Genomic DNA, 144,179 nt, shown 5'->3' with positions numbered 1-144,179 from the left:
TGTTTCCTAATGTGTTTTGAAACTTAAGTTTGGACTACAGTATGTAAGAGATTAGTCTGTGGTTTGCATGAAGATTTCAAGCTAAGGAAACGGTGGGAATGTAAAACCTATCTGTTGGATGCAGATGCTGACACTGACCTCTGACCAGTATGACTGATTCCATTTTAGATGTGGAATCACAAGAATATGATAACCCAGAATAAAGTGATAGTGACTGTGATGGCAATGTGACCTTCCTCTGGCATGTCTTCATGACAATGATAATTCTTAGTCAGAAGCCAAAGGCAAAACTCCATTGGCTTCACTTCCTGGTAGGCCATTGGTCAACACAAATAGCCAACAAATACAACCTGGCTGAAGTGATTTAGAGAGTCACACCAATGGTGATACTGAAAATGCCTTCCTATTGCCAGTGCTAAAGACCTAAGGCACAGTTACCCCACTTGCTCATCACTGACATGATCACATACTCTGATCAGACAGACACACACATGCAGTCTTACTGATTTGAGGTGATATAGACCCACTATCACTATGGTGGACCAGAAAGACTGTCAATAGTAATGGACACTGAGCACTGAAATCCTTCACATGACTAGATATTTCAACAGGTGATGACATGACTCTAGCGTTAGTTACACAGACAGTTTCACAAACTGTAATCTTAGTGTTCCTTCAGCAAGGGTGCACTTTTGTGAATGGTACCATTCATAGGATGCATCAGAATGAACCGCATTGCATTCCAGCAGTCATGTTAGCTGCCTATCACACAGCTACAGATGTGTATGTGCCACTATATATATTCAGGATGCCTGAAGAGTACCTCCTTGCTGCTTTCAACAAAAAGAAGAGGTGCACGGTGATAGCTGAACAGGAGGTTGTAAAATTGCTGAGGCCCTGGCTCCATCTCACTAGGAAAAACTGAAAGGTGTGATACAAAAACTGCACACTCAAAGACAAGTATGTTGTATTTTATTGAGGTGGGGGTTCAACATGCAAAGAGAGCTCAATGTTAAATGCTTTGGTGATTGAAATGAGCATAGATATTTGACACCATGAAAGTGTGCATCAAGTTGTTGTATTCCAGACTCTTGGGTATGGAAGACCTCTGTGGCATGCACCAAGCTATGAATGAGAAGACCTCTGTGGCAGGCACCAAGCTATGAATGAGAAGACCTCTGTGGCAGGCACCAAGCTATGAATGAGAAGATCTCTGTGGCAGGCACCAAGCTATGAATGAGAAGACCTCTGTGGCAGGCACCAAGCTATGAATGAGAAGACCTCTGTGGCAGGCACCAAGCTATGAATAAGAAGACCTCTGTGGCATGCACCAAGGTATGAATGAGAAGACCTCTGTGGCATGTGCCAAGCTATGAATGAGAAGACCTCTGTGGCAGGCACCAAGCTATGAATGAAAAGACCTCTGTGGCAGGCACCAAGCTATGAATAAGATGACCTCTGTGGCAGGCACCAAGCTATGAATGAGAAGACCTCTGTGTCAGGCACCAAGCTATGAATGAGAAGATCTCTGTGGCAGGCACCAAGCTATGAATGAGAAGACCTCTGTGGCAGGCACCAAGCTATGAATGAGGAGACCTCTGTGGCAGGCACCAAGCTATGAATAAGAAGACCTCTGTGGCATGCACCAAGGTATGAATGAGAAGACCTCTGTGGCATGCGCCAAGCTATGAATGAGAAGACCTCTGTGGCAGGCACCAAGCTATGAATGAGAAGACCTCTGTGGCATGCACCAAGCTATGAATGAGAAGACCTCTGTGGCAGGCATCAAGCTATGAATGAGAAGACCTCTGTGGCATGCACCAAGCTATGAATGAGAAGACCTCTGTGGCATGCACCAAGCTATGAATGAGAAGACCTCTGTGGCAGGCACCAAGCTAGGAATGAGAAGACCTCTGTGGCAGGCATGAAGCTATGAATGAGAAGACCTCTGTGGCAGGCACCAAGCTATGAATGAGAAGACCTCTGTGGCATGCACCAAGCTATGAATGAGAAGACCTCTGTGGCAGGCATCAAGCTGTGAATGAGAAGACCTCTGTGGCAGGCACCAAGCTATGAATGAGAAGATCTCTGTGGCATGCACCAAGTAATGAATGAGAAGACCTCTGTGGCATGCACCAAGCTACGAATGAGAAGGCCTCTGTGGCAGGCACCAAGCTATGAATGAGAAGACCTCTGTGGCATGCACCAAGCTATGAATGAGAAGACCTCTGTGGCATGCACCAAGCTATGAATGAAAAGACCTCTGTGGCATGCACCAAGCTATGAATGAGAAGACCTCTGTGGCATGCACCAAGCTATGAATGAGAAGACCACTGTGGCAGGCACCAAGCTATGAATGAAACAGCATGCATATCTGCAGTCTCCATGTATAGAAACATGTACTCAGAGGCTTTTTAGCTCAGTAAGCTTTCTGTTTTGTAAAGGTGGCACCAGCTTTCCATTCCTAAAATCCTTACATTGCTTTGCATTATGTGGTGCATTTATTGGCTGTCGATATACAGCAGTGGTCTCAGCTCAGTGTCATGACACTCCATTCTGTTAGAGGTGAGGTTATATCCTTGGGACATGTTTTACATTTTGAAATATGTAGAATTTTACTTGCTTTTTGGCAAATTGTAATTCATATAATTTAGTGTTTCCATAAACTAATGCCATGGAAAGTAACTTTTATAAATGTATTATATGCCAAATAGAATCTTCTTTTAGCTTTTCTCGGTTAGGGGTCGCCACAGTGGAACTCTGGTCCGCTAATTATTGGCAGTAGATTTTTTACAGGTGCCGAGGTGCCAGCTTGACGTCCAACATTCAATGAAGGCACGCCCATTCTACGCATGCCTTTTGAATACCACTCGACTGTGGGGAGGACATGCAGACTCCACACAGAAGGCGCTCCAGTCGAGAATCGAATGGGAGAACTGTGAGGCAACAACACAACTGTCGCACCACCGTGGCGAGCTATAATGTTTGTTAATTATGTGTTCTGGAATCATTAATGAGATTTGCATATTATTCTAACAATGGGCACCCATAAATGGATATAATACAAACAGGTGTTTAGATGCAGATATGTCCAGAATATGTTTTACTGGTATCCTGAAGAATATCTATGGAATGAGTTTTCTCCTTGTGATAGTAAAAAATAAAAAGAAATGTGGGATGTCTTCACCACACAATTTATTACTGATTAAGTGCTTTCATTCCCACATTATTGAGCTTCTTCAGAGTGAGTTAAAAAATTAAATACATAAAAACATAATCACGTTACATAAATGTGCCTGTCGTGAATTTAACCAAGTCCTTGTGACAGTACTCAATAATGTCTTTGGTAATCTTCGTAACACATTAGATGGTTGACTGTACTATAGACATATAAGTCTGTAATCAAACTAACAATGAATTACCTTTGAATAACATTACTCTATTTAGGAACATAACTTGTAGTATCTTTTATTCTGTACTGGAGTTTTTGTTTCTTTACTGACTCCAAGCATATCATTTACTAAGGCAGCCATACCCATATAGTTGGAGTTTCCATTGTATTTTGTTTAGTGTCTATTCTATAAATACTCTACTTGCAAATATGACATATTATCACAGTTAAAATTTTAATTTTATAAGTCTTTCTATTTACTGTTTAGTACATTAGAGTCCTATTATAAGTTCATAGGAATATACTTGGCTAACAACCACCAGAGCCTTTATAAGCCTAGTAGCACAACCCAATCCAGTTACATCCTCTTGAAACATGTGTGCCTCAGTTGGAGGGATATGTTAGCTAGGGGGTTGCTACAAAGTTATTTGGGGTTGGGGTATGTTAGTTAGGGAATGTTTACTGTTGGCCTCTGTCTATAGGAAACATGGGGGCAGCGCAGGAGTGAATTTATGATTTCCCATGCAATGTTAGTTAGGGAATGTTTACTGACAGCATCTGTCTGTAAAAAACATGGGAGCTAACCCCAGGATGAATTTACAATTTCTCATTCAATGGTCAAGGTTACATTTGAATAGAGTTAGGGATGGTCTCTTCTTCACATGGGTGGGTAGCCTATTCCAGAGTATGGGGATCCTTTGTGACACATATCCGTCTCACCAGCATGTTCTATTTATGTTGCAAGCAAAGTTTAAATCCCTGTACTAGTGTTCCTGGTACTGTTTGCTTTGCAGATGTGCAAAAGGTCCATCAGGGATGGATCAAGCGATGCCTTATATGCTAAGCACAGATCACCTCTCAACATTCTGTAGGAGACAGAGTATAGAGACAGGACTCTAAGGTGATCTGTATAGGACAGTGTGCTAATACCCTGGATTTTCTTGGTGAGGAACCTTTGTAGGTGTTCCAACTGTTGCATGTGCCTACTCAGGTACATGCTGAAGGGGGCATTGTACTTAATGATGGGTCTATTAAGGGCTGAGTAGAGTGGTACTATAACTTCCTTGGACATGGATGCCATACCCTTATTTGTAGGTTGGGTAACACCGAATGATTTTCGTACCACCTTGACTACGTGCTGATCAAAGGCCAGATTACTGTCTACATATATTCCCAGATCTCTAACTACTGGCTCAGCTCTAAGGGGTGTCTTATCAATGGAGTAATTTGCTTGAGTTGACATTTTCCCAAAAGGCACTATAATGAACTTCTTTGTAGTGAGTTTTAATCTGTGGCTTTGGTACCAGTCATTTGTCTGCATTAAGCCTTCTTGCAGGACGTTGGTGCCATGGGGGGAATTTATGATAGCTCCCAATTTGCAGTCATCTGTGAATTTGGTAAGCAATTGGCCCTTGACATTAGCCTTGACCTCCAAGAAGTAGATGCCAAACAGGAGAGGACCCAACTCGGGGCCCTGTGGTACTCAGTTGGTGATCTGCCTCTTGGTGGAGGTGGTCTCACCAGTCCTGACATCTTGGGTCCTATCTCTGAGCCAGCTGTCAGTCCATTGAGTTATGTATGAATTTATGTCTAGTGATGTGAGTTTGTCTACAATACTTGACTGGGGTATTGTATCTAATGCCTTAACCAGATCTAAGTAGGCAGTATGCGCCACTTTCCCTTCATCTATAGCCTTGGTTACCTTCTCAAAAAAGTTTACCAGGTTGAGTAGGAATGACCTTCCCATGACAAAACCAAACTTGGATGGCTACAGTGTTTGTAGGTTGCCAATGTCTCTGTTAATCATTTCCATGCTAAATTGGTCCATGGCTTTGTATATTAGACTAGTCTGACTAAAAGGTCTGTAGCTTCCAGGGTTGGTTGAGGATCCACCTTTGTGAAGGGGATAACCATTGCCATCCCCCATTTTCTTTGTACGTAGCCTGCTTTGAGGCAGTAGTTAAAAAGTGACTCAAATGGTCAAGCTAGGTCATGTTTCAGGCTATTTAGGAGACAGCGTGGGATTTTATTGGATCCCACTGAGGCTAATTTTTTGGCCTTAGAACGCACTGCCATACCCTGTTCCCTGTTAATAGTTGGGGGGGGGGGGTATGCTAGTAGTGATTTCCTGAGGGGAGACTGTGGGATGAAGTTTGAGCTGAATTTGTCAGCCATCAGATTTATTATGTCACTGCTCAGTGAAGGTGCTACCATTTACCACAAGTTCATAACACTGTTGTGTGTTACCTTTGAGGTTTCAGACATAGCTGTAGAAGGCCTTGTGGTTGTCTAGCCTGAGAGGCTATGTTGACCTCGTAATTGGCCTTGTTGGATTTAATTAGTCCTCTTAGTTTCCTGTTTAGTTTAGTTTAACAAGTGAGCTCTTGTCATTGCAAGAGTTGCTCTTTCTGATTTTGGCTGTGACTTTTTTCCTTTTGTTATATACCCTGTTAAGATTTAGAATCCACCAGTGTGCTTTGCTTTTGGGTTTGTTTTGAGCTTACTTCTGGAAGGTACAGCAGTCTTTATGCAGCCATTTATATGTTTGCATGGTGTTTCTATATACAATTCTGTATGGACTGTTAAGAACTTGGGGTTAGGCAGGGCACTGGATTTTGACAAACTGTTGCTTAATTGGATGTAGTTTACTTTAAAATAGTTCCTAACTGTAACAGGTTGTACTGGGTTTTCCAAGCTAATTTTCACTCTGAAGGAGAAATCTGCAAACCTGTGAGTGGAAGCCCCATCTGCCTTGGTACAAACTGTTATTTCAATGCATTTTCAAATGTAATAAATATTGATAAAATTCTGCCCTCAGACACGAGGAATCTGAGTACTTACAGATGAAGTATTTTTGGTGAGGAGATATTTGTAATTTGCTAAATACACAACTGTCCTGTACTACTGAGATCTTCAGTGAAAGTGAAATCTTGGTCTGGAGAGTCACATGACTGAGATGTGTCTTTATATAACTAGAAAACTTTTATTAAGAATGAGTCACAGGTTTAGTCAAGGTTAAAAAACATTGAGAAACGGCAAGAATGAGTGAAACAACTCCAAGACAGCAGCAATAATCCAATAAAAGAATTTATTTAGCACTTTCATCTTTCTTTTACATAGACTTCTTCAGAATAATTTAAAACATACTGGTATCACCATATAAATACACAACTCTGAATCATGATTGGTTAACACACAGAAATCCCCACCCCTGCTACAAAATTTAAAAAACAAGGTTAACCATTAACCTAGTATCAATAAAAAACAGTGACATTGCATATACATGTATAATTGCATAAGCATTCATATCAATAAATTCCAAATATTCATCAAGTGGGCCCTCTCTTTGTCCCAAGTATACATGATCTATAACAAAAAACTTAAAGAAATGGTCAGGAAATTCTTGATTGTGCCTATATAATGCGTTGTTTACATTTTTATTAGCTATGTCGTAACAATGTTGGTAAACTCTCTGTTTGATGGCCCTCTTGGTTTTCCCAACATAAAAGCCATCACAGGCCTGGCACAACCCAAGATATACTACTCCTTTGGAGTAACAATAGTATTTTTTCTTTGGTCTAATTTTTCCAAAGTTCCTGACGATGACACCCTCGGTGTCCAACATGTGTCTACATTGGGGGCATCTACCACATTTGTAACTACCTCCAGTCTCATTCAGGGAGTTTGTCCTTTCCAATAGTGCCTTAAAGGAAACTTCCTTCTTGTAGACTATCTTTGGTGTCATACGTAAAATAGTGGCCACCCCTGGGTCCAAGCTAAAAATGCCCATGCATTTATATGCAATGTCACTGTTTTTTATTGATACTAGGTTAATGCTTAACCTTGTTTTTAATATTTTGTAGCAGGGGTGGGGATTTCTGTCTGTTAACCAGTCATGATTCAGAGTTGTGTATTTATATGGTGACACCAGTGTATTCTAAATTATTCTGAAGAAGTCTATGTAAAAGAAAGATGAAAGCGCTAAATAAATTATTTTATTGGATTATTGCTGCTGTCTTGGAGTTGTTTCACTCATTCTTGTCATTTGTTGGTTTGTGGTTCCTGGTGTTCTTGGTGAAAATACATTACGTTTAACACCTCACTTCAGGTCACACACAATACTGAAGGTTACTCTTAAGTTCATGCACCATATTGACTTTTATATCCTTGCTACATGAATGTACTGATAATGCTTTTGTTCAAATTTTGCATTCTGCTTATTAGTGTATAGGCAAATTGTGCAATGCTAGAGAGGAGGCCCCAAATGAGATAAGGTACCTTCATGGCTAGATTGTTTCTATTGAGGGATATATCCTTAAGGTTTATAAACATATTCCTCACTCCCAGAAGAAGGGAAAGGGTATCTCTTGTAACTCCTATTTATTCATTCAGTGTTTGAAGTTACTAATTGAAATATGCACTTGGCAGCATTAAGTTTAGACGTGTTGGCCTTCACAGGTAGCTGACATAAGTAACTTGTTACTCCAAAGTTCTTGACAGACTCTCCTTTTTAATAGCTTATAGTAAAATAAATGTGCAGACTAAGGAATAGGACTGAAATGGTTTAGTTGTGTCAGTGACTTTCATTGCTTTTGCTTTTGTTTCAGAAGGCTCTTCTGTGGTGGAATGGTTTGGATCTGCTTCATCTTTCACCTCTAGTACTTTTCTCAGTTTGTCAAAACTAGTTACAGATATTGAAACCAAAAGAGATGCCCGTTTTGTTATATACTTTTGTAGCAGCATTTGTGGGTGCTTCTTTGGCACTTTTTGTTTGACTTGAAATTTGGTATTTGTATACTACCAAAGATGATGTGTCTACTTTGGTGGAACTTGCAGACATTTGGTAATCACCAGTGACTATGGGCCTAGCTTCATACCTTCCATAACGTCTTCAACCCTCTTTTGAATTATTTCCTTCATCATGTGAATTTTAGATTAATCACTTGGTTAACATATACAATTTTTGGACTTCTCCAAAATTTAAAGTTATTTTTCAGTTAAAAATTAACTCAACATTTGTTATATAATAAACTTAATACTTTATTTGAATTTAACACAATTTCCACAGTCTTCACTGCTGTGGTCAGGGCCCAACAAAAACAAATGATGTGTGAGGTAATCATTCGGTGTTATTTGTGTATTAGAAGCATACTTGCCCAATTATGAAGAAACCACAACTCAGTCTTTAATTGATAACTTTTTGAAATGTCTTCAGGTTTAATGAATAAGTTACAAAATTGTTAAAATTTCATAAAAATAGCTATTGCACAAGTCACTAGCTGATTTATTTCCAATAGGACAGAGAAACCACTGGCAACAGGAAACAGTGACAGGAAATGAAGAGAGTAAAAAAACAAACAAAAAGATATATGTAAGGAATCTTGGTTGTTGCAAGACCTGTGTTGGTTCATACTATAGAAAAACCCAGCTGGAAAAGGGTGTACATAAGGTGGGTAAACTCAAAAAAGAAGTTATGTTCTTACCATAACGTTCCATATGAATTGTTCATCTCGCCTTTGTTCTTACACACAGGTTCGGAGCCGATCCTCGGCTCCGAGTCGGCCGCATCACAAGCTCTGCATCGAAGAGAAGCTCGAGGCACAGTCTACATCCCATGATCCTCCGCTGCTATCCCTCAGATCTAGTTTGCAAGAACCCAGAACGCACTACTAACCACTGCGTCTAATGCTCACGCAATCACACACTTGAAACTGAAACATAAGAACTAAACACAGATAGGTGTACAGCTACTATGCAACCTACTAAAGAGTAGGTAGTGTAGATAACCCAGAGAAGACCAACCAGACACTAGTCATACCAGTTCTTCCAGAACGCGGTGGGGAAAGGAGGGATGGGATGTAAGAACAAAGGCAAGATGAACAATTCACATGGAACGTGATGGTAAGAAAATAATTTCTTTATGTGAAATTGTTCCATCTCGCCGTTTGTTCTTACACACGGGTAGCGTCCCTAGCTCTGTTACCCTGGGTGACTCACGGAAGAACATTCCTGAGTACAGTGGAACCAAAGGATGCCCTGTCCTTGGAGGTCCTGTCCACTTTGTAGTGAGTGACAAAAGTATGAGGCTTTGCCCACGTCGCCGCTGCACAAATAGTATCCAATGGTAGGCGAGCGGCATGGGCTAGAGAAGTAGAAACGGTCCTAGTAGAATGACCCTTAGGCTTGAACAGAAGTGGTTGTTTTGAGGCTGAATAGACAAAACTTATGCAGTCCGAAAGCCATTTGGATAATGTGCATTTTGTTACTGCCATGCCCTTTTTATTATCTGTGAATGAAACAAACAGCTGATCCGATTTCCTGCAATCCTTTGTTCTGTCCAGGTAAAATCTCAGCTGCCTATGTACATCCAATTTGTGCAGCATGTATTCCAACTTGTTTGAATGGTTTTTGAAAAATGTGGGAAGTTCTATGGGTTGGTTAATATTAAGCACAGAACATACCTTTGGGAGGAATGACGGATTTGTACGCAAGGAGACTCTGTCTGGATGGAAAACCATGTATGGTGGCCTAACGGACAAGGCCTGTAGCTCTGATATTCTACGAGCTGAAGTAACAGCAATAAGAAAGAGAGTCTTCCATGACAAATACTTAAGTGAACACGTTGAAGGTGGCTCGAAGGGTGGTAGCATAAGTTGAGATAACATCAAATTCAAGTTCCATGGAAAAACCGGATCCCGACTGGGTGGGCGGAGGTGAAAGGTGTCCTTCATGAAAGCTTTACAAAGCCTGTAGGACATAACTGTAGAGCGTCCTTCATCTACATGCAAGTTAGATATGGCTGCTAACTGTACTCTTATCGTGGAAGTAGAGGCCCCTTCGTGAAAGAGTATAGATAAAAATTCCAAGATTTTGTGTATCAGGGCCACCAATGGATCTATACCTTGCCCTGATGCCCAACACGCAAAACGTTTCCATTTGCTCCTGTATAGTTTCCTGGTGGAGGCTTTGTGGGAAGAAACTAGAATGTGCTGTACTGCTGGAGATAAAAAATCCGACCTGGCTAAATTGGGAAATGGAGCAGCCAAGCTGTCAGTTTGAGGGACTGGAGGGATGGGTGAGGAACTCCCGACGAGTGAGTCAATAGGTCTGGCACTGGGTCCAGAATCCATGGTTCCTCCATCTGGTGGGCTCGAAAAAAGGGAAACCAGATCTGTCGAGGCCAGAATGGTGCTATTAGGATGATCGTCCTTTCCAGACTCCTGGCTTTCTGTAGAAATTTGGGTATCAACAGAACAGGAGGAAATGCATATAGGAGACCCGGGGGCCAATCGTGCACCAGTGTGTCCCTGGGGGCACCCCCCGGAGGGGGAAGTAGGGCAAAGTAGTTTCTGCATTTGGCATTTAAGGGGGATGCAAAAAGATTGCAGCAAGACTGGTCCCATCTGCAGAAAATCCTTTCTGCCACTTGATTTTTGAGGGACCACTCATGTGACAACAGGATGGCTCTGCTCAATCTGTCCGCAATGACATTGGATGACCCCGGGATGTGCGTTGCTATCAGAAAGTGACCTGTGGATGCAGCCCATTGCCAAATTCTCAGGGCCTCTCTGCATAATGGGTAAGACCTGGTTCCACCTTGTTTGTTTATGTACCAGACCACTGACATATTGTCTGTCTGAACTGCCACTGTTCCTAGAGGTAGGGATTCGTGCAAGTGTTGCAATGCTAGAAACACTGCTCTCAACTCCAGGACATTGATGTGCAGATTGTACTCTATCTTGGATCATTCTCCTGGGACCGTTCTCCCCTGAAAAAGCCCCCCCCCCACCCCATCAGGGAAGCGTCCGTGGTTATTGTGGCTGTAGGGCTGGGTAGTACAAACGGGCGGCCCATCATCAGATCTTGGCTGTTCAGCCACCATCGAAGATCCCGCTTGCAAGACTCCGTAATCAAGATGCCGTGTGACAAAGGAAGTTGTTGGAATGACCACTGCACGAAGAGCAGCCACTGGAGGACCCTCATGTGCATCCTGCCCAGAGGAACTGCAATAAGGGTAGCTGCCATCATGCCCAGGACTTTCAACACTTGCGCAGCAGAAGCTTTCTTGTTCCGAAGAAGAATAGCTACCTGATCCTTGAGGGCTGACACTCTTATCTGGGGAAGCTTGATCAGAGCTGTAGTAGTATCTAACTCCACCCCTATGAATGAGATATGCTGTGAGGGTGATAAGGCAGATTTTTCGAAGTTGACTGAGATTCCTAAATGGGAACAGAGACTGATTGTGTAGTCCCTGGCTTGTACAAGGTGATGCTTGGTGGTGGCGGTGAGGAGCCAGTCGTCCAGATACGGAAACACCCGGAATCCTAGCCACCTCAGGTGAGACGCCACTACTGCCATGCATTTGGTGAACACCCTGGGGGCTGAGGTGAGACCAAAGGGCAGAGCTTGAAAGTGGAAATGACTGGCTCCCAGCCGGAAGCACAGGTGATCTCTGGATGCTCTGGCCATTTTGATGTGGTAGTACACGTCCCTGAGATCTATAGAGCACATCCAATCATCCTTCTGCAGAAAGGGAAGGATCGATTGTAGCGTGACCATCTGGAATTTTTCCTTCCTTACGAAGGTGTTGAGTTTGCTGAGGTCCAATATTGGTCTCCAGTCCCCTGTCTTCTTTGGAACTAAAAAAAACCTTGAGTAAGTTCCGGATCCTATCTGGTCCACCGGGACTGGTTGGATAACTCTTTTTTCGAGCAGGTTTCTTATTTCTATGGCTGTTTGATCTCGCAGATTGGGTGGAACATCTGGAAATCTCTTTTGATCGGGGGGAATGGTTATAAATGGGATGTTGTATCCTCTGGTTATTACGCTTTTTACCCAGGAATCTGAAGTGAGATTTAGCCAGGCCTCTGGGTATAAAACTAAGCGACCCCCGACTGCCTCCAGAGAATGACAGTCGGGCCTCCCCTCAGGAGTGTTGGAAGGGCTTCCCAGGGATGCTATCCCTGTCACCCTGGTTCTGTGGACCCCCTCTGCCACCTGGGCAGCGTCTTCCATTTCTCCCTCCTCCTCTGCCTCTGGAGGGGGCATCACTCTGTGTGGACTGGAAAGATCCCTGAGTCTTTCGGAACCACATTTTTCCACCTCTTTGCCCTTTGGGGTACGGTCTGGTCGGGGCAGAAAAATGGACCCCTACTGCAGACAGGGTCTTACCTTCTTGCTCACACTGAGTGAGAGTCTCCTTTACTTTGGGTCCAAACAGGGTGGCACCATCAAAAGGGGCATTGGTAAAGGAAGACTTGAAGGCTTCCGCAAAAGAATACAGGCGCATCCAGGATTGTCTCCGCAGAGCGATCGCTGAAGCTGCAGCCCTACTCGAACCCTCGGCCGCATACGAAATGAGCCTCATGGACGAGTTTACTATCGAAGTGAGGGTGTTAAGCTGTGCTGTTACCTTTTCCGAGACAGCAGCATCTGTGTTACCCTGGAGAGTATCTCCCAGCTCCTTAAGGAGATCTCTCTGAAGTCGCGTAAAGTGCGTGAGGTAGTACAGCGAACGCATGGAAAAAGTCGCTGAACTGAAAATGTGCTTCCCATACCTGTCCATAGTCCTAGAATCCTTGTTAGGAGGATGGACAGAGGAAAATGCCTCGGACATTTCCTTCTTCGTGGCTGCCGCTACCACCATAGCATCCACTGGGACTCCTTTAGTAAGATAAGTCTTGTCCTGGGGGGCAGTGATATATTTATTCGGCCTCCGAGGGACTGGTTCCACTGTATCCAGAGTCTCCCATGCCCTTCCAGCTATTAGGTCCATTAACTCATCGAAGGGCGGGGTCACCCAGGAGGTAGAAGGTTGAGCCCCAAAAGCCTTCAGCAACACCGATTCATCCTCAGTGGGGGCAAGGGTCTGCCAATCACCCCTCTGTTTCAAGATCTCCAGGATGTCAGCAAATGAGATATCCTCAGAGGGGGACCGTGGGGACCCCTCTGACTCACCCAAATCGGTGTCCGATGTCAATGATTCCTGTGGGGAATCAGTGTGCCTCCTCTTGCACAATTTCTTCCTCGGGACTTCATCAGAGGGAGCATCTGGTGACGCTTCCGAGGAACAGGGGACACCCTCTGGGGCTGTCTGAGGCATTGGGTCTCTACGCTTGGGAGGGATTGTGGGTACAGAAACAGAACGCGGCCCTTTGGGGGAAGGAGAAGATGACTCCGATGAAGTAAATGTCTTCTCAGACAAGACCTTCCTCATAACGTCGAAGGCACCAGAGCCCCGGGCCGAGGAGTCCACCGGATCCGAAGAGCACGGTAGTTTCCCCGAGACCGGGACCGCGGGCTCCGACCCCGAGGATGGAGAAGAGCTAATCTGTGCCGAGGCTCCGAGGGGGAGAGTAGGAACCAAAAGTTCAGTTCAACTCTCGGCCCCCGGAACAAGGAGAGACCATCGGCTCCGTGACTCCTCGATGGGCTCTGAGGGAGTCAAGGTCAGTGGTGCCGATCACACTAAGGAAGGCTTCAGTACCGAGAGTTCAACAATCATCGGTTCCTCTTCTCCCAGCTCCGAGGACTCGATGGGTCTCGAAGGAGGATCTGCAGGAGACACAGGGAGGGCTTCAAGTTTCGATACCAATTGGGATGAAACCGCAATTAGTTTGGACAGAGCTGTGTTCTCCATGAGCTTCTGTACCACTCGATCCACGTCGGTATCAGATAACAGCCTGGAAGAACGGGTCAGAGGGGCCACAGATGCCACCGAACAAATGATCGAGGGTGGAGGCACCACCAACACCAGCTCCAAGACCTGGGCCACGATCAGAGATAATCGCTCGATGCTCGGCCCCGAAGTCTGTGAAGCCGGCGACCGAACCTTAGTACAGGTGCTCAGAGCCAATGACCTGGGCTCCGATACCTTCGAAGTCTTTGACCCCTTCGAAGACTTCGACACCTGATCAGCCTTCTCCAAGGCTTCCTGAAAGTCTGGCTTTAGCAAGCCCCTTTCGATTAACTTCCTGCGCCTTTCCATCATGACCCTTCCACTGAAGGAGTGACAAATAGAGCAGTCCTCCTGCAGGTGGAGAGGGCCAAGACAGTAGACACAGGAAGCATGATTGTCTGTGATGGACATTTTCTGTCCACACTGACATCTTTTGAAACCAGATTTAGCTTTCTCTGCCATGTCTAACAAGCAACTAATTCTACCAATAACTTGTAAACGGTTAAATAGTCTAACAAGACAGTCAAATATTAAGCACTACCTTATCTATGTGTAACTAGTATGTAGATATATAAAGCTACAGATTATACAAGCAAAGATATATATATATATATATATATATATATATATATATATATATATAAACACTGCACACAAGGACTAAATACTAAATGTTAAGAAAATTCTAACTAATAGTATAGATGTAAATATTTACTGCTGTCAGAGCCCTGACTGGACTAAATAGACCTAAGCCAAAACGCTACAGTTATTAGAATATATATATATATATATATAATGGAAACCCCTATGAGGAAAAACCACACACACACACAACTATTATTAACTATTCACTAGAATAATTAGTTTAAACAGCTCTAAATTCTCAAAATACTGAAAAAAAATACGAAAGTTTTACTGGCCCGAGCTCTCCTCGACGCGATCTGTTGCAGCGGCAAACTAGATCTGAGGGATAGCAGCGGAGGATCAAGGGATGTAGGCTGTGCCTCGAGCTTCTCTTAGATGCAGAGCTTGTGATGCGGCCGACTCGGAGCTGAGGATCGGTTCCGAACCCGTGTGTAAGAACAAACGGCGAGATCGAACAATTTCACATTATTACTTATTGTTATGCTGGCCATCCTCAAATAAAATAAAAAATGATGCTACTAAATGTATAGCATGCATAGTTTATGACATATTAATTGTTATATTTAGTTATACAAATATGTGCATTTCTGTATTTATGTTACTATTTCAAAAATAAGGTTTCTCATGATAAATGTCAAATGTAGAAGGTAATATTTTGGTGGACAATACTGTCACTGATAATTTACTTGAATCACGTACAGTAACCTCAGTTGCTCAATATCTCAATATTTATCTTTGTATGTGCATTTATGACTGAAAAAATGAGAGGGCAGTAGGACTGCAAGACAATGTGCAAAGGAATGTGAACAGGATGAGAAATGGAATGAAAAAGCTGGACTATCAGTAAAGCATGAGAAAATTGAATAAATATACAGTGCATAAAAGGAGGGCTTGCTGTAGCTGATAGGATATTGACTTTAAAGAAAGGGCCGGGGAAGTTGGACTTATAACCTGAATGTGAAAGGAACCAAGTTTAAATAAATAAGTTATTTCACTGATAAGATGGTGAAAAGGTAGACTGAGCTGTCTGAGAATGAGTGATAGTATGCAAGACTATGGAGGATTAGAGCATGGACTTAGAGGAGGGGAGTGAGTAAGCGGTTAAGGAGAACTACTGGAAAATACTAGCTCAAGGGATGGGCAGATGAAGCACAATACTGTCTTCACTTGTCACTTGTCACTGCAATTGTGTGTATATAAAACAGATGGGGCCTGCATGGTGACAACTACTACAAACAAATATGGTTACTAACACAGACAATGAAAATACAGGAACTGTAGGATAGAGCCATATATATGAGTTATGCTGGTTTGGTCGAAAGGGAGTTTGGTTAATATCTGTTTAATTGACCACATTTGATCGACTATACAGACTGTCGACAGGTGTACAAGATCGACAATCCCCAGGTAGGGTAATATTCCCGTTCCCAAGGGATTGTGCAACTTCAGATTTAATAATTATAATATATATGTTTTAAAGTTGCATGTGCTGAAGTTCATCCTCTGCGTATGCTTACTAGGAAGTCAATGTTTCCATTTTCTATGCAGAGAGGTTTACCTTCAGGATAATAACATTCATGTTAGTTGACCAACTGAAGACAGACTTGTGAGAAGAGGTCTGGCAAGCATATATTTTGCAAAATGCATTATGTCTAGCCTCATTGCTATCAACAAATCCACAGTTATAGATGTGCATTTTTCCACACAGATGTTAGGCAGCACATGTTTACTAAATCCTATGTGTTCATCCCAGTCCAGTGATAGCTGAAAATTCTAACTAACCTCACGAAGAGGAAAAAATATAATTAATCCTTATCTATTACAGGAGCATGCATTTTGTAATGAACGTAAAGTGAATTGAGTACAATTGCATGGCCTTAACCAATATTCATTGTTTTATCTCCAGACAAAATTTACAGTATGCCCAAATTACTACTACCTACAAAGTAATTTGTAGCAATTACCCTTGGGTTTTCTCTTTCATTACACTCCAAGGAGAGATCTAAGATCTCATGAATTCTTTTGTAGGTTCATAGGTGTGTACTAGGCTAACGGCCCTGGGGCCTTTACAAGCCTAGCCATAGGATTACCCTGGAATAGTGCCACCCGACCTTAGTTCCCAGTGGCTCTGTCAAGTAGAGCCACTGGAGTTATCCCCAGGGTGAATTTTCTGTTTCCTATCCACTCATCAAGATTTCTCTTGAAGAGAGTCAGCGAGGTGCTGTGCTTAACATGTATGAGAAGTCTGTTCCATAGCATGGGCAGTCCCTGGGTTATGAACCTATCCCTCCAGCATGTTCTGTTAATTGTGTAATTGTGGTAATGAGGTTGAGGTCTCTGGAGCATGTGGTGCAGTGGGATTGGGATTTCTTTAGATGTAGCATTTCTAACAGAGCTGGGTCAGACATAACTTTGTAAGTCAAGCAGAGATCGCCTCTAAGTAGGTGATATGAGACAGAGAATAGTTGGAGTTTTTTGAGTCTGTCCATATAGAACAAATGTTTAAGGCCTAGGATCCTCTTTGTGGGGTACTTTTGTGGCCTCTCCAGTTGTTGCAGATGTCTAGTGAGGTACATGCCAAATGGGGCACTGTACTCGATGATTGGCCTAATGAGGGAAGAGTAGAGGGAGACAATGACATCCTTCTTCCTGGATGCAAAACCCTTAGTAATGAGATATGCCACATAGAAGGACTTTCTGACCACAGTGGCAATGTGGTGGTTAAAAGAGAGGTTGCTGTCAACCTGTGTTCCCAGATCTCTTATAATGCCTTCTGTGTTCAATGGACTACCATCAATATGGTAATTCATGGGAACTGGGTTTTTCCCAAAGAGGATGATGACACATTTTTTGGCATTGAGCTTAAGGCCATGGTTCTGACACCAGTTGGTCTCAGTGAGGCCATTTTGTAGGAAGTCAGCATCACTTGGGGAGTTAATAATAGTTCCCAACTTGCAATTGTCTGTGAACTTTGTCAGCCAGAGTCCCTTTGTGTTGGCCTGGACTTCAGAGAAGTAGATACCAAACAGGAGAGGACCCAGGACCGAACCCTATTGGAATCCATTTGTGACTAGTCAGCAGTCTGACTTGGAGTCAGCTACTTTCACACTGTGGGCTCTATCTGTGAGCCAGTTTGCAACCCACCTAGTGATATAAGGATTGATGCCAAGCTTAGTGAGTTTTTCTATGACTCCTGAGTGGGGAATGGTATCAAAAGCCTTGGCCAGATCAAGGTAGGCTGTATGAACCACTTTGCCTTCATCCGCAGCTCTGGTGACTAACTCAAAGAAGTCGACCAAATTGAGCAAGCATGATCTACTCTTCACAAAACCAAACTGCGTGGGATCCAGAGTTTGGAGATTCCCTATATCCTTGTTTATTAGGTCCATGATGATGCTTTCCATAGCTTTGCATATCAGACTCATCAGGCTAATGGGGCAATAACTCCCAGGGTCTGTAGTCACTCCTTTGTGGAGAGGAATGACTGTAGCAGTGCACCATCCAATAGGGACAAAGCCTGAGGTGAGGCTGTGATTGAACAGGGCACACAGATGAGATGCCAGTTCACTCTGTAGTTCATGTAGAACACAACCAGGGATATTATCAGGTCCCATAGAAGCTGTATTCTTGGCCTTAGACAGTGCTGTTTTAACCTGTGCAGCAGTAATACTGGGTGCCTGGCAATCTACTGGTATTGTGATTGGTTCTTAGGGGGGGGAGAGGGGTAAAGTTGGCACTGAATCTGTTGGCCAGTATACTGGCAATATCTGTTGGCTCGGTATAGGAGGTACCATTGTGCAGTAGCTCAGAGCAAATCTGAGTATTGCCGTGGAGATTTTTCTTTACATAACTGTAGAAGGCCTTGTGGTTGTCTTAACTATCTGCTGCAATTCTGTATTCATAGCTAGCTTTAGAGGATTTGATGAGGGCTCTCAACTTTTTGTTGAGGCTGATAAGGGAGTTTTTCCAGTCTTGGGACTTCACCTTATTCTGCATCAGTTTTCTCCTTCTGTTGTAGAGTTTGTTTATGGCATGGGACTGCCAGATTGGCTTCCTTTTTTGGAGGAGAGCATCTTGGTTCTATTGGGTTATGCGAAATCCATGCATTTGTGTACGTTTGTACATTCCCTTGGTGTATAATTCTGCAGTTACACAACTATTCTCCATTTGCATGGGTGCCGTGAAGTTAGCCACCTCTGTTTTTAGGAGCCCAAAGTTAGCTTTTGAGACATTTTTCATGGTGGTTACCTTTGGGGGGGGTGAATTTCCAAGGTGATTAGTTTGTGGTTGGATCTAACCATGGAGGAGCTGACTACTGGTGTAGAGTAACTGTCACTCATGTTAGTAATGAACAGGTCAAGGATGTTGCTACCTCTAGTGGGGGTAAGAACGAGCTGGTCCAGGGCATTGGAATTAATGAAGTCCAGGAAACATTGGGCAAGTGTATTGGTACATGAGTAGTTTACCCAGTTAATTGAGAGGTAGATGAAGTCACCTAGTAAGAGAGTGTTAGGTTGGAAAAAAATACACAAGAGACAGAAGAAGCGGTCACCATCCAGATTTACTATGCTCCTAGTACTTCGGCATCAAGCCTTCCAGGGAATAATTTCTCATAAGGATGGTACAGATTAAATACATTTTATTAAACCAATTAGTCAATTATACAATAATTAATTGTTCAGTGAGTCATAGTGATTTAAAGTGCATAAGCATCAAATAATGACACTAATATATACTTAAACAGTATCTAATGAAACTACATAATATATAACTAATATATACTAAACAGTATCTAATGAAACTACATAATATAAAACTAATATATACTAAACAGTATCTAATGAAACTACATAATATATAACTAATATATACTAAACGGTATCTAATGAAACTACATAATATAAAACTAATATATACTAAACAGTATCTAATGAAACTACATAATATATAACTAATATATACTAAACAGTATCTAATGAAACTACATAATATATAAAGTACAGTTTTGTACCTACCATAAATGTAGATGTTCGAGGATCTCCATTGCTGCAGTCCTGACATAAGGGTATTCCGCTGCCCACCATCGGCCCGAATACCAAAGGGCTAGAACCGGCGTCGGTCATCGGCGCTCGAGACTGACATCAGTACGTGCCAGTACAAATGCGCATGACCGACGCCATAACCTCAGTCTTTCTTGCCTCAGACATCAGAATGCAAAAAAAAAACACCACCCAAACCTCAAACTAAAAAGAAAAAGGGGGAAGGAGGGAGGGAAAATTGGACTGCAGCAATGGAGATCCTCGAACATCTACATTTATGGTAGGTACAAAACTGTACTATGTTCTTCGTCTCCCATTGCTGCAGTCCTGACATAAGGGTAGAATCCCAGAGCAACGGAAAAAAGGGAGGCTGGTCAACTAAATAGCAGTAGGAGCTGCTGACATGCCCTGTAAGATTGCAGTGGCAAACCCAGCCCTAGACCTAGAATAAAGAGGTAAATGATAATGCTTTGTAAAGGTATGTACAGAACTCCAAGTAGCTGCTTCTAGAATGTCTTTAGTAGCTACCCCTCTCAAGAAAGCAGTAGAAGTGGCCGTAGCCCTAGTAGAATGAGGCCTGATCCCAACTGGAACATCCTCACCATGATGAGAGTAACAAAAAGCAATACAATGGCTAATCCACTTGGAAATAGTTTGTTTGAGACAGCTTTCCCTCGTGAAGTCAAAGCAAAAGAAACAAATAATTGTTGAGAACTCCTGAACTCTTTGGTTCTGCTCAAATAATACCTCAACTGCCTATGTACATCCAAAGAATGCAAAACTTTTCCCCGTCATTTTGGGGTTAGCATAAAAAGTAGGCAAATGTATAGACTGGTTCAATGCCACATTAGAAATCACTTTAGGCAGAAAAGTAGGATTAGTACGTAAGGAAACCCTGTCATTGTGAAAAATCAGAAAAGGTTCCACTGCCATGAGGGCCTGTAATTCAGATACCCTTCTAGCAGAAGTAATAGCAAACAAAAAAGCAGTCTTCCAAGACAAGAACTGCAATTCAGCTGTAGCTGCAGGTTCAAAAGGAGGCAGAGTCAGCTTTTCCAAAACAAAATTAAGATCCCAGGTAGGAGTAGGAGCTCTCCGTGGGGTCTGATATTCTTTGCCCTCTAAGAAACTGTTTAACCAATGGATGTGAAAATAAAGGAGGGTCACAATCATAGTGAGCAGAAATAGCTGCAGCATGCACTTTTACAGAAGAGAAGGACAAACCCTTGTCCAATAAAACAGTCAAATATTGCAATGTACAACTCAAATTAGGCAATTCGACATCAAAGCCTTTAGCTGAACTCCAAAGAAAAATCTCTTCCATTTACCAGCATAAACTTTTCGAGTACTAGGACGCCTGGCTTCCAAAATAACATCCAAAACTTGTTGAGGGAGCTGAAGGTCCTCCTTCTCTAAAACAGAATCGCCAGGCTGTCAGGTGCAGGAGTGCACCCTGACATTGAGAAAATGATTGTTCTCCTGAGACAATAAATGAGGAATCTGTGGCAATGGCCAAGGTGGTACATGAATCAAGCTCCTCAACAGAGGGTACCAATGCTGACGAGGCCAATCCGGTGCTATAAGGATCATGCAAGGCTTGTCCCTCCTGACTTTCAACAGCACCTGTGGAAGAAGAGGCAAAGGAGGAAAAGCATACACGTGAAGGTTGCTCCAACTGAAGGATAGTGCATCTATTTTCCAGGCTTTCGGATGAAACAGCCTTGTGCAAAACAGTGGCAGTTGGAAATTCAGAGGAGAAGCAAACAGATCTATGTCCGGAGTTCCCCAAGCCATTGTCAACTGAAGAAATACCTGAGGGTCCAATTTCCATTCGTGAGGATCCACAATCTGTCTGCTCAGAACATCTGCTAAAGAATTTTGTGCTCCTGGCAGAAACTGTGCTCGAAGAGTGATGTGCAGATTCAAAGCAGTTTCCCACAACAGCATTGCTTGTCTGCAAAGAGGGTAATAATGAGTTCCCCCCTTGCTTGTTGATGTACCACATGACCGTCGTGTTGTCTGTTCGAATCAACACCAGTCCTGGTTGAAGTAGGCTTTTGAATCCCTCCAAGGCAAATTGAACTGCCAGCATCTCTTTCATGTTGATATGCAAGTGAAGTAGCTCTGGGGCCCAAAGGTCTTGAATCCATTTTCCTCTGAAATGAGCTCCCCAGGCTGACTCCGAGGCGTCTGTCATTAATATCTGACTTGCCTCTGGTTGGGTCACAGAGAGCCCCTTGTTTAGGTGACATTCCTGAGCCCACCACAGAAATTCTCTCTGAATGCAAGGTAGGATCTGAATGACAGTGTCCAAATCGTGGCAGTGTTGAGTCCAAACGTTCTTGAGATACCATTGTAGCTTCCTCATATGCAGTTTGGCATTGGGAAGTACTAGAATGCAAGATGCCATGAACCCCAAGGCTTGAAGGACTGTCCTTGCAGTCAGCCTGGACATTACTGATAGCTGTTGGAAGTATAGGTGAAGATTCCTTTGTTTGTCCGGGGTAAGAAATGCCATCTGAGCAGCTGTATTCAGTTTCACACCCAGAAAACACATCTCTTGTGAGGGTACTAGACTGGACTTTATTTCGTTCACAGAATACCCTAGGCATCTGAAAACTGTCATGACATACTGCAGATGTTGAAGAAGTTCGTGCTTGCCTTGAGCCAGAATCAAACAGTCGTCCAGATAAGGATAAATTTGAATTCCTGCTAGCCTGAGAAAAGCTATTACTGGAGCCAGGACTTTCGTGAATACCCTGGGCACAGTAGACAAGCCAAAGGGCAATGCAGAGAACTGATAATGCAAATTCCCATTCCGAAACCTCAGGAATTTCCTGCAACTGGGCCTGATAGGAATGTGAAGATAGGCCTCTTTGAGATCCAGAGTCACCATCCAGTGATCTTTGCCCAGCATAGGTAACAGCTGTTGCAGTGTTAACATCTTGAATTTTGGAATTTCCAGAAAGGTATTTAGAATGGACAAGTCCAGAATTGGTCTCCAAGTATTTCCTTTCTTTGGCACTAAGAAAAGACGGAATAAAACCCTGTGCCTCTTTCTGCAGAAGGTACTTCCTGTATTGCTTCCAACTGAAGCAGAGAAGAAATTTGAGTCTGCGCTTCCAGTTTTTGCTGACGAGGCACATCCGGCATACCTTTGAAAGGAGGGAATGTGTGAAAATAAAATTTGTAGCCTCGATTTATTATGTCCAATACCCATTTGTCTTGGGTAACCAAATGCCAATTCCTTTTGAAAATCTCAGTTTTCCTCCCAGAGGGGCTGCCAGCAAGGCAGAGTCTGGCAGCTGAAGACACGGGTCATTGGGTCTGTTTCCGAAAGGACTGACCCCTGCCCTCCCCAGCAGAAGGGGTAGAAGAACTCAAAGACCTAGAAGTAACAGGGCCCTGAGAGGAAGCCCTACCCCTACCTCGCCTCGACCTGCCCCTAGACTGATAATCCGAAGAGGGGAAAGACCAACCCTTAGCAGGCCAATTCCTACTGAACTTAGGGGGCTGAACCTGTAAAAAATCCTTAACTGTCTGCATAGACTTAGCTTTTTCCTCCATTTTTTTCAAAACTGACTCTACTGGAGGACCAAAAGAACATCAGATTGTAGAGGAGCATCCATAATTCGAGCCTTAACATGCTCTGACAAGGTCTGATCTTTAAGCCAAGCATGCCTACGAATGACTGAACTAGTAGCAGCCACCCTGGAAGAAGCCTGTAAAGCATCAAAACCACACTGCAAAGAATGCTTACCAACTTGGTCTGAAGCATGCACTAAATCCTGAAGCTCCTTACATTCAATACCTTCAGCTAAAGCATCTACTTTACATTTCAATTGGCCCAGCAAATAATTTTGATACGAAGCATATGAAACTGACAATTTAAAGCTCTCATAGCCAAAGTAGAAGAGGTATACAGTTTTTACCCCACCTATCCAGGGCCCTAGCATCCTTGTCCAGAGGAACTGGATTCTTAACCACAGAAGCCCTAACCCCTTTGGGGCCTTGAGTAATAGTTTCTGGATCAGCCCTAGGACTCTTATATAAGTACTTGTGAGCTTCCAGAACCCTGTAGTATCTGTCTGGTTTAACCGGGCAGGAGGCAGAGAATCTGGGTTAAGGGCAGCCTCAGAAAACACATCCTGAACAACATCCAGTACAGGGGGAATAGCCAAGGGCCTATGCTGAGGCAAAAACAAGAATTCTCTCAGTCTTTACGGAACCAGAATAATCCTGGCCCTCCCATTTGAAATGTTCCCTCATGGAATGCAAAGTCTCAGAGAAAGAAAAATCTTCTGGAGGGGACGAGAGGAGTAGAGTCCTCAGCCTCCGAATCAGAATAGGGAGGCAAATCCTGAAGTTCTTCTACAGAGGAATCTGACTCATTGGAAGACTGAACCAAACCCTCCAACTCTGGCTCTACCCTGGGCCTCTTTGCAGGGGGGGGCATAGAACCCCTAATTAAAGTAATCAAATCTTCAGCCATCTTTAACATGTGCTTCCTAGGAGCTGGACCCTGGGGACACGCAACAACAGGGGCAGACTTAGACTTAGAATGGGCTTTGCTATGAGAAGGAGGAGGCCTAACTACCCTATGAGGGGAGGGAACCACTGACATCAGAGAAGCACCCTCAGCCTGGCCTAACACAGGAGAAGCCACTTCCTGCAGTAACAAAGGCTCCCCTTGAGACTCAGGTAAACTTTCAGAAGGAGCCACTGAAGTAGCCAGTGGTACTACAGAACCGGCGTCCGGAGTGGCCGCCTCATCCTGTTTGGACCGCAAAGACTTTTCTTTGCGTTTCTTAGAAGAACCAGTCGTCGGAGAATCCGACGGCATGTTATAATTACAACGTTTACCAAATACTAGCCTAGCACAGTCTAACCGACGTTTAATAGTACGTTTGTTAAAAGTAGCACAAAAACAACACCCAACAACGTCGTGCTCAGGCCCTAAACAAGGAATGCAGAGTGAATGGTAATCCCTATGAGGAATCTGTTTCCCACAAGAAATACAGTTATTAACTTTTTCTGACATCCGTCAATACTGAGGCAAGAAAAAGACAAAAATGTCCCCAAAGGGGTACTTAGCCCAACTTGGTCTCCGGTCTGAAACTCGAAAACCGACAATTCCAGAACACCGAACGGCACTTGCAAATGCTGCTTCTGCTTAGGGACCATGCGGCAAGAAAGACTGAGGTTATGGCGTCAGTCATGCGCATTTGTACTGGCACGTACTGATGTCAGTCTCGAGCGCCGATGACCGACGCCGGTTCTAGCCCTTTGGTATTCGGGCCGATGGTGGGCAGCGTAATACCCTTATGTCAGGACTGCAGCAATGGGAGACGAAGAACATCTAATATATACTAAACAGTATCTAATGAAACTACATAATATATAACTAATATATACTTAAAAAGTATCTAATGAAACTACATAATATATAACTAATATATAGTTAGTATCTAATGAAACTACATAATATAAAACTAATATATACTAAACAGTATCTAATGAAACTACATAATATATAACTAATATATACTAAACAGTATCTAATGAAGCTACATAATATATAACTAATATATACTAAACAGTATCTAATGAAACTACATAATATATAACTAATATATACTAAACAGTATCTAATGAAACTACATAATATATAACTAATATATACTAAACAGTATCTAATGAAACTACATAATATATAACTAATATATACTAAACAGTATCTAATGAAACTACATAATATATAACTAATATATACTAAACAGTATCTAATGAAACTACATAATATATAACTAATATATACTAAACAGTATCTAATGAAACTACATAATATATAACTAATATATACTAAACAGTATCTAATGAAACTACATAATATATAACTAATATATACTAAACAGTATCTAATGAAACTACATAATATATAACTAATATATACTAAACAGTATCTAATGAAACTACATAATATATAACTAATATATACTTAAAAAGTATCTAATGAAACTACATAATATAAAACTAATATATTAGTTTTATATTATGTAGTTTCATTAGATACTTTAGTATATAGTTAGTATCTAATGAAACTACATAATATAAAACTAATATATACTTAAACAGTATCTAATGAAACTACATAATATATAACTAATATATACTAAACAGTATCTAATGAAACTACATAATATATAACTAATATATACTAAACAGTATCTAATTAAACTACATAATATATAAATAATATATACTTAAACAGTATCTAATGAAACTACATAATGTATAACTAATATATACTTAAACAGTATCTAATGAAACTACATAATATATAACTAATATATACTAAACAGTATCTAATGAAACTACATAATATATAACTAATATATACTAAACAGTATCTAATGAAACTACATAATATATAACTAATATATACTAAACAGTATCTAATGAAACTACATAATATATAACTAATATATACTAAACAGTATCTAATGAAACTACATAATATATAACTAATATATACTAAACAGTATCTAATGAAACTACATAATATATAACTAATATATACTTAAAAAGTATCTAATGAAAATACATAATATAAAACTAATATATTAGTTTTATATTATGTAGTTTCATTAGATACTTTAGTATATAGTTAGTATCTAATGAAACTACATAATATAAAACTAATATATACTTAAACAGTATCTAATGAAACTAAATAATATATAACTAATATATACTAAACAGTATCTAATGAAACTACATAATATATAACTAATATATACTAAACAGTATCTAATGAAACTACATAATATATAACTAATATATACTTAAACAGTATATATTAGATACTGGTTAGTATATATTAGTTACAGTATCTAATGAAACTACATAATATATAACTAATATATACTAAACAGTATCTAATGAAACTACATAATATATAAATAATATATACTTAAACAGTATCTAATGAAACTACATAATATATAACTAATATATACTAAACAGTATCTAATGAAACTACATAATATATAACTAATATATACTAAACAGTATCTAATGAAACTACATAATATATAAATAATATATACTTAAACAGTATCTAATGAAAGTACATAATATATAACTAATATATACTAAACAGTATCTAATGAAACTACATAATATATAAATAATATATACTTAAACAGTATCTAATGAAACTACATAATATATAACTAATATATACTAAACAGTATCTAATGAAATTACATAATATATAACTAATATATACTAAACAGTATCTAATGAAACTACATAATATATAACTAATATATACTTAAACAGTATCTAATGAAACTACATAATATTTTCCAACATTGATACAAAAACATTCATAATACATTTCTTAAAATTATACATAATGCATAATCGTATACATGTAAATCCATCTCCATATTAAGACCATTGGGCCATAGGGTTCCAAAGTTAATGATACACATACTTTCCATTCTCAAGAGAATGTGCCCATATTCAACACCCTGTACTGCATAAGGTTTATTTAATACAGTAAAAAATCAACTACTAGTATTCCCATTATGTATGGCGTGAAAATGTTGGGCAACAGGGTTATTCAACCTTGCATTTCTCACATCCCCTAAGTGTTCCATAATTCTTCTTTTAACTATTCTTCCGGTTTGACCTATGTACCATTTTATAGGCTGACAGTCACATCCAATGGCATAAACAACCCTGCTACTACTACAGTTGTAGGATCCTAAGGCTTTAAACTTTTTTCCATTAATCAAGCTACCTGCACTATTTTAACTTTATCACACACCTTACATTTCCCACACCTAAAAGTGCCTGCTGTATTTACATTTTCATCCACTCTGCAGTTGACCCTAACATTAAGTAATTCCTTTAGATTATAAAATCTGCTATGTGAAAATATAACTCTGCCAATGAAGACATTGCCAACCTCATCATCCAACTGGATAATAGGCCAAAACCTATATACCAATGCTTTTAATATTTCCAAAAAAGGGGAAAATTTATTGACGAAAAATACATCATCCTCAGACTCTTTTTTGGAACCTTTATACCCATGACCTTTCCTGCGGCCCAATGTCCTTGAAGGCATAATCTCACTTTTGGCCCTCTCTTCAGCCTTTTTCAACACCTGCCTAGAGTATCCTCTGCTAGCTAACTTGGATTTAACAATATTGAACTCTTTATCCAATGTGGTCTTGTCATAAACATTACCCCCAATGCATTTAAATTCTCCAAAAGGAAGAGAATTAAGCAAATGTTCTAGATGCATGCTGTCTGCACTCAAAACATTATTAGCTGCTGTTTCCTTATTAAATGGTCTGAAAGACACCAATTTGTTATTATCAACAAAGAACTCCAAATCTAGAAGTTGTATCTTTTCCCTGTGAATTTTATAAGAGAATATGATGCCATACGGATTCTGGTTCACTTCCAACATAAACTGTTCAAAAAGGCTAGTTTCCCCTCTACATACAAAAAAACAAATCATCAATATATTGTTTGAAAACTAACACATTCTGTACAAAATATGTATTCCTGTAAACATAACTATCCTCAAAAAAACCCAAATAAAAATAATAGCATATGACAGGGAGTATGATGCCGCATAGCTGTACCTGTTTTTTGTAAGAAATAAGAATCTTCAAACATAAAAATGTTGTGGGTTAATGCAAATTCTAGAAACTGTTCTAGGACCTTCCCCCAATAACCTGCCGCAGCTTCCAGGCCCCAACGATGGGGGATGTTAGTCTACAAAGACTTAACATCAATGCTTGCCCAAAAATAATCATCCTTCCATTCCATGCCTCCCATAGCATCTGATAGCTCTTTACCATTTTTAATATGCGAGGGGACTCGATTCAGATGTTCCTTTAACTGTGCATCCAGAAAAATCCCTATATTCTGGAGATATCCCCCCACCCCTGACACTATGGGCCTAACAGGAGGATTCAACAAATCTTTATGTACTATGGGGATAGCATAAAATCTAGCCATTTTGGGTTGTTAAATATGCAATTTTTTTAACATCATGTGAGGGAAAAAATCCTAGTCTTTCTCCCTTTTCCAGCAGATCTAACAATAGATCATTGTAAACATCTAAAACATTCAAATGTACCTGTTCATAGACGCCATCTTCTTGTAATAAGTTTTCCACCATGCAATTATATCCAAGTCTTGACATGATTACCCAATTACCCCCCTTGTCAGCCTGTGAAAAGACATAGTTCTTATTCAACCTTTGTAACTGCCTCAATGCATCCTGTTCATTCTTCTTTAAATTATGAGGCTTGTAACTATCAAAAAAACTTTTTATAATCCACTTGCACTAGTTTACATAACACCTTTTCAAAATTTGTTATTGCTGAAAATGTTCTGGGCGGGTTAAAAGAACTAACATAAGGGACCCTAGGAATGGTTAATTTCCCATAACCTGTTCTGTATGAAAAACCACCTGTGACATCATCCCTGTTATTTGCAAATTCACATTCATCCATGAAAATGTCAACTAATTCATTCTCATGCATAGATACAAGCTGCATTACAACCCTCATTATTAACATATTTTTTTAGCAAAAAACGCTTTTAAATGCAGTTTGTGGCAAAAATGGCCCACCTCTAACATAATATCAGCCAAAGTAGGAAAATATGTATGTACAAATTTTACCCCCTTAATTAAAAGACTGTACATGCTATTACCTATTTATAAATCTGACAAATTAATCACATTAAGCATTTCATCATGACTCACTGACGCTTCTTGACCCTCATTATTTAAATTATTTGTAACATACCTGATATTTTCAAATTCATGCTCCACATTAAATACAACTGATACAAACTGACCATCATTAAGTCCAAAATGTTCAACTCTCAAATCTATATTCCTTTCATTTCTTCCTGTTCTGCCATCTCTGACTGCGCTTGCTTCTCACCTGCTGGGGACTCACATGTTAGGTGGTGTTCTGTTGAACTTGTTGGTCGCCTCCCTCAGTCAACTCCTCAAACGAAACACTCTTTCTGCCATTGATGCTGGTACTTGTTTCAGTGGATGAGAATGACGATTCTCGCAAACTCCAAGATCTTGTGGCCGTATTCTTTAAGGTGGACTTGCTTCTCCTAGGTTTCCTTTGCCATTGATAAATGAGATTGTTTTTATAATCTCGGTCATCTCTGTCCAATTTACTGTGCTTCCTTTCCAAAATCTCGGCTTCAGCTTTGCCCACCCTGGCATGAATATCCTTCATTCTCTTATTAAATACAGCTGTCATCGTCTCCACCTTAAGCTCATCTTGGAGCTCCAAAATTGAACCCCTTACATGATTGTGGAGTTGATTGTTTCATTTGACTAGCACCCTAAGCCACCCTAAAGTGCATTGTAAGGAAATGTTTTTCCATTCTTCCAGCAAGTCAGCCTCAGCTTCCGAAAACTCAGAAGCTGGAAGCTTGTCCACCCTTAAGCCTCAAGGGGTTACATTTAAGCTGATATATTTCTCCAACAGATGAGTGTCATAAAATAAAGACACTTCTTTAATGAGTAAACATTCCACTCTCTCATACCTCATTGTCAATTGATCACCCAGTTCAACGCAGGGCCAAGGATCAGATGCAGCTAATTTTTCATCCCTTTCTCTCCACATCTCAGTGCAGGAAAGAAAATAAGACGCTGAGTTAGACACTAAATTAGAATTAGGTATGTCTCCACCATCCAAAACTCCAGCTACTGATATGTTGCAAAAACAATCCACCACCAAAACAGCTTACAAAATGTGCAAAAAAACACACAAGAGACTGGAGAAGCGGTCACCATCCAGATTTACTATGCTCCTAGTACTTCGGCATCAAGCCTTCCAGGGAATAATTTCTCATAAGGTGCTTAGGAACGTGGAATGCGAGTCTTGGGACATGGTTGGGGACCTATAGCAGGCTACAGCCTGAATCGCTGTCTTACCCAGTGTTAGCTGCACCTGAAGAATCTCTGATGCATTATGTTGGCCTACCAGTCTGGAGGTGTGCGCATCCTTTATGAATATGGAAACACCACTGCCTTTGGAGCTTCGGTCCAAGTTCTGGGGCCGAAAGGTGTGGAATGAGTTATAGCCTGGTAGTGCAGGGGTGCTTTCTGCTGCCTTGAACCAGGTGACAGGTCTCTGTTACAGCACAAATGTGGATGTTCTCCATTTTAAGGAATGCTTTGAGTGAGTGCATTTTGAGATTTAAATTTCTAGCGTTGCTGTACTATCCTGTACTTATAATAATATCACACGGCAAGAGGTTTCTATGGCAGCTGTTCTTAGGTAATGGAAACTTTTCCATCAAGAAAGAAATAACTTCTCTACTCATTTCAACATAAAGTGGTCATGGAAGGCATTTCATATTGCTTCTAGCATTCAGGCCAGCACTGCTATAACTTACCTCATTCTGGCCCACTCTTAACTGTCTTAGACACTTTACTACTACTTACACATACACATGATGCAACTTTCCACCCCCTAACAATTACTTGTTCCTACTTCTTTCCACCCAGCCCTACTTTTTGTAATGAACTGTAACCTGATCTGAAAATTTGTATTTGTGAAGTCTGCATGAAGTGCTTTTATGGGTACAGTGTTTGAGTGCAATATTATGATGCTTACTTCACTAGCTTATTTCCTGTTTATTCACGTCAGAAAAAAGTAATTATTTGCATGGAAAGAAAATCAGATACAGAAATTATTGGGGATTTTTGAATAAAGTTTTAACACAAAAGTGAGAAAAAAAAATTCTAGCTATATGGGTTATCTAAATAAGTGACATCAGCAGTGACTTCATACAGTAACATGACATGATAGGAGCATTACATGTTACTGAACACTACAATATGAAGCATAACTTCAAACTGATTAGTGACATGATAGCCAGCCCTTCCTGTTTTCATAAAGGACATATTTTGAGTAATGTGCAATTTCTGTTTAGTTAGTACAGATCATCTAAAGTTATTTCCCAATGTTATGTAGTACTTCTGCAGACCATTCGGTGATTTAAGCGCCACCATGCATTTTCCTTGGTGTATCTCCTTATGCTATTGCAGTGTATTTTAATAAAAATGTTTTATAAGCTTTTTTTATTAAAACCATGGCCAAAATAAATTTAGGCTATCCCTCAGTGCTATCACCTTGGGGACAGCAAGATGTATGTCCTTAGACTTTTAAAGGATGAGACATTAGCCATGCATGATACTACATCCAGTAAAATCTATGGATGCATTTCACATTTTACCTAGCCTGATATTATGAAGGCTAAAGCTTGCTGCAAAATAAAGCATACTGGGAAATGCATTTTACTTTCAGATATTCTACAGTCTCATCTGCCTCTTGGAAGACCTACAGGTTGGTCACGCCATAGTATTTCACAACATTAGTAGAAAAGTTTCCCTGTTGTTCTGTTCAAATTCCTATTGTTCACTTTGAACAGCAATCTCATATTTCTGTGCTGTAGTTTAAATAAATTGCATCTCTAATACCCTGTCCTACCTAACAGTGAGGTTGAAAATGACTTGGCTAAGAGGATCTCCATCAGAGTTCTAGATGCCTCATGTGGCATTCCACCCTGATTCCTCTGTGTTGCCAACCTAGGAGTTTGAGCAGGCGATTCCCTGGGCAGGCACATTCTGGGTAATCCTATTTTTGTTGCACAACATGGCTCCTGAACCACTGAGGCCAGGGGAACTGGGGATGGTGGTCCTTGCTGTCTTTCTCTTGCTGGTAATAACCCTTAAACTTGAGATATAGGTATGCAAAAAAATGTCATTTAGCATATCACATGCCTGTCTCTGTATGTGCAGATACTCATAAGCATTTAACTGCTTATTTTCAAAAAAGATCCAGCTCTGTCAAATAGTGGAAAATATGTTTCTTTCAAAAAGTACAGTTTTAGATTTAGATCTGCAGCCAAACTAAAAGTATGATCATGAGTACCTATTGTTTAAGGCATATATAGGTAGAATTTATGCCTTATGTTTTATTGAATCTATAGCTGCAGTGGCATACTATCTATTTTTCCATCACTAGATTTATATCTGCTTTAAATAAACAAATCAACTGTTTGCAATTATAGGCAACAAAACAGTGCTATAACAAGATTCTCAGAGAAAACTGACTCAGAACCTAACTACTGAAAGCCGTAAATGCCATGAATTCCACAGCACTGTGTACATATCCCTGATGCAAACATTATTATTTATTGGTCAGACGTTTTCTTAGACTATGTACCATGTTAGGGCATTAATTTTATAGTATAAAATACATCTCTTTGTGATTTGGTCAAGTGGGCTAATATCACAAGAAATGGGCATGAGTTTTTGCTGATGACAAGTGGGTTGAGGACCCAGGTTACTCTGGTTGACAGGGAGTCATACAAATGACAGAAGAAGTTATGTGCCTCTGTTGACCAGTGGGTGCCAACCATAAAACCCAACAGCCCTAGATCAATAAGTTACTGGCCTGCTGCAGCCCTGCCTGAGTTACTTGGGATAGGTCTGTTGAGTGAAAGCTGGGTATAAACTCAATCAACGTGCCAGATATAAACTAGGGATTGCTACACTGAATATACATTCACTGAGAGAATGCAACTCAGAAGTGGACGAGGTAATAAGGAGACTGGACATTCTGTGCATCCGGGAGACAAGGTAGGATGCAGTGCAGCAAACCACTTAGCTTGGGTTCCAGAGTATACCACTGAGGGGAGCACAGACTAGAAATGGTGTGGAAAATGCAGTGAGGGAGAATCATCTGAAGACAGTGAGGGATCCTTCAGAATTAGTGATGGATGTACAGCAATCCAACTTTAGAGTAAAGACAAGGCAGTATTGTTAATCCCAACCTGTGCCCCACAGTAGGGCTGTGATATGAGGAAAAGAGTGCATCTGAGCAGCAGTTTTAGGACCTACTAGATAAAGCAGGACAACATGAGTTGGTGATGCTAATGGGTGCCCTGAATGCTCATGTTAGCACAGGCAGACAGACAGAACAGGATATGAAGACTGCCTGTGCCCACATGGGAGAGACAACAGTAATAAAAAAGAGAGGTCATTCTAGACTTCTGTTTGGAAAATGGCTTGATAGGTGTTCATAGGTTCATAGGTGTTTACTAGACTAATAATCACAGGGGCCTTTTTAAGACCAATAAAGCTGCTGTTCCAAATAATGTGGCATTACATGCAGACTCTGAACAGGAACTTTAGCATAGCAAATATGGAATGCAAAACTGAGGGTACATTGGATGAAGCTGAAGACAAATAAGGCAGCTGATATAGCAGCAAATGGGCAGGAATTAAAAAAGTGAATACTGAGATAGAAGGGAAAATAGTAGACCAAGGTAGCAGCTTCAAGAATCTGGGTGGGTTGTTGAGAATAAAGAGGTCAAAGCTAGAACCAGAGGGACTGCAGACAAGTGGCACAGAATGGCAGGGCTAGTGTATTACAGAAGAATGCAAACGATGCTGAAACATAAAGTGTACAAAACAGTGGTGTGACCAGTACTTCCTTATGGAACAGAAACCTGGGCAATGAAGGAAGATTAGTTTAAACAGCTAGAAATTGTAGAGATGAAGTGCTTGAGACAGGTGGTAGGATGCTAACCGTGGAACAGACAGAGAAATTATGACATCAGGGCAGAAGTCAAAGTAGCTCCAATCGCAGAGAAGGTTAAAGAGACCAGATTATAGTGGTTCAGGCAAAAGTGCACAAAAGCAGAAGATGATTTTGAGAAGAGGATTGGGAAAGACAGGAAGATGGAAAGAGGAAGTATGTTGTGTGAGAACAGACCTGTGATAGTCAACCAATACACTTGAAAGTAAGAGACTGGCACTAAATCAACAGATGGCAGCCGTTCATGTGACACACTGACCCCATGTTGAAAAATGGGAAAAAGGGGATTGATAATGATGATGATAATGATGATGATGATGAGTACATTTATCAGAATCATATTTCCCCTGCTTGCTAGTTTTTAGAACGTGTAGGGAGCTGCAGTACAACATTAGAATTCTTGAATACTCGTTTCTCTGTTTATTTCACAGTCGGGTCTATATTATATCCTCGAAAGCTGTAAACAGCGAACTCTATCTACAGCGAAGATGCCATGCAGCAAATTCGCTATTGTGGGGGGGTGCCCCCCACATCCCCCGCTAATTCTATATACCAAGTCCGAGATCGCACTGCAGTGAGGAAAGGGCAAATTGTCTGACCTTCACTGTAGTGCAGTCTCACTATTTACAGTTCACTGCACAGCATTTTCACTGTAGATAGTGTTCGCTGTTTACAACTTTCAAGGATATGATACAGTCATGGAACATTTCCAAATTAATTTATTTTAGAATCATATTTCCTCTGTTTGCTAGTTTTTAGAAAATGTAGGGAGCTACAGTACAACATTAGAATTCTTGCATACTTGTTTCTCTGTTTATTTTGCAGTCATTGAACATTTCCAAATTAATCTATTATGGTGTGTGTGTGTGTGCATGTGTGTGCGTGTGTGTGCGTGTGTGTGTGTGTGTGTGTGTGTGTGTGTGTGTGTGTGTGTGTGTGTGTGTGTGTGAGAGAGACATTCTTGTACATTTTGCGATAGGAGGGTTTTCCCTTTGCTTATGCTGTTGACACACTCTACCTTCACTTTTAAATAACAAAAATAATAAATAACCATCTGATACTTATTTCATAGTTTTGATATATTCTAGTAGATACTAGTCAAACAGAAAGTGCCAGCACATTTTTTTCTGTAATATGGTGGTGCTGCGGTAGCGTTGTCACCTCACAGTTAAATGTTGCCCATTCGATTCTCAGTTAGAGTGTCTTCTGTGTGGCGACATGCGTGAACGGGCGTTCCTTCGTTGGAGGTTGTGCGTTAGGCCTGGCAAGCCAGCACGTAAAACTCTACTGCCAATCATTAGCGGACTGGAGTTCCGCTGTGGTGACCCCTAACCAGGAAAAGCCGAAAGACACAAACAAACAAATTACCTGTTAAAATTGCACTCTTTTTCACTTGAAAAACCACCATGATCATCTACTATAAACAACACTGTTATGAGGGTCACATGATATGTTCACACAGAGATGGTGATCAGTTGTTCCACAAGATAACTGAATTAAGCTAATTAATTCTCAGTTCTATAATAAATTATGTATTTTACTAATTAAGACGGGGCAGAATCCATCTGATCTCACCAGGGAAGAACTTACTATGGGGGATCAGACCATCGGTCTGTCTCATTCGAAATGTCTATTCCGTCCAACACCCCTCTCCCCCAGCTGTAACCAGGCTAAAAGACTTATCAAAAACTGACTACAACCTTCTAAGGGAGGGTATCAGTACTTTCACACCACTGTCCCCCTCAGAGGATGCAGACAAATATGCTGAACAGTATGCCAGTGCAGTACAATAGTTGCAGGAATTACATGGAAATGTTCCATGATTGTGTGTTGTAGGTTCAATATTCACCTCATGGCCATATCTAGGTCCACATAAAAGCCTCTTAATGGATTTCTTATTTTTATATGCATATTCTGCAACTATTGTACATATATTGATGAGAAAGGATATTTTGTACACCCAGATACAAGGAAGATTGTCTATTTTAAACTAGCAGCTAACTGTAACACCAGAAATATTGTATATTTAGCTTACTGCAATGTATGTTGTTCATTTTATATAGGTATGACTACACGGAGATTTCGTGATAGGATCAGGGAGCATGTCTATGATATTTATAGGAGGGCAGAGACTAATGTCCTAGCAAAACACGTGATGACATCAGATATGGCACACACCTTTAAATTTATGGCAGTAGAGAAAGTCAAAATAGGTTGTAGAGGTGGTCCTATAAAGAACCTGGTAGAGAATAAGGAACTTGAATGGATCATTAGAATGCGGGCTAATATAGGCAGGGGCCTAAATGACAAAGTTTCTATTAAACCTGTACTTATTCATAAACCATTACAAAGATAAAATTTTTAAATGTAATTTTAAGTATATTTTATAGGACTAGATTTGATACCTTAAGCATGATTATTATATTGTTTTAATTAATAGCTCAACAGCTTTGTATTGTTTTAATTGAACTTTGATTCTGCTTGGTTGTTGGTAACTTTTAAATATGAATGAGCAATGATTTTCAACTGTCTGATGAAGTAGCTCTGGCTATGAAAGCGCTCACCATTGTCTGTATCTTGTTTGTGGATTAAAATTGAACTTTATCTTCACCTGCCTTGGTCTGGTGCCTCCTATACATTTTACATTGGATACTATTGGATACTAGTCTTTTTGGAGGACCAGTTTGCCTGCACCACAGTGTTGTTTTTTCTTCTTTTGCATATATATATATATATATATATATATATCTATATATGTAGTTTGCTATCAAAATCTCACAACACACTTGTGCTACTGATTACTTAACTGACTTGAAATGTGGTAAAATCCAAATGCCAAATGATCACATAACCGAAAGTGGTAATTTAGGAAAGTTGACAACTCAGGAATGTCGACTTTACCAAAACTACCTAGACTTCCGGTTATGTCCTACGAATGTTTTGCAGGGGGCAAGCCCCCCCTGCACCCCCCATGTGGGGGGCTGTGCCCCCACACCCCCTGCTACTTATATATACAAACTCCACGATTGCAGTACAGTGAGGGAAATGGTAAATTTCCTGATCCCCTCCATAGTGCGATATTCATTAAAAATGACGAATCCACAAGAGCAAATGCTAGTGTGCATTCGCTCTTGTGAATTCAGCATTTAAAAATCTAAGTTATGACACCTTGGAAGAGTGACTTTTGACTTTCCAAGTTCGCGTAACTGTTTTCTGACCTTTTGATGGCAAACCTATATATATATATATATATATATATATATATATATATATATATATATATATATATATATGTTTATGTCAGATGTCTTAACCATATGAAGTTCAAGTTTTCAAAAACTCAAGATTCTAATATAAATATATATACATATATATATATATATATATATATATGTGAATGTATATATATATATATATATATATATATGTGAATGTATATATATATATATATATATATATATATAAATATATACACACACACACATATATATACACACACACACACACACACACACACACACACACACACACACACACACACACCACGCATATATAGTTTATAGTTATGGGGAACCAGCCCCCATTTTTAGGGGTCCAGAGGGGCTTACCCTCTATTAAAAAAAGTTTTTTTTCTATTTCACCACCTTTGGCAGTGTCGCTGTCATTCTCCTACAGTTTTACATGTTTTGGGTTTGAATAATCACATTGATTAAACAAGTCATGATTCTTCATAGTAGATCCTTCAATTCCAAAATACTTAAGCAAGGCAAGCAAAGAAAACCCTATCAGCGTTTTCCAGGGCAGTGAAAGGAAAGACCAGCAATCCACTTTCTGAGGGAAGAAGTAGGGACTTAGGGTGTCAAGTGAATCTTTCAGGTAGGCGAGATAAACAATGTTCATTTAGTTCTATAGGTTTATCTAACTTATGAAGTTTATTTTAAGTACATGAATCAAAACACTATACAAATTAAAGAGTAGAAACACAAATAATTAGTAAAGCAGGGCAAGGCAAATATAAAAATGTAAAGCAAAATAAAACAGTAAGAGTTAAAGGTATTGCCTGACGTGCTATGGCTAAATGAATAATACAGAGGATTATGCTCGGGTCTTCGATTGTAATGTATGTATTATGTGTTCAGGATATGGATGCCATGAAATTCACCGTAAGAGTAAAGCTTGAGAGGTTAATCTTGGCATCCATGTCAACAACACATAATATTTTGCTGTGATTGGAGACTCGATCATAATTCTTTGTAGTGTATGGAGATTTATCTGCTCCATGTACTACTAATTAGTAATCATTTAGATTAACAACAACAAAAAAAAAATGCTGGTTATGAGAGCCCATAAAGTAGTGGGAAGTGGTTGACATTCTTATGTATTCCCTGTGTAAAGGAAGCGGTTTAATTCAAAATGCTGTGTTTACTTTAGTAGACAGCAGGTAGAAATGGGAGTTGAAATGAAGCCATTTCATGCTCTACTGCTGCTGTTTTTTTGGTCGGCACTGTCTGCTTTTAGTTCAGACTCAACGTTAATAACACCTAGGGGGTGCTTAAGAAATTGTTAAGCACTCCTCTAAGAGTTGTTAAGATTGGGTCTTGAACTGCAGCAGCACTGAAACGGGATGTAATCTAACCATTTTTTGAGCAGAATCATGGCACTCCATGCACTTGAAATTAATTATAATCAAGCTCAAGTGAATATGCTGTAAGTGGACTCCTAAAGCCACCCAACATCATGGAGACATCCATAGCTAGCAGGTAGTAAACCCAGAGACATGGCCACTGATGAGTAAATACTTTTTTTTCTTTTTTACCGATGGGTAAATACTTGATCACCAAAATACTCTAGCCAAATCACTGCAAACATTAACAGTCCCTGGGAAGCAGAACATGCGGAGCCAGCTTTTTTGCTTCAGACATCCATGTAAGAAACCTGGTCCATCATGTCTACCACTGGGGGTGTGGGGGGTGAACCCCCATGTACAAGTATTTTTTTTTTGTTTCATTTATGTGTTTAAGGTCAGGACCTTTAGGATCACAAATATAAAAATGTATTGTTTGTATTTACAGTCACTACTTGTTAATGTTTTTTGGTTTAGTTGCTTTTGATTGATGATGAAATGGTACAACTGTTTTTGATTTGATCCATTTCATATTCAATTAGTCCTATTACGCTCATACATATAAATATATGTGTATTTTACTCCCTGCACCTTTTGGTCAACAGGAAAGCTGATCAACAGTGGTGTGAGATCACCGAAATACCAGGTTGGGGAATCTGTTCTTTTCCCTATATTGTCAGAGTATATATATATAGCGGGGGGGGGGATCTTGTCCCCCACATAAAATGCTGCTATTGAGTTTGCATCCTCCAAGCTTGTGTCTTGGATCTTGCACAGTCGATCATTGATCTTTTGAGATTTATTTTTTTTGTTGATGTTATGTATGTCGATTTGTTAAGTAGATCCACTTACATGGACTCATATATGTTTATACACACAATGTAAAGTGAATTTTCTTAATATCCCTCACCATACTGTCTGTCTTTCTCTGCTCTCTTTCCAGCACTGTTACCTCATTTTCTGTGTAAGGCCTCCAGCACTATACAAAGTGCTACATCTGTGGTCTCAAGATAGCCTTGACAGAGGAGTATTGTCATCTTCCTTTACATGGATACTGTACCCCAAGGACACACATACCCTGCTGACATCTGATTTGTTTCTGCTATCTAGAAATTCTTTGGAAAAGCATCAGACTAGTTAAGTTCCAAGATCTCATTCTTGTTATTCGTGGACTTTAAACATATAAAGAAATTATGCATAAGAGAAAGATCGCAAGAATCACATTCCATCTAATTTACCACCCACACTCCTAAGACTAGACACATAGCAAAACATTTTAGCACACAGGAAGAGCAAAGCAGCCTATTTCAGAATATCCTTATTGAGTGTTATAAAGAAAGCTGAAGGAATAGTGAACTGCCACTCGTACAAGTGGTTCTACAATGACTTATCTGACAAAACACCGATGCTTGTCTGCTTAGTTTGATTGGTATTTAGCTTCCTCAGTGTAATAACAATAATAATAAAGATTGGTAAACTTGGGGGGACAGAGATGATGAGGTAGTTTAACGAGTCTACCTGAATTTACGTCCCATCTCCGATGTCTTTCTAAATGAGCAAGCCAGCCGGAGTTCTATACAATGGAATCTCGTAGTAGGATAAACAGCAGAAAATGGAAACAGATGCTTTTAGCAGTGCTGGAGGAGATGGGGGCTCTTCTTTTAGAATATGTGGAAAGCTCCCAAAAGTAAACCTTTGAAGTGATATGCATTATTTTCTTGGGTTTCAGAAACCTCTGTCCACATTACAAAATATACTCCTTAACTAGTTTGTGTAATAACACAACGGCACACGCCTAAGCACTTGCATGTATGTGCGGTAATGTTTGTTGGAAAGCTTGTGTCTCCCAAATATGTCAGCATAGATTCATCAGATAGATACAGTTTGTCATGTTTGCATTTCCTAACAACCAGGGTAGAACACAGATCACCATCAACCCTTTTCAGACTCAGCCTGGGGTCACTATCTGGATAAGTAAGCTGCTCAGAGTCATTGAGGTAGACAAATGGAGGAGGTGGGTATCAACCCCTGGCCCACAGAGTGCAGGTTGTTAACAGTGCATAGGCTTAATCTTGTGTTCAAACTGCCAGACAATGTTACATACCCAAGGGGAAAATAATTTTTGCATACAGTGTTAAGCAGAATACATAAAGGAAAACAAGAAACATAAATAAAATTCAAGACAGCCCTGAGCTTGGCAAACAATTATCCATCTGATTTAATTATTTCATTATGGCTCCTATGGTGCATGATATTTAATAATATTATGTATCTCTGCCCCTTTCTTTCTCCCTTTAGCCCCCCAACACACATTTACTATACTACTACAGGAACCAACATTTGGCACTAGAATTGCCAGTTATAAGGTTTGTTTGGTAAGGTTGTTTGTCCATCCCAGGCTCTTGCTGATATCATCATGTCTGGAACTTGCCCCGCATTGCTGCCCATCAGTTTAAAGCCCTGTCATTCTATGATATGGTGCCCTGCACAAGCTTAGCATGTGAGGCTGCAGAAAAAGGGCACGCTGCTTTGAAAAAAAAATGCATGTGTATGCAAGGAGATATAAAGAGAAGTACACTCAGAAGTTTATTTCACATACTACCTGTGCAACCCCCTTATTTTTTTCATAACATGGGAACTCTACTTGTCCCAGATAGGACCAACAGTCTGCAGTAGATATGATCTTAGGCTGCAGGTTCTGAAAAACATTCACCTGTTCATTTCACATAAGGGATTCCTGACCCTATTTTGGGTCAGGAAGATGATTACAGTATAAAGCCATACTTATGTGAGTCATCTAGGAATACACATAGAAGTACTTAGATGTATGTCACAATGATAGTCAGCCTGGAGAAAATCACTGAATATTTTATGACACCAGAACTGATCTGGTAGATCTGTGCTCATATACTGAGTATGGGATGTATTGAAAGCTCTTTAAACATATTCTCTTCTTGTTCAGCTGATGCAAAACATTTTAAAAAGAAGAGACTTCCCCATAAAACATTCTCACCACATGTCAATCATCCATGGCATGTGATGGCAGACACAGTCCTGGGTCAGTGGTGTTTGCTGTCATTTAAAAGAAGTGCCAGCTTTCCTTTAAAACAACTCAGTAGTGCAAGGAATGGCCAAGGCTACAAGATAAAGTAAGGACAAAACATGGTGACCTAGTAAGTGCTTTCAGGTCTTGAAAGTGCCATAGATGAATGTGTTGGAATAAACCATTTATGTCTTCTGTCATTATACTGCACTGTTGTGCTATACCTTATTTGTTATGGCTGGAAAAGTGGGATGTTTAGTTTAAAAATAAGGAGAAAACACTGCAGCCTAGGATACAAAGGCATGAGGCACAGGCTATTGTCATTTTATGCTTTACAATTAACTGATTTACTTCACACTCAGTATCTCAGTAGGGACCTGCAGTAAGTTGCTTAAGAGGGTGGCTATCTGGGATTCTGAAAAAAGGGAGACAAAAGTGCACAACACAACAGGTAACCAGAAAGGAGATTGTGCCTCCAGCCCTACTACCAACACAGATGAAACTTAAACTGAAACGATCAATATCTCTGCTAAATGAAAGTGATCTGTAGAAATGGTCAGGTATCACATTTGATCCCAAAGAGTTAAAAAGTTATCATTTAATTTTGACCAGTCTATATCAATAAAATCATTCTAGTCAAAGGAAAGTACATATAAAAACTTATCCCTTGGGAGTTGTGTGTGACATTCTGGTTTGTTAATTAAGAGGAATACTGAAGGCAAGTTCCTCCAGATGTTTTTTTTTTTTTTTATTTTATTTTAATAAAGTATTTTTGATGACTCATTTAGTTATTTAATTTCATTAAAGTATTTTTGATGACTCCTTCAGTTGAAACTCATTTAGTGAAATGGTTTGCAGTATCCTAATCTGCATCTCTTCCACCCATGTGACCTAATCATATGATGGGCTGAGTTTTTTAAGATGACTGACATGCAGTTATTTTTACATCATATTTGTAATGCAAACTTGATTTTACAGATATGACATACCTGAAGAAAATACATTTCTCCTGTTTCACTCTTTCCCTCATGCTTCTCTTATGTGTGTCACTTGTACCAATTTAATTAAATCACAACCCACAAGAGTGTTGTCTTGTTTGTTTTCTCGGTTCTTTCTTTCTGAAAGAAGGTGGTGGTAAATACTGTTTGCCATCTGACATGTGGTGAACCTGGCCAAGTTGAACTGTATTTTTATAACTAAGTGTGGGACCTGTGGAGTAGAATATTCCATCCTGAAAGCATGCAGTTTTCATGATCACATGGAACAAATCTGTCTAACAAATATTATCCACATGAATTCATGTCCTAAAGCTAAATGCACATCAGCTGAGCAACACAAATTTGTAAAATAAAATAATGTTCCAAAGTATCTAAATTTGAATTTGTATTGGGAACGTGAATATCACAATTACCAGCAACTCAAAAATTAATAATAAAACTATTAAACATAAATAAGCATTTTTGTAATGGGACTACACCACATACACTATCACACCCTCATAGTATGGTATGGAAGCTGTTCTACGTCTGAGCGCAAATCCCTCCAGAGAGTGGTGTAGACAGCTGAGAGGATCATTAAGACCACCTTACCACCTACCCACAACTTGTACTTATCTAGCTGTCTCAGCAGGGCCAGAGGAATAATTAAAGACTGCACTCACCCTACTTATAGACTGTTCCTGCATCTATCATCTGGAAAGCACTTCCAAAGCATACGTTGGAGAACTACAAGATTCAGGAACAGCTTCTTCCTTAATGTCATCAGGCTGCCAAACTCTAGTAACCACTATACCCCATGATGTCCACCTGGGTCAGTGGAAACTGTCTCAAATTGGGCATTAACCTGGTTACCAGTCTCATCTAATACTTAGTTCAATATTCACCATGACTGTAACTTATAGGCCATCTAGGACAGTAGCAATGCAGTAAAATAGTTCTTCTTTCAGTGCAATACATATTGCGAATTTGTAAATTAACCATAGTGCAATACTCTAAGGTCTGTAGTGCACTACTTTAATGTTCACAGTGCAATACTCAAATATCTCTTTCTGTGCAAGGATCAATGCAATGTCTTAACCAAGTACCTGTGCAATAAAAAAGTCTCATGCAAGTAAGTGTTCACTTCAAAAAGTGTTAACATGTGTTTCTAATATTAGTCTGTCTAGCTGCATGTCTGTGATGTAATAGCTAGGTGTTATATGTGTAAACATCTGTGAAAATAATCTATATGTTGTCTGCACAGAGTCCAGAGACAAGGAATTTTGTTCATTTTCTGCACTTGTGCGATTTCTGAATGACAACAACGTTTACTTTGACTTTGACTTTGACACCCTCCTTAATTATGGGTACCAATCTGTGACTGCGCTACCGTGGAGAAATCTGCAGTTTGGTAAACAGTGGTATTTAAAGATACCACTGTCCACTTCAACAATGAACTCCATTCAGCATTAAATTCATTAGTACTATGAAGTTGTGTGTTAGAGTCAAGAGATTGGTACGTAATATTAGAGATGTATATTAATGTACACTTGTAATATTATCTACGTATCTGAAATTCTCAGCTAAAATTGTAGTCTAGTACTGAATTTGAACACAACACATCCAAATTCAAACAACAAGTGACTTGAATATGTGTCTCAATGTTCTCAATGTTTGGATTCTGAATTTAGAACATATTACCACTATTGGGCAGTTGAAACAAAGACATGCTCCTACACCTAAACGAAGTGCAGAATATTACACCTAAGGTTGTTTCTTCTAACTTAGATAATTCAATGACAACACCTGTGTTTACAACATTTCCAGCTGGCTTCTCTCCTTCTCTCTCTCTATATATGTATATATATATATAAATACACACACACACACACACACATATATATATGTATATATATATATATATATATATATATATATGTATATATATGGATATGACATGTTTATTATTTTTAAACATGATTGCCCATCTGGTGCACTTTTTTATTTCACTACCTGGGAGTGTATTTATGTGCATTTCACTTATTGACAAATTGATGTGGCTCTATTTCTAATAATGTTAGACCTTGTGCTTCATTATTGGTCTTGTCACTGTCTTTATCATTAGTGGATAAACTAGATTCTGCATTAAAGCTTTTAAGAAGAGGTGTGAATCTTCATTTTGCTAGTTGATATATTCAAAGTGGTAAAATATTCTTCTTTGTAAAGTGCAGACCCTGCTTGGCTGTTTAAGGAAATCTTCAGAAATTTGTCTCTGTATTAATGCACTATTTCTGCTGAAATTACTTAAGGGGTAAGCAAGAAGTCCTTTGTGTATGACTTATACACAGGCATTTTCCTACATTTTGTCCCAAGTGTCGCCACAGCTGCAGGGCTGGGAGAAATTCTTTCCCTACCAAATATATTTTTACCTAATTGGCCATGCGTCAGAGTTTTTTTTTTTCTTCTTTCTCTGGAGGAAGTAGAACAAAGTGTCCTTTTTGTAATACGAGCATGCCTGCAGCTGCATTGCAGTGGGGTCATTCTTTGCCTCTTTCTCATAATTTTTCGGAGACAGGGTACCATTCTGTGTACTATAAGGAAAAGGAATGGAAGGGAGCTATTATGTGTGGAGAAAATATATATGTGTTGCAGGGCATCTCAGAATCATATTATTTTGAGTAGATATACCATCAGCCTACAAAGTCAGTTATACCAAACAAGTTTATTTATTGTTTGTTAACCAGGTGGATGTACTGGTATGTGAACCCTTTCCTGCCACAATCAAGATTGTCACAGTTAATAAACAGAAGTGAAAAAATAAAAACAACAACATATAATATATAAGTGTACAAATGCATAAAACTAAATAGAAAAAAGTTATGTGTAAAGCTATAGTTTGTGAATGTAGTGTATTAATCCCTTATTATAGTATAAATATATTACATAAGCTGTATTCATATTGATTGTGTTTAGGAGATGTTAATAACAGTCATTTATTTCATATAGTTACTGTATTGACATTTGTTTAATGGGATAGCCCGTTTTCAGTGGTGCCCAGAGTAGAGAAGCTCCAAAGAATAATTAACAGTTCTCATTCAAAGAAAGTTGCTCTACAGAGTAATAGAAAATACATTGGTTACAAAATATGCTATAAATTTGCACATTGCATGATGAAGAAATATTTATATAAATATGACTAACATACGCATTGCTATATAAGACAAACTTAATATCTATGAAGCTGGTAACATATAAAGCTCTGCGTAACACATCGATTACATGTTGTCATTAGTCTCATCTGTCGAGAAAATAATTATTAGGACACTAAGGATGGCCTAGTACAGTTGCTGTTAAGTATTAGCTACCCAGTTTCATTGTCTGAACATTTATATGAATTAACAGCGATTGTTATCAGGCTGTAGGGTTTGGTGGGTGGGTGTTATTATAAGAAGAATATAGTAAGTCATCCAGAAAGTGAGGAGGGCACACAGAGTGATGTAGAGGAAAAGAGGAAATAAGATCAAGGAGAAAGAAAAGGTGGCGAGACTACAGAGATTAGTTTATGTGTGTGAGCAATTGTAGATAGCTGTAATGTATTATATATAAATATATACACTTTTAGATAGCTTGTAATCTATTATATATAAATATATACACTTTTAGATAGCTGTAATGTATTATATATAAATATATACACTTTTAGATAGCTGTAATGTATTATATATAAATATATACACTTTTAGATAGCTGTAATGTATTATATATAAATATATACACGTTTAGATAGCTGTTTGATATGTATGGAAGCTGTAATAATAATAATAATAATAATAATAATAAAAAACACAATTAAATAAACCAAATGATGAAAATCAACAATCACAACATACAGAGATATATTACAGTAGTCAAGAATCAACTGGCCTGTGAGCAGTCAGTGCAGCAGTGATGAGTTGCTGAGTCTCTCTCTCTCTCTCTCTCTATAGATATAGATATAGATATAATGTGTGTGTGTGTGTGTGTGTGTGTTTATACATATATGCATTATGTGTAAGCTTATAATATATATATATATATATATATATATATATATATATATATATATATATATATTTTTTTTTTATATATATGTATAGATAGATATGGATGTAGTTCAAAATATCTAAGTAAAAAAATAGCAAATGGCATAACATTAAGCTAAAAGTATCAAAATGCAAAATTAAAAAATAAAAATCATCCCTGGGATTCAGTAAACTCTGTGTAGGCTTCGCATGAAGCCTATATGGAGTTTATGTGTGTGAGCGGTATTGCACGGTGAGCAGCAGCGCTAATTTCATATTCACGCTGCACACCGCATTTAAATGTAAATAAATGTGGTTTCATGCTGACAACAGTGTTGCCAGCCAGGAAACTATATAAAGCAACATGGATAGCAAACCTTTTAACTCAGAGCATAGTAGGTTAGCGGGTTTGCACGGAATGCCACAATGATCACCAGGGTTTAACATATAATAGTTCTCATAGCTCCTGATCTCTTACTGCAAGAAATCTGGATAAAGCCCAACATAATGGGAGAACAATGACCCAGAAAAAGGGACAGATTTTACATATGTGTTCTTTTAAACTTAGAAATGTGCTAAATAACAAGTGTTTCTTTTAGGCTACATTTTCTGAAAGATTTGAAGTCTGAAACTCAAATGCATATAATTATTGAGTGACATTGGTCCTGAGTTCATCCCAGTGATATGGCAGAAACTCACAAATATTATAAAGAACAGACCAAAATGTATAAGGCAAAAATCTGTACATTCTGCAAAAATCTGAACAGTTGATAGGCATGTGGTCCAAACACAGTACAGGACAGTGTATACAGTGCAGAGTATTGTGATATTCCATTCCTGGCATTCTGTACTGAAGTTGTGTAAATAATCTGTAAGGGTACATGAACTGCCATGTATAATAAACTCTCAGGGGAAGTGTGTGTATTGAATAGGGACACACACATGAATTGTAGGAATGAACACAGGGAAAGAGGACAGGTGAAACAACCTAATGTACAGCAGATGAGGGCATGCCAATGGAAGACTGTTATAGCAGCAACACCAATCACAGATCATTATATGGTACAGTAGGGACTGCACAGTGAAAATGTGTATTATGTGACTATCACGCAAGGTTGACATAACAATGAGGAATGTGTGAGATAAGCATCATTACATGAATGATGCAGAGGACATCTATCAGTGATTATATATACAATTGGGGCAGGGTGCATTTTGTGAAACTGTGCAAACTTATTTGTCAGAATATGACTGTAATCTCAGCAGAGGTCTCCAGCAAGCAGGACACATGTAAAGGCTCATGGACAACAGTAAAAGAAGCAAGCACAATAATGGAAAATAGCAGAATAATACCACCAGTGATCCCATGGCTCTGACATCACGTGTGATTTAGAGTGATCAGAGATGATTCTGCACAAACACACTAATACAAATATTATGACATATTATATATATATATATATAAAACACAATCCACACTGTCATGAATGTTACCCATACCATTAATGTTGTCAAACAGCTATGTATATACTGTGTGCATCACCAGAACAGGTAGCGCACCTACATCTGGTGTAACAACTTTATTGGTGTTCCACACAATCAGTCATGTTTATGCCACAAAAAGAATACCTAGGTATGGCTAATAAGATGTGTGACAGCTCCCTGTGGCCAAGGTGGTGCATTTCAGTTATACATCACTGGAAGATGTGTAGTGAGGTATGTGATGTCCTGCTAATATCCCACCAGACTGCCAATAATAAATGTGACGTCCCCCACTTAAAACCCAAGTCAGTAATTAAGGAGCCTCAATCATCACCACTGACTCCATTGTGGAAGTATCACAGAAAACACCAGAGCACAGAACACACAAGAGTCAAATTCCACGATTTCCATTAAGAGCACAACAGGAACATGCTCTGTTTCCTGGGACTGGACAGTATACCTCTATCCACCCCAAATATATTCCCTTATAATACACTTCAGAGCAATGTGTTCCAGTTTAAGACCTCTGTGACTCACTCACACTTAAAATAAATTTAAATCTCACACACTCAAACACTTATGGGAAGCCTGACACAGATTTCCAGCTGTATCCCCTCCACAGTAGAAATGGTAACACTGCTACCAGAGTCAGACAGGTCTACACACCCTTCAAAGGGTGAAGGGTGATCAATTATTAAAAATAAAATATCAAAATAAATTATAGCAACTCTAAAGTTGAAAAACTTATTGACTCTCTATACAACAAACCTTTGTTCCAGTATACAGACTCCCCTCTTCCTTGAGCCTCAGGTGCCTTCTTAGCCATCTCCCTCAAGCTTTGTAATGTAGGCTTCTGTAAGTTGAGCCAGTCTCAATTCTACCTTCATAACCTTCCCCAGCTCCCCTTCCACAGGAAGCGTAGTCATTTCCGACAGCTGTGCCTCGCTGTCACTCTGAGTACCAGAACTCACCTCCATCCTTGCAGTCATTATCAAGAGAACATCAGAACCCACCAGCAGCTGTGGCTCACATTCAGACTTACTGCTTCCATATAGCACCTTCTCTGAAACAGCCACCATGCCAGTCCCAGCTCCAGGTATGAGATCTTTCTGGGTCTCTCCCAGGCTACATAACCTACATGTCTTTCTCCAAGCCTGACTGCGTGTCACTGTATGTACACAAGGTACTGTTTCATCAAAGTCATTCCCTATCAGGATATTTACAGGAATATCCTCAAACACACCTACTTGCTTGCTTCCTCTTCCACCCTCCAGTCAAGATGAACCCTAGCCAAAGGTATTTGGAATGGGGTCCCTCCCAACGATCTGACTGGAGTGGACTGTCCAAGCAAGTACTGCTCTTCTTTAACTACTGCAAGCCTCACAATGGTTATAGTAGAAGCTGTGTCACTCTTAGCAGTTACCTGTTTACCATCTACAAAGATAGGATATAATTTTGGTGATAATTTGGCACCCAAGTTGTTTCTAAATAACTTAACACTGGCAGTTTGTCATCCACACTTACTGGCTCCCTCACCTTCTGTTTCTCACCTTGCTTTGATGGACATTTGGCTGCTATGTGTCCCTTCTGGTTACACTTGAAACATCTAATCCTTAACAGTGCACTTGGATTAGTAGTTTCCTACATTACTGGTGTACTCTGTTCATGTGGTTTAGACTGCCCCCATGGGTTCCCTTATGTCTATGTGCAGCACTGGGTATCCCTTTTTTATGCAATGCTTCTCTGCTTGCCAAGTAGAGATTCCCTTTTCTCCCCAACTCCTCTGCAGAGTTACACTCATGGTCTGCTAAACAGACTCTCAGGTCATCAGGCAAAGTACTGAAGGCTTGATCCCTCACCAAAAGGTCTGCCAGTCCCTCAAAAGTGGTGTCCTGACACCCACTCACTCATCTGTGAAAGTAAGTAGTTAAGTCAGCAATATAATCATGTACACTTTCATCTACCTTGCGTCTATGTTCATGAAACTTTTTTCTATATGCCTCAGGTGTAAGTTTGAAACAGTCAAGCAAGCAACAGTTCATTTTCTCTTAATTCAAACAATCTACATAATTTAACTTTGCTACAGCCTGAACAGCTTTACCATAGATTCAGGGTGTCAGGAGCTGAACCCAGATCTCACAGTCAGCATCATATTGTCTACATACCCTCCCAAAAATATGAATAAAACTATTAATGTCATCCCATTCCCTGTACTGAGGAAAAGGTTTACTGACCTTTACAGTGTCTGGGGTCAAGTTATTCCCTTCCCCATTACCTCCTTGACCCTCTCGAAGGTTTTGAAGTTCCATTTCATGCCATTGCTGTCTTTTGTTGTTCTTGGCTTCTAAACATCTCAGTCTCTCTTCAGTCTCCAGCTGTTTAGACTCCAGTTCATATTGGTGCTGCTTCTCCTCAGCCTACAAATGTTGGACTTCCAGGTGCAGTCTCTCTGCTGATTCCAGTTTAAGATGTTTGGTGTCCAGTTCTAATCTCCTTAAGTCCAGATGGATTCTCAGGTCCTCTGAAGAAAATATGGACTGTCTCGTCTTGGCAGGCTGCATATCACCACCACCAAACTGAATATCCTTAAAATGGCTGGTCTGAGCTGTGGCTGCAACCAAGGTTGAAATCATTGCTTCCTTGGTCAGGTTGGCAAGCACCAGTCCTCTGGCTTCACACTCCTTAGCCAACTGGATCTTTGTCAGCTTACTAAAATCTTCTGCTGATATCCTTGCCTGCTATCTCTGACTATCTAACTAAAAAAATAAATAACACTGCAGTAGATTGAAATTCTGAATGTTTACCTTGTGGCTGTCAAGAGTGCACACCTTAATGACAATTACCCACAGTCTAATGGAATTCAATTAAAAATCCCACTAAGCTGCCAACATTAAATGTGATGTACGGCTAATATCCCACCAGACTGCCACTAATAAATGTGATGTCCTCCACTTGAAACCTGTGTCAGTAATTAAGGAGCCTCAATCCTCACCACTGACTCCAGTGTGGGAGTGTCACAGAAAACATGAGAGCACAGAACACACAAGAGTAAAAATCCACAATTTCCCTTAAGAGCACAATAGGAACATATTCTATTTCTTGGGACTGGACTACATACCTCTGTCCACCCCAAATATATTCCCTTATTATAGACTTCAGAGCAGTGTGTTCCAGTTTAAGACCTCTGACTCACTCACACTCAAAATAAATTTAAATCTCACACATTCACTTATGGGAAGCCTGACATAGATTTCTAGCTGTGTCCCCTTCCCAATACAAATGGTAACACTGCCACCAGAGTCACACAGGTCTACATGCTCTTCAAAGGGTGAGCAATTATTAAAAAAATATATATCAAAATAAATTATAGCTATGACCTGAAGCAGCTAGGCATTCAACGTGACCTGGAGAGTATCAAGCAGGTATAAGCACTCTCTAATCTCTAAGGAACATACACTGATTGTCCAGCCACAAGGTAAAGTAATGAAAAACTTTTAATAATAAGCGAAATGATTACAAGAATGTAAATCAATAACTTTACATAAACAACAGAATTCAATCACCAGAAATATAAAATTAAACTGTAGGATAGAAATCCATTATCTTAGAAAAACTCTACTTAAATAACTAAACTCTCAACTAACTGCTAATCTTCACTAATTGCTCAGCACTGTAACTGGCTGCAGCAGTCTCTTTTATATTCCAGATTAACAGTCTCGACTATCTTATTTTAAAAATAACAGTCAGATATTTGAAAAAGTTATTTTTCATGTCAATCAGCTATTCAAATAATCACCTAGCAACCAGGAACATTCTAATGACATCACCTCCTGATCAGCTTATTCTCCACAGACAGTTTGTACTTTAGAAACTCCCTCACAAATATGTGAAATTAGAAATGTATCAAAACACTGACAGATTCTTTAAACATTTTGTATAAACAGGGAAATACTCAACATTTTAAAAACGTATTTGCATTTTCACAATTAGACATGCTGGCATACAATACAAGCTAATCTGAGCATATACAGAAGTCTCCTGGCAGACATGCTAACACAGATGACAGTGTTTTCATTTTCTACACATTGGACATGGGGGGTGCATTGTACTCAGTTGTTGATGTGATGAAGGCTGTAAACTATGGAGGTATTATGACCTGTGATGTGGATGTCCTTCACATACTCAGTAGATGTGTTACATATAAGGAAGTAGTAAGCACTGTGATCATATGCTGGTGGACGTTCCACTTACTATTTACCCCAAGACACAGGTCACATACCTATTTGTCTGATTATAGGATGTCATTGAAGGTGCTGTCATGACTGTGGCAGTAATCAATGGTGTGTGTTGATACTATCTGTATTATACTAATATGACAGTTGGAATCAATGATTGCCCACAATCTGTAGTCCTTGCTGTTTGGACACAGGATGTGTATGTCATTTGTGATGTCTGTCACTTAATTAGTGGATAGGAAAGGGTGTAGCAGACAGCCCTGATGTATGGACCTGATCACTGGATGTGAGATATAGCTCACATCACATACTTCAACATATTCAGATGCCACATATGTGATGCAGTGATCTCCCCACTTTGTGGTATAGGTGTTTTCTCCCCACTTTGTGATATAAGTGTTTATCATAGGACAGTAGGATCATAGGAGGTTACTAGGCTAATGACCCTAGGGCCCTTACAAGCCTAGCCAAGTGTTACCCTTATTTCCATGATAAGCACCTATCACCCCTGTCCAGGGGGACATAGGTAATATGTATATATTATATTGTATGATACTGTATATAGGTAATACATTTACCCATCTAATCATCCATATCGTGTTTGAAGAGGGCCAATGAGGTACTCTGCTTGACTTAAAGCAGGAACCTGATCCAAAGGTGTGGTAACCTCTGGGAGACAAATCTGTCCCTCCAGCAAGTTCTATTAATGTGATATACCAGGTTACGGCTTTTAGCGTGAGTAACCCATGTACCATTTGACTTACGGATATACAGCATTTCCAATAAAGCAGGGTCAAAGATTGCCTTATATGCAAGGCAAAGATCACCTCTGAGTAGTCTGTATGAAACAGAATAAAGTGACAGTGATTTCAGATGATTCTTATAGGACAGATGCTAAAGACCTTGAATTTTCTTTGTGAGGAACCTTTGTGGTCTCTCCAATTGCTGCAGGTGCTTGGAAGGGTACATACCAAAAGGGACATTGTACTCAATTATTGGCCCAATCAGGGAAGAGTACAGGGAGGTTATAACTTCTTTTTTTCTTGAGGCAATGCCCTTACTTATGAGATGAGCAATATAGAATGCCCTTCTTGCCACTGTGGAGACATGGAGAAAAAAGGTAAGGTTGCTGTCAACCTGTGTTCCCAGGTCTCTCACCACTGAGTGCAGACTTAGGGTATTGTTATTTATGTGGTAGTTAGCAGGAGCATCGCTCTTACCGAAAGGGATGATAATACATTTTTTGCATTGAGTTTAAGGCCATGACTTTGACACCATTAGCTTGTGTAAGACCATCTTGTAGGATGTTGACATAATTTGGAGATTCTATGACCACATCTGACATTGTGGAGTGAATACCTCAGTGTGGATGTGTGTCAAATGCTTTGGGCTTGTCAAGTTCAAAAGCATGATAGTGTTGTTGTCATGCATGCCTTCAATGACCTCTTTGAGGACATCTAACAGATGTAATAGACATGATGTAGCATTAACAACTTACACAGGTCTGTTGCACAAAGCTGGGATATTACTAGTGTCCATTTAGAAAAGGTTCATGATGATATGTTGGTCTACCTCACAGATGAGGAGAGTCAGGATGTGTCTATACATGCATGCATCAGGTGCTGTTTATCCAATTCGGATGCATGTTGATGTACACCATTCTGCAGGAACATAGTCTGTGTGGAGGGTGTGTTGAAGTGTGTATTCAACCATATCAAGAAGGTGTATGTGATAAGTCCCATGACAGGTGACCTGTGATGTTGTCCCAGCCCACTGAGTCTGTCTGATAGACCTGGATGAAGATAAGACAGTGCATACTGGATCCTGATCTAGCCTAGGGTTTTAACACAATCCCCCACACAGGTATCATTGAGAAACTCTCCCACCTGGGGATTAAACCTTATGTCACTGGATGCGTAACCAGTTGGCTCACTGACAAAAGACATACTGTGAAAGTTTGTGAATCAGCCTGTACCAGTAGAGCTTTCACCACTGGCCTATCCCAAGGATCTGTGCTTGGCCCTTTAATGTTTAGAATCATTTCTCAATAGTTCAGGCTAAAGTATACTTTACTTTTTGAGTTTTACAATGTGTCACTTATAATGTGAGAGGTGGAAATAGTAACAATTACTTAGAACAGATAGAGTTACACTGGATACTAAGACTACAGGCACACAGGTATCCAGGTATAAATGCTAATGTTAGTATCATGCCTGTTTTAAGTGGGCATAGACCATACCTCCCAACCGTCCCAAATTACTTGTTTTTTACTGAGTTTTGGGGTCCAAATAATGGGGGTGCCATGATTCCCGAGTGGCACCCCTTCATTTCCAATTTTTTTCCAGCTATTTTTTAAAATTTGTTTTCTTTTGCGCTTTTGAGCTGACATCATCACATGGGCGATGACATCAGCTCCATCAGCCTGTCAGAATTGAGCTGAAGGGCTAATGTGCACACATTTCTGGCTGTTTGAATGGATCTGCTGCTGCAGAGCTCTACATGGAGAACAGAGAACATTTCTGCGACCTTATGAGAGACTGTAAGTTATTTAGTTGTGAATAGAGAGGTGCTGCACAGACGGAGTTGCTTAAGCCACACAGAGTGAGTTTACTTAGAGATTTCTGGTGCTGCATGGAGTTTTACGCTCCGGTTGAGTTGCTTTCTGTTAGTCATTTATTTTTAAGCCACACAGAGGTTGTTGAGTTGCTTTCTGAGTTACTTAGAGATTTCTGGTGTTGCACGGACTGAGGTTGAGTTGCTTTCTGTTAGTTATTTATTTTTAAGCTGCATGGAGGTTGCTGATTTGCTTTCTGAGTTACTTAGAAATTTCTGGTGCTGCACAGAGTTTAAGCCACATGGACTGAGGTTGAGTTGCTTAACTTGCTTTCTGTTAGTTATTTATTTTTAAGCCACACAGAGGTTGCTGAGTTGCTTTCTGAGTTACTTAGAGATTTCTGGTGCTGTATGGAGTTTAAGCCGCACGGACTGAGGTTGAGTTGCTTAACTTGCTTTCTGTTAGTTATTTAGTTTTAAGCCACACGGAGGTTGCTGAGTTGCTTTCTGAGTTGCTTAGAGATTTCTGGTGCTGCACAGAGTTTAAGCCACACAGACTGAGGTTGAGTTACTTTCTGTAAGTTATTTATTAACTTAGTTTAAGTTGCACGAGTGAAATTATTTATTGAGTTTAAAAGCCGCACGAATGAGTTGAATTATTTATTGAGTTTAAGCCACATGCTTGCTTTATAGGGAGTGAGTATTTGGTGCTGCTGTGTGTGTGTGTGTCTGTGTGTGTGTGTGTGTGTGTGTGTGTGTGTGTGTGTGTGTGTGTGTGTGTGTGTGTGTGTGTGTGCGTGTGTGTGTGTGTGTGTATGTGTGTGTGTGTGTATACAGAATACACCTGGTGGCTAGAGGTACTCAGGCTCAAACCCTGTACCTTGGGTACAGGTAAAAAGAGCCTAAAGTCTCTAGCCACCACCACTTATGGATTTATTCCTCCATCACACTGGAAGGCTATATTTAGTGACCTGGGTCAGAGTTTCTCTTTAATATGCTGTAGAAAGAATAACATCTTGGTATGTTTGCCCTAACTGTTAGATACTGATTAGATATCTTAGGCAGTTACTAATATAACACATTGTTCCATGTGTGCAAAATCACTCCCACAAAGTTTAAAAATTTTATTTTTTCTGACCGATATCATTGCATTAGATCTTTTCATTAATATAGTGTGTGTAAGTAGACTTTTATTATGGAAATGTTCTGAATAGGACAATTGTCATTATTGGTTCATTCATTTTGTTTCATTGCTTACTGGAAAAATGTTCAAACAGTAAATTTAAAATGCGATTGTGTGTGGAAGTAAACTTTTATGATGGAAATGTTCTGAATAGGGCAGTTCTGTCATTATTGGTTTATGTATTTTGTTTCATTGCCTACTGGAAAAATGTTTAAACAATAAATTTAAAATGCACTCAAACTTAAATCTAACATGTATGCTGTATTATATAAGGAATATAATTAAAGTCAGGAAAGTGAATCAAAGAACACATGTATGTTTCTTGATTTGTGTGCAAGGTGCCTATGATTTGAAAACAGTCCAAAGGTAATCTTTATCCACCACTGGCCAGATGCATTTTCTTTGGATGGGGTGTGGGTTTCAATGCTGTTTCAATGAATGTGAGTTTCAAGGGCAGAGAAGTTTTAATGCCAAGTCTATGTTCATTGTGAGACAGTATTGCTTTGTTTAGCAGATATCTATTAGTGTTTGTGCATTGTGCTATAAAATGTAACAATAAAATCCAAATAATCATTGTAGAAGTAAAGCAGTATGCACACATTAGTGTTTATGGTAAATGGGGTGAAATAGCCAGGTAATGGGACATTGGAATGGCTGCAGGTTGCAGGGGGACTTTGGTGCTATATTTTGGTTTTGTTCTTCAGTTTGCATTTGAAACGTGGTATCCCACAACTCCAGTGGAGTGGGCAGGGTTATGTAATTATGTATGCAAATTTTACATTAATCAGCATATAGATTTGTACCTATTTTTCATGGGCCTTGTCCAGATTTTTGATTTTTTCAGATGGAGAGGTATGGCGTAGACATAAAATTAGGTGAGTAATGATTTATGTGCACACCCCCTTATTAAGACTAATTGCTTTTTGATAGGTTCTTTTAATGGATAAATGTGTTTTATTTTATGTATTTTATCGAGATCTGATGAAGCACATTGTTATGTGAAAGTGCTCAACCGTTTATGCCTTCCATTAAAGTGATTTTTACTGCTGTGGTTGTCTTGCTGGCTTTTGTCTACCTATTTGAATACACAGACTACAGAGCTCAGTAATTTACACAAGTGCCATGGTAGGAGTCTGACTTTTATGCAGCTGCAGGACAACTTATAGGGCATGACATTGGCAGTGCATGTTGGAGAGAAGATGTTGGGAAGTCTGCATGAAATGGATATGTAGGCATGTGCAAGTGTCAAAATACTGTCAATTCATGGGATTGGAGTGGTAACTATAAGATACACAGTTATGTGCTTCTGGCTAGACACACACACACAGATGACTACAGTGAGAACAGCACTCCCTCCTACCCAAGGACACAGACTATAGAGCTCAATAATTTATACAAGTGCCATGGCATAAGTCTGAATTTTACAAGGCTGCAGGACAACTTGTAGTGCATGACATCAGCAGTGTGTGTAGGAGAGAAGATGTTGGAAGATCTGCATGAAATGGATGTGTAAGCATGTGTAAGTGTCAAAATACTGCCAATTCATGGGATTGGAGCAGTAACTGTAAGATACACACTTACGCTCTTCTGGCTAGACATACGCACCCCAGTTGACTGCAGTGAAAATAGAACCCCTACCTACGTACCCAGACTATAGATGTCTGTATTGAAGGCAGCTTAACTCTGATTTGCAGTGTCTCAGACAACACTTTATACCTGATGAAATCAGCAATGTCTGGTGGGGAGAATATGGCAATAACAGTGTCCCATATGTTGGTGTAAAAGGTTCTCTGTAATGTCAAGCAAGTACACAAACACATACCAATTGACTGCAGTGAGAATAGAACCTCTATCTACCTAAGTACACAGACTACAGATCTCTGTATTTAAGGTAAGCACCACACCTCAAGTCTGACTTGGAATGCCTCACTCAACACTTTATAGCTGATGACATCATCAGTATCTTGTGAGGAGAATATGGCAATAACAGTGTCCTACATGTTGGTGTAAAAGGTTTTCTGTGAAGGACATCAGCAGTGCATGCTGGAGAGAAGATGTTGGGAGGTCTCATGGATGTGTAGGCATGTGCAAGTGTCAAAATATTGTCCTTTCATGGGACTGGAGTGGTAACTGTTGGATACATATTTATGCTGTTCTGGTAGACACTCACACACACAAATATGCACACAGTTGACTGCAGTGAGAACAGAAACCCCTACCTATGTAAGTACACAGGCTACAGTGCTCAGTAACTTATGCAAGCACTACAGCACAAGTCTACTTTTACAAGGCTGCAGGACAACTTATAGTGCATGACATCAGCACTGGATGTAGGAGAGAAGATGCCAGGAGGTTGCTAGGCTAATGGCCCATGGGCCTTTACAAGCCTAGCCATGTAAAAACCCAAGTACCCTTATTGAGCATAGTTAGATGGTCATTGATAGTAGAGTGATTTTGTGATCAGCACCAATTACCCCTGTCCATGAGGAACATAGGTGTCACCTCTGGAGTGAATTTACAATCACCAATCTAGTTATCAAATTGGCACTTGAATAGGATCATTGAAGAGCACTGCTTCATATGCAGTGGGAGCCTATTACAGAGGAGTGTCAATCACTGGGAGATATATCTGTCTCTCTAACATGTTTTGTTTATGTCACAGGCTAGGTTGAGATCCCTGGAGCGAGTTATTCCTGTCTCATTTGATTTGTGGATGTCCAGAATTTACATTAGGGCAGGGTCCAAGACTGCTCTGTAGGCCAGGCATAGGTCGCCTCTCAGCTGACTGAGTACAGTGACAAGGCTTTCAGTCTTTCCATGTATGTCATGTTTTGGAGGCCCTGGATTCTCTTGGTCAGAAACCTCTGTGGTCCCTCCAGTTGCTGCAGGTGTCTGGTAAGGTACATACAGAAGGGAGCACTGTGCTTAATTAATAGTCTAATAAGGGTCGAGTACAGTGGAGCTATGACCTCCTGGTCTTTGATACAATGCCCTTGGTTATGAGGTGGGCAATGTAGAATGTGTGTCTTACCACTATGGACACATAGTGATTGAAGTTTAATTGCTCTCAACCTGTGTTCCCAAGTCTCGCATCACTGAGCTTGAGCTTAGAGGGGTGCTATGTGTATCATAATTAGCAGGGCTACTTTTCTGCCAAAGGGGACAATGAGGCATTTTCTTGCATTAAGTTTCAGTCCGTGAGTTTGACAAAAATAATTTCTCTGTGTCAGTCCTTTCTGTAATATATATAAAAATGCACACCAAGGTACCAAACAATCGCCAATAAAAAGTCCAAGGTACCCAAAGAAGGGAAATCCAGCCACAAAACAAATAAAAACAGCTTTATTCCAATGAAACAAACCACATTGTTTCTTAACAAACTCCACAAATTTGTTTTCATTTCAAATGCTTCATCAGATGCAGACGTCTGTTATCCTCGTCGAAGATAAGTATTTGCTTTTCTACCTTGGGTTTATGAACAGATTCTTGTGACCTCACCATTCCTTACCTTGCTTCATTGGAATAAAGCTGTTTTTATTCGTTTTGTGGCTGGATTTCCCTTCTTTTGGTACCTTTCTGTAATATGTTAACATCATGGGGGACTCTATATGATTGTGCCCAGTTGGCAGTCATCTTCAAAATTGGTAAGCCACAGGCTATCTACCTGCACCTGGACTTCAGAGAAATAGTTTTCAAACAGAAGAAGGTCCTTGTGGTACTCCACTAGCAACATGTCCACTGGTAGAGGTGGACTACCCATCTTTGACAGTGTGCGATCTGTCAGTGAGACAGTTGGCTACCCATCTAGTAAAGTATGGGTTAATCCCCAGATGGGAGAGTTTCTCTATGATACCTGAATAGGGGATTGGGTCAAAGGCCTTAGCTAAATCAACATAGGTGGTATGTCCTGTTTTCTCTCATCCAGGGCTTTGAGGACATTATCAAAGAAATACACTAAGTTTGCAAATCAAGATCTACCCTTGACAAAAGCAAAATGTGTTGGGTCAAGAGTGCTGAAGGTCACCTATGTCCCTGTGGATAAGGTCCATGATGATTCTTTCCATAACCTTGCAGATAAGGCTGGTTAGGCTTATGGGTCAATAGTTCTCAGGGTCATTTGATGTATGTGTAGGCATGTTCAACTGTGAAGACAGTTTTAGTTCTGCATGTTACCAGATTGACATGCATTGCACATCATACATTTGACATTAATTTATGTAGTGTAGTTGATATATTTGTGAAAAAGTACTGGAGACACCAGAGTTGCAGTGCATGGGGGAGGCAACCCATGCCTGCATTGTAAGTATGTGACATATTGATAGATAGCCTCTTCAGTTTGTTAAGTTTCCACATATAGTTTCATGGCATAAAGAGTAAATGGATAGTAAATACACTAACACATGGTAATACTGACTTTGCATAGTGCAGCAGCAAGCAGCGGGTTTGCACGATGGTTGGCAAAGGGTTTGCACATGTGAAATATACATTTCCATTACTTTCCTTGTTTGCACATAGTTAAGCAGTGGGAAGATGTGAGCTGCATGGTTAAAAGTCTGAGAGTTACTACTGAGTGTATGAAACACACCTGTTGCTTAGCTGACTCTGGGGCAGCAGGTGTAAATGCATTGACACATTTCTTTTTCAGCCCAGATGATACTAGGTTCAAATTCAGGTGTATCTGATATTTCTAAATAAATAGTGATAATGCAATGGCATTATTCTTTATAGTACATTCAGCATGTGTTACTGTGTGTTGACATAGTGCAGTGGGGTTAAGTGGCATTGTGATGAGGTGAGGGATGCTAAAATCCACACAAACATAGATGCCAAAAAGTTAAGGGAGCCATTGTTTTTCAGCTACTTATGTGTGTTGTGTGAGATTCTATTTTTGACCAAATTATAGGTGTTAAAATGGGGTAGGTAGGAAAGTGGTGAAATGGAGAGCAAGCTGAGAGAGGAACAAATGGAAGGCATTACAGGAATATGCAGGAGTGAGGTAGGTAAGAAATGTAGCTATCCATTTCTTCAACAGTAAAAGCTGATAATATGTGCAGAATATTAGCTGAATTTGGACTGTCATCTCCAGCGAGGGGTGGCAATAACGTAATCATGTTGTATAGCCAATTGGAGTGAATCAAGTGTTAAGAAGACGTGTGCAAAATGGAGAGTTATGTATGGGATGATTTATTTTTGTGGGAAAAGTGCTCATTTTTTCTAATTCAGTAAGAGGGAAATGCTGGGAAAGGGACAAAGGTATTTCTGGGTCAGGTAAGTTGGGTAGGTGAGGAAACAAATGCAGACAAGACAAGAGGCAGGGACAGTGAGGGACACAAAAGGTTGGGGAACACCATGATTAGGGTGAGGGATGGGATAACACAAGCTCATGCCCATCAAAAATGGAGACAGTGAGAATTGAGTTGTCATCCACTGGACTATCATCACTTTCCCCTTACTCTGCTGGTGGCCGCAGTGCTTGATGACTTCTCCTCCTACGGACCATGAGGAGAGTAGTTTCTACATCTGAAATAGATGTACACCAGGGCTGCAGTGCATGACCCTATGCAACAACCCTGGCATCTCCTGGCATGTGATGAAATCCCCACCTCTGCCACTGATCCTGGAGGTTACCACTGAACCAATTGCTGGGGCAGTACTACCTAAGGGCACAGGTAGTTCAGGGGCAGCAGAGGCAGTGCTGCCAGGTTGGCTCCCAGATATGCTGGGCATCAGTGCTGGAGCCAGTGGAGTGGGGGCAGGATGATCCATTGGGGCTGGCCTATCTCACTGTGCAGTGTAGCATGTAGTGATTTGGTACAGATGGATGACACAGAGACATTTTAATGACACATAATAGAAAATAAAAAATATATATATAAGGATTGGGTGAGAGAAAAAAAGATAAAATTATTGACATCATATGTGACATACAATACTTTAACACAATTACACAACTATTTTATCTGAAGTATTACATTTAAATATACATCCTAACAAATACACACTATAACTACAAATTGCTGAAAGTGATCCTTGAAATGTGCATATACTACACATATGTGTGTTCCAATCATACAGATTACAATTAACAGCATGGCATTTATGCTACTTGTATAGAGTTTAATTTAATGCAAATATTATTAAGGAATGCAGTACTGTATAGTTGTGACTCATGGCATTTGAACCTAGAATCTCTGACTAAAGTCTTATATTTGACTCTTAAAGCTGGTTTATACTATAGACTAATACATGCATACTTGCTGTTACAGTTAGGTTATGCATGCTCATTTTGCTACAATTGTATAAACCCCCCAAAATCTATCTTTAACTTTTAAAACTACAATACTTCTCTTGTGCTGCATACATTCCACTTGCTTCTGTCAGTCTCTCCATTCGAGCAGCATGAGCCTGTCTATTGAACTCTATGTCAGCATAAGCTATGAAAAGAACAGGAAGAACAGAAAAGCTTTATGCATACCATTCTTGCCTATATTTAGCTTTTTAAGTATTACAAATATTCTCTTATTATCATACTTACATAGCTGTGGGATGTCCGCAGTCTCAAATTCATTCAACCAGTGGTTGTGGATATCCCTTTTGAACCTATGTATGATGGGATACCAGCAGTACTGGACACAACTCAAAATAAACTACTCTACACCTCAGACTTATACTGGGAACTAGAATAGTCCACCTGCAGGAGCCTTTGGTTGTGGTCCTGGACACCTCACCACTGTGCCTTAAACTTGTCAGCTTCCCCACTAACTCCAGCTATGTATAACACCCGACCTAGAGCAATGGAAACTAATGCTTTCACACCATTTCCAGTTATCATGCTTACTGATGCCAACTGTGTTTGCAAGATATTAAGCGGAGAGCAGCAGTGTCAGGTAGAGATGACATCAATACTTGAAATAGGAAGGTTAAGCTGACATTTGACTTTAGTTTGAGGAGTGTCTGCTAGTGTAGCTTGGAAATATATATTGAAAATTGGAAGGTAATTGTTAGATGAGTTAGGTTTGCAGATATGCACTGGGGGCATAAACAGCGTGTGTGGGATTCAAACTTAGGGATAAGGGACAAAACATTTTTTTCTACACCACTAATTTTCCATCTCTACCACAGAAGAAGTGTTGCTCATACAAAGTCAGGAATCATTCATAAATACAGCTGATAGTTTTAGGTGTTAGACATGTATGTGTATGACCTGACAAGTTTCTTGTATATACATCCAGTTGTGTATGTGTCTTATGCAATTGTGAAGGCCATGCAAGTCCAGATAGCAGAATTATACTTATATAGCTATAGTAGACAGTATATATTCAGTCATACATCTGAAAACACAATAAGGGTGTATTATCCATTGTATATATAAATCATATCAGCTCCAATATCCGAATTGCTATAAGTGAGAGTGAATATAATGGGGAATGAAATAACAGTAAAAATGTGTGGAATATCCTGTATTAGACCCCAGTGCCATGTGTATGGCAGTTCTATACTTACACCTGTTACCACAAGAATGTTGAAATGACACTTGTCTATATCCCAGTTCATTACTATAAACTGCACTGTCACAAGAGTAAAAATAGGTTTCACACCCTGTACTAGAACTCAAGACCAACTGTACTCTAGCCCTACACTTACACCTGCTGCCACAGAACTAGTAACATGACATTTCCATAATTTCTTACTCATTCTTAAGATCTCTGTGTAAACCACTGCACAGAGTCGCTTAGCATGTTTGCGCAGTGCCCAACAGAATTAATTGAATGCATCCATTTTCAATTATTGGCTACCTGTGTCCTATCTGGAGATGTTCTATGACTGCAGGTGTTGGCAAAACCTTGCTAACCACCGCACAATGCCTATAAGTGGTGCTGAGCAATGGAAAGCAAAAATTGCAACAACGTTGTTGTTTTTGATTTTTGCACTTTTACAGACACCCTGTCTGCAGGTGTTCTGTCTGCTTCCTGTGTAGGCCACTAGTCCAGTATGAGCACTGTTAAACATTGTGCAAAAGACATAAGCACAGCCAAAACTGACATTAACTTTCTCTGCTTCCTTTGTTTGCATTGAGCTGTGCACCAAGCAAACACTAACATTAAAAAAATAAATAAATTAAAGGGAAAAGTAGTTGAACTGAAGAAAAGCAATCTATGAAATAAACACTACAAAATGTTTGTTAGTACACATGAAATATTTCTGCATAGGTCTGGATTTGAATTCTCACTCCAATGAACTTTCAGAACACAGTAAGGGTGCTTTGTCCCTCTTTGCCACACAAACAGCTTTGCAGCAGGGAACTGAAATCATTTAGCATACAACCAACTGCAACATCATCCACAGTACTTTCTTAGTACATAACAGTTATTGGTACATGTATTAATTTCTGATGTAGTGCACTGAGTAATCGCACAACCATTTATGACCATTGCATGCAAATATGCAGCTCTGTCTTACCTCTCTGTGTTTGCTACTCAGTCTTGTCTTATCTGATCAATAATCTGAGACATGCAGTCTGTAAGGCATTCTATATCCTTGTCCTTAAAATGTATGAGAATATTATATGGCAATAATATACAGTTGTCAACAAATGAAGGGGAGGTTGGATGTTAATGATCAGAACCTGTGAATTGTGTGCTGTTTAAATACATTTCCAACCCGATAAAATTACTTCTATACACTTTGTAAGTCTAACCTGACACACCCCACTGGAGGTAGGGCAGTCTGCATTGCTATTGTGTTTTCCTTCTCCCTACCAGTAACCATTCACAGTTGTAATCCATTATCAACAAACACTGAGGGAGTGTCTGCACTATGTTTATATATCTGCAACACAGAGTCAAGCATTTGGGTTTCAGCAATTCTAATGAGTTGGCACCTCATTTGCATCTTCACCATGCATCTTCACCATGCTAACAGCCTTGAATATACACAATAAAAAGGCAACTATGTAGCTAGGGAACCTGAAAATGAGGAGACTAGTTTATGTGGAGAACACTGAGGAGGCTATTACTTTGGGATATATCTGCATAGAAGACTACCAAACATGAGAAGGTATGCTTGCATTTTTCAGGTATATACTGCAGATGCTGAAATGTCATTAACAAAATTATATTTATATATAAGTATTAATTAACAAATGCTATTGTTATCTGTATGCATTACTTAGAAGTGTACTGATGGCATGTACATGTTTGTCAGGGCATTTCACAGGTATACATGGTTAGCAATACCTTAAAATGGAATGTTCTGTGTAAAATTTGTACACATGTTTCAGGGACAGTTCATTTGATAGCACTTTTAGAATTTCACTGATCATTAGCAAAATGTGTTATTTGCCTGTTCTTTTGGGGAATGGGGAGCAAAGCTGCCTTTTGGCACAAACAAGGATATATGTTGCTATTGTTATTCTCTCCCTTGTTTTGCATCCAGCCTTGTTTTGTGTTTGAATGTAATATGTTACAACTACACAATTCTTGCTGCTCATAGTTCAAATGTCTAGACTGTTTTATGTTTCTCCAGTGGGTAATACTGAAGTGCTACCTTTTCTGATTTATCTAGGAACAAGATTGTTTTTAGCTATGTGATACTTAAGTGTATTATCATTCTGTTGTATTTTAGGACACCTAGGACTATAGCACCCAGGTGTCTCAATCTTTGAAAACCACCTTTCACTGACCTGAGAATCAGATCATTGTGGAAGCTTTTAGGCAAAATGGTGCCTTTCTGCTTGAGAGGGGATGTGGAGATATGTCAGGCAGAATGCAAATTTGTCAGCAAATAGTTGCAGATGTGAATGCAGTAGGCGGCCACAGCAGGACATATTTTCAGGTACACCATAGGGCCAATGACATGATCTCATCTGCACGGAGGAGAGCAGGTGCAGTGGACTTTGATTGGATGGGTACCAGGGGTGAGCCTGCTACACAGCCACCACTAACAGGAAATGAAGAGCTCTTGCCTACTGTCAGGAATCCAGACAGCTCCCAGGAAAGTGCAGAACAGCATGTCCTTGACATTGCTGCTACTGTTTCAGGGACAGCAAGTATGTTCCAGGAGGAGCTTCCAGGTAGGCTTTTGTATCTCAATTGTTAAATACTGTTATATAGTAAAATATTTACATCAATATGTAAGTTGTGTTTAACAAGAAATTGTTTGGGGGGATTGTAGATTGCTACTGTTAACACATTCTGATTGATTACACATGGGGTTTTGGTTGGACTTGTCATCCACGTTCTTGTTGAAAGTATAGTTAATGAACATATAAAGGGGAAAATGTTTTATCCCATGTTACTGTTAATTATGATGATGTTTGTCCTTACTTTTCTTTAACTTCTTCCAGGACCATCCAGCATGGGGAGCCTACTATCATCTGCACATGATAAGCCAAACATTTGCATGTCAGAACTGATGAGCAGTTCAAATAAATATTTAGTTTGTGATGTTGGTATCTGGACTGTTGTGTGTATTGTTGCAATGTCTTTAATAGTGGCACTACTGGTAGTTTGTTAGCATATACTAGACTATAGTAATGCACATATTACATTTTTTCCTGTGTTTGGTGCTTATTATCACAGGTGATCCTGACAGTGGAAGTGTGGGACTTCTACCACCTGATAAACCAGCCAACACCAAAACCAAGAACCAGTAGAAGGAAGCAAGGAAAATGGTTGGAATCACTTTATTGCAAAACAAATAAGTGCTTTCATCTTTGAGAAAAAGACTTCTTCAGAACTGCCTTCATAACAAACTTCACACTTAAATACTTAATAATATATATGGGTCTACTTCACTTGATTGAAAGCTCACTAGACTGAAACTCATTTGAAGGAGCACACTTGACTGAAAGCTCACTTGTGTGCCCCTCCACACCCCCAACTATATATATTAACTCCAGGATTGCACTACAGTGGGGAAAAGGGCATATATGTTTTATTTGCCCAACAGTACTTGCATTCAGTGAAATGTGATTCAATTAAATGAGTTTTCAGTGATTTGAGCTTTCAGCGATTTTTTGAGGGTGAATTGAAATTCAGTGAAATGAGTTTTCAGTCAAAGTAGACCCATATACATGTATACACACACACACATATATATATATATATATATATATATATATATATATATATATATATATATATATATAAATATATATATATATTTTACACACTTTTTATTGATAGTATTTGAAGTACATGTTTTGGCTGTCGTTTTGGTTCATTCTAGAATGTTTATGAATTAAGTTTTTTTATGAATTGGAGTATGCAGTTTTTTATCATGTGACTATTGCTGTGTTTCAAATTGGCTACACTGGATTTTTAATATCTTTTGTTCTTAATGAAGTGTATATTCTGAAGAAGTGGTATTTTTCACCACAAAAGGGCTCATCCTATATTTATTAAAGTTTTTATTCACATTTTATATATATATATATATTTTTTTTAATACACTTTTTAACTTTTTATTGATAGTATTTCTAGGTGATGTTTCGGCTGTCGTTTTGGTTCACAGTAAGACGATGTCTGGTTCGATTCTCAGCTAGAGCATTTTCTGCATGGAGACATGCGTGAATGGGCATACCTTCGTTGAAGGTTGTGTGTCAGGGCTGGTAACTCGGCATGCAAAAATCAACTACCAATCATTAGCAGACCGCAGTTCCGCTGTGGCGACCCCTAACCGGGAAAAGCCGAAAGACCCAACAACATTCACATGCAGCTGCTATGTTGGTTGATAATATTTATTTCTACGGCTTTATTTGCAGATGATATTATTATTATACCTGTCAAAGCCAGAAAAAGACATTACAGTGTTGTGGAACATTTTGAGACAGTTTCAAATATTTTTGGAATACAAAATTAATTAAGCTAACACAAAGGCAGTAGCATTAAATTATGTACCCACACATGAACTGGTTACAGAATACCCATGTTTATGGGGACATGATAAAATGAAATATTTAGGAATATGGATTAAAAATAATTCTAGTGTGGCAGCTAAGGATATGAGGAAGACACTAAACAAAATATAATACAAAAACTGAGAAAATGCATGCTTTATTATAAGCATATGGATAGTAAGATACAGTTAGTTAAAATGTTTTTAGTCCCTTTAGTCTTATACACAGGTCAGGCATATTTTTACCAAGCAGAGGAGAAGTTGTGGGCAGCAATTAATAAAGAGCTGAAGGACTTATCTGGGAGGGGAGGATAGCAATAGTCAAGTGGGATAAGTTGATTCTTCCAGTAGAACAAGGCAGATTGGGAGCCAATGATTTTTCAGATTATTAACATGTCTACTATAAAATGGAGTTATTGAAGTCATGATTTGTATAACACTGATGAAGGCTATGTTAACTTTATAGCCAAAACTGGCCTGTTTTTGTCTCTATTTTCATGTTTGACATGAAATCTTAGTTAATAAATAGTTTGCCATAGTTTGCTGGCTCATCACTTCAATATCAGATTGGGATTACCCAATTTGAAGGGGTATTTCAGAGCTACACAGTTAAGACTCCTATACATAGTACAAGCAAAAAACTATAATGCAAAGTGGAAAGGGATGATGAAGAAATATGTGGGAAGCTCAAAAAACAAGGAGAGACTGGAATTTTGGATGCAGGCCTTCAAGAAGAATAACAATAATCATGCAGAATATAATATCCATAAAGTAGCACAAAGTATTCTAAGAACTAAACAACATGGGAATGGAGAAAGGAGATTCTGCTGATAGGGATGCCTGCAATTAGGGATATAGACAATAGGCAAGAGGGGGCCACAATTTATTGGAGAAAATTGGCAAAGGAACCAAGGTATTGGGAGCACATAACTAGAGAGAAAGATGATTGAATGGGAAGATGCCAAGATTCTATTTGGACTGCAGGTTAGAAATTGCATTCCCTGTCAGGGAGTGATATCAGAGTATAGGCAAAGAAAAAGAAATATGGGGTCCTAAATGAAAGACCAACACTGGTAGAGTTTTTAATAGAATCTTGAACAGTAGCTGCCATTAAAAAAGAAATAATTAGTAGAGCATATAAAACATTGCACAAGTATAAGAATCAATCAGAGGAGGTTAGAAAGGATTGGGAAGAGAGATTGACTGGATAAGCAATTCACAAAGAAATAATGGGAGGATATATGCATGACTCCCAAATATGTAACAAAATGTAGAAGATTTAGAATTTTTGCCTGCAAATGTTTGCATAGATATTTTTATACCCCAATTGGACTCCAGAGAATTTTTAACTCAGGCAGGCAGTAAGTATTGGAGGAGTGAAGGGGAAGAAAGAGGTAATTGGGAACATATTTTCTGGGAATACGGTGAGTTGGTGGACTTTAAAGATTCCCTGCGGGATACACTGTCGGATATGCTGGGTGGGCAGTTTGGTCTGACAAGGTAAATGATTTCTCTGAGCTATGATACTGAATTGGAATTGCCTAGACATGGTAAGGTCTTGCTGTGTCTAATAATGCTGGCTGCCAATAAAGCAATTACTAGAAAATGGAAATCAAAATCTAAACCAACTATAGTAGACATAGTGAATATAGTAACAGAGAAAAAACAAATGGAATTGAGATCTTTAGAAAAGGATAGGAGCAAACTACATAGGAAAAAAATGGGAATTGTGGGAACAATGCATACAAGGGAGGAATAAGGTCTAAAAGGTGGCAGGACTTAAATGATGTATGTAATGTCGGCGTGAGAAAGATTGGGTAGATTATAAGCAATGTATAATGTTTGCAACTGGGAGTATCTCAGTATGGTTTGTGATGTAAAATGCTTGCAACTAGGATTGTGTTGGTGCGGTTTGTTTTCATATATATAAATGTATGACTGCCTAGGTAGTAAGTGATCGTTTAATAAAGAAGTTTCTTGTTTAAAAAAGACAGGAATTGAATAATTTATGTAATATTGCTTAGGTTATATGATATATAACAATAGAGGTGAAGTATAATGTCTGTTATGTTAATAAAGTTTGATTACTTTTATATGAATGTAAATTTGCCTGTCACAAGTGATAATTCAATAAAGGTGCTTGGGAAAAAAAAGGAAAGGGCCTAGTAGACAACCCTAACGTAGGAACCTGATCACTGAAGCTGAGATATAGGTCACATCACACATGTCAACATAGTGAGATGACACATATGTGATACACTGGTCTACCCAGTTGGTGATATAGCTGTTTATGGTCACATATGACAGTGCTGAATGAATACCTCAGTGTGGATTTGTGTCAAATGCTTAACCTGGTCAAGTTCCACAAGATTATACTGTTATCATCAAGCATGCCCTTGATGACCTCTTTGAAGACATCTTTCAAATGTAACAGACATGATGTAGCATTAACAACTCACACAAGTCTGCTGCACACAGCCAGAATATGACTAGTGTACATGTAGAAAAGGTCCACAACCACATGTTGGTCTACATCACAGTCGAAGAGAGTCAAGATGTCTCTATACATGCCTGCATCAAGTGCTGTCCCCTCTACTCAGATGGATGCATGTTGATGTACACCCTTGGTATGGGACTATATCCCATGTGGAAGATGTGTTGAAGTGTGTATTCAACTGTATCAGGAAGGTGTATGTGCTGAGTCATGCCATAGGTGATCTGTGATGGTGTCATAGGCCATTGCTAACATGTGATAAGCCTGGATGAAGGCAAGACAGTGCATACTGCCTATCGTGATCTGGCCTAGGGTTCTGACACAGTCCCCAAGCAGGTATCATTGAGAAACCCTCCCAGCTGGGGATTAACCTGTACTTCAGTAGACTGGTAAGCAATTAGCTCACTGACAGAACACATACTGTGAAAGCTGGTGAAGCAACCTGTAGCAGTAGAGCTGTCACCATTGGCAAACCCCATGGATCTGTGCTTGTCCCTTTATTGTTTGTGCTCTATTTCTCGACAGCTCAGACTAAAGTATATAGCCTTTGGCTTACCAGGTTTGCTGATTCTTACATATGGGGTACAATCATTGAGTCTACCAATGATGAAAACATAGTACAGGAGGAGCCAACACAGACAAATGAATGGAGACGAAGGCACACTATTCACAACTAAATGCAGAAATGTGTCTTTTTATGGTATCCATCTGAAAAGTGGAATTCCACATTAATCACAGCATTGACAACAGTCCTGCTATGCTGACACCCAGTGATGCCAGCACTAAGAACACAGGTAGATTTCACTCTGAACTTTGAAAATCAAGTGTCCACACTGGTATTGAAAGGCTATGTTGTGCACATCATACATCACACCATCATATTTAGATCTTAGGATTGTATGACAGCACTGTAGTCAAACCTCATCAGAACAGTAATAGAGTACAATGTTCTCTTTTGCATGTACCTTAAGCGCTTTCGGAATAGTCGATGCTCTTCCTTCATCAGATAGCAAATACAATGCATTTACACAGTTTTATAGTAAAACACGTTCCAATTAAATAATTAATAATTTATCAATTAATAAAGCACATGTTATAAACAATAATAGCAACCAACTTCGCATCCCAGGTTATGGTATAGTTAATGTATTAACATAATAAGTCGGAATGAACTCAAAAATGAGTTATATAAAATTTATTTTAAACAACTCGGGTACACATTATTGAGATCTACGTGTCTCTCTTCAAACAAAAAGCTAGCGCTTAAGTGCTAAAAGTTTAAATACTTTACACATGCGCACTGCACAAGTCTGATTTTTGCAAGAGTGCAGGTGAACTTATGGTAGATGAGATCATCAAGTTATGTGGGAGACAAGATTTTGGGTGGGCTGCATGAAATGGATGTGTAGGTTCCCTATTAAGTAAGAGAACACTTAATATAGTGAACTCTGTTTAATCGGCAAATAAATGTCAAAACAGCAAAATTCCAAAGACACAGAACAGCAATTGTTTTCCCAGGGAAAAAAAATCACTGGGCCATTTTTGTGACTTTGCTATTTCCTCCACTGTGGTGCAATCTTGGAGTTGGTATATTTAAATAAGGGGTGTGTGGGGGCACAGCCCCCCACATCGGGGGTGTGGGTGGCAAAGCCCCCCATTTTATTTTGTGGGGGTTTTTTTTGTGCACCAGTGATTTTTTTCCCAGGGGAAAAAAAAGTTGCTGTTCCATTTCTTCAGAATTTTGTGGGGGGGGGGGGGGGTGTTGGGGTCGATTATACAGCGTTTGCTGTTTTAAACATTCACTGTTATAATACAGACCCGATGTGTAGGCATCTGCAAGAATCAAAATACTGTCAGTCCATGGTATTGCAGCAGTAACTGTGAATACACACTTCTGCTCTTCTGCTCTTCTGTCTAGATGCACACACCCAGTTGACTGCAGTGAGAACAAACCCTCTACCTATCTAGATACACAGACTATAGAGCACAGTACCTTATGCAAGTGATATGACACAAGTCCAACTTTTACAAGAGTGCAGATGAATTTATAGTGGATGAGATCAGCAGACCATGTGGGAGACAAGATGTTGGGAGGCCTGCATAGGTTCATAGCTTCATAGGTTCATAGGAGGCTACTAGCATAATGGCCTTAGTGCATTTAGAAGCTTAGTTGTGTAAAAACACAAGGACTCTTACTAACCATAGTTGGATTGCCGTTTTTTAGCAGAGAGATTTTGTGAGTAGCACCAACTGGCCCTGTCCATGAGGGACATAGGTGCCACCCCAGAGGTGACTTTACAATAACTCAATCAGTAGTCAAGGTTGTGCTTGAACAAGGTCATTGAGGAACACTGCTTCACACACAGTGGGAGCCTATTACAGAGGATTGTAAATCATTGGGGATATATCTGTCTCTCCAGCATGTTCTATTTATGTGACAGGATTGCATGAGAGCCCTGGGGCCCATTTTCTTGTCCCATTTGATTTGCAGATATCCAGCATTTTCAGAAGGGCAGGGTCTGAGACTACTCTGTAAGAGAGGCATAGGTCACCTCTCAGCAGCCTACATGATACTGAATACAGTGATAGGTCTTTCAGTCTTTCCATGTATGTCATGTTTGGAGGCCCTGGAGTCTCCCAGGCACAAACCTGTATTTTTTCCAATTGCTGCATGTGTCTGGTGAGGTACTGACAGATGGGAGCATTGTACTCAATTAGTGGTCTGATAAGGGTAGAGTATAGCAGAGGTATGACCACCCTGGTCTTGGATGTGATGTCCATATGTATGATGTGCACAATGCAGAATGTGTCTGACACCACTACAGACACATAGTGATGAAAGTGTAGATTGCTATTAACATTTGTTTCCAAGTCTCACAACACTGTGCCTGAGCTTAGAGTGGTGCTGTGTTTATCATGATTAGCAGGGTACTTTATTGCCAAAGGGGACAATGAGGCATTGTATGCTTTAAGATGCAGTCAGTGAGTTTGGCACCAATTATTTGTATGTGGCAGCACCTTCTGCAATATATTATCATCAATAGGGGACCCTATATTAGTGCATCCAGTTACCAGTCATCTGCAATCTTGGTAAACCACAGGCCATCTACCATTGCCTGTGCTTCAGGGAAGTAGTCTGCAAACAGTTGAGGGCCCAGCACAGATCCTTGTGGCATGTGGCTAGTGGTGGAGGTGCATTTCTCAACTTTGAGACAGTGTGTTCTGTCGGTGAGCCATTTGCCTATCCCTCTACTACTGTATGGCTTAATTCCCACATGAGAGATCTTTGCCATGAGACATGAATGGCAGATAGTGTTAAAGGCCTTGGATAACTCAACATAGGTGGTATGTCCTGTTATCCCTCATCCAGATCTTTGAGATCAGTATCCAAGAAGTCCACAAGATTCAATAATCAAGATCTACCCTTGACAAATACAAAATGGGTCGGGTCAAGTGTGTTAAAGTCATCTATGTCCCTGTGGACATGGTCAGTGTTGATTCCTCCCTAGCCTTGCACATAAGGCTTTTTAGAAATATGGGTCAATAGTTGTAGTTCTTCATGTTACCAAATTGATGTGGATTGCATAGCACACAACATCTGATATTACATTTTGTAGTGTGGTGGATATATGTGTGGAAAATGTACTGAGATACCAAGGTTGCAGAGCCTGTGGGGTGGAAAGATATGGATGTATTGTAAATGTGTGACATATTGTTAGGTTCTTCAGTTTGTAATGTTTCCACATGTAATTTCATGTCGTACATAGGAAATGGACAATAAACATCAGTAATACAGCATAATATGTACATTTCAATAGTGTGGTGAGCAACGGATTTGCACGACTATTAGCAAAGTGCATACACATGTGAGATACATTTGTTTGTGCATAGCTAAGCAGTGCACAAACATGAGTTGCATTGATAAAGTCTGACAGTTAGTATTGAGTCTATGAGATACACCTGCTACTTAACTGACTTTGTGGCAGCACAGATTAATGCATTGATACATTTCTTTTTGGGGCCAGATGGTACTGGGTTCGCATACAGGTGTATCTAATACTTTTAAATGCTTTTTATTACAGACTGATAATGCAATGACAAAAATTGTTTATACAAGATGTGTTGCTATGTGTTGGCATAGTGCTGCAGTATTAAGCATCATAGTGTTGGGGTACTGCACCTGTTTGCAACCGATCTCTGTTGGTGAGCGATGCGCTCCTCTGTGCAAACATGGAACCCAAACAGTGAAGGGATCCATTGCTTTTCCGACAATTTATATGTTGTGTTTGATTCTATTTTTTGACCAGAGTAAAGGTGTTTGAATGGGGTAGCTAGATAAGTGGTGAAATGGGGAGCAATCAGGGGGTAGAACAACGGGAAAGCAGGAAAGGAATGTGCAGTAGGGAGGTAGGAAAGAACCATATTTATCCATTTCTTTACCAGTGTAAACTGAACATATGTTCAAAATATTAAGAGAATTTGGACTGTCTCCTCTAGAGAAAGGGGTGGTGACCACAACACAATCATGTTTTATAGCCAATTGGACCGAATCAAGAGTATCAAGAAGACATGTGTGAAATGGAGAGCTATGTATGGGACTCTTTATTTTGTGGGACAGGTGCACATTTAATTTTTATTTCAGAGAGACAGGAAAGTTGGGGAAGTGACGTAGGTATGTCTGGTTCAGGTAAGTTGGGTAGGTGAGGAAGCAATTGCAGACAGACAAGGCAAACAATACAAGAGACAGGGACAGTGATGGATACAAAAGGTTGGGGGATACCATGATTGGGGTGAGGGTGGGGACACTGAGGTTGACATACAGCCATCTCCTGCAATTCCATTGGACACAGCCTGTAGGCTACACCTACCCATTCCAGTGAGCCCTCAGATATTGGACAGGTGGAGGGTGAGTACATTGATCAGAGAAGTGTGGCTACTACAACTTTAGTGCGTGTTCACTCTGGCCATAGCCAAAGTGTGGGCATAGTGCCACACAGGAGGGTTGATGGGGGTGTTCTGAGGGGGCCTATTGTCGCTCCTACACTTGGTGCAGGTATCTCTTCATGTGCCACTCAATGTATATTTAGGGCTAGCATGGAGGCAGAGGCTCCAGACAAATGCTCAAGGTTGTAGATGTGGCACAGGCTGACATGCATGACTGCCTCCACCATGTTACCAATTTAATGGATTGGATGAATAACACATTGGAACAAGGGGTGTCTGTGATGGACCGAGTGGTGTCTGTCAAGGAACAAGTGCTGTCTGTGATGGAATGTCTGCTGGGTAAGGAACAGCATCCTCATGGGCTTAGGTCAGCCACATCTTCTGCTGTTAGCCAATGTGGCAGTACTTCCACTGCTCCATCAGTGAGTGTGCTGTCCACACCCAGATCTGGCAGGCCATGGGGTCATGGTCCTGGGTGTCTCCATGAAGGGAGCTCTTCCAACAGGCATCAGTCACGTTTGGTAACAGCAGTGCATCTGACTGTGGGTATGGACATGCCAGTGCAACTCCTGGTTGAGTCAGTTCTCATGGTCGAGGATGACAACAATGAACTGTCAACTCTACCATGTATGGCTTACACCTGTCTGACATACCAAGAGACTGAGCCAGCACAGAGTTTGGCTGCGTTCATGCAGACACTCACACACATCAATTTCACCTGGAGGACCCCTACAGACACCAGTAACATGGTTCAGCTGTGCAACTTAAAACTCATTTTGTTTCACTGGCCATTTGTTTGTTTATCTAGATGTCTGCCTACTTCTCTCACTCACACTCACCAACCTTTTGTGTCAGCCTAGGCCTTCTGCCCCTCCACACAACACCTTGTGCAAGTGATGATAACTGTGCTATATCCCTGTTTTCTATATTTAGCTTTGTGTCTGATGCTCTGGGTGCATAGCTGGCTTAAAGAGCTTATTATACCTGCATTTGTGGTGGTGAACTGGTAATTTTACCTTTGAATTATATTGGCCTTGGAAAGTTACACAATTGATAGCATCAGCATTTCCCAACTTTATTGTGACTGCTCTTGTGAGGGTTGTGAAGTCAGAAACTGTAATGTGTATCATTACTTTCTAACGTCTCTCTTTAATGATTTTCTATTACAAATGTATTGTGCTAAACTGGGCCATGCAGTGACCATCACTACTTTTGAGGGGTAAGACTGTATGAATTTTTGATGCCTAAAGCATACTCCTTAATAATGAACACATATAAGTCACAAAAGTCTTTGCTGTTACATGTTAAGATCATCTCTGTACCAATCTCCCACCTTTTACTTGTTTACAGTACCAATTAGTGAAATACAAGTATATGTCACTCATTCATATTATTACACAATACAGTCCAGGTTCGAGACTTACCTTGCAAATGCAGCAGTTGACATGGTTGTAGTTCAGGACTGACTCTGTCTAATGCAAACAGTATGCAAACAATACATGGGGAGGTAAAGGTTGTGTGAGGTGCCTGGCATCAATGTTACTATATGTATCTGAGTAGGAGGAAGATTTTAGGCCCCTGGGTGGTGAGTAAGTGTGGTATGCATTGTCTCTTAGCCAATGCAAGGACATACTGAGCATGCCTATGTGTGCTTACACCCACAGCAGTTGGTGGTTCCCCATCTGACTCATCTGCCTGTGGCTGTGGTGACCTTGGCATTGGTGGTGCGATGTGTGCCCCTTCCCCTTGCTGATCTTGCTGAAGCTGTTTCCTCAGGATGATGTTGTGTAGCATGGCACATACTGTGAATATTTCTGTACATGTTCATGGATTGTACTACAGGGCTCCCCCAGATGTATCTAGGCACTGGAGCCATGAATTTAGCAGCCCAAACACATGCTCTATGATATTTCTGGTTTGAGCATGTGCCTCATTATGGCATTGTTCAGTGGGTGTGTATGTATTTCTGATAGGTGTCATCAGCCATGGTTCCAGTGCATAGCCTGCATCCCCCAGTAAATGACCATGTGGGATATCCCCCCTAGCAAACATCTGTTACAGTTGAGAGGTGTGCCAGATATGTGATTCGTGGTAACTGCCAGGGTTGCCAGCATGCATGTTCAAGATGATTCCCTTGGCATTACACGTGATTTGGCAGTTGATAGAGTGGTACCTCTTTCTGTTTATGTAGATCCTACCCTGTTCCTCGTGTGGTGCCTTAAGTTCTATATGTGTGAAATCTATGGCACCAACTACTTCAGGGTAGTGTGCTACTCTGTAGAACTTCTGCATATTTCTGGCCCTCTCCTCAGAACTACAGGAAAAATATATGTGGTCACTGGCATGTTGGAGCATAGCATTCAGGAATTGGTGGGGAATCATGGATGCTGATGCCTGTGACATGCCCAGCATGTCCCCTATTGGTCTCTGAAAGGTACCTATAGCTAAGATTCTAAGTGTTACAGATACCTTTGTCTCCACTGGGATGGGTTCTCTTTGGTTGGCTCTGGCTCTGAGGTGAGGATGGCAGAGGTCGCAGAGTTCCTGTAGTGTGTCTTTATCCACCCTGTAGTGCTCTACAATTTCTATATCACATAGGTTGTGAAAAGTTAAATGGGGCCTGAAAACTCTTCTTCTTCTCGGCCTAGGCCCATTGGCAGCAGCACCAGCATTGGCTTCAGACTGTATCACATGCAAATGAATTAAAGTAGCAGCAGCCCCTAATATTCTGTTTATGTAGACTCCTTTCAATGACTCTATTCCAAAAGTTTAGGAATTTGCAGGAAAAACCAGCATGGAGTCTACATAGTTTATTTATAGCTTGTTGAATAGCTTCCCTGTGTTGGATTGGTTGATTAGCATGCAATTCAGCTGCTTATGCTGTAATTAGCATGCCACAGTGTTTACCTTGTTTGCGGGGTGGGGATTGCCTCTTCATGGCACTTACTGAATCTAATACTTGTGCAAAGATGCGCACATGGTGAAAAATGACAATGTAGGGTTTATTGAATACCTCTGATTATTTACATAATATGCATTATTTACAATTATTTACACTTTTTATGTACAATGCAATAGAGATCCATATGCTTTAATCATGCTATCCCACCCTTTTTTCCACAGCCAAAATTTATTTTCTTCAAAATCTCAGGTAATATCTATTTTTCATTGAACTTCGCTTCAAGTCTCTCATTCCATAATGTGCATAAATATAGAATATATTTTTATTGATTTCCTTAACCCATTTTTGTTTTCTATTACCATAATACTCATCTTCACAAAGCACCAAAACTCATCTTCAAACACATTCATATTTAAATTTTCAACATTTCTGAAACCTTTCAACATTTTATCTTCACATATTTTTCCCATAATTTCTTCATTCTAGAACACTTCAAAAATACATACTCCATTGTTTCAACTTTCCCACAGTGATTGCACACTCTTTATTGTATTATTTTATAGGGCATATTAGCTTTAACAGGCAGTTAAAGAAATCTTTACATTTGTATATTTTCTTACAGCATGGAAATCTTATTTTAATAGTATTTCTTTTTTCATTCTTTAAATGCTTCCATGGGAAAACATATTGTTCATTCACTATATTCAAATACCATTCTTTTCTATATTCCCACATTGTTTATATCCAAGTTCCATAACAAATGTTGTTTTGGCACTCTTTTATATTTTCATTCAGATAATTCTCCCATCTTTTCCCAAAATCTTTCCTTTCCTGAAAAACTTATATTTAACTTTCAATATAAGATCTATTAAATTCCTGTTCTCTTTTTTTAATCCTACCAGAGCTCTATAAAGATTCAAAGAAGCTGCATGAACAATTGGATTCATTAACCATAGTCTCCCTTCCTCTTCCTTAATATACAAAATCTCTCTTCTAACTGGATTTAACCTTGATCACCATATAAAAGAAAATACAATGGACAATATCTCTTTTTCATACCATGACAGGATTGTATACACACTTGATAAATAAGCCAATTTTCCTAAAATAATCAAATTTATTAAATATACTTTTTATACATATTTACTCTGAAGATGCCCTATGTAAGAATGGAGAAAGCGCTTAGTACCTATGTATTGTTCGTTGGTCCTTTGCTGTTTCATTAAAGGCTTCATGTGTGGTCTATCCTGGCTCAGTTTTTATTACTGGTTACATACTTTTGATACAACAGTTTATACGACTTCCAAAGCACACACACACATATATATATATATATATATATATATATATATATATATATATATATATATATATATATATATATAAATCTTATTTTCTGTATAACTTTCCCCAGCTGTTTCTTTCTATGCTCACCTGTTCCAAATAATATTCCAGTATATCTATAACCTCATCATTAAACTGAATACCTTATATACTTCCAGTAAAACCAAACCCTTTATTTTTGTCTTTATTTATACATAAACCAAAAATCTTTAAATACAGATTTAACTTTTTAATTCCCTCTTCCATCCACTCCTTATTCTTATGAACTAAGACTATATCATCTGCATATGTAAGAATTATTGAAATTTGTATTTCTTCTGTCATCTTATAACCTGCAATGTTTAACACTCTATTCATTTTATTAACAACCACATTCATAACTAAAGCAAATGAAATGCTACTTGCAGGACATCCTTGCCTTATCCCACACTATTTTTATTTATTCACTTAACCATCCATTTAATATTACTCTCACATTATGTTCCTCATATACGGACATAATTATTTTTATTATCTTTTCACTTATATTATAATCCCTTAATATATTCCATAAACATTCATATTATATTCTATCAAATGCTTTGCTCACATCTCCTACCATGACTTTAGCTTCCACTGTTTTATTTATAATGTCATCTTTCACTTCTTTCATTATCCATAATAGATTCTAACTTCCTTTCCCTTTCCTACCAAAAATTGTATATTTAAGCAATTTAACTACTTTATTTTCTAGTCTTTTACCTATTATTTTCATAAATGTCTTATAATCGGTATTATTCAACACTACTGGTCTCCAATTTCTTATAGCATCTTTTTCTCCTTTTATCCATATGAATTTCATAATTCTAATACATATTTCTTCTTCTACTACTCCTGTCTCTAACCTTTCATTTAATACCTCTACAAAATACACGTTTTGCCATTCTTCAATATTATTATACATATGATATTCAATGCCATCTATTCACATAGCTTTGTCCATGTTAAATTGTTTTAAAAGTCTATTACATTCTTCTACAGTTATGTTTTTTCCAAGCTTTGATTATCCTCCTTACTCAGTTTTTCAACTTTCCATTTTTGTCTCTCTCTTATCTCTTTTTTTTTAATTATTCCTTATTACTTCAAATATTTTGTCTTGTGTAGTCACTCTTTCTCCTTCATTATTGTACATTTCCCTTATTATTCTCTTATTCTATTTTACTATTTTATTTAAATACAGAGCCACCTCTTCATTTTCCCTCATAAAAATACTTTTGTTTATATAATATTTTCTTAATCTTTTCCTGATTTATAACATATGTTTTCTTCTCTTTTTCATAAAACTGCCTTATTTCTTAACACTTCCCTAAATACGTCCTGATTCAATTGCCTATATTTTAATTTCTCTAACCTTCTCATCACAGCTTGACATTCCAGAAAACACTTTCTATACTTTTCTTTAAAACTTATTCACCAACTCATCCAGTTTTCATAAAAAAATATATCTATATGATCTTTCCATAACTGATTGATCTCTTTTCTATCTTCTTTATCTAAATCTTTATCATTAAACCTCTTAATGCCTTTACCTATTCTTATATATCCTTCCTTCTCCTGCACTCCTACCCATATAGCTAAATGAGCTGAGAAACATGTTACTTTTATGCTTTTTTTGCACAATTTTTAAACTGCAAGATATTAGAAAATAGTCAGTTTCCATTTTTATGTCATTTCTTTTATAAGTCCAATGTTTGTTGCCCCATACATATAGGTTCATAGGTAGGTACTAGGCTATCTGCCCAAAGGCATTTATAAGCCTAGCCAGAATGTGTTGTTTTTTGCTGCCCCCATAGATTAGTTCCCTGTGCCTCTGTCCAGCAGAGTCACTGAAGTGATCCCCAGGATAAACTTTGTTTCCCATCCATTAGTCAAGGTTTCTCTTGAAGAGTGTTAGTGAAGAGCTATGCCTAATGTAGATTGGAATTTTGTTCCAAAGCATTGGAAGTCTCTGGGACAAGAATCTATCCCTCCAGCACGTCCTATTTATTGTTGTGGTGAGGTTTAAATCCCTAGAGTGTGTGGCTCAAGGGGATATGGTTTTCTTTAGGTGGATCGTGTCTATCAATTCTGGGTTGGACATGGCCTTGTATGTCAGGCAGAGATCACCTCTGAGTAGGTGGTATGCAACAGAGTACAGCTGGAGTTTCTTCAGTCGAGCTGCATACGGCATCTGTTTGAGGCCAGTGATCCTCTTGGTGAGGTACTTCTGTGATCTTTCCAGCTGTTGCAGGTATCTTGTAAGGTACATCCCAAATGGGGCATTGTACTCTATGATGGGTCTGATGAGTGATGAGTAGAGGGGCACAATGACCTCTTTTGATCTGGATGCGAACCCTTTTGCTATTAGGTGGGCCATATAGAAGGATTTTCTAACCACTTTGGCAATGTGATTATCAAAGGAGAGATTACTATCTACTTGGGTCCCCAGATTCCTTATTACGTCTTCCATATTTAGGGGACTACCACTTATGTGGTAGTTTGTGGGTACTTTGTTTTTTCCAAAGGGGATGACTATGCTCTTTTTGGCATTTAGCTTGAGGCCATGATTTTGACACCAGGTATCCGTCTCAGTGAGACCCTTTTGGAGGATGTCTGTGTCAGCTGGAGAGTCAATTATAGCCCCTAGTTTGCAGTCATCTGTGAACTTGGTCATAACTTTCCACTTTTCATTATCTCATTCACATTCATAACATCACTTTTTTACTCTTATGTAATTTAGAATTTTTTGAAACATTATCTCTCTTTCCTTCTTTATAACATATGCATATATTTCAATGGTTCTGTACACCTTTTCCCCCTTATGAGTATCACTGTTATTCTTTCCAGTTCTACTATCATAATATCTAACACTTTTATTGTTTCCTGACATAACGCGCATATTCCTGAAAATGTATCTTTTCCCCTATTCCAATTATTATTTCCACCCCATAGCTCTTCTGTTTGTAACCTTTCTTCTTCTAATACTCCCATGTCTCTTCTAATATATGTAAAACTAACTGGAGAGAGGCGTTCAGTGGAAAAACTGCAGATGGAATGTGGAAAGTTTTGAAAGAGAAATTGAGTGCAAAAAAAAAAAAAATGTTTAACATCGGGATCTAGGCATACAACATCAGGTGGATATATTTCCACAGAACAATATATCTGATTAAGGTGAGAGACAAAAACATAAGAAATGGAAGTGAGGTCGAACTACAACTTTGAAAACTGAAATAAACAAGCTAGACAAACAGATTAAGCATTCTGTGAGACAAGATCAAGAAAAATTTGAAGAAAATTTATATAAAGATATTAAGAAATTGAAAACCTTTTTATAGCTACATAAGATGTGGAAGGAGTAAAGACACACAAATTAATAAACTTTATGCAGATTCTAAAATTTATTCTTAGACACAACAGATTATAGATATATTTACAAAATCTTATGCAAAACAGTTTGGCTCCACAAAAGGGGTGGTAAGTTATCCTAGTGACATCCAGGTAACCCCAGATACTGGAATCAAATTAGATTATATTGAAAAAGAACTGCATAATCTGGATCCAAACAAAGCATAGGGAGGAGACGGAATTAGTAACAATGACCTGAGAACATTATTCACTAGGTCATATAAATATGGGGAGATTCCTCAAGATTGGAGACATGCACTTATTAAACCTGTTTTTAAGGGAAAGGGGAGTCGGACAAACCCAGAGTCATATAGACCCTTAAGTCTACTTTCATGTTGTGGAAAAATAATAGAGAAGGTAATATTGGATATGTTATTGTCAAAACTGGATAGAGTGGGACTTGAAACCATATATCAGCATGCATATGTTGAAAACAGATCTATTACCACCTGTAACATGATGTTCTATAACAATATAATAATAGCTGTGAATGCAAAATTGTGCTGTGATGTAATTTATATAGATTTAACCTCAGCATTTGACAGGATCATGCACATAACACTGATCAATAAATTAGTACAACTGGGTATTGATGTACTCTTGATAAGATGGATAGCTGCATGGCTTACAAATAAGACATGGCAAGTATCATACAGCAACTGGACAGGCAAAATCCTTGTTTACAGTCAGGGTGTCCCACAGAACTCTGTCCTATGTCCTTACTTGTTTTGATTGTATCTTTCAGACCTAACTTTTTCATCTGAGGTGTTCTACAACCTATATGCAAACAACCTGAAATTGGGTAAACTGATTACATGTGTTACAGATAAGGCACATCTGCAAAATAACTTGACTAAATTACCATTTGGGCACAGGAGAATAATATGCTGATAAATATATCAAAAACTAAGCATATGAGATTTGGTAGGCATAAACTGAAAAGTTAATATGTAATACAGCACACAGTTATTGAAACTGTAGACTCATTTAAGGACCTAGGTATATGGATAGATTCAGCTATGAGTTTTGTTGATGATATCAGCCAATTGATTAATGAGAGTTTTAGAATTATAGGTTGTATAAAAAGATGTATAAAGTCTAGGAAATCAAAAATAATTAAGCCATTGTTTGTTAGTTACATTAGACCCAAACTTGAGTATGAAATAACAATATGGAAACCCTATAGGAAAACAAGCATGAATAAACTGGAAAGAGTACAGTGGAAATATACCAAGGGTATCCATGGATGTGAAAATTTAAGTTATTATGAAAGACTAAAATATCTGAACTTGTACAGCATCTCTTATAGATATCTAAGAGGAGATCTTATTCAGGTATATAGGGCATTTAGTGACAACTACCTCTGGGAACATTTGGGGTTAACAAAAAGTACTAAAAAATCATCAGACAACCTATGCAGGAGATTCTATAGGAATGAGAAATGTATTAATTGGTTTTCTGACAGAGGAACTGATGCATGGAATAGACTACCAAATTACATTAAAACAAGTGCTAATTTAGATATTTTAAGAACAGCCTGTATACTTATTATGGGAACAAGTGTTTTGGTATATTGGCAAGCTAGAAGGGCATTAATGCCCGTGATTGAAATATTTGTATGTATGCATGTAATATAATTACATGTATATCAAGTGAAGCACACCATTCTAATATGCATATTGTTCTTTTATTATCCTTTATACTATTGACATTTATTGCTAATATTTTCATCCTCCTTTTAAAGTAAGATTATTATCCACTTCCACATCTATCCTTTGCCTTTTTATCTTCTTTCACAATTACACTTTTAAACCTCCTTTTTCTCTCTTTCTCCCTTTTCCATATAGAATTGTTTCTCCCCTCACTACTTTCCACTTTACATATTCCTCTTCACTTGTATCTTGCACCACTTTCTCTCCTTCATTTTTTAATTTTCTCATTCACTATTATTCCTTCATTATTTTCTTGTATAGTAATCTGTTCTTCATGTTCCTCTTCTGCATTTCTTTCTATATCATGTACACATTCCTGTATCTGCTCTTGTTCTATAACTTCTACATTTTGTTCACACTCCACCCATACATGCCCAGTTTACCCACATTTGTACACAGCATATCACATTTCTTAGCTTCATGCCTTGGCTTGCCACAAATAAAATATTTCCTTTTGTCACAATTACTGATCAAATGGTCATCTTTTCCACAAAAAACATGTTTTTGGTTGTCCCTTTTATTTAACAAAGCCTCTGTTACCAACCACATTTATCACACTTAGAATATGTATAACATTTTCATTTTCCATTTTCAAAATTACCCCACATTCCCAACCCCCACTCCATAAACCTTTCTTATCTAATATTTTTGTAGTGTCAATAACTTTTTTACATAAAGCCTTTAAATAGTCCTTTAACAATTATTTTTGAAATTCATTTGAAATTGCACAGAAACCCTCTTTTTAGTCTCTCTATGAAAAGCTTGCACCATGGAAGAGTTCCAAGGATTACAGTCTTTTCTTAACTCAAATTGCTCTAACGATTTCTCCATATACTGTCCAGTCTCAAACAAAATGTAGGTATTCATACTGAGAACACATAACAAATAGGATATGGTTGGTGACCCTATCATAATTCTTTGTAGTGCATGAAGCTGTAGCTGGTCTATGCAGTACCAGTTACAGAGAAAAAAGTGTTGGACCATAAAGTGTTTTTCCAGTTTTGAAAGCTAGTAAGGCACTCAGCACTGTCAAACAGGCAGCAGCATACTTCTTTGCTTAAGAATTCTGGACAAATCCTAAAATCATGGGGGGGGATCATAAATCAGGAGGAGTTTTTAAATATTATTATTTACTTAAAAAGGTTAATATAGCAACAGGTTTTGCATCAATATGCATTTTTAACAAATAAGAAGTATAAAGCTTCAATAACTGACATTATTGACTGACTGTGACCCTTAATGATTTACCAGAAAAATAAAAAGTATGAGACACAGAAAAATGTGAGACAAAATCAGTGACAATCGAGAGGCATGGACAGCAGGTATAAATGAAACTATTTTATGTCACTCTTCTTTGCCAGATGACACTGTCCTCTCTTAGTCCATTGTGTGAGACCCGATTATAGCAGTGCTTAGGGGATGCTTTAATGATTCATGTATTCATAGATTCTTACTAGGCTAACGACCCAGCGTGGAGCCTTTCTAAGCCTGGCCAATTTACCGAAAAGAATAATGATGACCTGTATTCAAACTGGACATTGAGGGCCAGGCATGTATAAGCTACCTCTGTCCATAAGGAAAATGGGTGCCAGGTCTGATGTAAATTTTCTATTCCCCATCCACTGGTTTAGGTTGTGCTTAAATGGGGTAATTGATGAACTCAACTTCACATGGATGGGAAGCCTGTTCCATAGAAAGGGCAGTCTCTGGGACACATATCTGTCTTTCCAGCATGTTTTGTTCAAGTCACAGACCAAATTCAATTCCCTTCACCTTGTATTTCTGGTACTCTTTGACTTACAGATATGCAGGAGATTTATAAGTGTGGGGTTTGCAGACACCTTGTAAGCCAGGCATAGATCAACCCTCAGCAATATATAGGAGATTGAGTAGAGGGAAAATTGATTGGATCTCATGCTAAGGAAGGTACTAAAAAGTTTATCTTTTTCCAAATAGCAGAATGTAATCTCAGTGATCAGTTCACTACAGTATTGTTACTGACACTTGACCGAACAATTAAACAACAGATAAGTAACATTTTCTGCTACTTAAAATAACTATTACTACAATAAAACAGTGCTGTGTATACCCTAGTTGTATGATTGTCTCAAAACATATTTTTAACTTGACAATATTCACCTATAGCAATTACACTAACATAACTGCCTACGTTTATCTCAGTCTAATACCCTATGTCCAGTTAGTTGTTACTGTACATCCTTACAACCTTTCCATTTTACTAGTACTTCCTGCTTATTGCAGCAACTACACTATTACTGATACTGTATCAGCTTAACCCTTTCACTTACAAATTACACTAACAATGACAGCTTCTATCATATGCCTATAACTACACCTCTACCATTTTTCATCTAACTATAGCTTATTTCAACTTTGACCATCTCCTCATCTATTAACACATTACATAATTAAAATATATCTTATGTTTCATTTCATTAATACACATTAAACTAATTTTTCAGCTATTTAACAAGCACACAGTAACTTTAAATATATTTGCTCTGTTAGTAAAACCTTACATTTCATCCTTTCTATACAAACCACATACATTAGTCCTACATCTCACCTAATTCAACAAAATATAACACTGCTTTATCATGCTTAATACTAATCCCTCATACTGAACAAGCACGCCTTCTCAAATTACAGGCCAACAATAACTGCCCTACAAACAGATGATAATCATATTGGTGTGTGTGTGTGTGTGTGTGTGTGTGTGTGTGTGTGTGGGGGGGGGGTATTTTGAAAAAACAAATCCACTTACCTGTAGTAATTCTACCTCTGTTACCTCTCAATTGGTCAATTATTTCAGTTACCCTAGGAGGACATGCCTTGTCACAGTATACATCTATCCTTCCTGTTCAGTCTAGGTGATGCAAGAAATGGTAAAAACCTTGGGCCAGATTCAACAAAGCCTACACTGTGTACATGGTACAATACAATTCTAATCCCCTTCTTTGTGCTTTCTAGTCACTCAGAAAGATTACAGTAAGTGTACATGTAGTCTGCACTTTGTGGTAACCTTTACGAATCCCGCCAATATTTAAAGCTGCAAGAATATCAGTAGAAAAACTAAAATTAGGAGGAAGAAGGTGTGAGTTATGTCTGTGTTGTCTGTTCACTTAAAACAGTGTACACTTAGTGTACACTTTGTGTAGGCTTTATTGAATCTGGCACCTTATGTTAAGTCATATGAGTACATTCTGTGTACCATAAACTGATTATTTTAGGTGACTTATATCTAGCCTGGAAAGGTCTCTACAGAAATCAGCACATTATGAGTTTCTGTATAATAACAATCGGCATTAAAAGGTACAAAACTGTACCGAGCATAATGTGGCCACAGATAAATGCACACCCGTAGATGCATTAATGACAAACATACACAAGAAGCTGAAAATGTTACATTTTCTACCAAATATTATCAGTGGTCAGCCTTTAATATCAATTAAAAACACCAGGGCAGAAGTTGCAAACAAGATACATCTCTGAAACCTCACAGCAAACATTTCCAGATGATCTGCAATATATTGATTGGTCTGTTGTTTCGCTTACCCTATTTCAGCCCTTTCTTACCTTTTATAATCTTCTGATTCCAGTACAGGAAAGTTTTTTTTCCATGTAGGAAAAGAAGACTAGGAATCTAAAACCTCATGGCTGACTAATGAACTCAAATAATTGTTAAATAGAAATAACCAGGCACTAGCATATTGGGAGCAAAGACCCTACATATGCATGCAAGCAAGAGATATAGTCAGTGATGTAGCGAGAGGGGCAGTCTGCCCTGGGTGGTACTTGTCACTTTATCACATTTAATTAAAAAATACTGCACTTGTCACATTTAATTAAAAAAGACTGTTTTTTCTGTGTGTGTGTGTGTGTGTGTGTGTGTGTGTGTGTGTGTGTGTGTGTGTGTGTGTGTGTGTGTGAAATCCCCCAGTTAAAGGCACCTGGTGGTTAGTATTACTCAGGCCCAAACCCTATACCTTGGGTACAAGAAACAAGAGCCTGAATTCTCTACCCCTACCACCATTTGCGAATGTCTTTAATATTTAGCTTGACTCAACTTTTGGTCTGTTCCTCTTAATATTTGTGGTTTTCTGGCAAATCAGTGAGGGCTGAATTCACTAAATAGTGACAGACATTTAAGTTTCAGTCTTCCTATCTTTCAGGAAATGCTTGGTAACACAAAACATTTTATTCTAGCAACTTTCTAAGATTATGCAAGCGATGTTTAAAATGTCCCCCTGGTTTTGGTCCTTTGTCTCCCCCATACATTTTGGCTTATTCCAGATTTCTTGTGCTGCAAAGTTGAGAGATATAGTTGAGTATCAAGTGCATTTTATAAGGTGCTGATAGCTTCAGTTGAAGTGTTTAGTGCTGCTTATGCCAAGTCTGTTTGCAACGGCAACTGTTGTTTAGCAAATGATATCATTAGTGTGCCAAAGTATTTAAAAGCATTTTTAGTATAGGTAGTATACTTGCTTTTGGTGCAGAAGGTTGTGGGTTCTACTCCCACAGTATGTAGATGGATTGCTGATACTCTACTGTATTATACTTCAAAGGGGGTAGATGTTGCATCCCTGAGAATGTCCTCCTCTGGAGGAGATACCTAGTAACTGTGAACCTACCAGTTTGCCATCCATTCCCTATTGCAATATTACCAGCTTACAGGACTTTTTTTAATGTAACATAGGCAATTTATTTTTCAAGGGCAACAGGCAATTTATTTGTAGATGAAACAATGAAATATAAAGTTGTTTGCTAGCAGCAATCTCTTCATTAGTAACAGAACTCTTTAATGTGAAATTATTTAGATGACTTTTACTTCTGCAGAGATTGTGCATATTTATTGATATTGATGGATTGTAATGACAGAAGTTTGCATAGACTTTTATGATGGAAATGTTCTGAATTGGGCAGTTTTGTCATTATTGGTTCATACATTTTGTTTCATTGCCTCGTTGTTCATACGTTTTGTTCAAAACGATAAATTTAAAAACACTCTAACAAGTGTGCTGTATTATACAAGGAATATAATTTAATACAGTCAGGAAGGTGAATCAAAGAAAACATGTATGTTTGCATGGTCCTAAATATGTGTGCAAGGGGCCTATAATTTGAAAACAGCCCAAAGGTAAACTTTATCCACCTTTGGCCAGATGCAGTTTCCTTTGAATGTGGGTTTCAATGCTGTTTCGATGAATATGAGTTTTAAGGGCAGAGAAGTTTTCATGCTAAGTCTGTTTTCATTGTGAGACTCTATTCCTTTGTTTAGCAGATGTCTATCAGTGTTTGTGCTATAAAATGTAAAATAAAAGTTTTAAATTAAATCCAAATAACTGTAGAAGTAAAGCATAAAATAGTATGAGCATTACAGTGTTTATGGTAAATGGAGAGAAATAGCCAAGTAATGGAACACTGGAATGGGTGCAGGAGGGAGGACTGTGTATAGGGGGCCTATTTGACCATGATTTTGTGAGGGGGAGGGGTAGCAACTCAAAGACAGCCCTGGGCGGCATAAACTGTAGTTACGCCTCTGTATATAGTCTTGGCCCTTGAATAAGAAGCTAGACTAAAGACTAATGCATCAAAAGTTATCCGTTATAGAAATTTACAAACTCAGTTAAAAGGATAATCTAAACAATTCTCGCAAACCATTAAAACTATAAATGTCAATAAAGTATTCTGTAGGAATGCTAAATGAAACAGTCTAAGGCATGAATATGCAACATGAGATTAAAAATGTTATCTCCTCTCCAGTGATAGCTACAACATTAATGTTTAGGAACGTTAACACCAGCTGCCCCACAGATCAATATGTGCACCCACATGTTCCTCCTTTCCATTTCCAAGATAATAGCAGTAAACTAGTAATGGAAATATTAGACAATAGAGGCTTCAGTTACAACTCTTTTATAAATTTACTAAATCAAAAATTCTTGCACGTGGGAAACACAGTATGTACCAACATATTAATGCATAGTTTAATTTATCCCTTAGCACTAAAACTGCCTCTTTGAACTTTAAACATGTCACAATCATGTATCTTTCTAATGTCCCTACACCCTCATATGCAACAGACCAATAGCAAATGTGTGCCCACCTGCCAAGATTCTAGAAAAAAATTGTATATAAACAGACACGTGTATATATAAAAAATATGACCCACTAACAGGCAAATAGTATTGCTTTAGGCCCAGGGCAGTACATTTAGTGACATCTACAACTTTACCAATCACATCCTAACAAATATGGAGAAAGGTACTTGTACTGGTACAGTATGTTTGGATCTGAAGCATGTCTTTACAATACTAGATCATCTTCTACAGCAGAAACTAGCAGGGTGTGAATTTTCATAAGTTGTAGTTTCATGGTTTCAGTCATGACCTGATATTTGTAGTGAGACACAGTTCAAACTAAGCTAGAGATGACAAAAGAGTCCAAATGGGTATTCCTAGACTTAGAAAAAGCATTTGACAAGGTCCCAAGAAAGATGACTGGGACATGCCTACAATGTTTCAAAGTCCTGGAAACCTTGATTGAATTACATATAAGGATCCAATAACACAAGTAAGAACATTGTTCAGACTCACACAGGGTTTTTCAGTGGGAGTGGCTGTGCATCAGGGTTCAGCTTTGAGCTTACTGCTGTTCATGCTGATAGTGGACTATGTTAGCAAACAGGTCAAAGGTGGACAGATCAACAAAGCTGCTATATGCAGAGAATGTGGCATTACAAGCAGACCCTGAACAAGAACTTCAATAAATGATAGGGGCTGGAATGCAAAACTCAAGGCACATGGGATGAAGCTGAGTATAGATAAGACACCTGTCATGGTAGCAAATGGGGGAAATCAGAATAAGGTGAAAACTGCAATAGAATGAAAAGTTTGCTGAGGGATACCCACCAAAATATGCTGATCGTGTTGTAGAATACATATGTAATAGAAGACACCCTGACTTTCAGCTAATTTTAAAGAAAGATGTTCCTATGGTTTCAAATCAGTTTTGTAGTCTTTATACATCACATGATTTTGAGCACAAAGGTCTAGTTACTATGTATTCTAATAGTAAGGTTATTAAAAAATATTTTAGTTGAAATTGGTCAATTTTAGAGCATTTTATTTTACCAAATGAGGTAATTGGAATAGCCCAACTATTGGTTATAGGAGACTAATTTAATGAATTTGCTAGAAAGGGCTATTTGCCTAGAGGAAAACAGTCATATCACAACTTTTAAGCATGGGCACTGAAATAAGTGCTGCTTTAGTTTATTGGAAGTTGGGAAAGTGTTTCTTAGGAATGTAAATGAAGGAAGAGAGGTAGATGTTATATTCTTATGGTACTGCAGTGGTTTATGTTGCATTTTGTGATCCCTCAGAAGCCTTCTATATTGGTAAAATAGAGAGTGCTTTACGTAAAAGGATTTATCAGCACATTTACAGTATTGTAAAGGAGATTACATAGGTGCTTTGGTAGACATGGTTCTGATTGTGTTGGTTATAACACATTTTTGTTTTCACATTTGGACAAAGTAGACCCTGATACTAGGGATTGTGACTGGAAAATGTTATTGGGTAATATGGAGACATTATGGCAACTGAGACTGAATGCCTTGCTGTCTCCTAGTGTCAACAACGACATTAGTATCTCTAGTGCATTTAAATTAAGAGCTAACAAAATATCGATTATAGTCAAGCATTTTTTACAAGTTTTACATTATAAATAAAATAATCTTTACATATGCTAGCTTGCCAATTCCTACTCTTAGAGATGTATTCCAACACAAACATTTGTTAATAAGATAGTTTACTGAAATAGTTATTAGACTTGCCTACTATATTACTGTATTGTTAATTACACAGAGTAATATACAAAGACATTATTTTTTGCAAATAGTTCTGCCAATAAATGAATATTGTTTTATTCTGTCTCTGAAGATCTTGGTCTATTTTCTGAAGATCCTGCTCCCGTTTTGAGGAATGTTTTTAAAAGTATCAAAGAAAGGTCGGGCAAAGATACTTAATACAGTTCATTGTTTATATTCCCTAGTTGCTGGGAAAATCATTAATACAAGTATTAAACAGTGGCATTGATTTATTCCCATTTACTTTATAATTAAAACATACCTATATTTAGTTATTTCTTAAAAAATGTAGGTACAGAAGAATAACGACTAACCAGTAAAATAAAGCTATGATCAGCAAAATCAGTGTAAAAGCATCATTTATTCACCTTCCTTATTCACTGTATAATGAGAGATTATTCTGATGGGTTTGCTAAACATGGTCAAATATAGTGATTACAATAATTCAGTACGGTGATACATGAAAGACAGGACGCACTATGAATGAGACACTTGCTGAGCCAGTTTCATTGACAGGGCAAGCACTAATGCTATATGATGTGCACACCTAGAATAGTCACTGCTCTTATTAAAGGGTGCATGGGCAGGAGTTTCATTTGGATGATTCTATATTTTGCAATTCAACTTCACCATAGGACTCACAGCAAAATAGATAGCTAGTAAAACTGAAAAACTACAAATATAGCCTTGTCGAGATAATACTGCATTAGATTTGTTCAGAAATAATGTAATTTTTACAGTTCCCTCCCCCATCCAAAAAAGTGCTTGCTTTATTTTATCTCAATAAAAACTACCAACAATATTTCTAGTCTCACTCTACTATCATTTTGCAGTTGTCCTTTCAGTTAGAGCTAAATCATAATTATGGTGTGTATTACATAAAATTAATGTTTAATACTTTAATGTTTTACCACTGAACAGATCTCTTTAGCAGTTTGATGAGTCCGACTTTATTTTTTTCTTTTGTGCTGCTTAGTAGTTCATCACTGTTGTTGTAAATCATTTATTCACACTGTGACTTCATTTGATAGAATTGAGAGGCACTATACTTTCATTGTTTACACAAGTAAGAAGTTTCAGTACAGACAGATATGGATGGACTATTTATCTCACCTAAAATCATTTTAGAGTATTTTATATTTAGCAGCATCCCATAATGTCCAGTCTAGTTTTGCTAATCATGTTGAAAGCATTAAATTCCACAATAATGTTATAACTAGTAGAGAATACATTCAAGGGCTGTAAATGTCTATAACCACATTTGCTTTATTGTACCACACATTTCTGAAACTTAACTAATGCCACCTATCCTATGGTGAGTTCTTTGCATTTTGTAAAAAATAACCTGAACTTTTTCATAACTGTGGTATCTTGCACATGAAATTAATTGTAAAAATTACACTGCCACTTTTTGTGTGTGTGTGTGTGTGTGTGTGTGTGTCTCTCTCTCTCCACATATATATATATATATATATATATATATATATATATATATATATATATATATATATAAAGAATATGTGAATCCAAAGAACTCTTTTGATTTATTTATTTAATTTATTTATTTATTGTCATTTAGTAGTTTTTATTATTATATTATTATTGGGAGCCATTTGGTTATATGATTAGCTAGACTGATTAGTGAAGCAGTGGCACCACCAAAACCATGGTGTATTTGTAACTACTTCCAGGTGCTACATCGTCTTCACTTTCTCACAAAGAAACTTCCAGTATAGCAAGAGATTTTGGCAAACTAGTCATGACACCTGCAAATCTCTTATTGTGTATTTTTATTTTGTCATTCACTTCTGATATGCACTCTGTGATTGCTAATCATAAAAAGTGATTAAATTCTGCAGGGTTTATAGTACTCTGAAAGTAATTTCAAAATATTTGAAAAAGTCTTGTAGCAAACACTTAATATCTGAGACCTGTATATTTCATTTAAGTCTCCAGAATTCTCAGTATCAAGTTCCCTTCACCTAATATATTAAAGGAGTGGCTGGAAATAAGACTTAATTGTGATATTTTGTAAACAAAATTAATGTCAAAGATTACTTGTGATTGTATACAATTAAATATATCTCACATCTGGTTTGACTAAGCCAACTTTATTGTTTTCTTTCCAGTACCTTCACATCATGACGTACTGCCAGATTCAATAAAGCCTACACAGTCCATTTACACCATGTATCCATCGCACTGTGTTGCGCACATGGTAGCACAATGTTTTGGATTCAGTAAGTGGCATGCACTGCCGCGCAAACAAGGTAAACACCATGGAATGTTAATTACAGCATAAGCAACTGAATTGTATGCTAATCAACCAATCCAAGATGGAGGAGCTATTCGACAAGCTATAAAGCAACCATGCAGACTCAGTGCTGGTTTTCCCTGCAAATTCCAAAACCTATTGGAATACAGCCATGAAAAGAGTCTACACAGAAACAATGTTAGGGGCTGCTGTTGCTTTAATTCATGTGTATGTGCAACAGGCTGAAGTCTATGCTGCTACTGCTGCTAATAGACCAAGGTCAAAAAGGATAAGAGTTTTCAGACCCCATGTAACTTATCATAAGCTACATGATGTGGAAATTGTAGAGTGCTACAGGGAGGATAAAGACACACTACAGGAACTCTGCAGCCTCTGTCATCCTCAACTCAGACACAAGTAAAGCATTACCACGACAGCACTGCTTTAATAGACTCAGACAATAACATCTATAAAAAATCTATAAAAACTATGAAACCTAGAGTAAAACTAAAAATAAATACAAGCAGATAAGCACGTTTGGCAGTTGCATTGTTCAGATCCTGTTTTGTTAGCAGAACTTCCTGGTTTTAAAAGGTAATGATCTGTCAATCTCACTAGTATTTTACTCTGAGTTTCATAGTTTTTATAGACTTTTTTTCTTTAGAGATTTTATTGCTTAAGTCTATTAAACTAGCTTTTAACCTCAACTGTGGTGGCACACCTTTACTTTGTTCACACACAGTAGTTTATATTGGTAAAAGTTGCCTTTAGCTCTCCAAGGTGTGTTTTACTTTGTTCAACTCAGACCCAGGGCAAACTGAGGGGAACCCATCCCAGTATAGACAAAACACTTAGAATCTTAGTTAAAGTACCTTTCAGAGAGCAACAGGGGACATGCTGGGGGTGTCACAGACATCAGCATCCAGGATCCTCCATCAGTTCCTGAATGCTATGCGCCAACATGCCAGTGACATATATTTTTCCCATACTCCTGAGGATAGGGCCAAAATATGCAGGAGTTCTACCATGTAGCACACTACCCTAAAGTACTGGGTACCTTGGATTGCACACATATAGAAATTAAGGCACCACCTGTGGAACAGGGAAGAGTCTACATAAATAGAAAGGGCTTCCACTCTATTAACTGCCATGTCTTGTGTAATGCCAAAGGAATCATCTTGAACTTGTGTGCTGGCAACCCTGACAGTTACCACTACTCACATATCTGGTACACCTCCCAACTGTATTAGATGTTCACTGGGGGGATATCACACAGGGTAATTTACTGGGGGATGCAGTTTATACACTGGAATCATGGCACTCATGACACTCATCAGAAATGCACACATACCTGCTGAAGAATGCCATAATGAGGCACATGCTCAGACCAGAAATATTATAGAGCATGTGTTTGGGCTGTTAAAGTCACAGTTCCCGTGCATAGATACATCTGGGAGAGTCCTGCAGTACAATCCATGGAGATGTACTGAAATATTTACAGCATGTGCCATGCTACACGACATCATCCTGAGAAAATGTCTTCAGCAGGATCAACAAGGGGAAGGAGGACACATCTCACCACCAATGCCAAGGTCACCACAGCCAAGCACAGATCAGGAGTAAGAGGGGAACCACCAGCTGCTGTGTGTGAAGGCAGATGTAGGCATACTCAATATGCCCTCACATTGGCTAAGAGACAACACAGAGCACGCTCACTCATGACTTAAGGGCCTAAAATCTTCTTCCTTCTCACATACATTTACTAACCCTGATGCCAGGCAACTATCACAACTTTTATCTCCCCACGTATTGACTGTGTATTGCTTGCATCAGAGAGAGTCAGCCATAAACTAAAACTGTTGCAATTGCTGCATTTACAAGGTAAGTATTGAACCTGGAGTGTATTGTATAATAATATGAATGAGTGGCATATCCTTGAATTTCGTTACTTGGTAGTGTAAGCAAGTAAAAGGTGGGAGATTTGTACAGAAATGACCTTAACATGTGATGGCAGAAAATTATTTGGCTTATATGTGTCCATTATTAAGTAGTAGGCCTCAGGCATCAAAGATTCACACAGTCATACCTTTCTGAAGTACTGATGGTCACTGCATGCCCTCAGTTTAGCACCATACATTTGTACTGGAAAATTATTAAAGAGAGAAGTGAGGTAGTAATGATATACATTGCAGTTTCAGACTTCACAACCCTCACTAGATCCAATATAAGTCAAAGGTACAATTGCCAGTTCAACATCACAAATGCAGATATACTAAGCACTAAGTCAGCTAAGCACCCTGAGCATCAGACACAAAGGCTGACACAAAAGGTTGGCGTGTGTGTAAGTAAGAAAGAAAAGAAGGCAGACATTTGGATAAACCAACAAATGGACAGTGAGATAAAATGAGTTTTAAGCTGCATGGCTGAACCATGTAACTGTAGTGTGTGTGTGTGTGTGTGTGTGTGTGTGTGTGTGTGTGTGTGTGTGTGTGTGTGTGTGTGTGTGTCTGTAGGGGGTCCTCCATATGAAACTAGTTTGTGAGTGTCTGCATGAACACAGCCAAGCTCTGCACTAGCTCTATGTCTTGGTATGTCAGACAGGTGTGAGCCATGCATGGTAGAGGTGGCAGCTCATCGTTATCCCCGATCATGAGAACTGGCTCTGCCAGGAGTTGCACTGGCATGTCCACACCCACAGCCAAATGCACTGCTGCTACCTGTTTATGAACAAGTTTTCTTCATGAGAACAACCTGGACCATGACCCCATGGCCTGCCATGTCTGGGTGTGACAGCTCACCCACTGATGGAGCAGTGGAATTACTGCCACTATGGGAGCATGATTGGGCATGACCACATTGACTAACAGCAGATGATGTGGCTTACTTGTGCCCATGAGAATGTTGTTCCTCTCACAGCAGATGTTCCTTCACAGACACCCCTCATTCCAATGTGTCATTCATCCAATCCACTGAATTGACAATGCAGTGGAGGCAGTCACACAAGCCAGTCTGTGCCAAATCTACAACCCTAAGCATTTCTTTGGAACACCTATTTGAATATGCCTGTGCCTCCATGATGGCCCTAAACATACATTGAGTGGCATGGGAAGAGACACCTGGGTCAGATGGAAGCTGGACAGCAGGCCTCTTGGCAGCACTCCTAACAACCCTCCTGTGTGGCACCTCATCCAAACTTTGGCTACTGCCAGAGTTAACAGTCACTGAAGCCACAGTAACCACACTTCCCTGATCAGTATCTGAGGTCTCACTGGGATGGGTAGGTGTGGGGCTACTGCCTGTGTCTATTGGAATTGCAGGGGATGGCTATATGTCAATCTGAGTCTCAGGTTCAACCTCTACACTCCCCTGACTGTGCCTCTGTTTGGCCACCATCATCATCAGAGTCTGCTGATACACTAACATCAGATGGTAGAAGTCTCACACTTTCACTGTCAGGATCACCTGTGATAATAAGCAACAAATACAGGAACAATTAATACCTAAACTACTATACTCCAATATAAGTGAACAAAACAAGAATGCTGCCAATATTAGACAGTACAGCAATACAGATAACAGTCCTGACATCACCATCACACACTAAAATATTTCTTTAAATTGTTCCTCTACTGACATAAAAATGTTTGGCTTGCCATGTGCAGATCAAGGTATCCTCTGCAAGCAAAATGGTCTTGGAAGAAGTTACACAAAAAGTAAGGACAACATCATCACAATTAACAGTAACACTGGGGGTAATGCTTTTACCCCTTTATAATATGTCCATACTTTCAACAAGAACTTGGATGACAACTCCAGTCTATGCTAATCAATAAGAATTTTTGATGACTGTAGAAATCAGCAATCCCCCACAAAAAATAAATTCCTTTGAAACAGTAATGTATTGATTTCAATTGTTTTACTATACAACAGTATTCAACGATTGAGATACCAAAGCTCACCTGGAAGCTCTTCCTGGGACTTGCTTGCTGTCTCTGAAACTGTTGCACTGATGTCGAGGGCATGCTCTTCTGCACTTTCCTGGGAGTTGTCTGGATCCCTGACAGTGGACAGGAACTCTTCATTTGGTGTAGTGTTGGCTCTATAGCAGAATACCCGAGTACTAAACTGATTACAGCCCACTGCAGCTGCTCTCCTCCATGCAGATGTGATCATGTCAGTGGCCCTATGTTGCAGCTGCTCATATGTCTTGCCATGGCCACTTACAGCATTAACGTCATCGACAATCTGCTGCCAAATCTGCATTCTGTGTGACTTATCTCCCCATCTTCTTTCAAGCAGGAAAACAACATGTTGCCTAAAAGTGTCAACAATAACTTGGTTTTCAGCATCAGTGAAGGTTGGTCTTCAAGGATTGAGACACCTGGGTGGCATAGTCCTAGCTGTGCTAAAAGTCAATAGAAGGCTAATGCAAATAAGTATCACATAACTAAAAATACATGTTCCCAGATAAAACAGACAAGGTAGCACCTCAGTGTTACCTAGTGGAGAAACATAAAACAGTCTAGAGATATGAAATATGAACAACAGGCTGGATACAAAAAAGGAGGGTAACAATAGCAACATATCCTTGTTTGTGCCTTAACAGAAATGCAGCTTTACTCCCCCCAAAATAACAGGCAAATGACATATTTTGATAACAAGCCCATCTTTGAAATGCTAAAAGTGCTATAAAATAAACTATCCCTGAAATGTGTCTACAGATTTATCACAAAACATTCCATTTTAAGGTATTGCCAATCATGTATACCTTTGAAATGCCTTGAGAAACATACCCATGGCATCAGTACACTTCTAACTAATGCATACAGATAAAAGTATAAAAGCCTTTGCTTCAGATATTTCTTAGTTACATTTCAGCATATGCAGTATGTAGCTGACAAAATGCACTCATACCTTCTCAAGTTCAGTTATTCTCTGTGCAGATGTAATCCAAAGTAATGGTCTCTGCTCTGTGTTCACCACATAAACAAGTTTCCCACCTTTAGTTTTCCTAGGTATATGGTCAACTTTTTATATGGTGTAGATTCAGGGCTGTTAGCATGGTGAATATGCAAATGAGGTATGAAGTGATTAGAATTGCTGAATCCAAATACATGGCTCTGTCTAGGAGATGTAAACATAGTGCAGGCACTCCCTCAGTGTTTGTTTTTAATGGATTGCAACTGTGAATGATTACTGGCTGTGAGAAGGAAAACGCAATAGCACTGCAGGCTACCCTACATCCAGTGGGTGCCAGATTAGACTTACAAAGTGTTAGATGTAAGGTTGGAAATTAAGTAAGCAGCACACAATTCACAGGTTTGGTAAATTAACATCCAACCTCCACTTCATTTGTTGGCAACTGCATATGATATTATTTCCATTTAATATCCTCACACATTTTAAGGCCAATGATATAGAATGCCTTACAGACTGCATGTCTCAGATTACTGATAAGAGAAGAATGAGCAACAAATACAGAGAGGTAAGTCAGAGCTGTATATTTGCAAACAATAATCACAATCGATTATGTGATCACTTAGTGCACTACATCCAAAAATAATAAATGTACAAATAACAGTTGTATGGTTTCATATCACTGTAGATGATGTTGCAGTTGGTTGTATGCAGAATGATTTCAGTTCATCACTTCAAAGCTGTTTGTATGACAAAGATGGATAAGGCAGACTTGTGTGCTGAAAGTTCATTGGAGTGAGAGTTCAAATCCAGATCAGATCTATGTAGAAATATCTCATCAACTAACATTTTCTGGTGTGTATGTCATAGACTGATTTTCCTCATTTCAACTACTTGTCTCTTTTTTTCTTTTTTTTTTTTTTTTTTTTTTTGAAGGGGGAGCAGTGTTTGTGCAATGTGGCACTAAGCACAATCATGGGAAACAGAGTAAATGATTGTCAGGATTGGCTGTGCTTATCTCATTTGTGCGAAGCATGGCAGTATGCAAACTTGACAACTGGACCACCCAGGAAGCAGACAGAACTCCTGAAGATTGGACCCAGACAGCCAAACATAGAAACCAGATACATTCAATTAATTCTGTTGGGCTCTGCGCAATCCCATTATGTGGCACTGTGTGGTGGTTAACACAGAGATCTTAAGAATGATTAATAAGTTAGGGAATGTCATATAACTAGTCCTGTGGCAGCAGGTGTAAGTGTAGGGCTCAAGTACAGATGGTCCTGGATTTTTGTACAGGGTGTGCAACCTTTTTTCTTACTGTTGTGACAGTACAGTTTATAGCAATCATCTGGAAAATAGACAAGTCTCATTTCAACATTCTTGTGGCAACAGGTGTAAGTGTAGCACTGCTGTACACATGGTCTTGGGTTCTACTACAGGATATTCCATACACTTTTACTGTTGTTCCACTTTCCATTATATTCACTCTCACTTATAACACTTTAGATAGTGGAGTTGATATGAATTATATGTATGAGGGATGCAACATCATTATTGTGTTTACAGATGTATGACTGAGGGTATACTTTGTACTATAATTCTGCTATGTGGACTTGCGTGGACTTCATATTTGCCTAAGACACATACACAACTGGATCTATATCTAATAACCTTGTTAAGTCACACACATACATGTATAATGGCTCATACTATCACCTGTATTTATGTATGATTCCTGACTATAGCTGTGCAGTACTTCTTCTGTGGCAAAGATGGAACACTGTGGAAGAAAATATTTGTTTCTTATTATGCCTAGATTTGAATCCCATGGTGTAAAACTCAATTTTCTCAGTGTATAAAGGTAAAAACAAATGTGTCAGGTTATTACATTTATGCTCTCAGTGCATGTCTGCAAACCTAACTCAACTAACAGTTACCTTCCAATTTCCAATATATATATCCAGGCTACATCAGTAGACACCCTTAAAACTAAGGCCAAGTGTCAGATTAACCTTCCAATTGCAATTTTTAATTCCACACTGCTTGAGATTGCTGCTCTCTGCTTAACATTGTGCAAATGCATTGCTCGGGTTTGCGCTGCGCACTACTAATAAAGTTAATAACTGTAATTGCAGGAAAGCATCAGTCTCCATTACTCTAGTTCTGCTGGTAGACATGGCTGGCATTAGTGGGGAAGGTGCCAGGTTTAGGGCACATAGGTGGGGTGTCCAGGAGTCCAGGATATTTATTGGACTCCTGGTAAAAGACCAAAGCCAAACACTTCTGCAGGGGGACTATTCTGGCTCCTAGTACAAGTCTGAGGCATAGAATAGTTTGGTCCAGGCTGTATCTAGTGCCACTAGTATCCCATGCACTGGAGAGCAATGTAAGCATCATTTTAATGACCTACAGAGGAGGAAAAAAGGGATACTCTTAACTGTTTTTTTCAGGAATTTGAGACTGCAGACATCCCACAGCTGTGTTAGTATGAAATAAAGAGAGTACTTACAAGACTTAGAAAGCTTAATATAGGCAAGACTGGCATACACAATGCTCTTCTGTTCTTTTCTGTTCTCTCTCCAGCTGCCAGGGAGCATGAGTTCAATGACCAGGCCCATGTTGCTCAATTGGAGAGACGGCGGGAAGCAAGTGGTATGTATGCAGCAGAAGTGAAGTGTTATTGTAGCATTAAAGGTTAAATATAGCTTTTTTGGTATTTTGGTATTTTATAGAGTTGTATCAGACTGAGCATGCATATCCCAACTGCAAAAGCAAGTATGCATACATTAGTCTGTAGCACAAACCAATTATAAGACTCCAGTATTAAATGGTAGTTAGAGGTTGTGCATTCAACTACCACAATTTACAACTATATAGTACTGTTATTTGTTCAATAATATTTACATTAAATTAAAAATTATATGTCAGTGGCACAAATGCCCTGCTCTAAACTGTAATCTGTATAATTGGAACATGCATATGTGCAATAAATGCACATTTCAAGGATTACTTTCAGCAATCTGTAGTATAGTGTGTATATGTTAGGAGGTAAACTTAAATATAATACTTAAGATAAAAGAGTTGTATGATTGTTATCTCTTTTTTTCTCTCACCCCAACCCTTATCTCTTTTATTTTCTATTATGTGTCATCAAAATTTCTCCATGTCATCCATGTGTACTGCATCACTAAATGCTCCACAGCACAGTGAAGTAGGCCAGCCCCAGTGTATCAGCCTGCTCCCACTCCACTGGCTCCAGCACCGATGCCCAGCATGTCTGTGAGCCAACATGACAGCACTGCCTCTGCTGCACTTCCTGCTCCCTCAGGTAGTCCTGTCCTGGAAGTTGGTGCAGTGGTACCATCTGGGAGCAGGGCAGAGGTGGTGATTTCATCACCTGCAGTGATTTGCCAGGGATGGTGCATATGGTCATGCAACATACCATTGGTGTACGCCTACGTCAGATGGACAGGCTGCTCTCCCTCATGGTCTATAGGAGTAGGAGGAGGAGGAGTCATCAAACACTCCAGTCACCAGTGTAGTCAATGTGACAGTGATGACACTCCGGTGGGTGAAGAGTCAATTCTCACTGTCTCCAAGCTTGATGGGCAAGGGCCTGGGTTGTCCCTTTCCTCACCCCAATTATGGTGTCCCCCAACCTTTTGTGTCCATCACCATCCTTGTCTCCTGTCTTGTTTGTCTTGTATGTTTGCAATTGTTTCCTCACCTACCCAACTTAGTTGACTCAGACATACCTACATCTATTCCCCAACATTCGTCTTTTACTGAAAAAAAAAATGGGCACCTATTCCACAAAAAAATATCACTATCCATTTTGCACATGTGTCTTCTTAACACAGTTGATTCAGACCAATTGGCTATATTGCATGATTGCATTGTGCAGGTGACAGTCCAAATTCAGATAATATTCTGCACATATTTTCAGTTTACACTGTTAAAGAAATGGATAGCTATTTTTTTCCTACCACCCTCCTGCATGTTCATGTACTGCTATCCCTTTGTTATTTCCCTGCTTGGTCCCCATTTCATCACTTTCTTATCTACCCCATTTTAACACCTTTAATCTGGTCAAAACATAGAATCACACACAACACACATAAGTCGCAGAAAAAGCAATGGATCACTTCACCTTTTGGGGTCCATTTTTGAGTGGAGGTGTGCATAATTCACCAATGTGCAGAGATGGTGAGTGGCAGCAAAATGCTGCAGTTACCTGTGCATAATGCTGCTTAACCCCGCTGCACTATGCCAACACATAGCAACACATGTACTATAAAGAATTCATGTCATTGCATTATCAATGTTTATTTAAATTGTTTTAGCATTATTAGAAGTTAGTTTTGTCAAGGCCAGTTAAGATAGATGCTATATGTGTATATCACATTTTACATGTGTTTAATATAGATGTGATAGATTTATGCTACAATTTTATTGTTTGTTATCTGTTTAAGAGACTGAGTGCTACTTGTTATTGATTGGTTCATTTTGAATTGATGTCTATATAGTTATGTGATGTAAGGTTTGGATTTTAATGGTCTAATGAAGCAGTTGTGAAAGCGCTTACCTATATATTAAAATAGCTTTGTTTTATTTTATGACCCCTCTAGCAGTGTTTTATTTCATTGGTATATTGGTTTTGTTTATTTAAAAGTATTTAAATATATTAGATTAGATATCATCTGGGCTCAAAAAGACAGAGTCAGTTAAGCAGCAGGTGTGTTTCATTTTCATAGACTCAATACTAACTCTCAGACTTTAGCACTGTGGCTTGCATTTGCTCACTGCTTAGCTACATGCAAACATGAATAGTATCGGAAATGTGTATCTTGCATGCACAAACACTTTGCCAGCATTCAAGCAAACTCACTGCTTGCCGAGGTATGAAAAAGTAATATTATTATGTATTACTGCTGTTTACTGTCCGTGTCCTGTCTATGACATGAAATTATATTTGGAAACATGACAAACTGAAGGCCATATCTAACAGTATGTCACATATTTACAATACAGCCATGTGGTGCTTTCCCCTAAGCACTGCAACCCTGGTGTCTCAGGACTTTTTCCACATAACACCTACACTACAGAAATTAATATTAAATGTTATGTGATATGCAATGCACATCAATCTGGTAACATGCAGAACTAGAACTTTTGACCCATAAGCCTAAAAAGCCTTATCTGCAAGGCTAGGGAAATAATCAGCATGGACCTTATCCACAGGGACATAGGTGATTTTCAACACACTTGACCCAACCCATTTTGGTTTTGTCAAGGGTAGATCTTGCTTATTAAACCTAGTGGAATTCTTTGATACTGACCCCACAGACCTGGATGAGGGATAACAGTACATACCACCTTTGTTGAGTTATCCAAGGCCTTTGACACTATCCCCCATTCAGGTATCATAGAGAAAATCTCACATATGGGAATTAACCCATACATTACTAGATGGATAGCTAACTGACTCACTGACAGAACACACACTGTCAAAGTTGGAGACTGCGCCTTCATTACTAGATCACTTAACAGTGGAATACCACAAGGATCTGTGCTGGGCTCTCAACTGTTTGGAAACTATTTCTCAAGCCCAGGCAAAGGTAGATGGCCTGTGATTTACCATATTTGCAGTTGACTGTCAACTGGATGCAGTCATATAGAGTTCCCCAATGAATGGTAACATATTACAGAAGGGACTGACACAGACAAATGATTCGTACAAACTCACAGACTGAACTTTAAAGCAAACAATGTCTCACTATCCCCTTTGGCAATGAAGCACCCCTGCTAATTATGATATACATAGCAGCCCTCAAAGGAGTGTTGCAAGACTTGGGAACACATGATAGCAATCTACAGTTCAATCATTATGTCTCCATAGTGGTGAGACACACATTCTACATTGTGCACCTCATAAATAAGGCCATCACATGCAAGACCAGGGAGGTTATAGGTCTGCTGTTGTTGTGTCTTTCGGCTTTTCCCGGTTAGGGGTCGCCACAGCGGAACTCCAGTCCGCTAATGATTGGCAGTAGATTTTTATGCTGGCTTGCCGGGCCTAACGCACAACCTTCAACAAAGGAACACCCATTCACACGTGTCGCCACACAGAAGACGCTCTAACTGAGAATCAAACGGGCAACGTCTAACTGTGAGGCAACAACGCTACCGCAGCACCAGTTATAGGTCTGCTGTATTCTACCTTATCAGACCACTAATTTAGTACAATGCTCCCTTTTGTCTGTACCTTATCAAACACCTGCAGCAACTGGAGAAAATACAGAGGTCTGTGACCAGGAGAATCCAGGGTCTCCAAAACATGGCATACATGAAAAGACTGAAAGACCTCTAACTGTACTTAGTATCATGCAGGCTGCTGAGAGGTGACCTATGCCTGGCCTACATAGCAGTCTCAGACCTTGCACTACTGGAAATGCTGGACATCTGCAAATCAAATGGGACAAGAATAACTTGCTCCAGGAATCTCGACCTAGCCTGTGACATAAACAGAACATGCTGGGAAGACAAATATATCTCCCAGTAATTGGCACTCCTGTGTAAGAGGCTACCACTGCATGTGAAGCAGTGCTCCTCAATTAACCTATTCAAGTGATACCTTGACAACTGGATGATTGATTGTAAATTCACCCCTGGGGTGGTACCTATGTCCCTCATGGGCAGGGCCAGTCAGTGCTTCTCACAAAAATGATCTGCTAACAACAACCACCTAACTATGCTCAATAAGGGCACTTGTGTTTTTACACAGCTAGGCCCTAAATGCCCTAGGGCCATTAGGCTAGTAACTTCTTATGAGCCTATGAAACTATGAACCTATGTAGGCCTCCCAACATCTTCCCTACAACATGGCCTGCTGATGTCATCCACTATAAGTAGGCCTGCAGTCTTGTAAAAGTCGGACTTGTGCCTTGGAGTATGCATAAAGTGCTGAATTCTGTAGTCTGTGTACCTTAGAGAGATAGGGGTTCTGTTTTCACTACAGTCAACTGTGTGTGTGTGTGTGTGTGTGTGTGTGTGTGTGTGTGTGTGTGTGTGTGTGTGTGTGTGTGTGTGTGTGTGTGCGTGCGTGTGTGTGTGTGTGTGTGTGTGTGTGTATGTGTGTGTGTGTGTCTAGACAGAAGAGCATAAGTATATATCCTATGGTTGCTGCTCCAATGCAATTGATTGACAGTATTTTGATACCCGCACATGCCTACACATTTATTTCTTGCAAGCCTCCCAACATCTTGTCTCCAACATGGCCTGCTGATTTCATCCACTATAGGATGACCTGCAGTCTTATAAAAGTCAAACTTGTGCCATGGAGAGTGCATAAAGTACTGAGCTCTGTAGTTTGTGCACTTAGGTAGGAGTTCTGTTCTCACTGTAGACAACTGCATGTGTGTGAGTGTGTGTGTGTGTGTGTGTGTGTGTGTGTGTGTGTGTGTGTGTGTGTGTGTGTGTGTGTGTGTGTGTGTGTGTGTGTGTGTGTGTGTGTGTGTGTGTGTGAGTGCACCTTGACAAAACAGCAGAAGTGTGTATCCTACAGTTACTGTTCCAATGCTGTGGATGGACAGTGTTTTGATACCCACACATGCCTGCACATCCATTTTATGCAGGCCTCCCAACATCCTCTCTCCAACATGGCCTGCTGATGTTATCCACTATAAGTTGACCTGCAGTCTTGTAAAAGTCAGACTTGTGCTGTGGCACATGTGTAAAGCACTGAGTTCTGTAGTCTGTGTACTTAGGTAGGGGTTCTGTTCTCACTGCAGTCAGTTGTATGTGTGTGTTTGTGCTCTTACCTTGACATTACAGAGAGACTTTTACTCCAGCATGTGGGACACTGTCATTGCCATAATTTCCTCAACAGACATTGCTGATGTCATCAGCTATAAAGTGTTGTCTGAGACACTCCAAGTTAGGCTTGAGCTTGGTGCTTGCCTTAAATATAGAGGTCTGTAGTCTGTGTACTATATAGTTAGGGGTTCTATTCTCCCTGGAAACATTTGTGTTTGTCTGTGAGTGTGTTTTTGCTCTTGCTTGACATCATAGACATCCTTTTACAGCAGCATGTGAGACACAGTTATTACCATATTTTCCTTAACAGGCACTGCTGATGTAATCAGCTATATCTTATTTGTGGATATGCATCATTCCCACCAAGACAGACTGGCCTGGAGCCCAACCAGAAGTCACCTCATCCTATACGATACAGACTACAGTGACAATGGCTTTAAGTCTATCCACATACATCATAGCATGGTATGTAAGACTTGTGTTTTCTTCATGAGAAAACTCTGCCTATCCAGTTGCTGCCTGTGTCTGGTGCGGTACATGAAAATCAGGCACAAAACAAGACATCCAGCACCAAGGGTGAAAAATACTCCAATTTAATGTGGCAGCTCCAACAATTGGAATAAGATAAACCAAATAAGCAGGAGACCAGTTTCGGCAAAAATTAGCCTTCTTCAGTGCAATAACAATGAAAAGCTCACACTTGTTTTGTGCCTGATTGCATTGGTTTAGTCCGTGCACCCACTGTACTTGTGGATTTCCTTGTGCAGAACTGATTAGAGGTATATGAAAAACAAAGCATTATACTCTATTAGTGTTCTGATGAGGTTCAAGTACAGTGCTGTCATACAATCCTAAGATCTGAATATGATGGCATGACTTATGATGTGCACAACACAGGCTTTCAATACCAATGCGGATACTTGGTGGTCGAAGTTTAAATTGCAATCTAAATGTGTCACCAATTCTTGCATCATTGTGTTTCAGCATAGCAGGACTGTTGTCAGTGCTGTAATTAGCATGTAATTCCACTTTTCAGAAGGACAGCATAAAGACACATTTCTGCATTTATTTCTAGATTGTGTGACTTTGTCACCAATCATTTGCCTGTGTTAACTTTTCCTGTAGTATGTTATCATCATTGGTGGACTCAATGACTGTATCCAATATGCCAGAATCAAAAAAATTGGTAGGCCAAAGTCCATATACTTTAGCCTGGACTGTCAAGAAATAGAGTCCAAACAGTAAAGGGCTAAGTACAGATCCCTGGGGTTTGCCAATGGTGACAGCTCTACTGGCAGAGATTGATTCACCAACTTTCACAGAATGTGTTCTGTGAGTAAGCCAATTGGTTACCCACCTAGTGATGTAAAGGTTAATCCCCAGCTGGGAGAGTTTCTTAATGATACCTTCATGGGGGATTGTGTCAATACCCTAGGCCAGATCATGATAGGCAGTGTGCACTGTCTTACCTTCATCCAGGCCTATCACACAGAATCAATGGACTGTGATATCACAGATCACCTATGGCGTGACCCAGCATATACACCTTCCTGATACGGTTGAATACACATTTCAATACACTTTCCACATAGGCTCTGGTCCTGTAGAAGTGTGTACATCAACATTCATCCATCTGAGTTGGGAGGGCAGCACCTAATGGATGCATGTATAGTATAGACACATCCTGACTCTCCTCAACTGTGAGGTAGACCAGAAGTCATCATGGACGTTTTCTAAATGCACACTAGTAATATCCCTACTGAGTGCAACAGACCTGTGTGAGTTGTTAATGCTACATCATGTCTGTTACATCTGACAGATGTCTTCAGAGATATAATTGAGAGCATGCATGATGACAACAGTATCATCTTGTGAAACTTGAACATGTCAAGACATTTGACACAAATTCACACTGAGGTATTCAATCAACACTGCCATATGTGGCCATAAACAGCTATATCACCAAATGGTTAGACCAGTGTATCACATGCATGACATCTCAGTATGTTGAAATGTGTGAAGTGACCTATATCGAAGGTCCAGTGATCAGGTTCGTACATCAGGTCTGTCTGCTAGGCCCTTTCCTGTCCATTATTTAAGTGATGGACATCACAGATGACACACATATCCTGTGTCCAAACAGTTGTCTGAAGGACTGCATATTGTGGGCAATCATTGATTTCAGCTGTGATATTAGTATAATACAGACAGTATCAACACACACCAAAGATTGCTGCCACAGCCATGACAACACCTGCAATGACAAGAAAGCATGAGGGAATTTGTTAAGTCAGGAAAACAAACACACAACCCCAGTATAATGTGGCCATCACACCCTATAATCAGACCAATAGGTATGTGACCTGTGTCCTGGGGTAGATGATAAGTGGAACATCCACCAGCATGCAGTCACATTGCTGACTACTCCCTTGTATATAACACAACTACTGAGTATGTAAAGGACATCCACATCAGAGGCTATAGTATCGCCATAGTCCCCAGCCTTCATCACACCAATAACTGAGTACAATGCACCCTTCTTCATGTATCTCCCGACATATCTTCCACTGATATGTAACTAAAGTGTATCACCTTTGTCAGAGTGAGCTGTCACACAGCTTATTGGCTATACCTAGGTATTCTTTTTGTGGCATAAACATGACTAATGGTGTGGAACACCAATAAAGTTTTTACACCAGATGCATGAGTGCTACCTGTTCTGGTGATGCACACACTACATAAATAGGTATTTAACAACATTAATGGCATGGATATCATTCATGACAGTGTGGATTGCTCTCTCTCTCTCTCTCTATATATATATATATATATATATATATGGATCTACTACTTTTGATTGACAGCACATCTGATTGAAACTCATTTGATCGACAGCACATTTGATTGAAAACCAGTATTCATGGCAATTAACAGGGATTTGTCCCCCTCCCCAAAGTCGTGTGACCCTGGAGTTGATATATAAAGGTGGGGGGTGGGGGGGACACCCCCCCCCCCGCCTAATTTCCTTTAAAAGAAGAAAAATAAAAGAAAATGTATATATTTTAAACGAAAATAGGTAGGGGGCTTCACCCCCCCCCCACACCCCCTACCTTTATATATCAATTCCAGGGTTGCACAACTTTGGGGAAGGGGACAAATCCCTGTTAATTCCCATGAATACTGGTTTTTGATTAAATGTGCTGTCGATCAAATGAGTTTCGGTCAAATGTGCTGTCGATCAAAAGTAGTAGATCCATATATATATATGTATATGCCATGCACAGCAGTCAGCTAGCCTGTATTGCTCATAATGTCACATACAGATATAGCAGTGTCCCTCCTAACACCTCCAGCAGATGTTACTGTGCCAGGACAGTGTGCATGATTACCCTCATAGAGTGTGTACATATCATAATAGTTGTACAAGTGTTCATAGATTCATAGGTAGGTACTAGGCTATTGGCCCTAGGGCCTATACAAGCCTAGCGAAAAAGGTACCCTGGCTTTCGCCACCCAAGAAAATAATTTTCTGTGCCCCTGTCAAGTAGAGCCACAGAGGTGATCCCCGGGGTGAATTTCCTATTTCCCATCCAATCATCAAGATTTTTATTGAAGAGTGCTAATGAGGAGCTTTGTTTGATATAGATAGGTAGTTTGTTCCAGAGTATTGAAAGTCTCTGGGACAGGAATCTATCCCTCCAGTATGCTTTGTTTATTGTGGTGACAAGGTTTAGGTCCCTAGAGCATGTAGCTCAGAGGGATTGGGATTTCTTTAAGTGGAGCATGTCCAATAGCTCTGGGTTTGACATAGCTTTGTATGTTAGGCAGAGATCGCCTCTGAGTAGGAGATATGTGATGGAATAAAGCTGGAGTTTTTGAGATGGTCTGCATAGGGCATCTGTTTGAGGCAGGTAATCCTCTTGTAAGGTATTTCTGTGGCTTTTCCAGTTGTTGTAGATGTCTTGTGAGGTACATACCAAAAGGGGCGTTGTACTCTATAATGGGTCTAATAAGTGACGTGTAGAAGGGGAACAATGACCTCTTTTTCCTGGATGAGAAACCTTTTGTGATGAGGTGTGCCATGTAGGAGGATTTCCTGACTACTGTGGCGATGTGATTATCAAAGGAGAGACTACTGTCCACATGTGTCCCAAGGTCTCTTATCATATTTTTGGTGTTAAGTAGACAACAACCTATGTGGTAGCTCATGGATACAGAGTTTTTAACAAAGGGGATGACAATGCACTTTCTGGTATTGAGCTTGAAGCCATGGCTTTGACACCAGGCATCTGTCTCAGTGAGGCGCTTTTTTTCATAGGTTCATAAGTTCATAGGTAGATACTAGGCTATCTGCCCTAGGGCATTTATAAGCCTAGCCAGAATGTGTTTGGCTTTTGCCTCCCTTTAAGGTTAGTTTACTGTGCCTCTGTCTAGCAGGGACACAGAAGAGATCCCAGGGTTAAACGTACGATCTCCCATCGTCAAGATTTCTCTTGAAGAGGGTCAGTGAGGGGCTCTGCCTAACATGAACTGGGATTCTGTTCCAGAGTGAGGGGAGCCTCTAGGATATGAATCTGTCCCTCCAGCATGTCCTATTTATTGCTGTGCTGAGGTTTAAGTCCCTGGAGCGTGTAGCTCTAAGGGATTTGGATGTCCTGAGGTGGAGCATGTCCATTAATTCTGGGTTAGACATGGCTTTGTACGTCAGGCATAGATCGTCTCTGAGTAGGCGGTAAGCAACTGAGTAGAGCTGGAGTTTTTTTAGTCGAACTGCATAGGGCATCTGTTTGAGGTCCATGATCCTCTTGGTGAGGTACATTTGGGGTCTCTCCAGTTGCTGCAGGTGTCGGGTAAGGTACATCCCAAATGGGGCATTGTATTCAATTATGGGCCTGATGAGTGATTAGTAGAGGGGCACAATGAACTCTCTTGATCTAGATGTGAATGCTTTCGTGATAAGGTGGGCTATATAGAAGGTCTTTCTAACCACTTTGGCAATGTGATTGTCAAAGGAGAGATTACTATCTACTTGGCTCCCCAAATCCCTAATTACTTATTCCGTACTTAATGGATTACCACCTGTGTGGTAATTTGTGGGCATTTTGTTTTTCCCAAAGGGGATGACTATGCACTTTTTGGCATTTAGCTTGAGGCCGTGGCTCTGTCACCAGGTATCCATCTCTGTGAGACCCTTTTGGAGGATGCTTGTGTCAGCCGGAGAGTCGATTATGGCTCCCAGTTTGCAGTCATCTGCGGACTTGGTCAGCCATAGTCCTCCCGTGTTAGCCTGTACCTCAGAGAAGTATATACTAAACAAAAGAGGTCCCAGGACTGAGCCTTGTGGGACGCCACTTGTAACTGGTTTAGAGTCTGACATGGCACCTGCAATTCTGACCATGTGGGTTCTATCCCTGAGCCAGTTTGCAATCCATCTTGTGACATAGGGGTTGATACTTAAGCTGGTAAGCTTATTTATGATGCTCGAGTGGGGTATTGTGTTGAAGGCTTTTGTGAGGTCCAGGTAGGCTGAGTGGACTACCTTCCCCTCATCTATGGCCTTGGTAACTGTTTCAAAGAAGTCAACTAGGTTTAAGAGGCAAGATCTGCCCTTAACAAAGCCGAATTGGGGAGGGTCCAGTGTCTGGAGGTTCCCAGTTTCTTTGTTTATGAGTTCCATGATGATATGCTCCATAGCTTTGCAGACCAGACTAGTCAGGCTTATAGGGCAATAGTTCCCGGGGTCCGTTGTGGCACTACCTTTGTGGAGTGGGACCACTGTTGCTGTATGCCATTCTTTGGGTACATATCCTGTAGTAAGGCTGAGTTTGAAAAGTGACTTTATGTGAGGGTTCAGTTCTTCTTAGAGCTCATGTAAGATGTAGTCTGGGACACCATCCAGTCCCATTGATGCTGTGTTTATTGCTTTGGAGAGGGCAGCTTTCACCTGTGCATCTGCAATGTCTGGGAGGCTACATTCTGTTGGGATAGACATTTGCTCTTTTGGGGGGGGGAAGGAGAAGAGAAGTTTGCACTGAATCTGTCTGCCAGGATGTTGGCAATGTCTGTGGGTTCAGGCATGGTTGGTTCTGTTTTTAACAGACGTACATTTTTCGGACTTTAACTTGGTGTGCTCTTATTTTTGTGAGGACACATTCAATAACTGTTTGCAGCAACGTTTTCCGGATTGCTACGTTTCCATCGGTGGGCATTCCAGATACGAACTGGTTGAGGCCTACGCCAGGATGGCGCCTTATTTTTGATGGCGCATTATTCAATATATTTTTATTGGATTCTTCTTTCATATTGGGACATTTGAGCATTGTGTTGTGATTATACTGTCAGATGTGTCACAAGTATGATTCATGCGTACATTATGTTAATGTTTAACATGTTGTAATAATATATGCATGTTTTTTCCATACTATTGCGATTTTGTATGGCAATGGAGTATTTGATGTTATGATCTGATTTCCTGGCCATAGGGGCAGGTATCGAACTCATTTTTGAGTTTATTTTCCAAGAAGGGTTTCACTATCTAGACGTTTGGGGTCTAGGGGTGACACACATATTATCTTTATTGATTGTTATGATATGCTTATGGCATATTTTTTGTGAATGGGTATAATATTGTGTGTGTTTGGAACAGTATATGTCCTTTTTGGGCTGGGGCATTGCTAATACGAACTTGCAGAGTCCGTCGCTATGATGGTGTTTGCTTTTGGATGCTTTACTATTTAACGAACTTCTTTTCGATCTATTTTAGATTGATATTTTGTTAATGGGGTTGTGATTATATAGTTGGATGTCCTATTGGAGTCAGAGGGGTTATATGTGTAGGTTTGGGCTTGTATGCTCTAATAATACATGTACTCTTCTTATATGTAATTGATATTCAGTATTACAGGTCATAACCTCATTTTTGTAATAAGGTTTGATATACAATCATTTTTCAAGCCAGATTTTGTGGGGCTTGAGTTTAAGACTCTGGGGGCTTTTGTGATAGTTCTATACAAATTGTACTTATTACCATAACAATATGTTAATATAATTGGTTCATTAGGGACAATATTGTGTAAGTTTTTGTATATCACAAGTCCTTTAGGCTGGATATATGTATATTTTTACAATGAAAATGTCTTCTATATTATATGGTCCTTGGTAAATTATGATAATTATGTATAGTTGTTACACAAGGACTATATAACAGGGTCATCATACAATATTATGGTATATGTGTGCTCAACCCTATAAGTTCGGGTATATTTCGTGATTTGATCACATTTATTGTGGTCATGCCCATTACTTTATAGACATTTTCATTTTTTGTAACATTATGATTGTTTGTGGATCGGACTTTATTAATGTTAGTCATTATTAGTGATGGACCCTTATTGAGTTGACAACATTTGGCTTAGCATATTCTCTAGCACTATTATGATTCTATGGCCATTTTAGTTATGTTATGGGAATATCTTTATGGAGTCATTTGATTTGGGCTCTTTGCAAGAACTGTTTTTCATGCTTTAAACTTATGTGTTTTGGCATATGTTAATGGTTGCATTACTTATATTGTCTATTCTAGGTAGTGACAAATTTATATAAGTTTCTATATTGTCTATATAGAAACTTTTTTGGATTTGACAATCATAATTGGACATTTTTTTGAGTAGGATATGAGGTATGTTCTCAGTGTAGGGGGGATGACTCCATTCTATTTGGAACAATATGTTCATGATATATACTAGGTCTAGATAGATTATATTTATTCATTGTATCCGCGTCCCTTGAATTTTGTCCTTTTTGGTTTTATAATTAGGGTACTTCCTTGGATGACTGATCAATATATATTTTCTAATATGGATTTGGACCATATACTATCAGGGTTGTGTGCTGATAGGGAGGATATAGCCATTTTTGGCCTTGTGGAAACCCCAAGCAACAACCCTAATATAAACAACCCAAATACTGATGGGGGTTGTGATTTGGCATTCCGTAGATTGGATAAAGGACTCAGAGGGCTAAGAGCCAATATTTGGCATTTAAGGTTGTTTAAGGCCTATTTTCATAAAGGCTTAGCACCTAGAGGCCTTCGTATTAAGTTACGTCCTCTTGTGGGAAGATCTGAACAGAGACTCACAGAGGAATGGGACGATGCCCTAAGGAAGGGCTCAATGATTTTTGTAAAGATTTTATTGGATTACTATGAAAGAACTGTAGATATTTTGCTCAAGGAAGTTCAAGATTTAAGTATGGAATGCCAAAAATATAAGGACAGTAACAAATACTCCAGTTGTGTTGAGCGGTTGTCCAAGGAACTTACGGCTTATGATAATATGGTAAAGGACCGTAAACTTAAAAAGTTTACCAGGGATATTCAGGATTATGAGAGAGGTCAGCCATTTCAGGTTCAAAGGACTGTTAGATTCAGGGACGCAGGACCAATGGTAAATGTGGGTAAACCAAAGAAAAGACCTAGGTCAATTTTAAAACATCATGACTCTAGTTATACTAGTACCTCAGGAGAGGAGTCATCCTACACTGACAGCGAGGGAGGCACCAGTGTCAGATCCCCTGTTAAAAAGAAAAATCAATCTAAGTTCCCTTTAAACATGTTGGGAAATCCCGAGGGGGGAGGAAGCATAGGAGCAGATACAAATACAGACTCTATGACGGGGTTAGTTCAGGCATTGCTGAACAAATAGTTCAACCTTATGACAATGTTCTAAATTTGTCTGATTATATACTGACTAAGGAACAACATGGTGTTCTTAATAAAGGATTGGGTTTTGTCCCAAGTTTCTTCTCAGATCATTATTCTGTATCGGTTGATGTTATTGAATTTTGCAGGAAGTTGAATTTAAAAATTTTTTTTCAGGATCAGAGTAATCAGGTTACTCAAAGATCTACTGATTTCACATTTAAAAAATCAACATTCCAGCCTCCAATGAATAAAAATGTTGGGATTTTCCAACAAGCTGTTTTGAGGGACCTACATTTTCCTAACTTTAATATTAATATAGCTCAGGACAATATCACACCTTCAGAGAGGGAAGCTTTGATTGAATTGAGACAAAATCACAACATTGTTATCATTCAGGCGGATAAGGGGGGTGCGGTGGTTGTCCTAAATAATGACTATTATGTACAGGAAGGATTAAGACAGTTGTCTGATGCCCAATGCTATAAGCATATGAGGATAGATCCCACACCCCAGTTTAAACAGGAGATTGACCTATTTATTCAACAAGCAGTACAAGAAGGTATTATTTCATCTAAAACTGCCAGTCACCTCCAAGTTGATGATCCACAAAAGCAGATTCTTTATCTGTTACCCAAAATTCACAAGTCTATCAGTGCTCCTCCTGGGAGACCTATTGTGTCCGGTCATGGATCCCTTACGGAACCTATATCGGTTTTTCTAACATCATATTTGAAGCCACTATTGCCTATGGTCAGAGCTCGTATACAGGATACCACAGAGTTTCTGAATATTGTGGTTGACACACAATTAGATCCAGATTGGATAATGTGTACTTTAGACGTGAAATCCCTATATACGAGTATCCCTCATTGGGCTGGCCTACAGGCATTAGACTATTGGCTTCAAAGATCTGATCTATACCCACCTGGATTTAACACGCTACTGGTATGTTTGTCTGAGCATGTTTTGAATAAAAATGTTTTTTTCTTCCAGGGTGATTGCTATTGGCAACTGAGAGGTACAGCTATGGGGGCTTCCTTTGTCCCCATATATGCTGACCTCTTCATGGCATACCTGGAGGAATGTCTTATATATGATCCTTTGCATAACATTTACTTAGAGGAGATGGATATTTGGAGACGCTATTTGGATGATTGTTGGATGGTGTGGCGTGCGGATGTTGACTATTTGATGGAATTTGTGGAACATTTGAACAGCAATGTTTGGGGTATTGAATTCTCTATAACATATCATAAGTGTACCATTGACTTTTTGGATGTCACGGTATATCGGAAAGAGGACAATACCCTAAGCACTAAAATATATAGGAAATATCCACAATTTAATACTCTTCTTCATTCTTCTAGTATGCACCCACGCCACACCATCCGCAACATCCCTAAATCACAATATCTGCGTCTTAAACGGATTAATTCATCTCCTCAGGATCATGAAGATGCCATTCAGGATTTAAATTATAGATTTCTTGATAGAGGTTATTCTGTGAAGGACATATCCAGTGCCAGGGTGTGGACAGATCAGCAGTCTAGATCAGATCTTTTAAAATATCAGAGTAGGGGTACTGATAAAGATGACACCATTAGATTTATTACCACATTTGGGAAAAATCATCAATTGATTAGAAATGTGTTGAATAACAATTGGAATATACTTTTGGCTAATGAACATCTTCGTCATATATTGACTGACGAATGTTCTATTTCTTACAGGAGGGGCAAAACCTTGGGCACGTTATTCTCTTATTATAAACATAAGGACAGTGGAGGTGCAACATATAGACAACTTACCCTTTCCGGTGATGAGCTGTTGGGGACTTTCCCGTGTGGTCATTGCACTTCCTGTTTAAGTATTAATAAAACTAAGGAATTTTCTAGTGCCAATACTAGCAAGATATTTGATATACGTATATTTGCCAATTGTTCAACATGCTGGGTGATTTATTTAGCCATATGTCAGTGTCAAGCTTTTTATGTGGGTAAAACCTCAAGGTCCCTCCGAACTAGAATTGTAGAACATCGTAGTGATATTCGGACTCACAAAATTAGTAATGCATTATATCAACATACTGTTAAGCATCCATCTGCTAAATTTATATTTTGTGCCATTGATAAAGTACAGGGCAATAGGTCCAACCAGACAGGTTGGCAGAGTGTCCTAAGTATGAAAGAGAAATACTGGATCATTCACTTGGGAGCTCTTTTTTCTCCAGGTTTGAATGACCATTTGTAATGTTTCTTCACATATGTATTTTTATATCTATTTTTATATATATATTAACCAAATATATATATATTTGTTAGTCACTGAACACCACATTTGGGCCTTACATTTAAACTGTATTATTTATGCACTGTTTGTGCATTTAAGAATTCCTACTTATCAGTTAGGTTTCATTGTATAGTATGTCTTTAAATCTGATTTTGTAATTAATGGATAACCATTTGGTTATCAGTTGATTAATTGTTCATGTATATATAAGGAGCATGTCTTATGTAATTATTATGGCTGTTATCCTCACTGAAGAAGGTATTACACCGAAACTAGTTTGAGGTTATGGAGAGTGTATGTGTCTTTGACACTATTTTACCTCATTAAAGCATTTGGGAACCTGTTGCTGGCTCTTGTTTGTTTCAGTGTATTTTTTGCCATTTTGCACTAACTCAGAGCATATCTGGGAGTTGCCACCCAGATTCCTGACATAACTAAAGAAGGCCTTGTGATTATCTTTAGCATCTTGGGCAATTTTTCTTTTGAAGCTGGCCTTTGATGATTTTATGAGGGATCGTAGTTTCTTGCTAGTACTGATCAGAGATGCCTTCCCTTTTTGGGATTTTGCTCTATCATGTAGTAGCTTCCTCCTTCTGTTGTATAGCTTATTTATGGCCGGAGTCCACCAGACAGGTCTCCTGCTTTTGAAGGAGTGAGTCTTGGTTTTATTTGGGATAGCACAATCCATGCATTCCTGTAGGTACTCATAGAATGCATTTGTAAAGGATTATGCGGTTCGGGCAGTATTTTCCACTGGCCCGGGGGCTTTGAGGGATTCCACCTCGATTTTGAGAATTGTGAAGTTTGCTTTTGAGAAATTTTTCTTGTAGGATGTCCACATCATTAGGAGTTTCAGTTATGGCTCCTAGTTTGCAGTCATCTGCGAACTTCATTAGCCAAAGACCTTCTGTGTTAGCCTGTACTTCAGAAAAAGTAGATACCAAACAGGAGAGGACCCAGGACTGAACCCTGTGGTACTCCACTTGTCACTGGTCTGAAGTCGGATTTGGAGTCTGCTACTTTCACAGTGTGGGTTCGGTCAGTGAGCCAGTTGGCAACCCATCTTGTGACATAGGGATTTATACCTAGTTTAGTGAGTTTATCTATAATTCCGGGGGGGGGGGGTCAAAAGCCTTGGCGAGATCTAGATAGGCTGTGTGAACCACCTTACCCTCATCTACGGCTTTGGTGACTCCTTCAAAGAAGTCAGTCAGGTTTAGGAGACATGATCTGCCTTTTACAAAGCCAAACTGGGTGGGGTCCAGAGTTTGGAGATTACCAATGTCTTTGTTTATAAGTTCCATGATGATACATTCCATGGCCTTGCAGACCAGGCTTATTACGCTAATGGGGCGGTAGTTCCCGGGGTCCGTGGTGGCTCCTCCTTTGTGGAGTGGGATAACCATCGCTGTGCACCATTCAGTGGGCACAAAGCTTGAGGTGAGGCTATGATTGAACATGGTGCTTAGATGGAGTGCCAGTTCATTCTGTAGTTCATGTAGAATGCCTCCTGGGATTTTGTCAGGTCCCATGGATGCTGGGTTCTTGGCTTTGGAGAGTGTGGTTTTTACCTGTGCAGCTGTGATTACAGGAACTTTGCATTCTTCCAATATAGAGATGGGCCCTTTAGGGGGTGGGGGGTAAACTTAGCACTGAGCCTATCTGCCAGGATGTTTGCAATATCAGTTGGTTCAGTATATTTAGTGCCATTATGTATAACTCAGAGCAGATCTGAGTGCTGTCATTGAGATTCTTGACATAGATATAGAATGCTTTGTGGTTGTCTTTAGAATCAGTGGCGATTTTGTTTTCATAACTAACTTTGGAAGATTTTATGAGGGATCTCAGCTTCTTACTGAGGCTGACCAGGGAGTACTTCCAGTCATGGGATTTTACTCTTTTTTTGCAACAGTTTCTTTCTTCTGTTGAAGAGTTTGTTTATGGCAGGGGACTATCAGATTGGCTTTCTTTTTTTGGAGGATAGCATCTTGGTTTTGTTAGGGATAGCATGATCCATGCACTTGTGTAAGTGCTTATAAATGCATTTGTGTGGGATTCAGCAATCGTACCTCTATTGTCCGACTGCATGGGTGTTGTCAAGTTTGCCACTTCTGTCTTAAGAAGCATGAAGTTGGCTTTGGAGAATTTTTTTTTACGGTGGTTTCCATAATGGGTGGTGGGAGCGGGATGTGGATGTCTAGGCTGATTAGCTTGTGGTCGGATCTGACCAATGAGGAATTGAACTCTGGTGTGGAACACTGGTCGCCCATGTTGGTAATGACCAGGTCTAGGATATTGCTGCCTCTGGTGGGGTGTGTGGATAAGTTGATCCAAGGCATTAGAATTTATGAATTCCAGAAAACATTGAGCAAAAGAGTTGGTACATGAGTAGTTTTCCCAGTTAATGGTGGGGTAGTTGAGATCAACCATTATTAGGGTGTTGGGTTGTACCCTAATATTTTCCAGTGTATCAAGAAATGAGGAGTGGGAATCCTGGGGCATGGTGAGGGATCTGTAGCAAGCTACAATTTGGATTGGGGTCTTGCCCAGAGTTAGTTGCACTTGGATAATCTCAGATGCATTATGCTGAGCAACTAGCCTGGAGGTGTGGATATCCTTAATGAATATGGACATGCCTCAACCTTTAGCGTTTCGGTCCAGGTTAGGTGGCCGAAAGGTGTGGTATGAATTATAGCCTAGTAATGCAGGGGTGCTCTTTGGAGCCTTGAACCAAGTATCTGTCACTACACAGATGTCAATGTTCGCCATTTTAAGGAGTGCCTCAAGTGAATGCATTTCTAGGTTTAGACTTCTAGCATTGAGTAGCATTACCCTCAGATTTTGCTTGCTTGTACCTGTTATGGTGGTGAATTTGTCATTTGAACCTTGCCTAAAAAAGGCACTATAGGGGTGGCAAGAGCCTTAGCCAGTATCAGGAATTCTAAGGGTGACAGATACAGGCCATCTCTGGCAAAGCATCATGGTCTGTCGATCATGTCATCCCAGGCAGACTGGATCCCTTTAGAATGACACCAGAAGCTTTGCCAATTGTTAAAGTCAATCATTTTGTCCTTGAACTGCGGTATCATTCCGGGCAATGGCAGAATGCTACTCAAGGCTAGGGTCATACCTGCCTGGGCTACAAGATCGGAGAGCTCCTCCATGTCTCTTTTCATGTAGTTCAGGGAGGTACATCTCAGGTCATTCACACCAACATGGACAATGACAGAGTCATATTTGTACTTGTTGTGGAGTGACCTGAGTGCGTGCATTATGTGGCGGATCCTGGAACCTGACAGGCAGCTGACAGTAACTTTCTCCTTGTTTAGCCTGATGAGTGGAACATCAGTGTGCCTGACTATAAAGTCACCTATGACTAGAGTGTTGGGTATGTTGTTATGCCTTATAGGCTGTGGTTCAGTGGCACGCTGAGTTTGTGGGCTATTTGTCATTTGGGTTGTGTTGGGCGGTGGAGGTTGAATACATTTCTGCTTTGGAGATCTCTGTTGCTTGAGCATATTTTTATTTAGAGCCTCCGTGAACATAGGTGTGTGTTTTGTGTTGCTATGTGTGTGTTTTGGTGGTGTAGGTTTTGAGGGACTATGTGATGAGTGTGGTGTGGTACAAGTGTTTACCTCCTCCTCTTGACTGCCTATTCCAGTCTTGGGTGAAGAGAGCTTTGCTTCCAATTTGGTTCTATAAGTGCATCTCTCACAGGTTGTAGTGTTGGGTGGTAGGAGGAGAGGGTTGTCTGTGTACATGAGGCAATTGCTGCATTGCCCCAAGATGCCCAGATTCATCAGGTAGACAGGAGAAAACACCGGGAGCTGACCCTTAGACATGCCTGGATAGGTGCTTACTTATTAAGTACTAAAAACTGTTTTCCTCTAGACAAGTGAGGAAAGTTGAGTACTGTAGTAATTTGTAGCTTATTTATTGCTTACAACAAGTTCTGAACAAGTGCTGAGCTCATAGAAACAGATTTGAGTGCTAAAACTAAAAAACTGCTAGTTCTAAGGGAAAATTTGAAGAGCAGACTTTATGGCGCCATGAATAGTTTAATCCTAGCTAAGCAGTAATGCTTAAAGTGTATTTGTTTTTTAATATAACAGTAGCAAATGAGCAAACTAATTTAAACAAATTAACCAATAAGAAGCTAAAAACTGAGCCCCGTTCCAGCAGTCTTCGATCAGACAAGTTCTAACTGCACACTTCTGTGACTCGGGTGCAGGGGAACCTTCTCCAAAAAAGATGGTCTGGATTAGTGCTCAAGTTATACAAATAAAGCTAGATTCATCAGGTCTGAATTTAGTCTATGCTACAGCAAACAAGGCATACCAATTTTAGAAAGAAACAGTTCAAATAAGCAGGCACAATAAGCCTTTAAGCAGAAACTCCCAGCTCAGAAGGGCAGAATTTTCCCCTCTCCTCCCACAAGAGTGCAGACCACACCTTCTTAATGTAAAATAACTGGCCCGAAGCTCAAGTGCTTAACCCAGAACTAATACACTCATAGAATAACAGACATTAAGCCTTCAATCAGCAACTCCCAACTTAGAAGGATGTAAGCTACCTTTTCTGCCACAACAGTGCAGACCACAAACCTTCTTAATGTAAAACAACTGGACTAAAGCCCAAGTGCTTCAACTAAAGGCTTAGAATAACAATTACAATTTAATCAGGCTACTAACAAGCAGTAATAAATGCAGCAGAATAAATGAAATAAAGTAGGAAGAAATACAAATACAGTAAAAGCAGATGAATAAAGTGCAATTTTTTTTATATAACAATAGAAAACGAGCAAACTGATTTAAACAAATTACCCAATTAATCAGTAAAAAAGCTCAGAACTGAGCCCTGTTCTGGCAGTCTTCAATCAGACAAGTTCTAACTGCACACTCCTGCTACTGGGGTGCAGGGGAACCTTCTCCAAAAAAGATGGCCTGGATTAGTGCTCAAGTTATACAAACAAAGCTAGATTCAGCATGCCTGAATCTAGTCTATACTACAGCAAACAAGGCGCACCAATTTCAGAAAGAAACAGTTCAAATACGCAGGCACAATAATCCTTTAACCAGAAATTCCCAGCTCAGAAGGGAAGAATCTAACCTCTCCATCAACAAGGGTGCAGACCATAAATCTTCTTAATGTAAAATAACTGGCCTGAAGCCCAAGTGCTTAAACCAGAACTAATACAGAGAATAATCTCTTATCACTCTAAATCACATATGTGATTACTGGTGATATTATTCTGATATTGTCCATGACTGTGGTTTGTTCTTTTAATGTTGTCCATGATGAGCCTTAACCTGTGTGCCACTTGCTGTAGACCTCTGCTGAGATTACACTCGTAATCAGGCAAATCAGTTTGCACAACTTTACAATATGCACTCTACCCCAATTATATGTCAGATCCCTTATAGATGTCCTCTGCATTATTCATGTAAGGATGCTTATCTCACACAGACATCATTCCCACTGTTATCTCACCTTGTGTGACAGTCACATAAAACACATTTTCCGTGTGCAGTCCCTATTGTACCATACAGATATGTGATTGGTTTTGCTGCTACAACCATCTTCCTTTGACATGCCCCCATCTGCTGTACATTAGGTTGCTCCCCTGTCCTCTTTCCGTATGTTCATTCCTACAATCCATCTGTGTGTTAGTATTCAATACACACACTTCCCCTAAGTGCTTATTTTACATGGCAGTCCATGTATATCACAATATTCTGCACTGTAGATACACTGCCCTGTACTGTGTTTAGACCATATATTTAACATTCATACATCTCCACTGTTCAGATTTTCAGTGTCCAGATGTGTTCCTTATCAAATTTGTGGCTTTCTGCCATATTACTGGGATGATCTCTCGACTGATGTGACTCAATATCACATGCATTTGAGTTTCATACTTCAAATCCTTCAGCATTTCTATCTTAACATAAACCCCTGCTTATTCTAGCACATTTCTATATTGCACATATATCAAATATGTTGCTATTTCTGAGTCATTGTCCCCTCATTATGTTGGCCTTTGTCCAGATGTTTTGCACTAAGAGATTGAGAGCTATCTGTGAAGCCCAGGTGATCATCGTGGTAGTCTATGTAAAACTGTGGACCATCAGTGCTCTGATTTCAGCAGGAGTGCTATTCGTGTTTGTGTTGCCAGCCACGAAACCTCACTTAAACATGACGCATTGCATGAATATGCAATGCTCTCTGCTGCTTGCCATGCACCAACACGCACACATGTAAACTCCATGTAGGCTTTGCGTGAAGCCTACATAGAGTTTATTGGTTTATTGAATCCTAGGGTTAGTGTAATACTTGAGTAATAATTATACTTAGTAAATGGTTTCTAATAGTCTGGGAGCATTTATTTGACTGATATTACATCACAAGAGTAAAATTCCCTGCAAACATAGAAACAAAAGGCCTAGGTACTAAAATTGGTAGTGCTGAATTTAGTATTAGTAATTCAACTTAAATTAAATCAAATTAAGTTTAAATTGAGTGATTGTGTATCAGTAGGTGAGATTCCCAAATGTAGAGGTTGGTACAATGAAGGGATTTCTTTTAGTTTCAAAGTTTGATGACCTCAGAGCTCATTACATTTAGAAGGTGGTGACGGGGTACAGGACCTTGCACAGGGTATGAGATCTCCCCATAGAAAACCATTTTCTTGTTTCTATTGAAAGTAATTTTGCTTTTTTGAATATTGATATCAGTATTTTTGTATTTACTTTACGGTTTACTTGATGCAGTTTATTTACTGGTGTGAGAGTCAGAGAATTTATTTTCATAGCTGTAAGAGTAATTCCATTAAACATACATTATTATACAAAAGTATTTAAAGCTTGAAGTATCATCATCCTGCTAAAATTCTCTCCAGACCAGCTATGTTTCGATACAGCCTTAGGGGATTGCAATAAAAAATCTCTAGGAAAAAAATTTCAGTCTCATAAGGCTACACAGAAACGTAGCTAGTCTGGAGGGAAGTTTGACAGGATTATAATACTTATATTCTTTTTGCTGAAACATTTGTTTCAAAACATTAAAAGGCATGCAAATTCTTCATCTTTACTAAGTATTTTACAACTAACATTGTTTTTTCTTTGACAACAATAATTAAATATTCAAATCCATACTTAATTTACTATTTTCATTCCAAGTACTAATAAATAATTTCTATGTGTTTTCATTTGTCACATGTCATTAAGACTAGGATATTAATGAAGTTGATGATATTCTTCATATTGTTAGAAACAGTGTGTCATTCACTTAAATTTGTTCATGCTAATCATGCATGTACAAATCCCCTTATAATCCACTGTCTAGTGAAATTGCATAACACTTTACATGCGAGTATCATATGTCTACTATGACATATTCCGCACCCTTTTCTTAGTCTTCTTTTATGAGGTGTAACTTTCTTTTTGTTATTCTTTTTCATAAGGTTTATAATATATTTTTAGCGCAGTTTATAGATGTTCACACTGTTTTCCCCAGCTATATTTCTTTTTTAAGATTTTTTTGCCCCAGTTGTCTTCTAATCATCAAACCCTCTCTCAGTCAGCTGGCCTACGTGTTCACCCCCTACACTACGGCAAGTGAGAAAGGCCATAATTTACGCAGTCATCAGGGGTTGTTTGATTATTTTGCTTTTTGAGGCCTGGACCCCCACTAGCTATACCCAGTAGCATGCTAAGGGATTGGCATACAAGCATACAAGAGCATGTCACTTGCTTCTCCAAGTGATGTAACCTCACCGGATAGCCCTGCCCCTTGAACCCAGTGCTCAAGTGAGAGATCTGGTCTTCCCCAGGGATTCAGCCACAGGTATATGCAACCTGGGTTAGAGCTCCGACATTTTCTTGCTAATCAGCTGTAAGCCAGTAAAGATCCATTTCATATCTTTACCACCTTGCCAGCTTCAGCAAGTGCCTGAGCTACTAATAAAATTCTGGATGCCTGGCTTGTAGTTGAAGCTTATCCCTGTATGTCAATGGAGTTTTGCTATTTTCGATTTAATTACAGGTGTTACAATAATTCCATTTGTTTGCTGTCATTATATTCTAGATAAATGTTTCTCTCTCATTCCCAGTATGTAAAAAACTTGATAGGGCTATCAGATTTTGAAATATTTCTTCTCATTTTTAGAGATCATGTGTATTTTATTTTGACACATCCTTAGAACATATATATTAGGTTTGTGTTATTTTTCACATTTCCAGTAAACTTTTTTCATATACATACTTTTTAGTGAAAAAGCCACCTGTGATATATTCTCATCTCCTATCCATTTTACTTTCTCCATAACATACATTTCATTTTTCTTCCCACTCTTGTTTTAAGTTAAAATTTCCATTAATTTCTCACTTCTTTTCTTTTCTCGTAGCAATACTTCTTGTTTCTCTTAAGTCTCCATATAATAATCCCCATCATTTATTTTTATAATTTAACTTAGTGGGATTGATTGTACAGTTTGTTTTGTTTCTTGACCTTTTTACACTGCCATAAACTTTGAATAGTATTGATATTTTTGTACCTAGGTTCAGGGAACTAATCATTCATCTGAAAAGTGCTTTTTTCCATGCATAATGTCTTGGTTGTAAACTGGGTTTTATTATCTACTAATATTAGATATCTAGTAACAAGTGTCTTGCTAGCTGAACCTTGATATCACCAGGTAGCAAAAGCTATATGTGGCACTGGAAATTACACTTAGAAAGTTAGCTTAGGAAGATTATAGTGTCAAGAAATGCAAATAAATTACATAGCCCGGTGGTACGGTGGTAGCGCTGTTACCTCACAGCAAGAGGTTCTCCCGTTCGATTCTTGGCTGGACTTGGGAGCGCCTTCTGTGTGGAGTCTGCATGTCCTCCCCGTGGTTGTGTAGTGTTCAAAAGACATGCGTGCATAAATGGGCATGCCTTCATTGAAGGTTGGGCGTCAAGCTGGCACCTCAGCGTTTCGTAAAGAATCTACTGCCAATCATTAGCGGTCCGGAGTTCCACTGTGGTGACCCCTTACAGGGAAAAGCCAAAAGACAAACAACAACATTATGCATATAAAAAAATGTAGTGTCCTTCCTTTCACATCTATGTAGCAGGAAAAATAAGAGTGGCTAACTTTTAAGAAAGGTAAGAGCATGGCTTACAGAGTTATCTTAACAGATGAAGTACCAGAGGAAGGCACTATTTAATAGCTGTGAAATATTAACTAGATTACATTTAGTCTGTAATACAGCAGTCCTTTTGTTAGTCATACTTTATTATGTTAACTGAATAAGACCAGTACACATAAGTGCCTCTTTTTTAGGAGTGACCCAAGAACATTGGCCTGAGTAACTCACTTATTTAATTATTAAGAAAGCAAATAAAGGTTATGGGAAACAAAGTCAGGTCAGCAGAACATGGCTCATTTGTAACTTACCAGATTTTGTGATTTGTTTTATTCTGTTCTGCATCAGCCATCACAAAGTTATTTGTTTCATTTGTGTGTGTGTGTGTGTGTGTGTGTGTGTGTGTGTGTGTGTGTGTGTGTGTGTGTGTGTGTGTGTGTGTGTGTTTGTGTGAGTGTCTCTGTTTCCAGCATCCTCATTTAGTCTGAAATGAAGATTATGTGATGTACAGCTGGCTGTTTGTATAAACACATTTAGTATTTTTTTCTCCAAAAATGCATCAAGAACATTTGGATTTCTAATGGGTTTAACATGTAAAACACAGAAGCAGAAGTACAGGCATTGTACTTTCATCTTTTAGACTCAGTAACTAAAATTAATTCTATGTATGTTTTTAGCTGAAGATGTTTTCCAAATACTGGATTGAATACGCTTTACTGTTTAAAACCATATTCTTAACTGTGTAATAGCTCAATTTTTTTTCTGTGAAGTCTATCCTAGGAGCATTTTGTCACATCACAAGTTACCTTAACAGAAAAACAAACAAACATTTGTCTGGGCCCACATTCACTTACATTCTTGCTGAAGGAAAGTAAAAATGGCGCAGGTGTGTTTGGAATATGAGGCTGACAAATAGAATTAAGTCTTCAGTCTCTGTTAATGGCAGTTAAATTATACACTGTCTTGGTGTTAAGTTATAAAATGTCTTTGGCGGGAGTAAATTGACAGTTGTTACCTGATCAAGGGTGAAACCAAGATTTTCAGAACTGTATACCAACTTGTACACCAAAGTGCAATACCTTCCAGATTGGAGCACCTCAAGTGTATTGAACATATTTATGGAAAGCATACATTTGCAACACTGTAAGTTCTAAATCCGTCACCCTGCAGTTGATTAACATATTACAGAGCTGATGCAGGATGCTTTCACTGACAGATCAGAGCTGCAATTACTCATTCAGGAGGTCATAAAATAAATGAAGCTCACAAAGTGTACATAGTGGTTTATTTAAAGTATCTATGATCGACTATCATTTGCATTGGTTATCCACAAGGACAAAACATGTAACTAAATTTCAGTGGGAGTAGAACATTCTATATCCTTCATGTTGGGCAGTGATTATTATTATTATTATGATTATTATTATTATTATTATTATTATTATTATTATCATCATCATCATCATTAAACACTAGTTATCTAAAAGATTTAGAGTTATCTAAAACATCCTTTTTACATCTTTAAGTAACTCCATCATGCAGTTCTGTATTTTTGTTGTTGTATGTTTATAGAGAGAACAGACAGAGGTGACACTCTGATGTATTGTGTGTGCAGATATCTTCATCATGGTACAGTGCGGCATTACAATTGTTTCTGACACTAGTGAACAGGTTTTTGCATTTAAAAGCAAAATATTTAACACAGTAGGTTCTCACTTACTATAACACGTATCTGCAATTTAGATGTGGAGGCATTTCATTGTTATATGCATTTGATGGGCTAGCTGTGGGGTGTTAATGGTTGCAGTTATGAAATTGGCTCTGCCATCTGCAGAACACATCTGCTATGGTAACTGTAGTTTACTACAGCTAGAAACACTTATTTTAGCCAACAAAATATCTCCACTTAACATCTATTTTTAAAAGCATATATAACAGTGTACACAATCATTTGTCAAGATGTAAAAAAAAAGCAAATTTTTCTCCAACACCTATAAAGTTAATGTCAGTGAATTGTTTCATGTGCCCTGGTAACAGAGTTTGATGCCTACATTTGCCTGCAGTGTGACTATAAGGAAGTCAAGTAACTAGGCAGTGTTTCCAGGCCACCTCCAAAAAGGGGCAATTGTATATGGTGGACTTACACAGTCATCAAATATGTAAGAAAAGAAAAAAAAATCAGAAAACTACATTCATGTGCTTCTGTAAAAGTACTGAAGAACAATATTGAAATGTATAGTCAGTAACATAAATTAAGGGCGGCCATGGTGGTGCAGCGGTTAGTGTTGCCACCTCACAGCAAGAGGTTCTCCAGTTCGATTCTCAGCTGGGGTGTCTTCTGTGCATAGTCTGCATGTCCTCCCTGTGGTTGCGTGGGTCTCCTCCGGGTGCTCTGGTTTCATCCCAAAGGCATGCAGTAGGTGGACTGGACACTCTAAATTGGCCCTAGGTGTGAGTGTGTGTCTGTGTGTGTGCCTTCTGTGGAAGGTTGGGTGCTGGGCTGGGAACTTGACACCATAAAACTCCACTGCCAATCATGAGCGGACAGATGATCTGCTGTGGTGACCCCTAACCAGGAAAAGCCGAAAGAAGAAGAAGTCAGTAACATAAATTACTGACATTATGAAGCATTGGAGTTAAAACTAGAAACTTGTTCTTTTATTCATAGACAGTACATACAGGTGTCCTAAATAGTATGAGTAGAAGAAATGCAAAAGAAGGTGTTGATTCATAGATCATTCATAGATGCTTCAAAGGTAGCATGGCCAGTGAGAGTAAAAACAAGCATGGTTTGTACTGCGTGCAAATGGCAGTATAATGCTATGGAAATTATGTTTTTTTATGCTAATGTGTAACATTAATTATGCAAACTATGACATCAAACATAGCAGAGCAATTCAGAGGTCCGTAAAACAGGTGCACTGTGTAGTGGCATAGAGATATTCTGATCACAGAGCTGTAGAGGTAATTGGCAATGCTTAGGAAAGGAGGAGATGTATCTGAACAGCATGTGGTAGTAGTGGTACACTTTGGGCTCTCTGTAACATCAAACATCACACACTGTAGCATCACACAGTACCATCATGCACAGCACCATCACAAACAGTACTGTCACGCCCAGTACAATTACACACAGTGCCATCACACACTGTACCGTCATACACAGTAATGTCACACACAGTACCATCACACACAGTTCCCATCACACACAGTACCATCACACACAGTGCCATCACACATAGTACCATCACACACAGTGCTACCACACACAATTACACACTGTACTATCACACACAGTGCCATCACACACAGTGCTACCACACACAGTACCATCACACACAGTTCCCATCACAAACAGTACCATCACACACAGTGCCATCACACATAGTACCATCACACACAGTACCATCACACGGAGTGCTACCACACACAGTACCATCACACACAGTTCCCATCACACACAGTACCATCACACACAGTGCTACCACACACAATTACACACTGTGCCATCACACACAGTGCCATCACACACAGTACCATCACACACAGTGCTACCGCACACAGTACCATCACACATAGTTCCCATCACACACAGTACCATCACACACAGTGCCATCACACACAGTACCATCACACACAGTACCATCACACACAGTGCTACCACACACAGTATCATCACACACAGTACCATCACACGCAGTGCCATCACACACAGTACCATCACACACAGTACCATCACACACAGTGCTACCACACACAATATCATCACACACAGTACCATCACACACAGTGCTACCACACACAATTACACACTGTATCATCACACACAGTGCCATCACACACAGTACCATCACACACAGTGCCACCACACATAGTACCATCACACACAGTTCCCATCACACACAGTACCATCACACATAGTGCTACCACACACAATTACACACTGTACCATCACACACAGTGCCATCACACACAGCACCATCAGTGCCTTACCTATCAGCACCTGACTGAACAGGAGATCATGGACCACTTCCACATGGACAGGGAGTCCATGTGAGAGCTTGTTGAAATATGTCACTTACAAATGGAGTCAAAGAGGTGTGTTGATTACTCATCCAAGTGGATATTAAGGTATTTAAAGCATTAACTATCTCTACAGGGACATAGGAATAGTTTTTAAGCTGAAAGGTGGTGTAGTAGTAGTAGAAGGGGATTAGTGAGTTGTAGGGGTATTGTGGATGTTAGGGTTGTTTTTGGCAAGGGGAGCTATGCTGTCTATGAAGTAGTCATTAAACTGGATATAAATTTCAAATGGGAAGAGGTAAGGTGCAAGATTTGGATGGATTTTTGTCCTTGGTGGGATTAAATCTTTGACGGAGGGCCAGAACATTTTTGGATTATGTCTGTGGCAGTTCTGCAAATTATTGTAATGTTGTTTTTTGTTGCTGTTTACCTGTATTTTATAAGGTTTCCATGTTCCCCTAAACTCCTGCAGAAGTTTTGGTGCTTTGTTCATTTGATCTGTTCTTATGATGCTATGGATGGATGGATGGTTTAAATGAAGTAAGACATGGACTCATGATTTTGGCATTTTTAAATCATTTGATGCAAAACATCATTGCGACCATGACAAACTTATGATTTTATCTTATAAGATGTATTAATTTTTGTTTTCATATCTGACAAGAAAGTTGATTTCACAAAGCAAGCACAAAATCTCCTTTTCATATTTGAAAAGCATTCTTGTTTCAGTATTGTCAATGATGGGTATCATAGTCACACAGTATTCTTGATAAAAGAGTATGCTTTGAGAAGGAGTATTTAAAATATAAAGACTACAAGTCTATGATTGCTATAAAAAACACTATTTTATAAAATTAATGAAAATCAATACCTCTACCTCCAAAACTTCAAGATACAGCTTTTCTGATACTAACTTATCAATAACAGAAGAGAGGAGTTTCATGTGTAGTGAAGAAAATTATTGTACAAAGTCAGCATACTGTCTCTTTTGGGGTTAAATATCAGAAATGTATATTTGGTCTGAAAAAGACCGGAAGTGATTTAAAAAACATGTAATAATATAAGTTTAGGGTAAAGATAGTGAGCAGGACATTAGAACAACAGAGAAAATATAATCAAAGGAGAAAATGTGTGTGTATGTGAGGGGGTGTTGGTTGGTTTGCATGTGGAGGATAGTAGAAAGGGATTTTCTAAGTTTTGTCTAGGATAACATTCAGAAATGAAGATAAAAGATGACAGCATAACTATTCTATTGTTAACAGCAAGTACATGTAGAAATAAATAATGGAATGGTGGGAGATTATCCATGGAACAGAACAGTTTGCATAAGCTCTTGAGTGATATGAGCTCAATGGGATAATTTAAGAAGCATATTTTCATTTGTGTGGGACTTAGATGCGAATGCATGACATTTAAACAATGCGTCAAGTCTACAAAAAACACCAAAATGCTACTATATGGCACCCAAGTCAACATGTTTTTTTACATGGCTGACAGGACTGACTTTGGACAGTAACTTGTAGAAGGGGGCCTTGACATGACAGAATCAGGAAGAATCATGTCATTGATATGTAGAGACCAAAAAAAGAAGAATATTTTTTTTCATGGGGAGGACTTTTTATGAAGCAAAAGCTAGCGCTGGATTCTGAAAGCACCAGTATCTTCTTGAGAAATTGACACTGAGAAACTGAACAGTGCCATTTATAGGAGGGATGTGGAAGATCAAATAGATGATTTCCTTTAGGTTACAGACAGTGATTAAAAATGAGCTGATTGTCTTTTTTCGGAGATAACACTGGCATTCTACACACGTGGGCAGTTGACATTTGGGGACTGAGAATCCATTAGTGCTACCAGCCTAACTATGGAAGTGGGTAGGCAATAGGAAATACAGATTGTGAACAGTGAAGGTAGCTTGTTTATTGCTTTTAGCACTATATGGTAACCTACACACAGTCTGTTTAGGTTATGATTAAATCAATCATTTTCAAGTGTGGGATTTAAGTTTATTTTAGCGTAGTTATCAATCCTGACTCATTACTTATGTACTGAGATGTTGTCCACTATGCATGTGGTTTCTGCAAAAGATAAATATTTTGAAGAGCACCTTAATGTCACCAACTATAAGTCTTAAACCTTAGCTCTGCAATTTGTGATTTTCATCCTTACAGTCTGCTATCGTATCCCATCCCCAAACAGGTAATGGCGCGAGACCAGGAAGAATGGTGGCAAGCCAATGAAATGAATAAAGCTGGGGCTTAAAGGCGCATTTATATGAATGCTGAAAAGGGAGAAATTAGCATAGGTCATTATCACATAAGTATGAAAAGGTTTCAAACGAGACAGTAATGCAGACACTAATATACATCTAGCAGCATGTGCCTGAGTTTGAACATGTCAACAACTGAAGAAATATGAAATGAATAAACAGCAGCAGTTAATTTAAAAGCTTAAACTTTAGGAGTGCTCACTGACTAGAACAGTATGTTAGTGGAAGCTACCACTGACTGCCTGGGATAATTGTTTTAATCAGTTTCCATCCAAAGCAATAGAATTTATTCCTATCCAACAAACATCTCAGCTGTCCAGAATTTTTTAGAATGTTTCTGATTTTACCTCATATTTTTGCTCTATCCTCATAAACTTTTTGACTTTCTGATAAATCATTGAGGCCTATAGTCAGTCAATAATACCAGGTAACAGGAGTTTCATACTTCATATTGTTCAAAAAATGCATAATGATGCAAAACCTGTTGTCCTATTAACTTTTTAAGAAAACCAGAGTAAATTAAAAAAAAATGTCATTGAGTGTGGCCCTTTGTCCTCCCATTATTTTTGGTTTTGTCTAGAATTCTTGAGTAGAAGTTGAGAGGTATGGCATTGATGCAATAACTTTGTTATTGACTATCCTAATTTTTTCTGCAACTGAAGTTGCAACATACAGTAGCATAAATTAGTGTATTAATAAACATTCTGTAATGGCTGAAGTCTGAATGTCCACAATACATTCAGAAGCCAATACAAGGATATACAGCAATACAATGGAAAAAGGTTCACGAAAGTTATATGAAAAAAAGAAACATTACTTTTTTGTTTTGTTTTTGTTGTTTTCTGGTAGCAAATGGCATGCAAGAAAAATGTTCTCTTTTATCAATTTGTTACGACTCTGAAGGGATCAATTGATGATGTTTGGTACATATCATAGTATTGTGAATTTGAGAAAAGTCAATAATGTGCTCTCAGTTGCTATTTGTCAATGTAAAGTTTCAGACCTGCTATTTGTTAATAAAGCTTAATTAGTGTAAGTCGCACACAACATTGTGGTTCGCAAAGTATACAGAAAGTTAAGTGTCGACAAGGACCATAAAAAGTGTTGAAAGTTAATGCTAATCTGAGTAAGGCTTACATTTCTCCACATTTGGGCTTACCATACGTGATAACACACACATTGGTAGAAATAGAAAACTAAACTGCAGTGCGTAAAAAGGAATACATAAAATGTTTTGTTTTTCTTTATACATTGAACAGTTAATTATTTACAAGTACAAAGTACAGTTGGCATTACGAGTTCAAATGATTTATTCTAATGCCATTTCCTACTCACTGCCTCCTTCACATCCTTGTGGCCACATATCTGCTTTCTGAAACATTCACAGTAAACTTGCTAAGAAACTGCATATCTTCATTAAGAAGCTAACATTAATATGAACTGCTGGAGAGGATTACATCCTACAATTTGTAGGTTTTAGAAGTCTACAACAATGCTGATCTGGAACACAGATAATGTTGCAGTCATTAACAAAATGTCATTTTGCTGGAAAGATGTATGATGTAAAACCAAAGATATATGATACATGTTTACTTAGAGAGATGAACCTCCACAGAATGCTGGGCTGGAAGAAAACCTATAATGTTATTCTTGTCAGAATTGGCACAGAATAAGTTAGTAAAAAGGAAAAGCTAAACATAGACCAGTTACACAACTTTAACACCTGTATAAAGCTCATTAAGAACATTTTGTCTGGTTTCTCTTTTTTACCTAACAAAGCAGGCATTTCCTTGAACATTTCACCTTAATTTGCACCTAAACACTGGAGGGTTCAGTTTCAGTGGCAAGACACTGAGCTCTGATGTTTCAGTTTGCAGTTTTCCACTTGAATGTATTTAGTACAGGTTTTTCTTTTTGTAAACATTTCCATGAGAACAACTACAATGGGGTTCCTCATATGTAATAATCTGGAACAACCCACTCTGTAAAACAAATAGACTTCAATAATATTACCTTTACAAATTAGGCCTGGCCTGCAACCATTCAGAATCAGACTTAATATTAAAATAAACATTCTACAACACTTATTAGATAAATAATCAAATTATTTTGATTATTCTTGTGACCTGGAAGTCCTAGAAAAAAACAAAAAACAATAAATAATCCCTGGGAGGCTTTAGGGTCTGAAGATACCAAAATAATTACTCCAGAAGAGACCATATAACTGAAAAATTAAATTGAGCATTTTACAAATAACTGAATCAGCCAAAAGTTGTAGAATAATGTCCAGTGCACACATGTAGATGAATGATATATTCACTCTTTTGTTTACAATAGTTGTATTATTTAATTCAGGGTTGTGAGGAATGATGTCTGTCCATCCAAACAAATAATGGTGTTAAGTTAGGAAATAATTCTGAATGGGAATCTAGTCCAGAGCAGGATACACAGACACACAGACTGACACATACACACACACACACACACACACACACACACACACACACACACACACACACACACACACACACACACCTAGAAGAAGTATAGTCATTAGCAGTTCACCTAATCACAGGTCATTAGGATGGGAGAGGAAACTGAAATTCCTAGTAAAACTGAATATGGACATAGGAAGGACATGCATACTCTATACAGAAGGCACAGGGAACTGAACCAGAGAACCAGGCAATGTGAGGAAGCAACACTAACTTCTACTCAACTATACCAGTAGACATGCTATATTTAAGCAGCAAATGATACTGGAATGCGCAGTATAATGCATTTTATTCAATAAAGCATGAGCGGGGCTACGGTTAAACTATTCCAGGTGCCAGAAAGTCTGCTCTTCAAATTTTCCCCTTAGAACTAGCTGGTTTCTCAGTAGTAGCACTAAAATCTGAACCCCTGTGACTAGCACTTGCTCTAGAACCTGCTGGAAAGCACTAGGAAGCCTTAAACTGATACAAGCACTCAACTCTACTTGTTAATAAGGAGAAATTAATCGTAGACACTAAACAGCCTATAACTGCAAAGTAGCTTGCAAAGGTAAGGGAAAACAGCTCTTGTACTTTACAAAAAAAAGCACCTAACCAGGCATGTCCAAGGGTCAGCTTCTGGTGATTTCTCCTGTCCACCTGGTGAATCTGGGGATACTGGGGCAATGCAGCAACTGTCTCATGTACACAGACAACCCTTTCCTCCTACCACCCAACACTACAACCTGTGAGAGATGCACTTACATAGACAAACTGGAAGCAAAGCTCTCTCCAGCCAAGATTGCGCTAGGTGACTCTATAGTCAGGCACACTGATGTCCCACTCACCAGGCTAAACAAGGAGAAGGTTACTGTCAGCTGCCTGTTGGGTGCCAGGATCTGCCACATAACCCATGCACTCAGGTCACTCCACAACAAGTACAAATATGACTCTGTCATTGTCCGTGTTGGAGTGAATGACTTGAGACGTACCTTCCTGGACTACATGAAAAGAGACATGGAAGAGCTCTTGGATCATGTGGCCCAGGCAGGTATGACCCTAGCCCTGAGTAGCAATCTGCCTTTGCCCAGAATGATACCACAGTACAAGGACAAAATGATTGACTTCAACAATTGGCTAAGCTTCTAATGTCATTCAAAGGGGATCCAGTATCTGTCTGCCTGAGATGACATGATCGACAAACCATGATGCTTTGCCAGAGATGGTCTGCACCTGTCACCCCTGGGATTCAGGTTACAGGCTAAAGCTCTTCCTACCCCTATAGTGCCTTTTTTTAGGCAAGGTTCAAAGGACAAAACCACCATCATAACAGATACAAGCATGCAAAATCTGAAGGTAATACTACTCAATGCTAGAAGTCTAAACTTCAAAATGCACTCACTCGAGGCACTCCTAAAAATGGAGAACATCGATATCTGTGCAGTAACTGAGACCTGGTCCAAGACTCCAAAGAGCACCCCTGCAATACCAGGCTACAACTCTTACCATACTTTTCAGCCACCAAACCAAGACCGAAACACTAAAGGTGGAGGAGAGTCCATATTCATCAGGGATATTCACACCTCCAGGCTAGTTTCCCAACACAATGCATATGAAATTCTCCAGGTGCAACTAACACTAGGAAAGACTGCAATCCAAACTGTAGCTTGCTACAGATCCCCCACCATGCTCCAAGATTCTCACTACACCTTTCTAAACATACTGGAAAATATTGAGAGACAACCAAACACCCTAATACTGGATGATTTCAGCTTCCCTGCCATAAACTGGGAAAACTACCCGGGTACCAACACCTTTTCCCAATGGTTCTTAGAATTCATAAATTCCAATGCCCTGGCTCAACTAATCCATTGTACTACCAGGGGCTCCAATATCCTAGACCTGGTCATTACCAACATGGGAGATAGATGCTCCACACCAGTGGTCACCCCCTCATTGGTCAGGTCTGACCATAAGCAAATCACCCTTGACATCCACATCCCCCCTCCCCCCCAGTAAGGAAACTTCTGTAAAAAACTTCTCCAAAGCCAACTTCATGCTACTTAAGTCAGAAGTGACAAACTTCATGGCACCCATGCAGATGGGAGCTGAAAGTTCGACTGCTGAATCCTACACTAAGGCACTGTACGAGCACATCCACTACTGCATGAATTCTGCCATCCCAAATAGAACCAAGATGCTCTCCTCAAAAAAAAAGGAAGCCAATCTGGTGGTCCCCAGTCATAAACAAACTATACAACAGAAGGAAGAAACTGTTGCAGAAAAGAGGAAAATCCCAGGATGCAAAAAACTCCCTTACCAGCCTCAGTAAGAAGCTGAGATCCCTCATAAAATCCTCCAAAACTAGTTATGAAAATAAAATTGCCAAATATTCCAAAGATATCCACAAGGCATTCTATACTTATAGGTTCATAGGTTCATAGGTAGGTACTAGGCTATCAGCCCAAGGGCCTACGTAAGCCTAGCCAGCATGGTACCATAGCTTATGCCACCCAAGAAAGTTATTTTCCTGTGCCACTGTCCAGCAGAGACACAGAAGTGATCCCCAGGGTGTATTTCCTATTTCCCATCCACTCATCAATATTTTTCTTGAAGAGTGCTAATGAAGAACTTTGCTTGACATAGATGGGTAGCTTGTTCCAGAGTATAGGAAATCTCTGGGACAGGAATCTATCCCTCCAGCGTGTCCTGTTTATAGTCGTGACAAGGTTTAGGTCCCTAGAGCATGTAACTTGGAGGGATTGGGATTATGTCAAGAATCTAAATGGCAATGCTCAGATCTGCTCTGAGTTACAGCAGAATGGCATTAAATATACTGATCCCAAGGATATTGCCAATATCCTGGCAGATCGATTTAGTGCCAACTTCACCCCCCTCTCACCTCCTAAAGGGCCCATCTCAGTACCAAATGATTGCCAAATTCTGGTAATCATGGCCACACAGGTAGAAACTGCACTCTCCAAAGCTAAGAATACAGCATCCATGGAACCAGATGACATCCCGAGCTGTGTACTACATGAACTACAAAATTAACTGGCACCTCATGTAAGTGTCATGTTTAATCATAACCTCACCTCAGGCTTTGTGCCCACTGAGTGGCGCACAGCTACAGTTATCCCACTCCACAAGGGGGGATCCACCTTGGATCATGGGAACTACTGTCCCATCAGTCTGACGAGCCTGATCTGCAAGGGCATGGAACACATTATCATGGAACTTATAAACAAAGACATTAGCAACCTTCAAACACTGGACTCCACCCAGTTTGGGTTTGTGAAGGGCCGAGCTTGTCTCCTGAACCTGATTGACTTCTTTGAATCAGTCTCCAGAGCTGTGCACGAGGGTAAGGCAGTCCACATAGCCTATCTGGACCTCGCAAAGGCCTTCAACACCATCCCCCACTCTGGAACCATAGATAAACTTACTAAGCTGGGCATAAATCCCTATGTCACTTGATGGGTTGCCAACTGGCTTACTGACAGAACCCAAACTGTAAAAGTAGCCGACTCCAAATTCAGCTCCAGACAGGTGATAAGTGGAGTACCTCAGGGTTCAGTTCTGGGACCGCTCTTGTTTGACATCTACTTCTCTGAAGTACAGGCCAACACTAAGGGACTCTGGCTAACAAAGTTCACAGATGACTGCAAACTGGGAGTCATTACTGAATCCCCAAATGATGTTGATATTCTACAAAAGGGCCTTACAGAAACAGATGCTTGGTGCCAGAGCCATGGGTTCAAGCTTAATGCCAAGAAATGTATAGTTATCCCCTTTGGGAAAAACCATGTACCCATGAATTACCACATAGGTGGCAGTACACTAAACACTGAAAGTGTGATGAGAGATTTAGGGACACAGGTGGACAGTGGTCTCACCTTCGATAACCACATTGCCACAACAGTCAGAAAATCATTCTATGTGGCACACCTCATCACTAAGGGCTTTTCATCCAGAAAAAATGAGGTCATTGTCCCACTGTACTCATCCCTCATTAGACCCATTATAGAGTACAACACCCAGTTTGGTATGTACCTCACAGGACATCTGCAACAGCTGGAAAGGCTGCATAAATACCTCACTAAAAGAATCACAGGCCTAAAGCAGATGCCCTATGCTGACCGTCTAAAAAAACTCCAGCTATACACTATGGCATATCGCCTACTCAGAGGCAATCTCTGCTTAACATACAAGGCCATGTCAAACCCTGAGCTGTTGGACATGCTCTACTTAAAGAAATCTCAGTCCCTCAGAGCCACACGCTCCAGGGATCTAAACCTTGTCATCACAATGAACAAAACATGTTGGAGGGATAGGTTCCTGACCCAGAGACTCCCCATACTCTGGAATAGACTGCCCATACATGTCAAGCAGTGCGCCTCAATGGCCCTTTTCAAAAGAAACCTTGACGATTGGATGGGAGATAGGAAATTTACCCTGGGGATCATGTCAGTCGCCCTGCTAGACAGGGGTCCAGGGAAGTAAATATTGTGGGAAGAAATATCCGAGGAATTGTTTGGCTAGGCTTGTATAGGCCCTAGGGCCAATAGCCTAGTACCAACCTATGAACCTATGAACCCCTTGTGCAGGCATAAAAAAATAAAATGTGCTACACATTCTAAAGAGATATTTAAAGTAATTTAAATAAATAAATTGTATGGAACTGATTTTTCTTTGGTGGTGTGTTTGTTATTAAGTGTGGACTTGCCATTGTCATTGTAATGTGCAAGCAGTCAGGGTAAAGCACATTTTGGCTGCAATTAATAGGACAGTGCACCCATGCAGTACAGAGCTAATTCTGCTTAGGCAGACTATAAACTGGTGTTAAATAGCCATGAATAACTGAGTAGGAACATATAATGTGAGGCGGTAGACAGGTGCACTTTATGGAGCTAAATGAGGCAAAGAAGAAACATCCGAAATGAAGCAGATTAACATAGCTGAGAGCTGATGAAAAAGGGCAAGGTAACAATCTTATGTCACACTGTGAGTGAGGGATACAGCAGGTATTCCAAGCTGTTGGTTGTAGTGTCAAGCTGCTTGTCATTATGTGCTATTAAGTAACAACCTATAGGAGTTGTGATAGACCTGTGAATGGGTGCCCAGCAAGCTGGACATCTTATTGGTTCATTAAAAGAGCAGGAAAACAAAAGAAGAGGTATACCAAAGCAGGGAAGCATACGTCAGCTTTAACGTAATGCTGGATCGGGAAGGTACAGTGTTCTTATGGAGAAAGTCCCTCATTTCATATATAAAGAAAGAGAACTAGGGAAGTGTGAAAAGAACAAAGACAGATAGGAATGCTGGAAGGGAGTAAGGGCAGACAGACACTCATAGAACACTGTAGACAAATAGGGGCTGATGTGGACACATAAGAGTGGGGACATGGGAAGCATATATAGTCATAAACAGATAGCAGGTAGACAAATGGTTGTGGAAAATATAAGGTACACGGAACCTGCCAACCACTGTCTGGCTAGGGGCACTTAACTGGGATCCAGTAGATGGTAATCCTGGGACCAGGGGGCAAGTGTCATGGGCCACACTGCCTATTGGTAACCTGATGGCATTGGCCTAGTCCAAGGAGTGTGCTACCCACTGCAGGAAGGTTTGTTAAATGGTCATCCAACAGATCATCACCCAGTCAACTGTTGCCTCCAGTTCATGCTAAAAGACTCTAGAGCAGTGTCAGTGGCTCAACAGGTAGCAACCCACCTTTGTTGATGGCAAACAAGAAATCTGTGGGTTCTATTCCTATGCCAGGTACTTGGATGCATTTTCTAATGCTGACACAGCAGTGTAGCATAAGGGGTGCTACAATCCTGAGCGTGCCATGCGATGAGGCACTAAATCAGGGTTCCATCTGAATGAGTTGGTGGCAGCTCAGGTGAATGTAAAAGATCCCATGATGGTTGTTTCCTTTCACACATTGCTTTTTTCACTGCTTTTAAATCCTGCCAAGGCTCTAGCAAAAAAAGTTCTTAAACTATTACTATATCATGCCCCTCTTCAGTCAATGGTAAATTAGTTCCCCACTGTTTTATTACTTTATAATATTCTTTCATATCCCTCGTTATGCCCCATTTTTCTTTTTTTTAAACTATTTTCTCTAAAAAATGCAAATATTTAATTTATAACACCTTCTTAATCCCACTTTGTTTTTCTCCCATAATCTTTGACATTATCCAAAACATATGCAATGCGCTTAAAAACAATGCACAAGTGTGAAGGTGAATGTGTGAAGAGCGGCACTTTTCCAATATGCTAATGCACTGTGTGAACCAGTGGTGCAGGTTTTCACATGAATTTGACCTACAAAGAACTATCTGAGCAAACTGGGCAGGGATATAAGTATCAGGTTGAAATAAAAAGTATGCAGATAATAACTGCACATAAGCTTATGAGTTGCACATGTAAAGGTCTGTTGTAACTTATATGCTTCAGAAGTTAGCAGGCAGATGCAGTCTTGTACTAATATCATGAGGCGTCACAGCTGAAGGCTGCAGATATCTTGGCATAGCAGTGCTAGTAGGCAGATAAACCCACTTTGGCAAGCAGCCTTACTCTGCAATTGTCCATTGATGAGACAAACATGAGCAGGCATGTCAGATAGGGAAGGGGTAAGTGTTTTGACAAAAAAAATATAAAAAAGACAGTCAAAGCAAACAGGTTTGGGAAATCACAAAATAGTCAAGATCAACAACGGGAATGGAAGACAGACAGACGATGGACAACTGGTAATGAGGAGGATGTACAATAACAAACAGTGGGTGGGTATGAGACAATAGGGTGGGTATACAGATAGTGAGGGATTGGGGAGATGGGATTGCCACACCGCCAAAGTAACCTGGAGATCTTCAATGATATCCCTACTCAGGAGCATCTGGGCAAGCAGTCTCTGATGCTGAGGAGTAGTCTCTATGTCCAGAGCTTGTCAATTTGGTGAGTCTTGTTCCCATTGCAGGAGGTACTCACATGGGCCATGCTGCCTCTTCAACACTCTCTCAACAACAGTCTCCACTGCAGTCTGAAACGGGTTAGTCCTGCTGGAGGTGACTCTAATGACCTAGGCTGCCCACTGGAGAGGAGCTA

The sequence above is a fragment of the Protopterus annectens genome, chromosome 1.part0 (assembly GCF_019279795.1).
Source record: "Protopterus annectens isolate FY-2018-M chromosome 1.part0, PAN1.0, whole genome shotgun sequence".
NCBI classification, from domain to species: domain Eukaryota; kingdom Metazoa; phylum Chordata; order Ceratodontiformes; family Protopteridae; genus Protopterus; species Protopterus annectens.
This window is presented reverse-complemented; position numbering follows the sequence as displayed.